Source organism: Camelina sativa, chromosome 5, assembly GCF_030686135.1.
Source record: "Camelina sativa cultivar CO46 ecotype springtype chromosome 5, ASM3068613v1".
NCBI lineage: Eukaryota > Viridiplantae > Streptophyta > Magnoliopsida > Brassicales > Brassicaceae > Camelina > Camelina sativa.
In genome coordinates, this window is record NC_141884.1 from 31,908,983 (window position 1) to 32,053,161 (window position 144,179).

Genomic DNA, 144,179 nt, shown 5'->3' on the forward strand with positions numbered 1-144,179 from the left:
TAAGCTAAATTTTGTTTAAATCTACAAGAATGTGACAGCTTGGATGTATTTTGATTCCATAATCCTAGAATAAATACATCAACAAAAGCTAATTTGTATATAATTTAAGACATTAAAACTTGAATCTCAACTGTAAAAAAGTATCATTTGTTTAAATATGCAATACATATATAAATATCACTAATATATATGATGGATCTTGTTTTTTATAGGCCGATATGAAATACAAGACATACACTATTATAGATAATAATAAACATAACTGTAGAGAAATAAACAAAATCATGAATATTAGAGAGTAAATGTAATATTTGTAAAATACTCCCTCACCTTCAAATCATAAATAGTATTTGCTAGATATAATACAAGCTATGTAGGCTAAGTATCAAACTGTAACTTGAAGGGAAAAGTAAGAAAAAAATATATATTTCAAAACTATACTTTATGATGAACTACGTTGACATTGTGCTTGATCTCAAAGTCATCTTTCAAATGACAAATCATAGTATAGATATTCTCATAAATATTTTTGTGTTTTTTTAAAATATTTTATATATGTTATACATTTATACATTGTTATTATATTTGAAAATAAATATTTTATAAATTATAATTGGAAATAAAAAACACAATTGAATTTTTAATTACATTCTTGTTTAGAATTATTTAATAAAAATTGTGATTTAATTTATATATATGTATATCGTTAACTAGAATAGCATATAAATATTATAATGTAAACAAGAATGCAACTGCAAAAACATCAAAACAATCAAAACCTATACCTAATAATAGAATAATGTAGATGAATTACCTGTAAGTCATTTATAGGCATGCGTCACGTGGACTTGAAATGTGGATCCTTCAATCATCTGATGATGACTAGTTTCTTACAACATAAACTCACATAATTTATAGAGTATGGAGTTAAATCTAAAATGTAAAGTAGTAGTAACATATCTAAAAATTATACTTTCTCTTTACTATAATGTGAATTTGACAAAACATTTTAAAATGTTTAAATAAGATTTTGTAACTGTCATGTTATTTATTCAATAAATTTGTTTCGATAAAAGGCGTGTGGTACCGTTGAACATTGACTAGCAAATAGACTATTTTTGATTGTTTGACTAGCCATTAAAATATTAAATGATACAAAGAATAACGATTATTACATACTTTCTCCGTTTCAAATTAATTGCTCTAATTGGATTTGTTATGATGATATTCCTTTCACTTAGGTGATAATCACCTCTCCAATAAAAGAATTCGAATAATATTACTTTTAGGAAGAGAGAAGAAAAAGTGTTTAACAATAAGATCTTTTTTTTTTGACATCAACAATAATAAGATCTCTTGCTTTGCTCTTTGCGGGCTACAAATATATGCCAAATTGGGAGCGAAAGAAACATAAAGCTTCACTCGCAATGTGCATTGAACAACAAAAACTACTTTCTAAGTAGACAGTAACCAGTAAATAATGAATGTTAAATTTTAAAAAAATAAGAACTTTTTTGATACTAGTTTAAGTGATTAAAATTTGTAGTTATATATTATTGTAATATAACAATGAAAAAAAGATTGAAGAGAATGAATTTTCTATATTACTTGATGAGAATGTTGATAAATGTATATATTGTTTTTCAAATTATCTCATTTGAAAATATTTTACCATGAGGTAAATTGATTACTTGTGTGATTATAACATATAGAAACAAAGTTTTTTAGAATAATTGCGGATTTCCAAAAGATAATTTTGTTTATTTTTTTAATACTAGTTATGCTTTTCATTAATTTAATTAATTTTTAATAATAACTAAGATATAGATTTGATATGATGCTCATATATTGTTGATATAATATAAATATAATATTAAATTATATAGATATTTTTTACTTTTATTGAGAAGATTTACATTACATTCTTGGAAATAAGATAGAACACTCATCATCACTAAAAAATATTTCAAACTTTTACATGCAAAAGACTCCATAAACATGGACCGGAACAAATATTCGTTGTATTTTTTACAATCTTTTAGGATAACGGAGGCCTTGCATCGAGAGTGACACTGGCTGCATAATAGTCGAGTGTTGTGATTATTTAGAACCACCTCAAGTATTATTCCCATAAGTAGATTATGTGTCCTGGCATGATTCGGGAGAAATCTCTTAGTGTACAATTTGCATGTATGGTCACTCCACAATCGAAGCATGTATAAATTAACCATACATTTGGATCTATTTCTCCCTCACAAACGTCACACCAATATTTGCTGCTTTTCTTTACGCCAGAACATAAAGTGAGCGGGTGTTCATCATTCTTTTGCCATATCATTTCTGGCAAACTAGCACAATACAAACCCAAACAAAAGTCATAATTATCACAACACATCGCAAAACCTTCTACAGTAGAACCTCTATAAATTAATACTCTTTAAATTAATAATCGCTATAAATTAATAAATACTTCCGGTCCCGAGTTGGATCGGTGTAAAAATAACACATTTCGATAAATTAATAAGATAATAATTTTTTTGGAAATTCTATGTAAAAATATAGTCCCATCAATATCATAAATTAATAATCAAATAATATTAGATATATATATATAATATTAAAAATATAGTCCCATCAATATATATATATATATATATATATATCTAAGAAAATCTAGTGAAATACTGAAATATGACTCTATTGTTGTTTGCATATTCTTGAATTTGCATTCTTATTGGAGCTCATCTCTAATATCTTTCATTGCCGTCTTTTCAACTCGCATCCAAAAATTACGAAGAGTTCCAAATGCGATAATTGCTTCTTTATATGTAATTGGTTCTAAAATTACCGCAATATTTTATTCGACTTCATCATTACCATGAATGATACTAGTAGAATTTTCTTCTACGCTCTAAACTTCTAACATCTATCATTTTTACCTAAACTCTAAACTTAGCAATTACAATAGAAAAAATTATAAATTAAGAAAATTCTTTAAAATTATGAGTGATAACAAAAGTATCTTTTTTTGGAATACATAATTTTCAAAATTATGAAAATTAAAAATCTCTTCAGAAATTAATATTTTATTAATTTATCGATAAATGAAAACAACTATAAATTAATAAAATTTCATGGTCTCGACCTTATTAATTTATAGAGGTTCTACTGTACTTTGATATTGCATCCTCTGCAAAAGCCTTGAACTAGCTTTAAATACAAGGGATGTAACTGTCCATTATAAATGAAAGGCTCAGATAAGGAACCACAATGTACATCTATATCCACCCTTCCTTGCACTGTGTACTTGAAACCATCAGATAATGTTTTACAAAAGTTGCAGTAACTAACTCCTCGAACAGCTTTTAACGTGTATTTTAAGAAGTCAAATACAAATTTTTTCTTCATAGGGAGATTGGCACACTTTCCATGGAGAAAGAAACAGCATTCCTGACAAACATAGATGGAGCCAAATCCAATTGGATGGATACATGTTGCACATCGTTTGTCCTCATCATGAATGAAATCTCCTTTGTGAAGCTTTAAAGGATGTGTTTATGACTAAAATGGCATATCAAGTTATCACCCACCACCTTGTATGGTGCAATATCTTCTATGATCTCAGGTGTCCCTTCATATTCTATACCATCCAACCCGCTAAACGCACACGAAAAATGAACTACATAGTTAGGGCAAACAGAACAAGAATAAGCTCTCTTATACTGACTTATATATTGGTGACAGACTCCGCAATTTGAATAACTAGCGCCACTATGATGAGTAAAAGATAGGCAATGATCATGACGATAGATGTTGATGACATGGGGGAAGCCGATACATTCTGCGTAGATAAATTAATCACATTGAACACAAATATAAAGCCTTGTCCAGCCTCTTCCCCCACAGACGTCACAAGTATTTGGGAATCTCTTAGAAAAGCGAGTAAGCAGATGCTCGTGGGTCTTGGTATGTTCAATTACAAGGATTGGTGGATTTTTGGTACAGCTAACGCATGTAGTAAAATTACAAGTAGAACAGTAAACACTCCTTTTGGTTGTTCACATATTAGACAAGACTTCTCGGCATCATCCGTAAGTATGTCAGATGCGATGAGTTTGAGAGGGTGACTAGAGTGACAAGGATGATGTACCTCTTTCGAGAGATGGAAACAATCTACGTGGAAGTAGACATAGCATCCAAGACAAGCATAGGAAGGTCCATCAATAGATTCCTTACATAATTCACATGAAACTCTCGTATCTTTAAGAAGACAAGTGGATGTTCGTGACACATTGGATGCTCGATAGTAGGCGGTGATGGTTTCATCCCACAAGTCAAATCCACCTTAAATTCACGTGTGGGGCAACTATAGAAGGGAGGAATTAGCTTGTGTCCACAGAATTTACACAGAATTTACATGGACTATATATCAAGTTGTTGGTGATCCATCGGATTCCCTATCCTCAAACAGGATCCACAGAAAACGATCTAACCAGAACCTTATAATTCTGACGAGACAACCGGCGTAGAAATCGCTCCTTACAAAAACTCTCACAAACACAGTAAACTCCACCTCATCTAGTTACTGAGTCGCACAACCAACCATCCCTAGCGATCGAGTAACAAGAGAGGTGGGCTAGAATATTTGATTCTGTCCAGCCATGGACAACACTTCCTCACAAACACTTCAATTCACTATCCACTCCTCTAGTGTCGAACGATACCTCCACCTAGTGTCGAACGTCACCCATCGCACCACTTGCGAACCAACACACATGGTGTCGATCAACACTCTCCTAGTGTCGGTTGACACCAACGCCCACAACATCACTTCCATCGACCTCCCCTCATTCAAACCTAACTCCAGCTGTCTTCCTTGGACCTAAACACACAACAACATGCTGGTGTCGACCGACACCACCTTGTTGTCGCCCGACACGGCAACTGATATCTTGTGTTTTCATGAGTTTTTAGAGCTTAATTCTTCATTGTTTTGTGCATATTCATGAGCATTTAGGTTATTTAGGCTGCATTGTGCATCAAGTTTGGTATCTCAGGTGTTGGAGTAGAGATGTACAAGAAAAGTGTGCTTTGGAGCTAAATAAGTCAAGAATTAGCATTATAATGGAAGCCACACATTTGGATGCGCACAAGATGATTGATGATTCGGAACCAGTCTGCAGTCCCTCAAAGATCGACTCGTATGAAGACCTTTCCTTGGGATTTATCTCTGGAGTTCTTCACCAAAGTTATTGGAAATTGAGTAAGCTTTGCAATGGAGGTGATTTCAAGACAATCGGGTGTGTGTGTAAGGAGATATACCTGTTTTAGTGAGCGTATATACAGCCGGAGGAACAATCGACCAAGCAATCGACCAAATGGTAGATCATGATGCGAGCTGGACTTCGGGCTTCAAACGATCGACCAAGAAATCGACCATTTGGTCGATCAAGATGGAGGACCAATCGACCAAAACAATCGACCAAATGGTTGATCAACGCAAACTTCGGTCTTCATCATCGAGACTTCGGAAACCTGACTGATCGACAAACCGATCGACCAAATGGTCGATCAAGATGGAGGAACGATCGACCAAATGGTCGATCATGAGGTCGATCAGGCTCTATTTTTGGAACCAAACCCGGATTGTTCCGGTTTTCTCTGAATTGTTTAATTTTAGTTCGGTTTGTTCCGGTTTAGTTTATGTTTTCCTATAAATACTCCAACCCTAATTGTGGAGACTTATCTCTTATCTCATCTCTTATCTTATCATTTATCTCTTGTATTAGTTTTTGTTAAGCAGCCACCTAGGGTTCTTAAGCATTTCCATACTTGGTTTTCTTGAATCTTTGGTGGAATTTCCAGTTTTAGTAGCAATTTGTCTTTCTAATCTCTTAATCTACAAGCTTTTATTATGATTTCACAAAGAAAAAACTCTTTCCTTTGTGTGATCATGATGATTAGTGAGTAGATCTTTTAGGACTTTGGGCTTGGTAGATTAGGGAGATAGATGGTTGATCTTTGATGTCTAGGGCTTTATTTATGTATTTCCTATCTTGATTAGTGATAATAATGCTAGATAGCTTTGATCAAGCTTGAATCTAGACTTTAGGATTTCCATGCCCACAAGGTGTTTGATGAAATTCCTGAACCAAACTTTTCAAGAGCTTTGCATTCCTAGCCAATGGAAATTGATGATTAGGGTGCTTAGTGGTATTTGAACTTGTTCTTAATGCATGCTTGTCTTGTGATTACCTTTGGAAATTGTTGATTATCACTTGATTAGTATAGGATCTCTATCATGGAAATGAATTGATTTGCATAAGTGTTCTAGCCATAGGATTGTTCTTGATTGTTACTTAGATATCTAGGATTGATTAGCTATCTCCCAAGTCAATTACCTTGCCCAAGGTTCTCTTGTTTATTCTTGATTTTCAGTATTGTTGCTAGCTGTGTTCTATTGCCTTGAGTTTGTATTGTCTTGTTTCCTTTCTTTGAATCATTTTGTTAGTTAAGTTGTGACACAAGAACCTTTTACTTGATTAAGAATAAATTAAGCATCTTTGTGTATTCTTGGTGTGTTGATTGGTGCAAATTGTGGATTGATAATAATTGATACTGAAAGTTACTACATCAAACACCCCAACCTTACCACAAAACCGTCTATACCAGACCACAATACAAACACTTGACTAAAACACAAACCAACTGTTAATGTCACGATCCCACCATGTGGATACGAAGCCTATAGTATCACGAAGCTCCCCACCAAATTTCAGCAAATCACCAAAGTAGCCATCTCGAACCAGTCCGCGCAGCCCATCTGCAGGTGTTGTTGTCGACTGACACCACAGTGGTGTCGAACGACACTAACCTAGAAATCACGATCCGAGCCTCCCTTCAAGCTCCTTCTGCCGCAAAACCCTAATCCTTCACAACCATCTATTCTCTAATCCATTAAACATTAAACAACACGACTTACCTGGATAATAGCCATGGGAGAGCCTCCTTGTCTATCCCAATCCACCATCAAGCTCCCATCCTTCCCCTCACACATGAAGAAGATGGAACTCCCTTCTCCTCCTCTAGCATCCTTGATGCACGACGAAGAAGAAGCTCCCCTCAAGCCAACTATTTGATCTCCTCTTCTCCCTCACACCAAAAACTCCTTCCTTTTTTCCGTCCATTGTCAAACAATCCCCTTTCTCCTCCCTTCAAAAAGAGAACCCACAACTCTCTTCTTTCCTTTTAGGACAGGAGACGGCTCCCTTCACTTGGCGTCGAGATACAACTTATATACTCGAGCACCTAGGGTTTCTTAAACCAAACCGCATCAAAAAGATAATTAAAACTTAACCGCTAAACTCGGGAAATTGTTGGTGTCGCTCGACACCCCTCTGGTGTTGCTCGACACCCACCTCCAAAAATCCCTTTTTGGTTCATGGGTGATACAGAATGATAAAATCAAATCATGTAATGTGCAGGAAATCAAATAAAATCATGTAATCATAAAAACAAACGATGTGAAGAGGAGAAGTGAAGGAAATGATGTTTTTTTCCATTCTTGAGGAAATCGGCCACATTAAAATTACCTTCTGGAGAGGTCCGTTTGATATCCAAGAAGGGGGAAGTGGAGGAGATTAATGAGATCATGGAAAGAAGCAATTGAAAAGATGTTTTTTAACAAACCCCATTGGCTCCGATTGGTAACCACTTTTAAAAGAGGCGGTTAAAAATTTTATAGCAGTTGTAATGAAAGTGGTTAAAAAGAAAGCGGTTAAAGATAGCAGATGGAAAAGATGGTATTAGAAAAGAAAGTGGTTGAGTATTTAGCTTGATTGGTAACATTGTAGCGGTTGAATAGTATAATAATAATAATTTATAAAATTTGATATTAGCTTAGTTAAAAGATGAAAAATGGAATAATAATTTTTTATCTAATTCATAATATAAAATATTGATATATTTAAATGATATTAAGGAATATCAAATGTGATATTAACAAAATTATCAAATGTTTATTTTTTAACTCTTCATTATATGATATTAAAGAAATCATAATCGCCATTAAAAAAAAAAGTTACTATTCAAATTATAAGCTTGACTTAATATGTGTTGTTATTTCTTCTCGATATTTTTTCTTTTTTAAGGTTAATAAGTCAAAAAGCAAAGAAATATAAACTATGCAACCTTCTATATATAAAAAAAAAACTTTGCACTGTTTGAGTTCAAAACATCCAACTCAGAGTGAAGAGGGGATAAGCTCTATCGAATACACTTTGCACCTAATACTATAGTTTCTTCCGTAGCATTGCAGCACCACCATCCCAGACCTGAGAGAGAATCAGAAGCCTTCCAAGAACCATCAACCTGACAGCGGGGCGAGGGATCCTGCTCAGTTAACGAATTGGAGGGGGCCAAAGTGGACGGGTTCAATGTATTTCCATCAATGGAGGAAGCCTCCTCCCAAGCCGTTTTATCAAATAAAGCCTGGTCAAAAATATCATTTGGTTCCACCAATATGCCTTGGAAAACTTTTTTTATTACGTGCCTTCCAGATCGACCACAGAAGCCAAGGAAGGTTGTGGGCTTGTTCCGGATCACCCAACAATAGGTATCCGAATTTCCTTTTGACAATAGGTTTAGAACTTTTACTTTTTATTTTTTTAGTTCTCTAATGTTTTAGTAAATTTAGAATTGACATATGTGAACATCTTATCGATAAAAGTAACACATGTCACGATCTTGTTAATGAGTAACTTTGACATCAAACTTTATATAATAAGATTATTTATTTATTATAATAAAGGGAAATTAAAAAAATAGTCATGTTGAAATCCTCCCAATCTGGTTTTCTTAATCTTCAAAAAATATATTTTTGTTATAATTATGAATGGCTTAAAAAGTGGATTTTGCAGAATCAAAATATGTTGCAATTCAAAGCCTAAGGCTCATTATTAATGGTTTTTAAATTTTGGTTTTTAACTTTTGAATTTTGGTTTATTTTTTTAGTTTTTGATTTTTGGTGTATATTTTAGTTTTTGTAAAATCTTGAATGATAACTTGATTATTTTTTGATTTTTATGTATAATAATTTTTTTTAATAGTAAAATAATGATTATAAAATTTTATTTAAAAATAAAAAAATACCATGCATGATGCAGAAAAGAAAACATACGTTAATTTCATATAGAAAACACATTATTGCAAAATTACTGTCATTATCACTGTTCAAGGCCTTAGTTTGTTTTGAAAATTTATCTAAAGAGAGAAAAAAAAAAACTCACTCTGAAAAATCCACAAAATGTGGTTTTTAAATTTTATGAAGGAATTGCTAAAATCCTCCAAAATCTGGTTTTCCTAAATTTAAAAAATCTATTTTTTCATAATTGTGAATGGATTAGAAAATTGATTTTGCATAATCTAAAGCTAAAAACTGATACAAATCAGGTGTCATTCAAGGCCCAAGTAGTATGTATGTGTGTTATAATTATTACAGTTTTTGTTTTAGCTACAAAATAATTATTTTTGTTGAATATGGTTTGATGGTGTATTGTTTAATAGTTTTGACGGTATGGAACTATGATTTGGCGGCGTAGGGAACTATAATTTGACAGCGTACACAACAATGATTTGGCGGTATACGAAACTATGATTTGATAGCGCACAGAACAATGATTTGACGGCGTATGGAACAATGATTTGGCGGCGTATGTAACAATAATCTATAACTAATACTCTATATATATTAGGTAAACTGATTATTGATTACCATAAACCCACTTATTTCTAATATAACTAGGTTTTGAACCCACGCTACACATGAAGGCTAGCATAGTTAACAAATGCACCCAATTATTGATAATTTCATCCAAATACTTATTCGGTTTTAGATCCACACATATTGAAACGTCTCAAACCAAAATCTTTACTTGCAGAAAAAAATAATATGAACACATATATAGTTAAAACAATATTTGTGATTTTCGTCGATCCTTCTTCTTTAAACTCACATAACATCAAATCAAGGTCTTGCGACGTCAATCCTTCTTTCTTATACTTAAAAATAAAAATTTTACTGCAAGAATATCAAATCATCTGTAAAATCATACACAAAAAATATGTTTTACAGCTTATAAGAGATATAAAGCACAAACAGAGTGAAAGGACCGACCTTTTTTTTTTAATAAATAATAAATAATATATATACATAAATAAACTACAACTAGTGGTCCCATATCCACTAGCCACCTAACCACATTCACAATCAACAGCGGAATAACAAAACCAATATCCAATAATAATCCAATAACAATCCAATATCATAGCATAAGCAATATCCAAATACCAAACAACAAAAAACATGAAACCAGCAACCTAGCAATGTTTCTAATGACTCAACTCTAGCAACCTAACAATGCCAGACAACATCCAATCGAGTCCCTAGAACATCCTCCTCTTCATTGTCTTGATTCCACGATCACACTTTGCCTTTACCTCCACCACAAACACAAATTGAGATGCATGAGTATTTGATAAACACTCAGTGAGGCAATCCTCCCATCTACTCGGCTATACACACAAGCAATAAGATCTCTACATGCCACAATCAACAATCAATAAAAAAAACCAGGCAATACACAATGCATGCAACATCCGTCGTAGCTGAAAGAAGGGGGTCGACCAACACCAGATGGTGTCGATCGACACTGACAATCTGGTGTCGACCGACACCTTGCCCGACACTCACGAAAACCCTAGTTTGTGTCGACCGACACCTCCACATGGTGTCGATCGACACTCGCCAAGGTCTCGAGCCGTCCTCGCGTTGGTGTCGACCGACACCCCAACTGGTGTCGACCGACACCGATGCCGAGCAGCGATTTCCTTCAATCAAAAACTACGAATCTCGCCTCCAATCTTCTCCATGCCTTACCAGAAGCCAAACCCAGCCAAAGCAGCGACGAAATACCCTAGAGAACTCAAAGAAACAACCACATAAGCACCAAATCACATAAAAACTAGATATCTTAGCTTAGATAAGCCATGGTCATGCACTCACCTCTTTTGCAGGGAGATTCAGACCAATAGCAACGAATCCAACCTTCCTAGCAAGCTTCTAGATCCTTCCTAGCTTCAATTCTCTCAGGAACAGCCAAGAAATCTCTCAATCTCTTCCCAAAAGCTCAAGAACACTTTTCCTCTCTTTGTTTCCTCAACAACTATAAACGGCGTACAAGACAAAAGCCAAAACCCTTCCTTTCGTCGATTTCCACTTAAATAACCCGGTTCAATGGTTTTCCTAAAACCAAACCGAACCAAATCGATTAAAAACTCAAACTGGTCGAAAAATTAGTGGTGTCGACCGACACCTCCTAGGTGTCGATCGACACCCATCCCCAAAAACCAATTTTTGGTTCGCGGATGTTTCAATTCTCCCCCACCAATCTAGATTCGTCCTTGAATCTTGAATGACCATCAGTCAAGGACTCCCGTGCAACCGTCTCCACGGCCTGCACTCCTCCGACCGATCTACAGAAGGTCACCTCTAGGCGATATACTCACGCTTCAAGCATCATTTGCTCTCGACTTTTGGACTTTCCTTTACCCATAGGCCTAAACCTTGAGTTTTAGTTGGCTCCTCATCAGACCTAAGTCTGCATGCCATAATATTGGCTCCTCATCGGGCCTAAACCCGCATGCCATAATATATAAGGAAAAATCCAACTCGTCTCTCGGGTTGCCACCCTACAGCGCGCCCCCGGATCGTCATCCGAAGTCGATATACCAACCATATTCCCAAGCCACAAAGTCTCTGAATATGGCAGTACTAGGAGAACCTAAGTCCTCCAAGAGCTGCGAGCAAACAATTATGAACACGTCTGAGTCCTATCCCTATCCAGGTTTCCTTCCCGTGGCTCGCGTAAAACATCTCAATGTCCTACCAACCACATATACCTCACAGGAATACCTCATGACCTCACACGGATCATCTCACTGCCACAAGGCCAAAACAAATGTCCTAAACAGGACCGTCACAAAGACCATACAAATGTCCTAAACAGGACCGTCACAAAGACCAAACAAATGTCCGAAACAGGACCGTCACAAAGACCAAACAAATGTCCTAAACACGACCGTCACAAAGACCATCTGTCCCGAAGGACCATCATAAAGACCATCTGTCCCAAAAGACCGTCACAAAGACCATCTGTCCCGAAGGACCGTCACAAAGACCATCTGTCCCCAAGGACCGTCACAAAGACCACACAATTGGCTAAAAAGCCCACCACAAAGGCCACACAATGGCTAAACAGCCCGCCACAAAGGTCACACATGGCTAAACAGCCCGCCACAAAGGCCACAGAATTGGCTAAAAAGCCCGCCCCAAAGGCCACACAATGGCTAAACAGCCCACCACAAAGGCCACACACGGCTAAACAGCCCGCCACAAAGGCCACACAAAGTCTAAAAAGACTGCCACACAAGGGCATACTGACTCGAAAGTCCGCCACTAAGGCCACACAAGCCCCTCTAAGGCTCTTCACCGCTAACATGGACAAATTCTAACTCCCGTCAAACTTTCCATATTTAGCACTTTCCATCTTTGGAAACTTTCCACTTTTGGAAACTTCTATTTCAGGAAACTTTCCTCCAAAAACCCCTCCTCACGGAAACTTTGTACCCCGAGCACCACCTCATCTTGTTACTGAGTCGCACAACCAACCACCCCAAGCGACCGAGTAAACAAACAAGAGAGATGGGCTGGAATACTCCATTCCCGCTCCAGCCACGGATTACAGATGGGACCAGGCTAGACAAGTTCAAGTCGCGGCTTGCTTCTCATACCACTTCTTAAACCTTGCCTTCATCCTCGCCTCTGGCTCCCAAGTCTGCTCCTCAATACCATCACAGTCCCAAAGGACTCTCATCAAAGGAACCTTCTTCTTCTGAAGTTCCTTAATCCTCCTCTCGAGAAACCTCACTAGTCTCGCCTCCAAAGTCATGTTAGGCTGAAGATCTTCAGGAAACTTAGCCAACAAATGATCATCCTTACGGAGACACTTCCGCAACATAGACACATGGAAAACCTTATGGAACACACGCATAGCCTCAGGTAACTCCAGTCTATATGCCACTGGTCAAACTCGCTCAATCACTCTGAACGGACCCATTTACCTCGGACTCAACTTAGTCTCAGCCAATGACCTGTTCGGACCTTGCAACATGGCCATCTTGAGGTACACTCTGTCTCCTACCTGAAACTCAAGATCTCTCCTCCTCCTATCAGCATAACTCCCCTACCTATCTTGAGCCCAACATAATGGTGTACGACATGGTCTCCCATACAAAGCCTCATAAGGAGCCATCTTAATACTCGCCTGATAACTGTTGTTGTAAGCAAACTCTACCAGGTTCAGGTGATCTGCCCAATGGCCACGCCAATCCAACACACACATCCTCAGCAAATCCTCTAGCGTCTGGATCGTCCTCTCAGACTGTCCATCTGTCTGGGGATAATAAGTTGTACTCATATGCACCTTAGTGCCCATCTCTACCTGAAATGCCCTCCAAAACACTGAAGTGAACTTAGAATCCCTGTCAGACACAATGCTCGCTGGCACCCCATGCAACCTGACTATCTCCCTCACATACTTCTTAGCCAAGACCCCTGCTCCATCTGATATGATCGTGGCAAGCAAGGAGCCAGAGGCTGCAGAGCAACTGGAGGTGGTGGGAAGGATCACTCGTTCAAGAGCTAAGGAGAGGGCCAAGAAAGCTCATGCACTCATAGTGACGGGTCATTCAACCTACCAAAGATCCAAGTCTTCAACATATCCAACCTGAAGACTTCACCCGGTAATGATGACTAGGTAACTTAGGTGAGAAGTTTGTACTCTTTTTCCCATAGCTGAGTTTTGTCCCAATGGGTTTTCTCAGCATGGTTTTTAATGAGGCAAATGGATCACTACGTCGAGTTATCTAGAAATCATTACCAAAGGGGGGATAATCTACAAGTCACCAGACTTCAGTATTGTGTCACCAGACTTCAGACTTTAGTCACCAGACTTCAGTATTGTGTCACCAGACTTCAGACTTCAATATTGTGTCACCAGACTTCAGACTTTAGTCACCAGACTTCAGAATTAAGTCGCTAGACTTCAGTACCTGATGTTTTGCTGTTTTTCTTGTTTCCCTTAAAACGTCTTGTTGTTTTATTTTGAACTTCCTGTTGTTTGGAGTGTCGAGCCTAGGGTTAATTATAAAGCCCCATAGCCACGCCTCCTTGTTCTTTAGCGAAGAAGTTGTATGAACAAGTATTGTCAAACTTTTTCCTCAATTTGAATTCTTGAATGCGTTCTTGATTTCTGGGTTTCTATACACTTTGTGATTCAGAAACTCTTCACTTTGTTTCGTTCCACACAACCACCTAAACATATATCTCCATCGAACCATTGTTATCACTAGATCTTCATTAATTCCATCGTAATTGTCTCCTACGAATCATCACCTTCCACTTCTGCACCATCACCATCGAATCTCATCATCATTCATCAGTCTACAGCCTTCATCAGAGTTCCTATCCTAGGGAGATTGTATCATGTGGTATCAGAGCCAACTCTGTGCCAAGGCTAAGCGATTCTAAGAACCCTAATCTCTTGTGATTTTTTTTAATTTCGTTTGTTTAGTTTTAGGGTTTGAATTTTTGTTGATTCGTTTGTGTCTAGATCGAATAGGGTTTAGTTTATTGTTGATTCGTTTGAGTCTAGGTCAAGTTTTGTGATTTTAGGATTTAGTTTTGTGTTGTTCGAAATTAGACTGCAAATTAGGGTTTGTTTATTTCGAGTTTGTTCATTATAGGGTTGGTATTGATCGATTTCTCTTGTAGTTTGTTCGATATTAGGTCTATATCCGTGAGTCTATTGTTTAAAATTCTGAGTCTTAGAGTTTATTTTCGTTTTTCTCATTCAAAGAACAAGTTACTGCGAGTTTCTTCTTTAATTTGCAGGTACAATGGAGCTTTCTCCAGAGGCTATGGAAGCTTTGAACCAAGCCATGTCTAAGCAGATAGCTGAAGCAAACAAAACAATGTCTACTCAGTTTCAGCAACAGATGGAGCAGCTCAGTAACAAGTTTGAGAAACAGTTCAAGGACATAGCTCACGCATCTAGTGCTTCAGAACAGAGTTCTTCAGACCCGCCTAGTCCGAATGAAGCTCTCCGCTTAGCTAAAGGAAAGGCACACGTGGGAGCTTCCTCCAAGCACACACGGATCAGAACAGTTAATACACTTACTAGGGGGAGAGAGACTTGTTTCAATCAGAGGAGAAGCACTCAAGGTACAGAAAGAGAGCATCGCAGAACTGGCAGAGATCACACACGCCCACGACGAGCTGAACAAGTAGCTGGGCATCGGATATACATTGATTCAGAGAGAGATTATTCTGAAGAAGAAGAAGTTTCAGATCATAGTCAAGAAACAATGAGGAGAAACCGAAACAGAGATCATGGTAGGGAATATGATCCTTTGAGGCAGCAGCTGAAACATCTCAAGATTCAGTATCCTTCTTTCCATGGAACCAATGATCCAAAAACTTATCTAGACTGGAAAAGGAAGATGGAATCCAACTTTCAGATTCAAGGTACTTATGAGTTGAACAAGGTGAAGATAGCCATATCCGAATTCAGTGGTTATGCTTTGTTGTGGTGGGAGCAGTTGGGACTTACTAGACATCGACAGAGAGAGCCTGCTATCACTACATGGGAACAGCTAGTCACGCAGATGAGGAAGAAGTTTGTGCCTACATACTACCAGAGAGAGATTCTTAACAAGCTGAGGCGTCTCACTCAAGGCACTAAGTCTGTAAGAGACTACTATCAGGAGCTGGAAACACTTATGATCAGAGTTGATTTGAGGGAAAGTGAAGACATGGTTATGTCTAGGTTTCTTGGAGGTTTGAACAGAGAGATTCAAGACAAGATAGAGCTGCAGAACTATGAAGATGTGCAAGAAATGGTACATAAGGCAGAGCTGATTGAATCGCAGATCAAGAGAAAGGGAGTGAGGTCTACATTTACGCCTGACCTGCCCAAACCGAGAGAGTTCAGTAAACCCGCCTTCACCAAGGACAGCAAACCCGTGACAACCATAGTCAAAGAGGAAGTTAAAATCGATTCCAAGCCCAAGAGTAGCACCTCTACAAGTCATATCAGGTGTTTCAAATGCCAAGGGATGGGGCATTATTCCAGAGACTGTCCTAACAAGAAGATGTTTCTTCTTCAAGATGGAGGAGAGATTGTGCCAGTAGACAGTTCAGAGAGTGAACCAGAACCTGAACTAGATGAAGAAGGAGAATCCGCAGTCATGGGAGAGATGTTAGTAGCACGCAGAGCTTTAAGTGTTCAGATGCATCCAGATGATAGAGGTCAGCGTGAGAACCTATTTCAAACCAGGTGTAAGGTTCAAGACAAGGTCTGCACTTTGATTGTCGATGGTGGTAGCTGTACTAATGCAGCTAGTGAAGAGATGGTACAGAAGCTTAATCTCAAGACTACTTCACATCCAAGACCTTATCAGCTACAGTGGTTGAACAACAAGGGTGCTTTGACAGTCACGCAGCAAGTGATGGTGAAACTAGCGATTGGGAAGTATGAGGATGAGCTGCTTTGTGATGTTATTCCAATGAAATCAAGTCACATCCTTTTGGGAAGACCATGGCAGTTCGACAGAAGAGTGTTTCAAGATGGTTACACCAACAAGCAGTCATTTGAGTTCAAAGGGCGCAAGGTCACTCTTCTACCACTTACACCCAGCAAAATCTACAAGGACCAGCTTCACATGCACCGCAAGGATACAGAGAAAGTGTCTCACAGCCTGTACATCAATCACAGCGAGTTCAACAAGCTATTTGAGCCAGATATGACCACATTCAAGTTTGGGCATAAAGAGACACTCACCAGCACTAAGCCAGCAGAAGAGCTTCCACGCGAAATCATAGAGATTAAAGAGGAGTACAAGTATGAGTTTCGAGAAGAGATATCTCCAGGTTTGCCGCCACTATGTGGGATAAAGCATCAGATCGAATTGGTACCAGGTTCAGCTCTATCGAACAGACCAGCTTACAGAACCAATCCAGTAGAAACTAAAGAGCTTCAGAAGCAAGTAGAAGAGCTGATGAGCAAGGGACACATTAAAGAGAACCTCAGTCCAAGTGCAGGTAAGGATAGTGTAGTCACAGATGCATTATCCAGGAGGTACACTCTCATTTCTACTTTATCTTCTAAGCTAGTAAGACTTTATGAGACTGACCTCGATTTTGCTGAGAGCTATGGCAAATGCCATAAGTTTGCTTTTGAAAACTACTATAGACAGGATGGGTATCTATTCTTTAAGGATAGATTGTGCATACCAAGAGGATCCATGAGAGAGATGCTGATCAGAGAAGCTCACGGAGGTGGACTAGCTGGACATTTTGGGGTGTCAAAGACTCTGCTTGGACTGCAAGAACACTTCTATTGGCCTCAAATGAAGAAGGACGTTGAGAAGGTTTGTTCTAGGTGCCATATCTGCAAAATGGCGAAGGGTAAGGTACAGCCTCACGGCTTGTACACTCCTCTACCGAATCCTTCTCAACCTTGGACTCAAATTTCTATGCATTTTGTTCTTGGCTTACCTCGAACCAGAAATGGTAGAGATTCTATTTTTGTTGTGGTTGACAGGTTTAGCAAGATGGCTCACGTCATTGCAAGTCACAAGACGGATGATGCTATCATTGTAGCTAATTTGTTTTTCAGAGAAGTCATAAGGAGGATCAATGACATTGCATATCAGACTGATCTTCAAGGTAAGTATACCATATCGTCAACAGTCAATGTTTCTGACTTGCTCTCTTACTATGCAGATTCCGATTTGAGGAAAAATCCTTTTGAAGAGGGGGAGGATGATATGATCGTGGCAAGCAAGGAGCCAGAGGCTGCAGAGCAACTGGAGGTGGTGGGAAGGATCACTCGTTCAAGAGCTAAGGAGAGGGCCAAGAAAGCTCATGCACTCATAGTGACGGATCATTCAACCTACCAAAGATCCAAGTCTTCAACATATCCAACCTGAAGACTTCACCCGGTAATGATGACTAGGTAACTTAGGTGAGAAGTTTGTACTCTTTTTCCCATAGCTGAGTTTTGTCCCAATGGGTTTTCTCAGCATGGTTTTTAATGAGGCAAATGGATCACTACGTCGAGTTATCTAGAAATTATTACCAAAGGGGGGATAATCTACAAGTCACCAGACTTCAGTATTGTGTCACCAGACTTCAGACTTTAGTCACCAGACTTCAGTATTGTGTCACCAGACTTCAGACTTCAGTATTGTGTCACCAGACTTCAGACTTTAGTCACCAGACTTCAGAATTAAGTCGCCAGACTTCAGTACCTGATGTTTTGCTGTTTTTCTTGTTTCCCTTAAAACGTCTTGTTGTTTTATTTTGAACTTCCTGTTGTTTGGAGTGTCGAGCCTAGGGTTAATTATAAAGCCCCATAGCCACGCCTCCTTGTTCTTTAGCGAAGAAGTTGTATGAACAAGTATTGTCAAACTTTTTCCTCAATTTGAATTCTTGAATGCGTTCTTGATTTCTGGGTTTCTATACACTTTGTGATTCAGAAACTCTTCACTTTGTTTCGTTCCACACAACCACCTAAACATATATCTCCATCGAACCATTGTTATCACTAGATCTTCATTAATTCCATCGTAATTGTCTCCTACGAATCATCACCTTCCACTTCCGCACCATCACCATCGAATCTCATCATCATTCATCAGTCTACAGCCTTCATCAGAGTTCCTATCCTAGGGAGATCGTATCACCATCAGTCTTCTTAATGGCCAGAAAATGTGCTGACTTAGTCAACCGGTCCACAATGACCCAAATAGCATCAAAGGTCCGTGACACTGGCAATCCTACCACAAAAATCCATGGTGATCATATCCCACTTCCACTCAGGAATGGGTAACCTCTTCAGTAGACCGCCAGGAACCTGATGCTCAGCCTTCACTAGCTGACACAAATCACACCTCGAGACCTAACTAGCTATATCCTTCTTCATCCCGACCCAGTGATAGTACCTCTTGAGATCACGGTACATCTTAGTCGCTCCTGGATGAATAGAAAACCTGCTCGCATGAGACTCCCTCAAGATCTCCTGTCTCAACTCCTCATCCTTGGGCACACAAACCCGACCGTGCACCAAGATAGTACCATTATCTGAGACTTGATACTCTGAATCCACATCCTTTGAGGCATTCACCAGCCCCAAATCCTTCTCCTGAGCCAACCGCACCCTACTCAGAAGATCTGCTCTATCAACTGCTTCCACACCCAATGGTTCCTGTGAAATAGCACACAACCTCAACGCACTGATCTCTCCTACCAGAGACTCCATCTCCTGCTCAGGCAAAGCCAACACTAGTGTAGTAGTCAACATCTCCTTCAGGCTTGCAAAACCCTCCACTCACTCCTGTGACCAAACAAAAGGAACATCCTTCCCTATCGACTTAGTCATCGGACGTGCCTTGCGTGCAAAACCCTGCACAACTCTCCTGTAGTAACCTGCCAACCCAAGGAAACTCCTGATCTCTGTGGCATTATGCGGTCTAGGCCAATCTCTGATAGCCTGAATCTTCTCCAGATCTACAGAAATTCCCTCTGCAGAAACAATGTGACCCAGAAACCCATCTCATGCTGCCAATAACTGCACTTACTCAACTTAGCAAACAACTTTTGCTCCCGCAGCTTCTCCAGAACTGCTCTCAAAGGCACTGCATGCTCTTCAGGACTCTTCGAAAATACCAGGATAGCGTCAATGAAAATGATGACAGACACGTCCAGAAACTCCTGAAATACACTGTTCATCAACCTCATAAACACTGCTGGCTCGTTAGTCAACCCGAACGACATTGCCACAAACTCATAAATCCATACCTCGTCTTTCTTCTTGACGAACACCGACGCTCTCCATAGTGAAGTGATAAGACAAAAGAGTCCCCTGCTCAACAAATCCTCTAGCTGCGTCTTCAGCTCTACTAAACAAAAATCAAGTATGCCAACATCAACTCACCACCACTCGGATATCAACATCTCTTGTCCATCGAAGAACCTCTAGTAACTTGTTTCTTAGGAAAACTTCCACAAGATAGCTTATTACAAAGTTAGCTTTTCGCTTAGCAATTCTCCACAGCAAATCATCAATACGAACGTAATAAAACAAACAAGTACCATACGTTCGCACATTCTGATTCACCGCGTCAAATGATTTGCAAGCCGCCAACTCAAACCTCTTGCCTTGTCTCCCTCAGCAAGCTTACCAAAACCTTGAATCATGCAACCCTGTCCATCTCCAATGAACGTAATCCAACATCGTCGCAACGATTAGATTATCTTGCCATGAAGGCTTCTCGTGAACTTATGTATCTGGCAAACATACCTTTCCCGGCTCAGACCTACTGTAACTCCCTTTCCTGGGACTCCAGCACCACCGGCCTCACAATCCTTGCGAAACAGCCACACATTCATAACCGCTTTGGTTCATAAAACCCTGACTCATTGGTCAACAAATCTAAAACTCGAGATTAATCCACCGTCAATCTCTCGAGGTCTACATTCAATTGGATTGTTTATACTCACGTCCTAGGTATTGCTTGCTCCCAAATCCACCACCCTTAGGTCGCAACCTTCGAGCCATACCGATCTCACTCTCAGACCAGCGTCTTCGAGTTATACCGTCTCACTCTTGGAACACAATCCTCAAGATCTCGGTATCACGGGAACTACTCATCCCCTCAGGGGAACATAATCCCCTCTGCCACTCTCGGAGCCCCCAGCCCCTCGAGCTATCGGTATTCAGGAGAATCACCATCCCCTCAGGAGCAACAATCCTTAACCACTATAAACATCTCCCGACCAAAATTACCTCCTGTGGTCCAAGTACAACATTGCAATGTTACACCTGCCCACTCAATTTCTAATATCCAACTGGATTACCCACCAAACAGAGAAAATATCTGCTCCAACTACAAATGTCCACCTATCCGCTTCTCTAGGCTCGATACCTCTCAAGAAAAATCTCGCACCGGCATCTACAACTGCTCCATCCTCCTAACATAAGATGGAAACTCCTCCACATCGGCAGCCCTCGGCTGCACCCCGCCACATGCAGTACAACATGAGTGTGCACTGGTACCCCTCTCGTTAACCGATCCATCAGCAAGCCAATAGATCCGCCAAGCGATCATCTCGACCTTGGGCTCCACCTGCTGCAACCCCACACCTGGGTTCCCAGCACCCCCGACATTCACACCGGCTAACCCTCTTTGGTCCCTCCTGATACGCTTGCGACCCTCTGACGTACCTCCTCGTGGAACTCTGGACCACACACTCGCTGCCCTCGACGATGACCACGACCATGTCCCCGTCCACGACCAACAACTCAAACACCTTTAACCACTGCACTTCCAAGAACAGAGGCTAACAAACATTCTTAACATAACACAGAAACACAAAAACACAAACTCACCGTGGAATCACACTGTAGGCTCGAAGAGGATGTTCTAGGACTTCATGCCACACACAATTAACTAACTCACATAATCAATCAAAGCATGCAAATCCCAAACATCTACAGCACAAAGCCTAGTGAACCCAAACCTAGAACCGTAAGGGCTTTGATACCAAAATGAAAAGACCGACCTTTTTTTTTTAAATAAATAATAAATAATTTATATATATATATATATATATATAAACTACAACTAGTGGTCCCAAACCCACTAGCCACCTAACCACATTCACAATCAACAGCGGAATAACAAAACCAATGTCCAATAATAATCCAATAACAATCCAATATCATAGCATAAGCAATATCCAAATACCAAACAACAAGAAACATGAAACCAGCAACCTAGCAATGTTTCTAATGACTCAACTCTAGCAACCTAACAATGCCAGACAACATCCAATCGAGTCCCTAGAACATCCTCCTCTTCATTGCCTTGATTTCACGATCACACTTTGCCTTTACCTGCACCACAAACACAAATTGAGATGCATTAGTATTTGATAAAAACTAAGTGAGGCAATCCTCCCATATATTGGGCTATACACAAAAGCAATAAGATCTCTACATGCCACAATCAACAATCAATAAAACAAACCAGGCAATACACAATGCATGCAACATCCATCGTAGCTGAAAGAAGGGTGTCGACCGACACTAGATGGTGTCGATCGACACTGACAATCTGGTGTCGACCAACACCTTGCCCGACACTCTCGAAAACTCTAGTTTTTGTCGACCGACACCTCCACATGGTGTCGATCGACACTCGCCAAGGTCTCGAGCCGTCCTCGCGTTGGTGTCGACCGACACCCCAACTGGTGTCGACCGACACCGATGCCGGACAGCGATTTCCTTCGATCAAAAACTCCGAAACTCGCCTCCAATCTTCTCCAATCTGCTCCATGCCTTCCTAGAAGCCAAACCCAGCCAAAGCAGCGACGAAATACCATAGAGAACTCAAAGAAACAACCACATAAGCACCAAACCACATAAAAACTAGAGATCTTAACTTAGATAAGCCATGGTCATGCACTCACCTCTTTTGCAGGAAGATTCAGACCAATAGCAACGAATCCAACCTTCCTAGCAAGCTTCTAGGTCCTTCCTAGCTTCCAATCTCACAAGAACAGCCAAGAAATCTCCCAGTCTCTTCCCAAAAGCTCAAGAACACTTTTCCTCTCTTTGTTTCCTCAACAACGATAAACGGCGTACAAGACAAAAGCCAAAACCCTTCCTTTCATCGATTTCCACTTAAATAACCCGGTTCAATGGTTTTCCTAAAACCAAACCAAACCAAATCGATTTAAAACTCAATCTGGTCGAACCGGAAAATTAGTGGTGTCTACCGACACTCCCTAGGTGTCGATCGACACCCATCCCCAAAAACAAATTTTTTGTTTGCGTATGTTACACATAGATAGGTATGATATTTTCAAGATATTAAAAAATTTGATATATGATATTTAGTAATTCTTAAACTTTTAAATTTTTATTAGAGATTAAATATTTAAAATATTTTAAACTTTAGATGTAGTTTAAATATTTGTAACATTGTTTTTAGAGTTAAATATTAATGACACTTTACTTTTTATAGAGTTTAAATAGTTATAATATTTTAAACTTTTTAAAGAGGTATTTATAATATTTTTAAACATTCTATAAAGTTTAAATATTTATAATATTTAAACCTTTAAAATTTTTAATTTGCTAAAATAAATCAAATAAAACTTTTACATTTGGAAACCTGATAAATCAAGCTTCCTGCTAATTTATAGTTAAAAACATATTAGTTTTATTTATAATTTTTTTCAGCCTTTGCCTAAAATTTTTTAGCCGATGTGGGACGTTGTACATATTTCTTTTATTTCTATAGATTTTTTTTTCTTTTTTTTTTTCTAAAAAATCTTAATAATATAGATTACTACTATATTTCCATAAATGTCAATTAGTGAAATATCTAATTCTTATTGGTTGTTTTAAATTCTTATTGGTTGTTTTAAATCCTCTATAGACCCCTTTAAGAGTTTATAGCTTCAACTTTTTATTAGTATAAATATAATATTTTAAAATTTCTATGGAGGTTAAGTAATTGTAATACTTTAAAACATTCTATGAAGTTTGAATATTTTTAATATTTGAACCTTTAAAAGTTTTAATATTTATAATATTTTAAACTTTTAAAATTTATAAATTATTTCTCTTAAACCCTTTTAGAAGCTAAGAAATTTTTAAAATTAATAAATTATAATATTTTGAAACCTTTTTAAAGCTAAGACTTTTAGAAGTTTCAATATTTATAATATTTTAAACTTTTTGAAGGTTTTGGAATATAATATTTGAACCTTTTAAAAAGTTTCAATGTATAATATTTTAAACTATTAAAATTTAAAAATTATAATATTTAATATCTTTTTAAAAGCTAAGAATTTTTAAAAGTTTCAATATTTATAATATTTAAATTTTTAAATTTTTAAATATTATAATATTTTTTTGAAATTTTTAAAGTTTTAGTTTGATCAAATAAAAAATTGGATCAAACCGAATAGAACTTTTAAACTTGGACGCCTGATAAATCAAGCTTTACTGCTCATTCGTTGTTAGAAGCATATTAATCTTATTTATACTGGTTATGAACCATTGTATAAAAAATTTCTAGCCGATGTGGGACGTTGTAAATAATTATTTTATTTCCATAAATTAAACAATTCTGGAAATTTTAAAAATGTTAGTGAATGATATGTCAAATCCTGATAGGTTGTTTAAAATAATTCTTAATATAGAAAATTCTGGAAATTTAGAAAATGTTAATGAGTGACATGTCAAATCCCGATAGATTGTTTAAAATTCTATGTGGACGCCTTAAGGAGCTTATAGCTTCTACTTTTATTTAGTACTAGGATAGTACCCGCGCTACGCCGCGGGGTTAGTTTTTTGTATATTTTTTTGTTACATATATTTTTATGTTTGTTGTTTGTATGTTGTTTTGTAATTTTAGTTTTTTTTAGATTTCTCATCACAACTCATACAACCTATGCACAATCATTATAAATTCAAAAATTTCCAAATAGACTAACATGTATAGATAGATATTTAAGAAGTCCCTCCTCATAAAGCTAAGGACTACAAATCACTGTTAAAAGTAACTCATATTTGCTAATGCCTTTATAAGACAATACTCATAAATTCATAATACATTCAAGCTCATAGTTCAGTCTTCTGTGAAAAATAAATCACTATCCATCATTATATAAATTCAAATAATAAACTCAACATACTTGTGACAACCCGTCCCGTGGACCCCACTAGCCCACCGCTAGCTGCCCCAACGGACCGTCCGTGGACCCCACTAGCCCACCGCTAGCCGGCCCAACAGACTCCAAGCTGGCCCTGCAGGGCATCGATCCTAACCCCTCACTGGGCAAATGGAACTATTCATCCAAATCCACAGTAGGTTATTGGTGTACCAGGCGTTCCTTGAACCCTGGTCCCCACCCTTTAACAACCTTCCCACAGGACAAGCTGCCACCAATTGACTTGCAGGGCCAGCTTCAGGCCTATGGGGGCAAGCTAGCGGTGGGCTAGTGGGGTCAACGGGACGGGTTGTCACATAACACCCGCAAACCAAATTTTGGTATTTTGGTAAGGGTGTCGATCGACACCTCCTAGTGAGGCATCGATCGACACCAATTGTGGTCGGTTTGGTCGGTTCAATTTTAATTGTCCGGTTTGCGTGGTTGGTTTAGGGAATCCCTAAATCGAGTTTTAAAGGAAGAAAACAACCTAGGGTCGTGTTGTTTTGTCTTATTCGCCGTTTTTGAGAGAAAACACAAAGAGAGAGTGTTCTTGAGCTTTTGGGAAGAGATTGAGAGATTCCTTGCTGTTCTTGGGAGATCCAAGGCTGGGAAGGTGCTAGAAGCTTGCTAGGAGTGAGGGAATTCGATTCTTGTTGGTCAGAATCTTCTTGCAAAGAGGTGAGTGCATGACCATGGCTTATCTAAGCTAAGATCTCTAGATTCTATGTGTTTTGGTGCTTATGTGGTTGTTTCTTTGAGTTCTCTATGATATTTCGTTGCTGTCTGGGCTGGGTTTGGCTTCTAGGAGTGCAAGGAGCGGATTGGAGAAGATTGGAGGCGAGATTCGGAGTTTCTGATCGAGGGAAATCGCTGCTCGGCATCGGTGTCGGTCGACACCAGTTGGGGTGTCGGTCGACACCAACGCGAGGACGGCTCGGGACTTTTGCGAGTGACGATCGATGCCATGTGGAGGTGTCGGTCGACACAAACTAGGGTTTTCGGGAGTGTCGGGCAAGGTGTCGGTCGACAACAGTTTGGTGTCGGTCGACACCAGATAGTCAGTGTCGATCGACACCATCTGGTGTCGGTCGACACCCCTTGTTCAGTTACGATGGATGTTGCATGCTATGTATATTGCCTGGTTTGTTTTATTGATTGTTGTTTGTGGCATGTAGAGATCTTATTGCTTGTGTGTATAGCCCATTAGATGGGAGGATTGCCTCACTGAGTGTTTATCAAATACTCATGCATCTCAATTTGTGTTTGTGGTGCAGGTAAAGGCAAAGTGTGATCGTGGAATCAAAGGCAATGAAGAGGAGGATGTTCTAGGGACTTGATTGTATGGTTATCTGGCATTGTTAGGTTGCTAGAATTGAGTCTTAGAGCATTGTTAGGATTGCTGGTTGTTTGATTTATGCTGTTTGGGATTAATGCTGGATATTACTTATTTGGTTATTGGATATTGTTTTATTGGATATTTATTGGTATGTTGTTCCGCTGTTGGATTGTGAATGTGGTTAGGTGGCTAGTGGGTATGGGACCACTAGTTGTAGTTATTTATTATATTATTATTTATTATTTATTTATTAAAAAAAAAAGGTCGGTTGTTTCATTTTGGTATCAGAGCCCTTACGGTTCTAGGTTTGGGTTCACTAGGTTTCTGTTGTAGATGTTTGGGATTGCATATCTTGATTGATTATGTGAGTTAGTCAATTGTGTGTGGCATGAAGTCCTAGAACATCCTCTTCGAGCCGAGTGTGTGATTCCACGGTGAGTTTATGTTTCTGTGTTATAATAGAAATTGTTTGCTTAGCCTTCTGTTCATGGTAGTGCAGATGGTTAGAGAGGATGCTGTGACTGGTCGAGGTCGTGGACGCGGACGTGGTCGCGGACGTGGTCGTGGTAGGGGTAGAGCCCCAGTGGTTAATGAGACCGAGGACCAGAGTGTGACAGCTGAGGGTGTTGGCGAGTCGCAGGATGTTCCGGGGGATTCCGTGAGTGTGGCAGGAGGGGGCGGTATTGATGCTCCAGTGGCCGGTGATGCTAGGGTCCCGGGTGTGGGGGTCCCAGCGGGTGGAGTCCCTGGTGTAGACATTGCGGCTTTGCTAGCACAGGTGTTAGAGCGGTTACCACCAGTGGTACCGGCTCAGGCTCAGGTAGTGCCACCAGTGGTGGCGGAGGAGCGGCAGCCAGTGGCTGCGGATGCGGGGGTCCATGCTCGTTATCTCAGCATGTTGACAGAGATGGGTCGGTTGCGTACTGAGCAGTTTTCAGGAGGTGTAGATCCTACTGCTGCGGATGCGTGGAGGACGAGAGTGGAACGTAACTTCCATACTCTGAGATGTCCTGAGGAGTTTTGGGTGGACATAAGGGTCTACTTTTGAGTGGTGATGCTGAGTTGTGGTGGAGATCTATGGCTGCTAGGAGGGTGCAGCGGGAGATAACTTGGGCTGACTTCGTTTTGGAGTTCAACCGCAAATATTTTCCTAGAGAGGCATTGGATCGTTTGGAGGTGCAGTTCCTTCAGTTGTCTCAGGGGACACGGTCAGTGCGGGAGCTGGACTTGGAGTTCAGTCGACTTCTTTGTTATGGGGGTCGGGCTATGGAGCCTGAGGAGGCTCAGATCAGGAGGTTCTTGAGGGCTCTACGTGATGACTTGAGAGTTCACTGTAGAGGGAGGAGTTATGCTACGCGTGCAGAGCTGGTTGAGACTGCAGCAGAGATTGAGGAGGATATCCGGGCACAGTCAGTGTCAGCTACTCCAGTGGCTCAGTCTAGTAGGGCTCAGCAGCAGGGTGGTTCGAGCAGGGGCGGTAGGCCTGCACAGGGAACCAAGAGGAAGTGGGAGGCTATGCAGACACAGAGTGGTCCGAGTTGCTACAAGTGTGGGAGCAAGGATCATAAGATTGCTAGCTATCCCAAGAGGAGTGCTCCGATGGTGGGGCCTCGAGTATGTTATCATTGCAGGGAGCCAGGGCACATCAGGCCCTTGTGTCCCAAGTTGCAGTCGGCAGCAGTGGCAGCGTTGCAGCAGGTGCAGCCTGGAGGTCAGCAGGTAGCACGGATTGAGCAGGCGCCACGGGTTTACACGACAGCAGAGACTAGTGGAACTAGTGCCGGAGCGATCACAGGTATAATTTCTGGTACTTAATCCTTGTGAATTTTAGTAGGGTCAGATTTTATGTTTCCTGTGATAAAGTGTTAGGTTCTCAACACATGAGGTTTGTGTAGGGACCTTGTTGGTGGGCGGGTTTAAGTCCCACGTTATGTTTGATTCTGGAGCTTCGCATAGCTTCATTACTCCAGAGTGTGCAGAGTGTGCGGGGATCAGCGGGGATCCTGGAGAGCGTACTGGAGTTGTTAGAGTTGCGGGAGGCAAGTTCCTGAGAGTTATTGGTCGAGCTAGAGGAATTGATATTCAGATCGCAGGAGAGTCATGGCCAGCGGATTTGCTTATCAGTCCAGTGGAGCTGTATGATGTTATTCTCGGGATGGATTGGATGCATCGGCATATGGTGCATTTAGATTGCTATCGGGGTAGAGTGGAGTTTTAGGGTCCAGGAGGGAAGTTGGTTTTTCAGGGTATTAGACCGACTTCAGGGAGTCTCGTGATCTCAGCCATTCAGGCTGGGAAGATGATCGAGAAAGGCCGTGAGGCTTATCTGGTTACTATATCTATTGCAGAGTTAGTGGGGAAGTCTACGGTTAGCGGTATTCCGGTAGTGGAGGAGTTTGAGGATGTGTTTCAGTCTTTGCAGGGATTACCACCATCTCGGTCGGATCCTTTTACCATTGAACTGGAACCGGGGACGACACCGTTATCCAAGGCTCCTTACAGAATGGCTCCAGCAGAGATGGCAGAGCTGAAGAAGCAGCTAGAGGATTTGTTGAGTAAGGGATTCATCCGTCCAAGTGTGTCACCGTGGGGAGCGCCGGTGTTGTTTGTCAAGAAAAAGGATAGGAGTTTCCGGTTGTGTATTGATTACAGGGGTTTGAACCGGGTCACTGTGAAGAACAAGTACCCTCTTCCTAGGATCGATGAGTTGTTGGATCAGTTGAGGGGTGCTACTTGGTTCTCCAAGGTAGATCTGGCGTCGGGTTATCATCAGATACCGATAGATGAGGCAGATGTGAGGAAGACTGCTTTCAGGACGAGGTATGGGCACTATGAGTTTGTGGTAATGCCTTTCGGGTTGACTAACGCACCAGCAGCGTTTATTAGATTGATGAACAGTGTGTTTTAGGAGTTTCTGGATGTATCTGTCATCATTTTCATCGACGATATCCTGGTCTATTCTAAGAGTCCTGAGGAGCATGTAGTGCATTTGAGGGCAGTTATGGAGAAGCTGCGGGAGCAGAAGTTGTTTGCCAAGTTGAGCAAGTGTAGTTTTTGGCAGCGTGAGATGGGCTTTCTGGGTCACATTGTTTCTGCAGAGGGGGTTTCTGTAGATCCAGAGAAGATTCAGGCTATCAGAGATTGGCCTAGACTGCAGAATGCCACAGAGATCAGGAGTTTCCTTGGATTGGCAGGGTACTACAGGAGATTTGTGCAGGGGTTTGCAAGCAGAGCACGTCCTATGACTAAGTTGACAGGGAAGGATGTTCCTTTTGTCTGGTCAGAAGAGTGTGAGGAAGGCTTTGTAAGCCTGAAGGAGATGTTGACTACTGCGCCAGTGTTGGCTTTGCCTGAGCAGGGAGAACCCTATGTGGTTTATACAGATGCATCTAGAGTTGGGTTGGGTTGTGTTCTGATGCAGCATGGGAAGGTGATTGCTTATGCTTCGCGGCAGTTGCGGGTGCATGAAGGCAACTATCCTACTCATGATTTGGAGATGTGTGCGGTAGTTTTTGCCCTGAAGATTTGGAGGTCTTATCTTTATGGTGCAAAGGTACAGGTGTTTACAGATCATAAGAGCCTGAAGTATATATTCACTCAGCCTGAGCTGAATTTGAGACAGAGGCGGTGGATGGAGCTTGTGGCAGATTATGATTTGGAGATAACCTATCATCCTGGAAAGGCTAACACGCTTGCAGATGCTCTGAGTCGGAAGAGGGTAGCTTCGGCTCAGGAGCAGGAGATGGAGTCTCTGGTAGGGGAGATCAGTGCATTGAGCTTATGTGCTGTTTCACAGGAACCGTTGGGTTTGGAAGCAGTAGATAGAGCAGATCTTCTGAGTAGAGTGCGGTTGGCTCAGGAGAAGGATTTGGGGCTGGTGAATGCCTCTAAGGATGTGGATTCAGAGTATCAGGTCTCAGATAATGGTACTATCTTGGTGCACGGTCGGGTTTGTGTGCCCAAGGATGAGGAGTTGAGACAGGAGATTCTGAGAGAGGCTCATGCGAGCAAGTTGTCCATTCATCCAGGAGCGACTAAGATGTACCGTGATCTCAAGAGGTACTATCATTGGGTCGGGATGAAAAAGGATGTAGCGAGTTGGGTTTCGAGGTGTGATGTGTGTCAGCTAGTGAAGGCTGAGCATCAGGTTCCTGGCGGGTTACTGAAGAGTTTACCCATTCCTGAGTGGAAGTGGGATATGATCACCATGGATTTTGTGGTAGGATTGCCAGTGTCACGGACTTTTGATGCTATTTGGGTCATTGTGGACCGGTTGACTAAGTCTGCACATTTTCTGGCCATTAAGAAGACTGATGGAGCAGCGGTCTTGGCTAAGAAGTATGTGAGGGAGATTGTCAGATTGCATGGGGTGCCAGCGAGCATTGTGTCTGACCGAGATTCCAAGTTCACTTCGGTGTTCTGGAAGGCGTTTCAGGCAGAGATGGGCACTAAGGTGCATATGAGTACAGCTTATCATCCCCAGACAGATGGACAGTCTGAGAGGACGATCCAGACGCTGGAGGATTTGCTGAGGATGTGTGTGTTGGATTGGGGTGGCCATTGGGCAGATCACCTGAACCTTGTAGAGTTTGCTTACAACAACAGTTATCAGGGGAGTATTAAGATGGCTCCTTATGAGGCTTTGTATGGGAGGCCATGTCGTACACCATTATGCTGGACTCAGGTGGGGGAGAGGAGCATGTTTGGTGCTAGTTTTGTTCAGGAGACCTCAGAGAAGATTCGAGTTCTCAAGCTGAACATGAAGGAGGCTCAGGATAGGCAGAGGAGTTATGCAGATAGGAGGAGGAGAGATCTTGAGTTTCAGGTAGGAGACAGAGTGTACCTCAAGATGGCCATGTTGCAGGGTCCGAACAGGTCATTATCAGAGACTAAGTTGAGTCCGAGGTATATGGGTCCATTCAGAGTGATTGAGCGGGTTGGACCAGTGGCATATAGATTGGAGTTACCTGAGGTGATGCGTGCATTCCATAAGGTTTTCCATGTGTCTATGTTGCGGAAGTGTCTCCGTGAGGGAGAGGAGGTGTTGGCTAAGATTCCTGAGGATCTTCAGCCGAACATGACTTTGGAGGCGAGACCAGTGAGGGTTCTCGAGAGGAGGATCAAGGAACTTCGGAAGAAGAAAATTCCTTTGATGAGAGTCCTGTGGGACTGTGATGGTGTTGAGGAGCAGACTTGGGAGCCTGAGGCAAAGATGAAGGCAAGGTTCAAGAAGTGGTATGAGAAGCAAGCCGCGACTTGAGCTTGTTTAGCCTGGTCCCATCTGTAATCCGTGGCTGGAGCGGGAATGGAGTATTCTAGCCCATCTCTCTTGTTACTCGGTCGCTTGGGGAGGTTGGTTGTGCGACTCAGTAACAAGATGAGGTGGTGTTCGGGGTACAAAGTTTCCGTGAGGCGGGGTTTTGGAAGAAAGTTTCCTGAAATAGTAGTTTCCAAAAGTGGAAAGTTTCCAAAAAATGGAAAGTGCTAAATATGGAAAGTTTTCCGGGAGTTGGAATTTGTCCATTTTAGCGATGGAGAGCCTTGGAGGGGCTTGGGTGTGGCCTTAGTGGCGGACTTTTGAGTCAGTGTGCCCGTGTGTGGCGGTCTTTTTAGACATTTGTGTGGTCTTTGTGACGGGCTTTTTAGCCAGAGTGTCTTTGTGACGGTTCTCTTTAGGACAATTGTGTGGCCTTGGTGGCGGTCCTTTTTAGGACGTTTGTTTGGCCTTTGTGGCGGGCTGTTTAGCCAGAGTGTCTTTGTGACGGTCCTTCGGGACAGACGGTCTTTCGGGACTGATGGTCCTTCGGGACAGACGGTCTTTCGGGACTGATGGTCCTTCGGGACAGATGGTCCTTCGGGACAGACGGTCTTTCGGGACTGATGGTCATTTGGGACAGACGGTCTTTCGGGACTGATGGTCCTTCGGGACAGACGGTCCTTCGGGACTGATGGTCTTTCAGGACAGACGGTCCTTCGGGACAGATGGCCTTTGTGGCGTGAAGATGATACTTGTGTGGTCATGGGGTATCCCGGTGAGGGGATATGTGGTTGGTAGGACATTGAGATGTTTTACGCGAGCCACGAGAAGGAAACCTGGATAGGGATAGGGCTCAGACGTGTTCAGAATCGTTTGCTCGCGACTCTTGGAGGACTTAGGTTCTCCTAGTACTGCCATATTCAGAGACTTTGTGGCTTGGGAATATGGTTGGTATATCGACTTCGGATGACGATCCGGGGGCGCGCTGTAGGGTGGCAACCCGAGAGACGAGTTGGATTTTTCCTTATATATTATGGCATGCGGGTTTAGGCCCGATGAGGAGCCAATATTATGGCATGCAGACTTAGGTCTGATGAGGAGCCAACTAAAACTCAAGGTTTAGGCCTATGGGTAAAGGAAAGTCCAAAAGTCGAGAGCAAATGATGCTTGAAGCGTGAGTATATCGCCTAGAGGTGACCTTCTGTAGATCGGTCGGAGGAGTGCGGGCCGTGGAGACGGTTGCACGGGAGTCCTTGACTGATGGTTGTTCGAGATTCGAGGACGAATCTAGATTGGTGGGGGAGAATTGTAACACCCGCAAACCAAATTTTGGTATTTTGGTAAGGGTGTCGATCGACACCTCCTAGTGAGGCATCGATCGACACCAATTGTGGTCGGTTTGGTCGGTTCAATTTTAATTGTCCGGTTTGCGTGGTTGGTTTAGGAAATCCCTAAATCGAGTTTTAAAGGAAGAAAACGACCTAGGGTCGTGTTGTTTTGTCTTATTCGCCGTTTTTGAGAGAAAACACAAAGAGAGAGTGTTCTTGAGCTTTTGGGAAGAGATTGAGAATCTTCCTGCAAAGAGGTGAGTGCATGACCATGGCTTATCTAAGCTAAGATCTCTAGATTCTATGTGTTTTGGTGCTTATGTGGTTGTTTCTTTGAGTTCTCTATGATATTTTGTTGCTCTCTGGGCTGGGTTTGGCTTCTGGGAGTGCAAGGAGCGGATTGGAGAAGATTGGAGGCGAGATTCGGAGTTTCTGATCGAGGGAAATCGCTGCTCGGCATCGGTGTCGGTTGACACCAGTTGGGGTGTCGGTCGACACCAACGCGAGGACGGCTCGGGACTTTGGCGAGTGACGATCGATGCCATGTGGAGGTGTCGGTCGACACAAACTAGGGTTTTCGGGAGTGTCGGGCAGGGTGTCGGTCGACACCAGTTTGGTGTCGGTTGACACCAGATAGTCAGTGTCGATCGACACCATCTGGTGTCGGTCGACACCCCTTGTTCAGTTACGATGGATGTTGCATGCTATGTATATTGCCTGGTTTGTTTTATTGATTGTTGTTTGTGGCATGTAGAGATCTTATTGCTTGTGTGTATAGCCCAGTAGATGGGAGGATTGCCTCACTGAGTGTTTATCAAATACTCATGCATCTCAATTTGTGTTTGTGGTGCAGGTAAAGGCAAAGTGTGATCGTGGAATCAAAGGCAATGAAGAGGAGGATGTTCTAGGGACTTGATTGTATGGTTATCTGGCATTGTTAGGTTGCTAGAATTGAGTCTTAGAGCATTGTTAGGATTGCTGGTTGTTTGATTTATGCTGTTTGGGATTAATGCTGGATATTACTTATTTGGTTATTGGATATTGTTTTATTGGATATTTACTGGTATGTTGTTCCGCTGTTGGATTGTGAATGTGGTTAGGTGGCTAGTGGGTATGGGACCACTAGTTGTAGTTATTTATTATATTATTATTTATTATTTATTTATTAAAAAAAAAAGGTCGGTTGTTTCAATACTCCACTTCTAATAAGGAGAGTTCAAAAGCATAGTCTCATATAATAAAACTTCGAAGATTCCATCAGAAGATCCAAAATAAGATTTGCAAATCACTAATCCAGATAATTCAAACACATCATAGAAATTTCTACAACATAGACAATTGTCGAGCATATACTCAACAACTATTGAAAAGTAAATAAAGAAAAAGATTATTGCATATCCGCAAATATCACCTTCCCCTTAACATTAATTTGTTGGAGACTTACAGCTTGGTTCTCCATAAACAAAAACATATATTCATGTATGTTCAGTGTCACTTTATGATCTCATTGGTGACTGGAGGAACATCGACCTTTGTTCCGAACATACAAGAACTACAAAAACCTAGTCTCTACGCCGGGAGATATTTTTATAAATTCGTTTATGTTATTATATATAATTTGTAGTAATTAAATAAAATTTAGTATTTAATGTTTTACCTTTACTTAGAGCATGTGCAATGGAGAGAACCTCTATTAGTCTCTCAAATATTTTATTTTATTAAATTTTGTATAATTTTCTTTTTATTTAAACTTTAAACTCTAAATAAAATATATCACCAATTATGTTTAAACATGTGTCAAATGAATCTCTCATAAGGTTCTCAAATTCTCTCATTTGAAAGATTCACAGTTTTCTCTTTCTTACTTTTTCAATGTTTTATATTTTTTTGTGAGTGAGAGACTCATTGAGAGACTACCAATGCAAATGCTCTTAGATTGTAGTGTCTTTTGCTTATCGGAATTAATTTTTTATTTACATGGCTAAATTTTCTAATTATAATTATATTCTCCATTTGTAATGAGAAAAATAATGTTGCAAACGTAAAAATATAATATATTTTTCAATTGGTAATTATTGTTTTTCTTTATTCTAATATGTTAAAATTGTTTAGTGAATACAAAGCTTTTAGTTACTGAGCTTATATATTTTTGTGAAACCGATTCGATATATTTCTAGGAGATAGCTTCATTGTGATATTTTTATAAGAACATGAACCACATATATGCACCATATTATGTTTTAACATAGTTTTTTTTTTTGTAAACACATTTTTATAAAGAACACACATTATGTGGACACATCAAATTTATATTTTATATCATAACAATTTAATAATAACAACTCCATTTTTAATATAATTTTTTTTTGAGAATTTGTTAAAAATGCCCCTTTTGATATTCCCCTTTTCAAAAATACCCTCTTTTCTGGTCATTTTTATTTTTGCCCTCTTTTAATTTTTAATGACCATTTTACCCTTAGATGAAAATTATTTTATTCAATAAAAAGAAAAACAAAATTTTCAGGCCAAAAAATTTCCTACATATTTTCCCGCCAAAAAATTTTCGAAAAAATTTTCCCGCCAAAAATTTTTTTGTCAAAAAGATTTTGATAAAAAATTTCGACACAAAAATTTTCCCGCCAAAATTTTTCCCGCCAAAAAAATTTTACCAGGTTTTTAAAAGGTTTTATAGGGTTTCTACCTTATAAAAGCCTTATAAACACCTTGTAAAGGCTTTTACAAAAATTTTTAAAGAGTTTTAAAAGGTTTTTTAAACAACTTGTAAACGCTTTTACAAGATTTTTAAAAGGTTTTAAAAGGTTTTTAAAAGGTTTTCAAATGGTTTTTAAAAAGATTTTTAAAAGGTTTTTAAACACATTGTAAACGCTTTTACAATATTTTTAAAAACCTTGTAAAAGTTTTTATAAGATTTTTTTAAAAGCGTTTACAAGGTGTTTAAAAACCTTTTAAAAGCATTAACAAGGTTTTTAAAAGCGTTTACAATGTGCTTAAAAACCTTGTAAACACTTTAAAAAAATTTTTAAAAGCGTTTACAATGTTTTTAAAAGGTATAAATTTCAATATTTTTGGCGGGAAAAATTTTCAATTTTGGCGGGAAAATGTTTTTTGGCCGGAAAAAATAATTTTTTCGGGAAAAATTTTCGATTTTGGCGGGAAAAAAAAATTTTGGCGGGAAATCATTTTGGCGGAAAAATATTTTCGATTTTGATGACTGTACATTCTTGCTGTCACTCAAAAAAGGGTAATTTGGTCATTTTGTATATAAAGAGGGGTAGTTTTAAAAATGGTCAACAAGAAGGGGTATTTTTAAAAAGAGGTATGGAAAAAGGGGCATTTTTGAGAATGCCCCTTTTTTTTTTGTAAACACCATTTTTTGAAAACACATATTACCTAGACACATCAAATTCATATTTTAAATTTTTAACTAAGTTTTGGAAAATAGCTTTGCTCAGTTCAATAATTAACTAAACCGATCTAACAATTTAATAATAACAACTCCAATTTTTAACTAAAATAAAAAAACATAGCAACTCCATTTACGATCTCATGAATCCGATTCAATAACTCATCCCAAGTCTAATTTAATAACCTCAAGATCACAAGATTCACAACCAACATCATGACTGCGCACTAACAAACCAAAGCACCACTTCGACAAACCCACTCAAAACACTGAAACATAGATTAGCTCAGTCACTCACTCATTCTTTTCAATTGTTCATTACAACAGTAGTAGCTCAGACCAATGTTATGGAGACTTTTGGTCCACCATAACTTATGCTCTATTTATCAATACAAGTCGCCCTGGGCGTTCGGTGTCTTCGGGTTATGGTTGTTCGGTTTAGAAGAAATTCGGTTTTTTCAAAATCCTACCGAATAGACCCAAATTAAAATTTGGTTCAGGTCGGTTCGGAAGTCGATTTGTTCGGGTCGGTTTTTGGGTTTAAAATCAATTCCGAACTAAACTGAATTGATTTTTTTCCTCGGTTTATTCGGTTAACCGACAATAAATTGCAAATTCATGAAAAAAATTACAAGCTATTAACCAAATTGAAAACTAAAAAATCAAGTTAATGAAGATAAATTACAAACTCATTATCAAAATTCTACAACAAATTACAAAAATTACGGTTATGAGGCCGTTCGTTCAGGCCATTCAACGAGATCTGTTTGTAGCCAGCTGCAAAGAACACAAACTGAGAATCAATAATATACTCTGAATTCTTATGTTATACAATTATACAACTCTAACTTCGATTTTAACCACAAAAACAAAGATCCACAAAGTTTTAGTTACAAAAAAACAAATACATCACCTCACAAACTCAAACATACATAAAAGCAAAAAAATCAGAGATTTGAAGCATAAAAAACCAAGGACAATCATAAGATTAAGAATGTTTAAATTAGAGAGAGAGTTTTTTACCTCAGGAAGAAAGATCTGGGAGGAAAGACATCAGCAGCGGCTGTAAATGAAAAAAAAAAAGTGAGTGTATGAGAAAAAATTACTTATATCCTTTAGGGTTAGGTTTTGTAATAGATAATGGGCCTTCGAATATTGTTATTATTGGGCCAAATAAAAACAAATTGGAATAATTGATAATGGACTCAAATTAAATAAATAGAAAATCAGTTTTACAGCCCAAATAATAAAACATATTAGGTTTTCTCTTTAAATCGAGCTTATTAAACATGGTGGCCGCCCTCGTCATCTTTCTCATCGCACACAATCACGTAACCAGGTAACTACAAAGATGAAGAAGAACATGTAGTGATGATTGTATATAATCGATCGGTACCGATTACCGAACCGAGCCGAACCAAATTCCGATTTCCCATATTTATTTCGCCGAACGGTTAGGTTGAATCTCTTCGGTTTGCGCCGAGAACCGAAAATATCGGGTTGATCGGTTCGGTTTGATCGGTTTTTGCCGAACGCCCAAGGCGAAATACAAGTATCAAATTCAGATGTAATTTGAGATTTCACTCTATGTGTGTTTGCATTTGGAAATAAACATGGTGTTTCAATAATGTAGACTACAAAGCTTGAGCAGCTCTGCTGAATGTTGCTTCAACGCTGCAGCAAAGTAACAACTTTGCAACAAGACATACCTCAACACCAAGAGGCGAACATTCTTCTTGAGCTAATTACCAAAAGATGTAAACTACAGACTTGGTAAAAAAGATGTAATTTTTCTTTTTACCAAAAGTATAGTATATATAAAAAAGTTTAGTGTAGTGGTATAAAATAAGAAGTCTTATGATTTATTCATAGCCACATATAAAGAGATGTCGATGATATTTTGCAACACTCTATACTCTTTTTCTCTCTCGCCGTTAACTCCAACTCGAACAAACTCATCTCCACCGGAAATTCATGGAGTTCCCGTACGTATCACCCATGCGCAGGCAGCTTATGGTTGATCTCATGTCGACGCTGGAGGATCGCCTCCAATCGCATCTCTTTCCCTGTATCCTCCCACCTGATGTACGAAACTTAAAGAGCCCTAACGGCTCCGCCGAAGCATCTGTTCATATCAGATCCGGTGATAAATCATCTTCGGTAACACTGCAACGATTCCTCTGTTTTTTTTTGGTTATTAGATTTCAAAATTGGAAAAAATACTTTTGTTCCTTCGAGGGAAACCTAGTTGGTAAATATTGTGAATCACCAAATATAGTGCTTAGCTGTATTAATTGTTATAATATGATAGGTTAACCATTTTAATTGATGTGTCATTCTCTCTGCTTCAATACAAAAGCTGATGTGTCAAAAGAGGAGAACAACATACATTATTGTACTTTTATTGTATTAATAATTTGACATTATATTAACTATTTCGTATATTTTTTTGAAACTAAAAAAAGTAAACTACATATTATTTTTTAATATATACATTTATAAATTCTAAAACTCCAATGCAAAATACAATTCAAACTAGAGAAATAGTTACTTTCCACTAAACCACTAACATCACTAGTTCATAACTTATCTTTGTTGTCTTGTTTTTTTGTTCTTAAATCATCACATATATATCAGTTACAATTTAAAAAATCAGAATTACACTTAAATCATTTTAATATAATAGATAAATTGTCTTTTGTTCTTAACCACACATTTATCAGTTACAAGCCCATACAACTTTTCAATAAAAATTTAATAAAAATGTTAAATAATAAAATATTGACCCAAACCACATCTTTGAAGGAAAATAAAATATATTAGTTGTCCATTCAGTCACGATCTTATCAAGGCTGTGAGATTTTATTTTTCTCTTTTTTTGTAGATATTTTTTCATTTAATACAGTTTTGAAAAAAGAGGCTCCACTTTTCAACTTCCCCCAAATATTTTCAAAACCTGCCTCACTCTCTTCCTCCTCTCTCCTTTTATAATTTCCCCCAAATCTCTCATCTCTCTCTCACAAATTTCGATAACACCAAAATCCTCTCTCTCTCTCTTTGTCTCACACTCGTTTCAACAATGGCGATTGAGATTATCAGGATTGAACAGAGGAAGAAGATGAACACAAAGTCGAGCAAGAACTAGAGAGAGAGTGACGAAAGAGCTGAGCTTAGAGAGAGAAAGTTTGTGATTCTCATTAATCTGTAAAATGTATGATTACAGCTGTATATGTACTAGATTAGGATTAAGTAAAAGGAAGCTTAATCCTACATTAACTATACAATATATAAACCAGTTAATTAATCCCGGTTCACTATACTCTGATACACCCCCCTCAAACCTTTCAATCCGGATCCATAGAAGGATTGTAAAGGTTTGACAAACCCATTCGATGAAGTAAAGAATGGAATTGTCGTGTCTGCAAAGGCTTAGTCAGGATATCAGCAAGTTGGTTCTCTGTTCCAATGTGCAGTGTCTTCAGGATCCCAAGCTTGATCTGATCTCGCACAATATGGCAATCAATCTCTATGTGCTTCGTTCTTTCATGGAACACTGGATTTGTGGCAATGTACACTGCAGATTTGTTGTCACAGAAGAGCTTAGCAATCGAGGTAACTGGAGCTCGAAAATCTCGAAGAAGTTGCTGAATCCATAGGACCTCCCGAGTAACCTCAGCCATGCTCCTATACTCAGACTCTGTACTGCTATGGCTCGCAACATGCTGTTTCTTGGATTTCCAAGAAACAAGTGACTTACCAATGTAAACACAAAATCCAGTAATCGAACGCCTTGTATCAGTGCAGGTTCCCCAATCCGCATCCGCAAAAGCATTCACACAAGTCTCATTAGATGTAGAGTAGAACAGACCTTGACCTGGACTACCTTTGATGTACTTGAGAATCCGATGTGCAGCTTGCATATGAGCATCAGTAGGGAATTGTAAGAACTGACTGAGATGATGTACCGCAAATGTGATGTCAGGTCTTGTGATTGTGAGGTAAAGAAGGCGTCCAATAATCTCCCTGTAAGGCCGTGCCGAATCCAAAAGAGTACTTGTATCCTTCGTAAGGTGAACATATGGATCCATGGGAACAATAGCCGGCTTGCACACTAATAATCCAGTGTTCTCCAGTAAGTCCAGAGCATACTTTCGCTGACAAACAGATATACCCTTGCTCGTTCTTGCTATCTCCAGCCCAAGAAAAAATCGCAGAGGACCAAGTCCTTGATTTTAAAAGCGCGAGCAAAGACAGCCTTAAGTGCAGCCAAATCCTCAGCATTATTACTAGCAATAGCAATGTCATCAACATACACTAAGACTGCTAGAAAACTGGTTGCTGTGAACTTAACAAATAAAGATGTATCTACCTGAGATTGTAAGAATCCATCATCAAGTAAGACTGAGGTAAACAAGCGATTCCACTGCCTAGAAGCTTGTTTTAACCCATATATTGACTTACGAAGGCGGCATACAGCATTCGGAGGTAAGACTTGTGAATTACCTGGAGTATAGCCTTGAGGTAAACTCATATATATCTCCTCATCAAGTTCACTGTGCAGAAATGCATTAGAGACGTCCATTTGAGATAACTCTCATCCATGTGTAGCCGCCAGTTCTAACATAAGTTTGACACTCGTTAGCTTCGCCTCAGGAGAGAAAGTCTCATTGAAATCAACACCTTCTTGCTGAGTATATCCCTTCCACCAAACGTGCCTTATACCTCTCAATAGTATCATCAGAATTATATTTGATGGTAAATACCCATTTACAGCCAACAACATTCTTTCGAGGGGGTAAAGAAGTAACATACCAGGTTCCATTTATCTCCATCGCATCCAATTCCTCATTAACGGTACCTTTCCATATATCAGACGCCATGGCTTCTTCAAAGGTCTTTGGTTCAGTCTCCATTGAATAGGATAAGATATAGGAACAATAATTTGGGTTGAAGCGATCATATGATAGAACAGAAGATAGTGGATATGGTGTAGTATTATTAGGGGGAAGAATAGAGGAAATATTAGCCAATGCACAATGATACTCAGATAAGTAACTAGGGGCTTTAGCATTCCGTTTTGGTCTCTCCGTAGGTAAAGAAGCAGATGTAGTATCTGGTAAAACAGTAACTGGTTCCCTATGTTTCCTAGTCTCCCTATTTTCCCTAGTTGGCATTGATGAAGATGATGAATGTGCAGAATGCGGTGCAGAAATAACAGTATCAGGTAAGCCAGTCGATGTAATAGATGAAGATGGCATGTCAGGAACAAAAGGAATTGGATGTGGCAAGATGGTATGTGAGAATATATCATCTATATGTTTTCCAGCATCAAGATATGGAAAAATATGCTCATGAAAGATAACATTGCGACTAATGGAAATCACATTTGTAGCTAAGTCTAAAACTTTATATCCTTTGAAACCCAGAAGGGTATCCTAAGAAAACACTAGACTATGCTCGTGGTGTAAATTTTGTTCTATCCTTTTGTAAAGTGCTAACATAGCAAAGACAACCAAAAGATTTAAGAGCTGTATAATCCGGTTTCTTATGCATTAAATTTTCAAAAGGAGAAACATTATCAAGTAAAGGAATTGGTATTCGATTTATAATGAAAGCAGCAGTAGTAATGCAATCACTCCAATAGACAAGAGGAACATTTGATTGAAAAAGTAAGGCTCTAGCCACATTTAACAAGTGTTGATGTTTTCTTTCTACTACAGAATTTTGTTGTGGAGTGTATGCACAAGAAAAGAAATGAAACATGCCATGTTCTTTTATAAGGTCTTTGAAAGCTAATTCTGGAGCATTATCAGTTCAAATTGCTTTTATTTTTGTACTAAATTGTGTTGCAATAAGCTTCATAAACGCAGGAAAAACATGAGTAACTTCACTTTTATTTTTCAACATATATATCCAAGTCACTCTTGTACAATCATCAACTATTGTAAGAAAATATCTATATCCTTCTATAGACTCAACTGAAAAGGGACCCCATATATCTAGATGTAGCAAATCAAACGGTTTTTCAGAGACATGATTATGAAAAGGAAAAGATAATCGTTTTTGTTTAGCTAATGGACATATTGAACAATGATCTAGACTCGAGACACTTGTTTTATTAATAAAAAGATTACCAGACATAAGCTATAACTTGGCGTTTGAAGGATGCCCAAGGCGTTGATGCCAAAGAATTCCTTCATCCACTAAGGATCCAGAGACTTGATTGATGATAGGAGACTTAGCAGGTGTAGATAGGGAGTGTTCATTCAAGATGTAAAGATTGTGAAAAAGGTTAGCACTTCCAATCATCCATCCCTGAGAAGACTCCTGTAAAAAACATGATGTAGGGTAAAAATGAGCAGAGCATTGATTATCATGCAATAAAGTCGAAACACTAATGAGATTAAAACGAAAAGATGGAACATAAAAGACATTGTAAAGAATCAATGAATCGGATAAATGAATGGTGCCAGTTTGGTTAATAGGGAGTCTAGTTCCATTGGGTAGAGCTACTGTAATGCCAGAAACTAAAGAAGTTTCCCTAAACTTAGAGAGGTCACAACAAACATGACTAGTTGCCCCACTATCAATTATCCAAGCACCATTAGGCAAAGCACTATGAAGAGAAGATAGAAGATGGTGTTTATATGTGAGATTACTATTCTCATATCTAAGATTAGAAGAGATATTAAAGACTGTACCAGAAGACGATTGAGGAGCCATGACCCCTGAATGCGTGATAATTGATTGACCATTGGTTCTGTAACCTGAACTCGAGAGAGTTGACTGATCAGGTCTTGGGCTTGACTTTGAGTCAGCTGGCTCACATCCAAGTTAAAAGCATTAACAGGAGCAAGAGGATAATACGGCATGCCTCCATCAACTTGAACATTCGCTACCATCCTTGGTTGTGATGTACCAGATCTTGGACCAAAACTCTGATTAGTAGATTGCTCTTGGTTATAGAATTGACCTTGATTATTCTGATTAGCCTGATCACGAGGCACAAAAGAAGGTCTCTGAGTATTCTGTCCTTGACCTGAGCTATTATGATTCGGATACTTGAAACCAGGTGGATAACCATGAACCTTAAAACACGTTTGAATCGTGTGTCCCATCTTCCCACAATGGATACACATCGGTCTATTACTCCTTGGTCGAAAAGTATTATAAGCTGCCACATACTCATACGGTTCCACCACATACGATCCATGGGCAGGATCACCTTCATAACTACCAGTAGCTTGAAAAGCTACATTATCAGACTTCACAAGAGGTTTGAGAGAAACAGTTCGTTGCCTTTCATCTTGAGTGACCATATTGTATGCTTCCTCCATACTCGGTATTGGTTTCAGCATCAAGATATGCCTTCTCGTCTGTTCGTAACTCTCATTTAACCCCATCAAGAATTTGGTTACTCTACTACGATCCTGTAAACGTTCCCAAAGACCTGCCGCATTACATTCACAGCCACCACAAGTGCAAACAGGAAGCTCTATGTAGTTCTTGTACTCTTCCCATAGTGTTACTAATTCAGTGTAGTATGCACTAACATCTAAAGAACCTTGTTGAATACAAGTAAGCCTCTGTTCAATCTCGTAAACATGAGGTGTATCATCTTGTTTAAAACGAGACAAGAGATTGTTCCAGATACCTTCTGCAGTCGAGATGTATAACAAACTAGCTCCAATCTTCTTTGAAACTGAATTCATTAACCAAGTAGATACCATATCGTTGCAGCGAGACCAAGAACCATGACTCGGATGATCAGCAGGAGGTTTCAGAATCGAACCATCAACAAATCCCAATTTATTCCTAACATTCAAACCCATCCGTACTGATCTACGCCAAGAATGAGAATATGAACCCAAAACAAGTCGATCCGAAACTAATTGCAACCCAGCATGATCAGTACTATGAAGAAAATAGGGATTCTCGTTGAGATCCGTACCTGAATCACCCAGATTTCGCGAATTTTGATTCGTCGTAGTAGTCGGACGTTGATTTGATCCCATATTGATGAAGAATCGAATTGATTATAAGAGATTGTTCCGATTGAAAGCAAAATAAGAATTGGGAAAACAATTAGGTCAAAGAAAGAAGAACTCAGAGAGAATCGTATGCGAACACGAGTTGAAGAATCGCTAATACGATGAAACAACAAAAATCAAAAAAAAAAGAGATGATGGAAGAGATGACGTGAATGAGAATAAGCTCAGCTGAAGAAGCGCTCATGATCGATTGTGCTATACAATATATAAACCAGTTAATTAATCCCGGTTCACCATACTCTGATAGAGATTCAGGTTCCCTGCGACGGAGACGGTGTGTGTATGCGGTGCAAGGCCACTCCACCAGCGGAAGAGTCGCTCACGTGCAGCACGTGCGTCACTCCATGGCACGTGGCGTGTCTCCTCCCCGAATCGCTCGTTTCTTCTACCGGAGAGTGGCAGTGTCCCGATTGTTCGGGCAATGTCGTTGAATCCGTCGTTCCGGTTTCCGGAACCGCCGGCGGTTCGGTTCTTGTAGCAGCGGTCCGTGCGATCGAGGCTGATGTGACGTTGACTGAAGCTCAGAAAGCAAAAAAAAGGCAAAAACTCATGAGTGGTGGTTCTAGTGGTGGTGACGATGTAGAAGACGACAAGAAGAAGGAGAAGAGCGATGATGAAGATATATGTTGCTCTATTTGCATTAAATTGCCAGAAAGACCTGTCACGGTTAGTTTCGTTCTCATCGATTTTGTTAATAACTCTTTAGATCTTGAGATTAGTATTGAATCTGTATGCTTGTGATTGTGTTTGAGTCTTGCTTAAGCTGCGATGATTAGTAGAGTAGGAGACTGATGTGATTTATTGTGTACTTTGTGGTTGTAGACACCGTGTGGTCACAACTTCTGCTTGAAATGTTTTGAGAAATGGGTAGGTCAAGGGAATCTAACTTGTATGACATGCCGAGGAAAGATTCCAAAACATGTGGCGCAACTTAGCTCTAGTCTCTGCTATCCTTTTAGCAAAGGCGCAGCATTTCATCCGGAACCAGCACAGGCCTGACAAGTGATCATTTTGGTCCGATTACAGCAGATAATGATCCCACTAGAAAGAAGTCTTGGGCTGACAGGCAAGATTGTAGGCAGTGGGGAGCGCATTTCCCTCATGTCTCTGGAATCGCTGGGCAATCGAGTTTTGGAGCTCAGTCAGTTGCTCTCTCTGGAGGGTACCTAGATGATGAAGACCATGGTGAATGGTTCCTCTACACTGGAAGGTTAGCTTTATATCTCTCATGTCCTTTGGTGCTTGGACTATGGCTATTCTTGTAGAAATATTTGTCTTAATGTCTTTGGATGTGTGTTGCAGTGGTGGAAGGGATCTCACTGGAACAAGAGAACTAGCAAGATACAGTCTTTTGACCAGACGTTTGCGAAAATGAATGAAGCTCTAAGAATTAGTTGCAAAATGGGCTATCCTGTCAGAGTTGTCAGGTGAGTTGGGATGCTCCTTTGTCAAATTTTGCTTCATGTATTGAACAAGAATAGATAGTTTGTCACTTTGTCATAGGGCTGCGCTCAGCTAAGCTTGCCGTACTTATTTCTCGATTTGACAGGGTGCTCTTTTCTAGTTTATCCTCATTCATCGATAATACTCTGAGCACAATGTTATCCTGACTCTTCAATTTTCAGGTCTCACAAGGAAAAGCGTTCTGCATATGCCCCTGAGAAAGGAGTGAGATATGATGGTGTTTACAGAATTGAGAAGTGCTGGCGAAAAGTTGGAATACAGGTTCAAATAAATAGATAACTTTCTGAATTGTTCACCTAATACTTTTTGAGCTGGATTGTCTTTTTTTTTATCACCTACTCATCTGTTTTCCATAGGGTACTTTTAAGGTCTGTCGTTACCTGTTTGTTAGATGTGACAATGAGGCAGCTCCATGGGCCAGGTTTGATATATATATTTTTTTTCGGAATGTGCCTTATTTCTGTATTTGCTATATTCAATGCCTCATGAGGTTTTGAACTATACTGCAGTGATGACCTTGGTGATCGTCCAAGGCCATTGCCTGTTATTCCTGAGCTCAAGAAAGCTACTGACCTGTTTGTGAGAAAGGAGAAGCCATCATGGGATTTTGATGTTCGTTAAAGCCTTTCTTTTTTTTGAACAGATACCAAAATATTCAATATTTGTAACCCCTTTTTCCTTATGCCTGCGTATACATTTTTCATTGATTAGGAAGCTGATGGTCGTTGGAAATGGATGAAGTCTCCACCTGCTAGTAGAAAGTGTATTGCTGCTCTGGATCCTGAGTATAGGAAGATCGTTAGGAAAAGAGGAAAGAATTCTATGATGAACAAACTACGCAAAGGTATAAACATCGACTGTCACTCGTGTTATTGTAATCTAGACTACAATCCATAACTGTTAATAGTGTTTTTGTTTTTCTGGTTTGACACAGAATTCAGCTGCCCAATCTGTCAGAAAGTGATGAGTCTTCCAGTGACAACGCCTTGTGCTCACAACTTCTGCAAGGGGTGCTTAGAAGCTAAATTTGCTGGGATCTCTCAAGTGCGGGAGAGAAGCAGAGGCGGGCGCACACTACGTGCAAAGAAGAACGTCATGACCTGTCCTTGTTGCACTACTGACCTCTCTGAGTTTCTCCAGAACCCACAGGTTAAAACTAATTCATCTCTTCTTCTTATACATTCTTAGTTGGAATTCCCAATGTAATATAACTTTGGCTAACATATAAATGCTTTGATAAAACAGGTGAACAGAGAACTGATGGAGGTGATTGAGAATCTGAAGAAGAAAGAGGAAGAGTCTCAAGCCGTTGATGAATCAAGCAATGACGCAGCAGAGTCTTCTGGAGGAAACACAGAGTCCAAAGAAGGAGGAGAAGAGGAAGAAGAGGAAGAAGAGGAAGAAGCTGAACCACCGAGTAAGAAGATCAAACTGGACAGCGACTGTGTTGGTGCTAGAAACTAAGAAACTAGAGTGACTTAGTATATACTCCCTCCGTTTCACAAAGAGTGTCATTCTGGAGATTTTTCTTTGTTTCACAAAGAGTGTCACTTCACAATTCCAATGCATTATTTTATATTTCCAAGGCAACTTTTACCTTAGATTTCCTAGTTTGACCCTTAATTATAACTAAAATAATCTATTAAAAACTTATTAAATAAAGGCATATATGTATATGTCAATATTTTCTTAATTTGTGTGAAAAGTGTCAAAAATAACACTCTTTTTGAAACAGAGGGAGTATAAGATTAAATAACTCAAAAAAGATTAAATAACTCTCTCAGCTCATGCCTCAAGGAGCTCTTTTGTTTTGTAATATTTCGTACCAAACTTATGCGGCTTATTATTTTGGTCTTTATTCCAAACTTTGTTAGAATTTCTCCAATCAGTTTTTTTTTTTTTTTTTTCACTACATATAGTATATATATTCCTAGATTTCTATCAATATCTATCATTTTTGTCATACATCTTTAATCTTTTGCTTCGTTTTCGATTTCATCACATATATTTGGGTATGTTGTAATTTCTCGTTTGAAAGGTTCATGTGTCTTCTTTGCTATATATTGGTCAGAAAACAATCATCATATGCATGGGGGCAACGATATTCACATACATCTGACTTTTGAACACTTTGATTTGTAGGTTACGGACAAGTTATACGTTGAAGACAAACATGTGCTTCTCGATACGACAAGCTTCTTTATCGATTTGGTTGGCATTTCTCGACATATATATAAACCAATTTTCATCGATCGGACACTACACTTCTAAAATTTTCTTGGCTCCAGGTTCCTAATGGATACCAATCATTAAGCGTTACATTAATTAGTTGACCACAAAGAAAACTTGTGTTACATGAATGTCCAAAGTTGCTACATATTCTTAAGATTTTTATTTGAAACAGTTATTGTTGTACCAATATAGTGGACCCTATTTTCTTACAAAGTAAGTTTCAGAAATCTGAAATGGTCAAATTCATTCTTTTGTCTTCTCTGCTTTTTTGGTTTAATCGGTTGTTAATGGTTAAGCTGTTTGTATAGATAGATATAGAGGAGTACACAAAACGCTGATTTCGCTTGGGATGCCTCAAGCCAACATAATGTAGTTATTTTACTCAACTAAATTATCGAATTTCAAGGAGCAGTTAATTAATACACTAAATCTTCACAAATTTTACTTAATCTAAGCTTAATAAGAAATTTGTTTTTTTTTTGCAGAATTAGTGAAGTCAATTTACCGGACAAACCCTATGTTGCGTCACTAAATAAGATAACGAGTGAATGTTAAACAGTAATTTTCTTTTCTCCGAACTTATAACAAAAAAAACTTTCACAACACATATTAGCTCTTCACATTCTGTGTTTACACGTTATAACTTATACTTCGAAGAAACTATTTTAAATTCTATAATAAGATTTGTTTTATAAAGTATTATGCCTAGTCGAAGTTGTGAGAATCCTTACACGTAAAGAAACTCTACTTTGAAAATCAAAGTTTGACATCAATTCTTGATTTTGTTTTATTTGGGATTTTGTTACAAGAAAAGCTACAAAATTTTAAATATTACAGAGACTGACCGGCGCTAGATTTAGTGATACAAAAAAATTGTGTATTACAAAACTTTTTACGAAACCAAAAATATATCTTAAACAAAGCAAAGATTGAAAAATCGTAAACAACATCATATATTAGACTAAAAGATTAGATTTAGACGCTGTTTTTAAACTTTTTGTCTATCACCGATTACGCCCCGTAAAATTGCTAGGCCCACCTTCTCCGCCTCGATTAATGACTAATCATCACCTAGTATCGATTATTTGATTATACCTATCTAATTTGATTATAACCCGTCTAATCTGATTATTTCCCGCTTAATTTTGTGTATAAGAATTATTTTTGGAACCAAATATAAATCAAACTAGTTTCGCTCCTCTTGACACTTTTTATGTAAAACTTTAACAAAACTGTGCTTTTTGTAAACTTACACACAAATATGTCAAAACATTTATTTGTTTTGTTTTATAGATACGTACATGATAAACTTAATATATATATATATATATATATATATATATATATATATATGTAACCAGAACAAATCTCACTTGTAAATTACTAATATATGCAGATAAACCAAGATATATCATGTATTAATTAAGTACTTCTTTTTAAAAATACAATGTATGATCAATCTAAACAATGGAAATGGAGTAAGCAAAGACATAATGGTAAATATAGTTAGCATTTCATTTTCTCATAATTATATTTCTTGCTTACCCAATAAAGATTTTCTTTCGTGTGGAAGAAACCAATGTTGATTAGGAGAAGAAAAAAAAAACCCAACGTTCTACACGTTAGGCACCAAAGAAACCAATGTTCAATTTGAAAATAAATATGGTGCATTGATCGATTCTTAATCACCATGTTATGTTGTATTGTTTTTGAATCCCGAGATTGTTATTTTCTTACAGTTCTAATACTTTGCTAAATAAGTTTTGACTCACATATGTCAAGTTAGGCTTAGGGTACATATATCAATTTAAAAAACGTAATACAAAAACTTAACTTAATTAAGGGTATTTTTTTTTTTTTCTTTTGAATGAATGTTAAATTGTATTCAGATCAAAAAAAGTCCTTTGTACAATGAATGCATCCTGTGTATAAAGAATGTGTTGAAAAAAAATAAAAATAAAAAGAAGTAAACTAAACACGTGATTGAAGCCAGACTTGGAGCCCATCCTTCAGCTTGTGAGGAGTGAGGCTTTGAAGAGAAAGCAGCCTGTTGCGTACTATGCGATCAAGAGTCCGGGTAAGCTGAGCCGCAGAAGTGGGATGCTCCCATGCCGTCTTTTGTTTCTCTCGCACCAGATGGTGTGGATTGCAGCCTGAAAAACGAAACGCAGAAGAAAGCGAGTAGCTCCATTGAAGACAGAGGAGGAGAGAAGCGGAAGTAACTGGTTGAATTGAGAGGTGTAGTGATGACGAAGGAGGTTGCGAGTTAGCCCCGCCCAAATCCGAGAGGAGTAAGAACATCCATAAAAGAGATGCTCTAAGGTCTCCAACGGTATGTACTATGAAATACGGTGTATGTACGTGTTAATTTCAAACATGAACTATATGATCAAGATTGATGTCGTCGTCTGTCATGCTAACGTTGGAGGTGATGCTTTTGTCTATAGCTTCCCGATCCAATTAGGGTTTCAGAAGAAGACTAATATCTTGGGCGAGGGGTCAATTTTTTAATTATCAGAAAAGTTTCACTTTAACTTCTCTTTAATTTCAAGCATCATCTAACGTGTTCAAAAACTTTTTGAGTGAGATATACAAGATATATAGGGGTAAAGGGATTTCGTAGTTTGTCAAATATTAATGATTTTGCGGTCAATCTTCCTCATGGTAGTCTAGTGGCAAAACAGTACATGGATATGATAAATTCCTCCTCCATTATTCTCAACCTCAAAACACTTTCTAGATCTTCCTCTTAAAAAACCATATAGAAAGCACAGCTTATTTCGTGGTCTCAGACTCAATCAAACTGATTTGGTACACATCAGTTTAAAAACTTAAAACAAAAACTTAGTTTAATCGTATTTTATGGTATACTAGGTTTGTACCCGCACGTACGTGCATAGTTATGTTTATAAAAAAAATTAATTTTGTATATATAATCAAACTTATACTAATTGAGATTTTAGTTTGTATTTGGTTTGCTTTATTAATGTTTGAAAATTTAAAATAATAATGATTTCACCAGTATCTTAAAATTTGGAACAACATAACGGTTGGACTGGTAACAAACTAAATCCAATAAATGATTGGTTAGATTCTATTAAATTTGTGAACTATCAAATTGGATATATAACCGCTAACAGCGATAAAAACCCGTTTGAAACATATACAAATATTTAGGATGGCCGTAACTCTCTTTTTGTTTTGTCAAGTTCTATTATGTCTTACACCCGTTCTCAAATTTTCGTTGCATAACAGAAAGCATTCCCAATATGGGACATTACAAATATGGGAAAAATTTGTATTTTCTGATTGAAAACGGGAGGGGATCGGACGAAAACATAAATTCTTGAACTCCCGTATGAAATAAACATAAATATAATTCATAGTATATCTATATATCATATGTTTTAATAAAAATATTACAAAATTAATTGACTTCTTTATTCTTACTATTTTATAGATGTTTCACCTATATTAGATTATGTTTACTTTTAACGGTTATAGAACATATTTTATGAGCTGGCAAAAAAAAAAACATATTTTATGTATTTTTTTTTTTTTGAACTTATGCTAGTTCAATTGAAAGTAGTAAGATTTATTTGAAAAAATTAAATATATTTTAATATTTAATAGAACACGTCAAGAATTAAAATTATTTATTTAGCATGTGTAAACATATTTATATAGTATAACGTCATTAACCCAAAATTTTGTCATTTTGGTTTATGAATATTTGGGTGTTTGAGTGTTAATCAGTACTTTAAGATTTTAATTAGAAATTTTTATACTATGAGCTATACTATTAGTCATCGTTACCTTGAATATTTCATTAGGGATTCAAGGTAACCATGACTTAAAAGTCTATAAAAATTTAAAAAGTATTGAGATTAACACTCAAACACTCAAATTTCAAGGAAAATTTTAATAGACTTTTTAAAGATAACATGATTTAAAAACAAATTTTAAGGTGCTCATGTTATAAAATTTTACTGCCATGTGTTTTTTTTTTTCGTTTCCATATATTATAGTGCCATTTTAATAAAGACTGTTAACATCATATATTTGAAAAAATAAGAAAATAATATAATTTAATACATCCAGCTGATTACAGTATAGTCATGGAAGATTAATTGTACTTATATAGATTATGTATACATACCCCTTGCTGTATTTGCCAGTTTCAAAAGTTAATTAATGTTAATGCAAAGCTCAACTACATACTCTAATAAGAATTTCCTACGGAGGTTTCTTAAATAAATCTATATAAAAACTGAAGAAAACAAACACTAATATAGTATCTTGTGACTTACCGGGTTCATATAAAAAATGTGGACTTCTTTTAAGCAATCAAATGTAATTTTCTTGTTTTGCAGATGCTATGTCAATTGGATGAACATCCGTTCATACCACAATCTTCCCTTATATACAATCTCTAGGTAGAAAAATATATGCTTTCAAAAAAGATCTTGATTTATATATGCTTATATACACGATAAAAATTATAAATTTAACAAATCATAAGAATCATAAATCATAAACTGGACATAGAACATAGTATTGGCGAACTAAAAAAAGAATATAGTAGATGTTAGCAAGAGGTATATTATGCAAACTCAATACAGAGACACTTTTTTATTTTATTTTTACAGAAACAAAGAGATACAAAAATAATGCTAGAGTGGTGCATAACTGTATATGATATGTGAATGTTAGGTCGATTTCTCTATTTATAAGCTGGAAAGAGTAAACATTTTTACTTTTACGTTTAAAACTTAAAAATCTATATAAAATCATATATATAAAAGTAGAGTTTCAGTCTCTCCTTATTGGTCTACTTGGCAATGCAATTTTAACAAAAAAAAAATTTATATTAAAACACAAATTTAAAACAATTAATTTTCATATTTAACTCACATAATATAAAACTGAAATATTTATAGCTTCTCCCTATAAATTATGCATTAACTTTATTTCTCCACTAAGTTGTATTAATCAATTGTATTAAAACAAAACAATAAATTAGAATTGTAACTCTCATTTTTCTAAATGTAATTTTTCATCATTTCTCTTCCTATAAATACTCATTATCTTATTCTCTTACTCTATCACTATTTCATTCTCTCATCTTCTTCCACTACTCTCAAATCTCTTTTTTGTTTTGTTTTGTTTTGTTTTGTATTTTTTTGTTATTGTTGTTGTATGGGTTATAAAAAATCAAATCAAATATCATTGTACAAGCTTAGTTTTAGAGTTTGTATGATATGTATATCTTATATATTTATTTTAATCTTTTAAAATGTTTATCTCCATTTTCTACTTTATATTAACATCTTATAAGTCATTATTTGCATACTTCCTTACAATATTCACCACACAATAAGATCATAAAATTGAAATGATCCATATGTGATTATCTATTATGTCTCTGGTTATCTGACATATTCATGTATCATTTTTAATAATTTATAAAAATTAATATAATTATCCATTTATCCATTTATAAAGACTATTTTGTTTTGTGATCAAATTGTTAAATCTGCAGAGATCAATATAATATAAATATATATATATATATATTTTTATGATTTGAGGTTTTTGAAAACAAAAAGAACATAATTAAACAATTGGTTTTTTGTGTCTTTAGTCAAAATAAAAAATGATCCAAAAAACAAAGCATATTCAACTGGAACTTAAATATAAAAATAAAATATAATTTTAAAAATATCATTTCACTAAATTCTCTAAAGATGAAACCATTAGTATGAAATCTAGCACTATAAATTAAATTGATGAGTGAAAAAAAAAACCAAAAAAATATAAGTTATCCTTGGGATTTTAAAAATTAGTGAGATTGAAGAATTCATATAATTTTATAAGAAAACTAATTTAGTTTGTCACTTACAAAGTAATATTTTTTATTTTGAAATATTATGTGTAAGTGTTGAGTTTATGTCAACAAACAACCAAATCATGTGAATTTTGATTCAGCCACTTGGTATTCCTTTTATTTTAGGTTATAAAAAATTAAAATATTTATTTATAATTAAAGACATGTAACTCCATTTAACTCAAATGTAACTCCTATCCAATAATTGTACATTAATTCATTCCTCCTACTAACTTATTATCTTTCAAGAGAAATTATTTTTGGCTAAATTTTAATATTTTTTATTTATTTTGGTTGGCTAAACTTATATTCATATTTTGGTTGGCTAAATTAATATATTTCTCATGTAAAATTATTGTTTATAATATATTTCTCATTTCAAAGTTTAAAGCAATATATCATATATATAAAAGTAAGGTTTTGGTCTCTCCTTATTGGTTGATTTTCATTTAATGTTTTCTAATTTTTTTTTTATTTTTTTATTTGCTTTCTAATTGCTTTAAACAATATTTAAGATCCAATAAACACAATACATTTAACTCACACATTAAAATAAAATTATAACTGAAAATAAAAAAAATTATGCATTAATCATATTCTACCACTCAATTTTATTCAAACACAATAAATTACTATTGTAACTATATAGTTCTAAATGTAACTTTCATCATTTCTTATCATATAAATAAGCATTCTCTCAATCTACCATTCTCTCATATTGACATTCTTTTACTATCTCATTTTCACATTCTCTCATTCTCTTCTACAATACCTTAAATAAATATATATACAATATTTATTTGTTCATATCTTGAAAATATATATATATATTATATAAACATTGGATCTGTGAGTGTACATTATATCTTAAATAAACATTTCTCTGAATTTTATAATTCAATTAGTGAGTGTACTTATTACTTTGAAAAACTTTTACATTGAAGTTCATAAAACCATATAAGAAAACTAAAATACTATATCACTTCAAATTTGGAAGGAAACACTTGGTATTCCTTTTTAAAAAAGTCAAGACACATATAAAAATTTCTTAATATTTAACTCGCTTTAAAGACATTAAAGGTCATTTAACTCAAAAATAATTTCATACATTCCTCCCACAAATAAAAATATATATATATATATGTTCAAGATTGTATTTAAATATTACATAATTTTTTAGTTAGCTAAATTTATAGTCACATATATACAATATATATACATAAGAATTTATATTACTTATTAACACCATAATTTGACCCATTATTTGCTTAACTCAATATTGGTTTCAAAGCCAACTAAAGAAAAACAGAAACGATCTTATTGATATGACCAAAACATGGGCATACTAACATAATCACTTACACGGAAGATATTTAAAAAAAAATAACTTATTATTGCAACATCAACGTATGAAGGGTTTACATACGCAGTTAATTAGAAAATCTATAATACAATAAATGTATTGGAAACAATATCAGTCAATGATAAGATTGGATCCTAAGAAACAACATCTTCATAATTCATAAAAAATAAACGCCACAATTATACACATCTGAATGAAATGGTATAAACATATAGTGTATAAATAAAAGTGACGGCAAAGCCCGTATATGCCTAATTAAAACGAAATAATACAAAAGAGAAAACGAAAAAGACCAAAAAAAACAAGAAAGTGCCAACTACACCACAACCCACGCGTTGCGTGGGGAAGCACCTAGTCTTTTAAAAACTTTAGTTTTCAGTTAATGCATATACAATATGTTTGAATCTATATGGATGATTAGATTTGAATTTTGAATTAATTGTCTAGATTTTCTTATTATACCAATGAGAGTACATATATAAGGTTAGTTTTAGAAATAATCCCTAAATTTTAGAAATTTGGTAAATAATTACTGATTTTATTTCAAGATATCTTAAAATAAATCATCTATTTAAATTTAAGTTAAGTTATTTTCATAAATACTATTCGAAATGAATTGGATTCATTTGTTATGGAAATCTTGTTAAATAATAAGTTACATTTTTGGTATGTTATTAATTGCGGAAAACTCTTATTGTTCTATAAAATTTTAATAACTATATAAATTCAAGAAATTATTAATAGAAATAATTTTGTTTTTATTATAATATTTTAAATTTCATTTTGTAATCTTGTTGGCTTTAATTTCATTTAGAAAACTATACATGTTTAGTATTTAATTTAGAAAAATATTTGGATAACTTAATATATTCGAAATTAATTATTTATGCTTTATACCCATATCAAAAAATAGATATAAAATCTATAACCAATTATAAAAAAGTTAATTATTTATTTCTTTAATAGCTGTTACCATTGTTTTAGGAAAGTTTAATTTTTTTTTATTATATAAGCAAATGGATCTGTTTGGCAACATGGATATATGTTATATTTTTTTCTTTTTTTTTTTATCCCTAATTGTACTCCCCAATTAATAGTATAGATTCAACAAATAAACTCCTAATACACATGTGAATATATGATCGATGTACGTACTATAAAATATGTGTATATATGTACGTGTTAAATTCAGTTATTTAACAATTATTCAGTTATTTTATCACTCCACTAAAGTCTGAAACATATATACAATTTCGGCCTCATGTGAATCAAGTCAATTTTCCAATAAAAGAAATATCTATATATTAATGCTACAAATTTCAAGTCATACAAATGATACAATACTTTCCATAGCAAATAAAAATTAATAAACATGAAAGCTAAAAGTGGTAAAATATCCAATGGAATAAGAAATGAATGAAACATATTTATTAAAAAATCTCCATCAATTTTGGCAGGATCAGGTTTCTTTATAAAGTACAAACGTTCCCAATATATTAATATTGACTCGCAAAACAAACCAAATTAACGAAACAAAAGAACAACAGCAGAGAAATGGCAGATTGGTCTAACTTACCGGAGGAGCTCTTGTTCTTGATCGCTGTTCGATTGTTCTCCGTGGTTGAACTCAAGCGCTTCCGAAGCATATGCAAATCATGGCGCTCCTCCGTTCCCGGCGACTACGCTCACTTCCCGAACCGCCCTCTTTTCTACGTCAACCAAGTCCCAGAAATCTCTCTCTCCCAATGGTTCAGCCTTGTCAAAATATTTCTCTCACGTGCAGCCTTTTTCCGTGTCACCCTCTCCTCTTCCCCGAGCCAGGGCTGGCTTATCAAATCCGACGCGGACATCAACTCCATGAAAATCTGTCTCCTCGAACCACTCTCGCGCCATCCGATGACACATTCGCTCACGAGTGTTGATCTTTCGGATTTCACTTAAGAATCAAGAATCATTTGCGCTTAAGAAGAGAGGCTTCATAAGAGTGGTGCTTGTCAAATATAAGAAAGGAGAAGCTTATCATAATCGGATTCTTGGACTCGACCATTACGGGGAGATCAAGCACAGGCCATGGGATAGAAATAAGTGGAGAGTACTCAGAAAGATGGCTGATCATAAATTCTCTGACATTATAGTTCACAAAGGACTAATGTATGCCTTGGATACACGAGGCATTGTGTGGTGGATTAATTCTCGTCTTGAAATATGTATGTACGGACCTCCAGTTGATGATAACATCACATATAGCCTGCCCGGAGACAAGAGCTTTGTGAAATGCTGCGGAGAGCTTTACATTGTCGACCGACTTTGTAACAGAAAAGCTGGCTTCTATAGTCCGAATGCTGAAACAGTCGGTTTCAAGGTTTATAAGTTTGATGAGGAGATAGGACAAATGATGGAGGTTAAGTCTTTGGGAGACAAAGCATTTGTGCTGGCTACCGACACTGGTTTCTCGGTTTTGGCTCATGAGTATTACGGATGTCTTCAGAACTCTATTTACTTCAAAGACGGCGAGAAAGAGCTTAATGTGTTTAAGCTAGACAATGGTAGTGGAAGTAGCATCACAACAATGTCCCAGTTTTCTCAGAGTTGTTTTCAAATGTTTTTTCCTAGCTTTCTCTGAATCTTGTCAAAGCTACTTTCTTTATATTAAGAGTATCGATCATCTTTATTAAATTCCTTACCTTTCATCTTCATAATCGGAACGAAATATATCTATGTATCAAATGGCGTTGGATATATTGTTGGATTTACTTCAATCTAGTAGAATTTGTTTTGTCGAACCTGCCTAATTTTTTGCTGAATCTTACACATTTGTTTTTTTTTTGTCGTGCACACATTGGTTTGTACCTTACATATGTTGATTCTTAAGACAATTTTTATTTTATTCTATAGTAGCATATATAATAACATAACAATGAATATTACATCACTTAATGATAAAATTTAGACATAGATAAAGTTCAAATGTTTTTCTTAACATTGTACTTTATAAGATAGTTGTAGTTTATATATGTTATATATAGAGCAAAAGATAGCTCACTCATCCACTCCCTTAGAAGCAGAAACCAAATCACTATTAGCATCTCTTCAACAAGTTTGGATACATACATGGTTTCAAATAGGTGTGTATCGAAGGCGATTGTAAAGTTCTTATCAATACCATATATAAAAGGCTTGTAATAGAAACAAGCCCAAACGTGACGCGCCGGTACCTGAGATAAAGCCCAAACTTGAGTGCCGGTGGACACAGAAACAAGGCATGATTGACCGTTTCCGCATCGGCACCGCAACGAGCACAACCCAAATCACAAGAAATGCCATGGCGTTGCAAATTTGCCGAAACCGAAATGTACCCTAACAGCACTTGCTACATAAAATGTTGAAGTTTTGGCGGACAACGAACTTGCCAGACACTGGCTAGGAAATGGATAATCTCCGGCCCGCTACCAAGTACCTGAAAAGGCCTTGTAACCTCCATATGTGCCGTATGATAACCAGACTATTTCATATGGTATTGTAAAGTTCTTATCAATACCATATATAATAGGCCGTATGATAACCTTGCTCCTTGGACTCCAATATGTTTCTCAACCTTATGTTTTAAACTGAAGCGGTTGTTACCTTTCTAATGTTTAACTTCTAAAGAAGATGGAAGAAATGAAAAAAGTTTCCCAAAATTATATACACTGACCCACAGTTTTTAGATTAAATTTTATTGGGAAGAACATTTTGACTGAAAAATTGTTTCAAACATATCTTTAAAACAATAAAAGATATATAATTCAACTCAAGCACTCGTACTCGGATGTGCATAACCTTTCCAGACCATAGAAAGAGCATGTTTGTCTATTCATCCAATCAATCTAAATGCATTTTTCAAAAAAAATAAATTAAAAGGTTCATCATTCATGGTTATAATTCATTTAATTTATTGAAATTTCATGGTTATGTAGTATATATATACTCTAAAAACAAAGAGTATTATTAAATAATGGTGTTGAAAGACCAAATCATATTAACTTTATTTAAATGTTAGTATCAATGAATATGACTACAAGAGTTTGTTATTTTTTTTTTAATTCATTGATAACACCTATCATTTCGTTTATCCTCGTATCCTTAACTACATAGACGGTCAGCCATGATAGACCAGTTACATCTATAACAATTGCCTTGATCTCTCTCAACTGTATAAACATCAAACCATTTAACCTGGTTTTTCCAAGCAAACTTGCAGGTAAACTTTGTTGTCATAAACCAGCTTGCTATAAACTTCCATACAAATACGCGTCCTGGTGCCACTCTGCCGACTTTCTTTTTTTTTGTCAAACAAGCCTTGTTTTTTCATTCAAATAAAGTCTCAAAGACAGAGTGTACAAGAGCTTCAAGCATAGCAAAGGTTACACTAAGCATTAAAAGGGTTACAATGAACTTTAAAGGGCATACAATAGTAAAGGTTTGATAGGCCGTAGAGGATCGGAGACTGAAGCAAACGAGCAACAAGCCACAAGCGATCTCATGGTGTGTCATAGACACTTCCGCGAGCAAGTCGGGGAGATTTGAAATAGTCACGATCATAACTGATTAATGTGACGTTGATAAGCTGTCATATACCTCATGGTTTGCCGAGACAAAGCACGATAAGGATAATGGGACAGAGGATAGGAGCAAGTCTCGAGAGGTGGAGAATCTCCAAGGAGGCGGGATCATAATGCCGTGATTTGCCAGCCTCTTACTTTCATGAGAACTTTCCTTGGTGTTGCTGATAAGCACTTGAGCAGGTTCGATATTTGAAGGACGCATGGGAACAAGGATGAAGAGGTTTCGGTAATCTCCATTCCGTAGGGAGGAGATCATAATGCCGATAACCTTCCATTCATTTACATATCTAGGATCTATAAACAACCATCCAAATAGCCAAAAGCTTAGATTAAAAGATGTGGTACTAGGGGATTTGCATACGACCAAGGTTCAAGTAAAATAATTGCAGACCCCATCTCCATGAATACGATATAAGACTTAGTCGGAGTCTTCGGCCAGTCAAGTCCCTGTATCGGTAAAACAAGGATAATGGGCAAAGCAAAGGGTCAAGAGGCACAGACCTGAGTCGAGAAGAGGGAGGAGTTGGATTTGAAACCAACCTTATGCCGTTCTTCTCCCCACCTCTACTTTCATAATATCTACCTTTGATGTTGCGAAAAGATGCTTGTAAAGGTTTGGGTTTGGGAAGAGACGGAGCTGAAAGATTGAAGAGTATACGGTAATCACCGCTTCATGGAGACGGGATCATAATGCCGTTCCTCTCTCAACTGTATAAACATCAAACCATTTAACCTAGTTTTTCCAAGCAAACTTGCAGGTAAACTTTGTTGTCATAAACCAGCTTGCTATAAACTTCCATAGAAATACGCGTCCTGGTGCCACTCTGCCGACTAGAACATCACTTTTAGATGTACAATTTAGTGTCAAGTATGTTTGCGGGCTGATATTGTTGGTAATTGTAACAACAGTTTTAGTAAAGGGATTATATCCATGACAAGGGCTAATGACATAACAAAAGAATATAGAGAGAGCGACGAGTGTTTTTGATGAGTTTTTCATATTCTTTTGTTATCAGACGTGTTGTGTTTGTCTTTGTTTTAGATTCATATGGTTAGTATAGTATCTTATTTATAGCGTTGATTTTGATTGATGATCTATAAATTGAGAACCGTTGCAAAGAGATACATTTATTTAATTAAGGGGTTACATCGAGCTAAAAAAAACATTCAATAATATTCATTATGAGTTTTTGTTCTTGCATATTTAGAAAATCTCTTAGATCTATTGGCTTATATTCTTCTATAGGCTTTTTATTTTTCCCAAAATATAACTACATTTATTTTGGGTAGAAAACCATTTGAATTTAACTTTATTGAGTAACTCGATAACAATCCGGGATAAAATAATTATTAAATAATATTATTGTAATTTCTGTTTACAAAATCTAATATAATTACTGGTAAAATTATTATTTGAGATCGAAACATCATTTGTGTAATATATATTTTTAATTTTTATTTGAACATGTAAAATTCTTGTATAATAATTAGGATTTAACCCGTGTGAATTATTGTAATGTCAATTTTATTTTGTCTCACGATTCGAGTTAAGAGTTCTTAAAATTCATTTAAAAGATTTTATGAAAATATAATCAAGAGATTAAAATCATAAGTAGAAAGATATACCTATAAATATATAACAGAGGGGATTTTATATATACAGTTTATAATAAAAAAATTATTCAGTTAGATAATGATGATATTAGATTTTTATATATTTAGAGAAATGGATTTGTGATGATCAGTTTTTATATTGTTAGGTAGATGGTGGTGTGTAATTACTGGTTATTAGGTTAGTGAACATTTTGCTTACGTTTATCATGATTTATGGCATATGTTTTGTTAGGATAATATATCTATTTTTTAATTCCAAATTTTAGTTATATAAGCCTGAGTAAATATTGATTTTTTTTAAATATCTTTAAAAAAGGATCATGATTATTATGAACAAGAAGATTAGTAAAAAAAACAAAAAAAAAGAGTCATTACTGGTATAAAATCTGAATAGAAAATGAGAAAATAATACTTAGGAATTTAGGAGCAATATTTTACATTTAGATTCAATGTATTCAATTTTCATTTATGGAAATGACTATTTTTGTTTATATATTATAGTATTTCTTTAAAAGTTATAAAGGCAAAGAGCCTAAATGAGATTCGAAATCTTTTTAAGTTTTTATTTAAATGTACATATATGTGACACACAAACAACCAAAGTAGCCGAGACAACCTGATTTGAGAGAAATGGTAGTAGATTGGTCTAACTTACCGGAGGAGCTCCTCAACTCTATCGCCGTTCGATTGTTCTAAGCTAACATAAATAAGCTATTGTCGGGTTAAAATGGATACAAGGTTTTTGTCCTAAATTTCGAAATCCTAACTATGTCTATCAAAATGGGAACGGGATTTGCTTCTTGAAAAATAAGATTCCAATTTCATTAGTTATAATCTAAAATGACCTATTGATAAGTTGTCGGCTCAAAATGATAAAAGGACCTATGTCTATCAAAATATAAACGCCATTTTCTTCTTGAAAATTATTATTCCAATTTTCATTAGTTCCAATCTAGAAGGACATATTAATTTATAATTGTCGGCTTAAAATGATATAATATGTCTGTTTAATCCACCAAAATTACCTTATATAATAAAGTAAGATTTTTGCTAAATCTGTGTTCTAAGAAGTTGATACATAAACAATTCTTCTTTTAACATTTGTCATTATTAAAATTTTAATTTTATAATTATTTGTTTTCGCTAATTCAATTATAATTAAAAAATCAAACTCAGATACACTATTACTAATCTTTTATAGATTTATATTAATAATATATATGAGTGATATTATTTCAGTATTTTATTTTATTTTTCTTTTTATCATTTATTTTTATAACTAAAGATCAAACTAAAATGATTTAAAATTTATATATTGTAAAACGTTGTAATTCAAATTCATATATTGTTCTACTTATATTTTAAAACATAATAAGAACCCGAAAATTTAAACATTTAAGATGCACGATATCATTGTCAATGCAACATATTAGATTTATTGCTAAAACGGTAAAAAAAAATTAAAACAGTTCACCAAATACATAAGCTATGACCCAATATGACAAGTCCACATTTATATATATATATTTTAACATGAAAAAAGTAAATTTACAAAAAATTTAGCAAAATCTATGCAAAACATAAACAAAACATAAGTAAAATATTTTGATGTTCACAAAAAAATCAAAAATAATAACAACATATTAATTTATGTTTTAAGAAAAAAATAGCGATTATGTAACACTTATGCAACATTTGAGCTACCACCTAAAATATATATATATATATATATATATATAGATTTTATAATAAAAAAACGTACACATGTTTCCAAATACCAATAGTTCAAGCTAAAGACTTAATATAGTGTAGCGTCAATGGTATATTTGATAAATTAGTTTACCCATCAAAGTCTTATAGCGTCAAAGTCTTCTGCTTGTAATTTTCAGGGTTTTGCGTTGGCGTAGGCCTCTTCTTAGCTCCAACGTAAGTTTTAATCCAACTCATATATACTTTTTCAAATCTTTTAAAATAAAGTTAACAAACTGTTTACAAAAAAAAAAAAAAAAAAAAAAGTTAACAAACTGTTTTTGCAAATGAAAGACAAGCTATATTTGCTATTTTAAATAAAAATTTTACAAAAAGGAATTTGAGTTAACCATTTTGTATTATCAAAGGAATAGGAAATGAAATAATAAAATAATACTGATTCAATGTATTCAATTTTCATTTATGGAAATGACTGATTTTTGTTTATATATTTTATTATTTCTTTAAAAGTTAATAACACAACCATCTAGAGCCTAAATGAGATTCGAATTCTTTTTAGGTTTTTATTTAAATATATACTAGGGAGGTACCCACGCTTAATAATAAGATTTGAATAACAACAGTTTTGTTACTTCATGATATGTTACTTTTCTGAATTAATATGTAATAATTGACATATTTAAATATAGTGTTTTATCTTTTGAAAAAGTTTAAAATGTTTTATTGGATTGTCAATAAGTTTTTGTATTTGCATATATAGAAAAAGATTTATCTTACTAAAGATAAATAATTTTCTCAATGTGAAATATTAATTGAGTCTTTTAAATAAACAACTAAATTGTAGTAAACAGATATTGAAATTCAATAAGTAAATCCATAATTTTAAAAAACGTAAGCAATTTCAAATAGTTCAATATTACAAAATAAAGATGAGAGTAATGCAACGTTGGATTTCAAGTAGTGGTTAATACAAACATACTAAATTTTATAGACATTCAAAAAGAGAAATATAAACGGCCAACACCCAATTCTTTACATTTGAGTGCCTGAGCTTTCACCTTGTTGCTTCATCACATAGTTTACGTAATAACACCCAGCAAATTCAGACTTGTAAATATATAAAATGTTTTAAGAAGTTTTACTTTAACATCATACATAACTTGATTTCATATACATAATTACATCTTACATAGCATGGTGATGCACCAGTCCTTCTGTAACGCCCGTGTCCTGAAATAAATGGAAAAATTTGTGTGTATGTCGGAAATTGGAGTGAAGCCGGTTTAATTTTAGTTGGTTTATTAAGTTGATTGAGTTATTAATTAAATTAAAACTGGTTTAATTAATTCTTGGTTTAGCTAAATTGTGGTTTAATCGAATTAAACCAAGGAAACCCTATCGTTCCCTTAAAAAAACGGTCTACGCCTATTTTTCTTCTCCTCGGGTGGGGGTCGATGGTCGTTGCCACCATAGAGATGGAAGGAGAGAGAGAAGCTCGATGGTGGTAAGAGGAAGAGAGGGGATGAGTTCGTTTTGGGGTTAGAGAAAGAGTTAAACTATGGGTCGTGAGAGGAGAGAGGGGCGAGGTGGTGTTGGCGTGTGATGAAGAGGGGATCGAGACTGAACCCTCGTTGCGTACAGCTTGTGCCGTCGTGTGTAACGTTTTCACCGGAGAGTAAACCGGTGATGCCGAGAAAGGTAAATGGCTTAGCTCGATTGTGTTGTCGTTGTGGTTTGTTGTGTTGAATATTGAATCAGGAGCATAAACCAACTGAACTAGAAATCTCTGCATAATGCAAGTCTAGAACCGGAAGCTTATTTGTCGTGGAATTGAGGGTCGTAGACTTGTGTGGCTGATGTTCATGTGTCGTGTAGTGGAGGTGGTTCGTGAGTTTTGTTGGTTGGTTTAGAAGTTGTTATTAAACCAAACCCGATTAGGTTATCGTGAGTGTTTGTGGTTGTTGTGGTACAGTTTTCAGTGAAAAGTGAGGGAAAGGGGAAGAGAAGAGAGAGAGAGAGCAATGATGAGAGGAGAGAGAAGTTACGTTCCGGAGATGGTGCAAACCATTGATGGATCTGGTTAGTCCTACCATGGCTGTGGGAAGTTCTTTGGTGGTGGAAGAACAAGGCCGGAGTAAATAGTACTGAAGAAGAGTAAGAGAGTGGAAGAAGGTTGGAGATAAAGGCAGTGTGGAGGAGCCGACATTGGAGGCTCGTCGGCGCTAGATCCAACATTGGTTTGGAAAGATAATGTTATTGGCGTGATCTCCAACAAGCCAAGAGTGCATAGCAATTGTCGGATTGTTATTCGGAGTTAAATTGAAGGAGTTATGCTCGTGACTTCCTGGACAAGTAATTGCTGGAAAGGTTACTGCTGCTAAATGGTGCAATTTATGCAAGTATGGAACATGTGCGTTTCCGAGTTCCGGTTTTGCGAGGATGATTCCCGTCGAACCAGATGGAATCAGCTCATGATTTTAAGAGTCTATGGAAAGGTCTCTCTGTCTAGAAACTATAGCTGCTGACGGAGCTTGATTTAGGGTTATAATCAGGAAGTTATGGACGTTTTTTTCTGGTCCAGTAATTGCAGATCTAGAAGCCTAGAAACAGTTCGTGTAGGCCTCAAATAGGAAATCAAAACTTGTTCGATCTCCACGAAATTTGGTACAGAGCTGCATTAAATTACTGGCTAGGTATTGAACGGTGGGATTGCGTTTCTAACGGTTAGTTTGTGTTTTATTTGAGTATTTACATAATCTTTTGTATGGATTGAATTATGTTGAGTTGTGTTGTTGGTTGAACCAACAAGCTCGGTTTGAGCTGGAACCTCCGTAAGCTTATGGAGCAAGGTCATTGTGGTTGTAGAACCAATTTAGAGCTCAAGAGTGTCGGGTTAAAGCTAAGACGGTGAATTGATGGATTCATCAGAGAAGTGTTTTCCGTGGCTAGACGGAATAAAGTATTCCAGCACACCTCTCTTGTTACTCGGTCGCTAGGGGTGGTTGGTTGTGCGACTCAGTAACTAGATGAGGTGGTGTTTGGAATACATGCTTAAGTGGTTTGTTCGGGTGAATCACAAAATGGCCAGTTGGAGGAGTAATCAGAGTCTATAAATGTAAAATGCTTGTGGAGCTGAAGTACGTTTTAATGATTTCTGTTAGTAGCTGCAGAGTATGAAATAGTTTGCTTTAGTTAGTATTTGTGGAACTTTTTGTATGAAGCGGTTAATGCCGGTTGTCTTGTCGGAATTATGGGGTTCCGGTGAGATTGTTTCCCATGTGTCCAGTGTTAGGATTGGGAATCCGGGTGCGGTTCTCTCACCTTCGAACTCTGGTTTTATGAAGATCTTCGAAGAGGCCAAGGTATTTTCAAGACATGGTGCACCTATAGACATTTAGAATTTTAGGTGAATTTATTGGTTACCTTATGATGATTATATCAGAAAAAACTTATGTTACATACCTTCATATTCTCCAACCCTCATAAACCGCATTACACAGAAAATATGTTCGGATTTGTATATGAGATAGCACCCGTTTGATTGCCATATGGTCATGAATTGAGAAGCGTAGTTGTCTTTGAGACGACACTTCACAGTCTCACACCTACATGTTTATCAAATCAATAAAAACCTTATCAGAGATAACTTTAAAACATAACTGTCCTAAAGGTAGAGTAAATATCTTTTACCTGCCATTCAACATTATTGAGAACAACTTCATTACTATCTGTAACACCCGCAAACCATTTTTTTGGTAATTTGGTGAGGGTGTCGATCGACACTAGTTGTAGTCGGTTTGGTCGGTTCGATTTTAATCGTCCGGTTTGCATGGTTGGTTTAGGAAAACCTTAAAATCGAGTTTTAAAAGGGGAAATCGACCTTTCTCTTCCCTTTTGGCCATTTTTGACAGAGAAATATAGAGAAGAAGGAGAAATCGGTTTTTGAGAGAGATTTGTGAGTTTTCTTAGCTGTTCTTGTGAGAATTAGAGCTAGGAAGGATCTAGAGGCTTGCTAGGAGGGTTTGATTTGTTGCTTTTGGTCTGAATCTTCCTCCAAAGAGGTGAGTGCATGACCATAGCTAATCTAAGCCTTTGATTTCCTTGTTCTTTCTTGTTTGTTGTTGTTTTGTGTGTTTTTCTTGCTGGGATTGGTTGCTACAGGTTCCTATGGACGTATTTGGCTTGGGTTATGAGTATTGGGCGATTTGGAGGAGGTTGGGAGCGAGATTCGACTCTCGGCTTCGAGCGGATCGCGATTGCAGAAGGAGTGTCGATCGACACCACTTGGTGTCGGTCGACACCAGCAAATTGAGCATCGATCGACACTGTGGGGTAGTGTCGGTCGACACCAAGAGCCAGTGTCGATCGACACTTGGCTGTGTCGGTCAACACCTCCCTTCCAGCGAGACGATGTTTGATTTCCTGGTATGTTTGTTTTGTTTGTTTTGTTTGTTGTTTATTTGGAACATTGGAATCACTGTTGCTTATGTGTATAGCCCAGTAGATGGAAGGATTGCCTCACTGAGTGTTTATCAAATACTCATGCATCTCAATTTGTGTTTGTGGTGCAGGTAAAGGCAAAGTGTAATCGTGGAATCAAGGCAAGGAAGAGGAGGATGTTCTAGGGACTCGGTTTGATGTTGTCTGGCATTGCTAGGTTGCTAGAGTTGAGTCATTAGAAATATTGCTAGGTTGATGGTTCCATGTTTTCTGAGGATTGGTTATTTGGATATTGGCTATGTCTTGAATATTGGTTATTTATATTATTTGGATATTGATTGGATATTGGTGTTGTCTTTCTGCTGTTGATTGTGATTGTGGTTAGGTGGCTAGTGGGTATGGGACCACTAGTTGTAGTTTTATTATTATATTAATATATTTATTATTTATTATTATATTTTAAAAAAAAGGTCGGTCCTTTCATTTTGGTATCAGAGCCCTTACGGTTCTAGGTTTGGGTTCACTAAGTTTCTGTTGTGATGTTTGGGATTGCATGTCTTGATTGATTATGTGAGTTAGTCAATTGTGTGTGGCATAAAGTCTTAGAACATCCTCTTCGAGCCGATAGTGTGATTCCACAGTGAGTTTGTGTTTTTGTGTTTTTGTGTTATGTTAAGATTGCTTGTTAGCCTCTGTTCTTGGAAGTGCAGTGGTTAAAGGTGTTTGAGTTGTTGGTCGTGGACGGGGACGTGGTCGTGGTCATGTTCGGGCGGGTCCCGAGACCAGCGAGTGTGTGGTCCAGAGTTCCACGAGGAGGTACGTCAGAGGGTCGCAAGCGTATCAGGAGGGACCAAAGAGGGTTAGCCGGTGTGAATGTCGGGGGTGCTGGGAACCCAGGTGTGGGGTTGCAGCAGGTGGAGCCCAGGGTCGAGATGATCGCTTGGCGGATCTATTGGCGTGCTGTTGGAGCGGTTACCGAGAGGGGTACCAGTGCAGGCTCCAGTTGTACCGCATGTGGCGGGGTGCAGCTGAGGGCTGCGAATGTTGAGGAGTTTCCATCTTATGTTAGGAGGATGGAGCAGTTGTAGACGCCGGTGCAAGATTCTTCTCGAGAGGTATCGAGCCTAGAGAGGCGGATAGGTGGACATTTGTAGTTGGAGCAAATATTTTCTCTGTTTGGTGGGTAATCCAGTTGGATATTAGAAGTTGAGTGGGTAGGTGTAACATTGCAATGTTATATTTGGACCACAAGAGGTACTTTTGGTCGGGAGATGTTTATAGTGGTTAAGGATTGTTGCTCCTAAGGGGATGGTGATTCTCCTGAATACCGATTGCTCAAGGGGCTGGGGGCTTCGAGAGTGGCAGAGGGGATTGTGTTCCCCTGAGGGGATGAGTAGTTGCCCTGATACCGAGATCTTGAGGATTGTGTTCCAAGAGTGAGACGGTATAACTCGAAGGCGCTGGTCTGAGAGTGAGATCGGTATGGCTCGAAGGTTGCGACCTAAGGGTGGTGGATTTGGGAGCAAGCAATACCTAGGACGTGAGTATAAACAACCCGATTGAATGTAGACCTCGAGAGATTGACGGTGGTTTAATCTCGGGTTTTAGATGTGTTAACCAATGGGTCAGGGTTTTATGAGCCAGGGGGGTTATGAATGTGTGGCTGCTTCGCCAGGATTGTGAGGCCGGTAGTGCTGGAGTCCCGGGTAGGGGAGTTACAGTAGGTCTCAGCCGGGAAAGGCATGTTTGCCAGATACATAAGTTCACGAGAAGCCTTCATGGCAGGATAATCTAATCGTTGCGACGATGTTGTATTACGTTCATTGGAGATGGAGAGGGTTGCAAGATTCACGGTTTTGGTAAGCTTGCTGAGGGAGACAAGGCAAGAGGTTTGAGTTGGCGGCTTGCAAAGCATTTGACGCGGTGAATCAGAATGTGTGAACGTATGATACTTGTTTGTTTTATTACGTTCGTATTGATGATTTGCTATGGAGAATTGCTAAGCGAAAAGCTAACTTTGTAATAAGCTATCTTGTGGAAGTTTCCCTAAGAAACAAGTTACTAGAGGTTCTTCGATGGACAAGAGATGTTGTTATCCGAGTGGTGGTGAGTTGATGTCGGCTTACTTGATTTTTGTTTAGTAGAGCTGAAGACGCAGCTAGAGGATTTGTTGAGCAGGGGACTCTTTTGTCTTATCACTTCACTGTGGGAAGCGTCGGTGTTCGTCAAGAAGAAGGATGAGGTTTGGGTTTATGAGTTTGTGGCGATGTCGTTCGGGTTGACTAACGCACCAGCAGCGTTTATGAGGTTGATGAACAGTGGTTTCAGAAGTATCTAGACGTGTCTGTCATCATTTTCATCGACGCTATCCTGGTATATTCTAAGAGTACTGAGGAGCATACAGTTCATTTGAGGGCAGTTCTGGAGAAGCTGCGGGAGCAGAAGTTGTTTGCCAAGTTGAGCAAGTGTAGTTTTTGCCAGCGTGAGATGAGTTTTCTGGGTCATATTGTTTCTGCAGAGGGGGTTTCTGTTGAACCGGAGAAGATTCAGGCTATCAGGGATTGGCCTAGACCATAGAATGCCACAGAGATCAGGAGTTTCCTTGGTCTGGCAGGTTACTACAGAAGGTTTGTGCAGGGTTTTGCAAGTAGAGCACACCCTATGACTAAGTTGACAGGGAAGGATGTTACTTTTGTGTGGTCACAGGAGTGTGAGGAGGGCTTTGAAAGCCTTATGGAGATGTTGACTACTACGCCAGTGTTGGCTTTGCCTGAGTAGGGAGAACCCTATGGGGTTTATACTGATGCATCTAGAATTGGTTTGGGGTGTGTGCTGATGTAGCATGGGAAGGTGATTGCCTATATTTCGCGGCAGTTGCGGAAGCATGAGGGCAACTATCCTACTCATGATTTGGAGATGGCTGCTGTAGTTTTGCCCTGAAGATTTGGAGATCATATTTTTACGGTGCAAAGGTAAATGTGTTTACAGATCATAAGAGCCTGAAGTATATATTCACTCAGCCTGAGCTAAATTTAAGACAGAGGCGGTGGATGGAGCTTGTGGCAGATTATGATTTGGAGATAGCCTAGCACCCTGGTAAGGCTAACACGGTTGCAGATTGTCTGAGTCGGAAGAGGGTAGCTTTGGCTCTGGAGCAGGAGATGGAGTCTCTGGTAGGAGAGATCAGTGCTTTGAGCTTGTGTGCTGTTTCACAGGAACCGTTGGGTTTGGAAGCAGTTGATAGGGCAGATCTTTTGAGTAGGGTGCGGTTGGCACAGGAGAAGGATTTGGGGCTGGTGAATGCCTCTAAGGATGTGGATTCAGAGTATCAGGTCTCAGATAATTGAACTATCTTGGTGCACGGTCGGGTTTGTGTGCCCAAAGATGAGGAGTTGAGGCAGGAGATTCTGAGAGAGGCTCATGCGAGCAAGTTTTCTATTCATTCAGGAGCGACTAAGATGTACCGTGACCTCAAGAGGTACTATCACTGGGTCGGGATGAAAAAGGATGTGGCTAGTTGGGTTTTGAGGTGCGATGTGTGTCAGCTAGTGAAGGCTGAGCATCAGGTTCCTGACGGTTTACTGAAGAGTTTACCCATTTCTGAGTGGAAGTGGGATATGATCACTATGGATTTTGTGGTAGGATTGCCAGTGTCACGGACCTTTGATGCTATTTGGGTCATTGTGGACCGGTTGACCAAGTCAGCACATTTTCTGGCCATTAAGAAGACTGATGGAGCAGCGGTCTTGGCTAAGAAGTATGTGAGGGAGATAGTCAGATTGCATGGGGTGCCAGCGAGCATTGTTTCTGACAGGGATTCTAAATTCACTTTGGTGTTCGGGAAGACATTTCAGGCAGAGATGGGCACTAAGGTGCATATGAGTACAGCTTATCATCCCCAGACAGATGGACAGTCTGAGAGGACGATCCAGATGCTAGAGAATTGGCTGAGGATGTGTGTGTTGGATTGGGGTGGCCATTGGGCAGATCACCTGAACCTGGTAGAGTTTGCTTACAACAACAGTTATCAGGCGAGTATTAAGATGGCTCCTTGTGAGGCTTTGTATGGGAGACCATCTCGTACACCGTTATGCTGGACTCAGGTGGGGGAGAGGAGCATGTTTGGTGTTAGTTTTGTTCAGGAGACCTCAGAGAAGATTCGGGTTCTCAAGCTGAACATGAAGGAGGCTCAGGATAGGCAGAGGAGTTATGCTGATAGAAGGAGAAGAGATCTTGAGTTTCATGTAGGAGACAGAGTGTATCTCAAGATGGCCATGTTGCAGGGTCCGAACAGGTCATTGTCAGAGACTAAGTTGAGTCCGAGGTATATGGGTCCGTTCAGAGTGATTGAGTGGGGTGGACCAGTGGCATATAGACTGGAGTTACCCGAGGTTATGCGTGCATTCCACAAGGTTTTCCATGTGTCTATATTGCGGAAGTGTCTCCGTGAGGGGGAGGAGGTGTTGGCTAAGATTTCTGAGAATCTTCAGCCTAACATAACATTGGAGGCAAGACTAGTGAGGGTTCTCGAGAGGAGGATCAAGGAACTTCGGAAGAAGAAGATTCCTTTGATGAGAGTCATGTGGGACTGTGATGGTGTTGAGGAGCAAACTTGGGAGCCTGAGGCAAAGATGAAGGCAAGGTTTAAGAAGTGGTATGAGAAGCAAGCCGTGACTTGAACTTGTCTAGCCTGGTCCCATATTCTCCTAGTACTGCCATATTCAGAGACTTTGTGGCTTGGGAATATGGTTGGTATATCGACTTCGGATGACGATCCGGGGGCACGCTATAGGGTGGCAACCCGAGAGGCGAGTTTGGATTTTCCTTATATATTATGGCATGTGGGTTTAGGCCCGATGAGGAGCCAATATTATGGCATGCAGACTTAGGTCTGATGAGGAGCCAATAAAAACTCAAGTTTAGGCCTGTGAGTAAAGTAAAGTCTAAAAGTCGAGAGCAAATGACGCCTAGAGCGTGAGTCTATCGCCTAGAGGTGACCTTCTGTAGATCGGTCGGAGGAGTGTGGGCCGTGGAGACGGTTGCACGAGAGTCCTTGGCTGATGGTTGTTCGAGATTCGAGGATGAATCTAGATTGGTGGGAGAGAATTGTAACACCCGCAAACCATTTTTTTGGTAATTTGGTGAGGGTGTCGATCGACACCACAGGAGGTGTCGATCGCCACTAGTTGTAGTCGGTTCGGTCGGTTAGATTTTAATCGTCCGGTTTGCGTGGTTGGTTTAGGAAAACCTTAAAATCGAGTTTTAAAAGGGGAACTCAACCTTTCTCTTCCCTTTTGGCTGTTTTTGACAGAGAAATAGAGAGAAGAAGGAGAAAGCGGTTTTGGAGAGAGATTTGTGAGTTTTCTTAGCTGTTCTTGTGAGATTTGGAGCTAGGAAGGATCTAGAGGCTTGCTAGGAGGGTTGGATTTGTTGCTTTTGGTCTGAATCTTCTGGCAAAGAGGTGAGTGCATGACCATGGCTAATCTAAGCCTTTGATTTCCTTGTTCTTTCTTGTTTGTTGTTGTTTTGTGTGTTTTTTTTGCTGGGATTGGTTGCTACAGGTTCCTATGGACGTATTTGGCTTGGTTTATGAGTATTGGGCGATTTGGAGGAGGTTGGGAGCGAGATTCGACTCTCGGCTTCGAGCGGATCGCGATTGCAGAAGGAGTGTCGATCGACACCACTTGGTGTCGGTCGACACCAGCAAATTGAGCATCGATCGACACTGTGGGGTAGTGTCGGTTGACACCAAGAGCCAGTGTCGATTGACACTTGGCTGGTGTCGGTCAACACCTCCCTTCCAGCGAGACGATGTTTGATTTCCTGGTTTGTTTGTTTTGTTTGTTGTTTGTTTGGAACATTGGAATCACTATTGCTTGTGTGTATAGCCCAGTAGATGGGAGGATTGCCTCACTGAGTGTTTATCAAATACTCATGCATCTCAATTTGTGTTTGTGGTGCAGGTAAAGGCAAAGTGTGATCGTGGAATCAAGGCAATGAAGAGGAGGATGTTCTAGGGACTCGGTTTGATGTTGTCTGGCATTGCTAGGTTGCTAGAGTTGAGTCATTAGAAACATTGCTAGGTTGCTGGTTCCATGTTTTCTGATGATTGGTTATTTGGATATTGGCTATGTCTTGAATATTGGTTATTTATATTATTTGGATATTGATTAGATATTGGTGTTGTCTTTCCACTGTTGATTGTGATTGGTGGTTAGGTGGCTAGTGGGTATGGGACCACTAGTTGTAGTTTAATTATTATATTAATATATTTATTATTTAGTATTTTTTTTTTAAAATGGTCGGTCATTTCACTATCAATGATACTCGCAGGCCTCCTTTTATCTTCCACATCCATTATACACCCACAAACATCTAATTTAAAGAAAGACAGAATTTAGGTTTTCAAAGTGTTGCTAATCTATTTTTGGTAAAGTTTAAGTCATACTTTTCTATGAGAGGGACCAACACACAAAGTTTCAAAAATCCTAAAAAGAATCTAGTTTTTCAAACACCAAGATACCAATTAACTATATTGACGGATTATACCAAAATAATATAAAATCAATTAAAGAAATACTTACCGAAAGAGATGGGATGATCTGTAGATTCCTAAAAAATATATTTTCTGGTAGAAAGTGTTAAAATATTTAGAGGAAGAAGAAAAGAAAACAGAGCAAGAGACTTTGTCTCTTTTCTTTGGAGAAGTGGAGAAGACAAGAACGAAAAACTGAAATATTATTTACATGAAACTTGTTACAATTTTGTTTTACAACACAACCACAGTTATATACAAGTCGTACGGTCGTAACCATTAGTAACTTGTCACAACCGACAACTTGAAACAACACATCTTACAACACACCTCTTCGCTTACAAACACTTTAATTTATCTAATTTTAGAACATAATAAGACCAAACTCAATTACAAACTAACAGTCCCCCTTAATTGAGTTATGGTCTAAAACCTTGTGTCTGGAATTTTAAACTCTTTTCATTGGGTTTCCTCTTTCCAAAGTTCAACATGTGCGTATCATCTTCTTCATCTTCAAGCCTCATTCGCTTATCATATTATTTGAGCGACAAGCTTATGGAAATGCTCAACTTCTTGTTCATTGAACCTGCCAGCCTTCTCCACATCTCCTTTAAATTTTCTACAAGTGAACTTCATCACGTGTGCTCCGTGATCTTCTGTCACGTCTTCTTCCGGTTGTACAGCAACCTCCTTCCACTCATTTTCTTCTAAGTGAACATTCTGTTTTTCCTTTTGGTGTCCTCTTGATCACCAAATCTTGGAGTGAACTCTTTCACGTCTTCTTCGGTTGTTTTTGCAACCAACTAATGCTCTATTTTTCTCCGAGGTAAGCATCCTCTTTTGTTCCATTTTTCTCCCGCTCCAGCCACGAATTACAGATGGGACCAGGCTAGATAAGTTCAAGTCGCGGCTTGCTTCTCATACCACTTCTTAAACCTTGCCTTCATCCTTGGCTCTGGTTCCCAAGTCTGCTCCTCAACACCATCACAGTCCCAAAGGACTCTCATCAAAGGAACCTTCTTCTTCTGAAGTTCCTTAATCCTCCTCTCGAGAACCCTCACTGGTCTCGCCTCCAAAGTCATGTTAGGCTGAAGATCTTCAGGAATCTTAGCCAACAACTGATCATCCTCACGGAGACACTTCCGCAACATAGACACATGGAAGACCTTATGGAACGCACGCATAACCTCAGGTAACTCCAGTCTATATGCCACTGGTCCAACTCGCTCAATCACTCTGATCGGACCCATATACCTCAGACTTAACTTAGTCTCAGTCAATGACCTGTTCGGACCCTGCAACATGGCCATCTTGAGGTACACTCTGTCTCCTACCTGAAACTCAAGATCTCTCCTCCTCCTATCAGCATAACTCCTCTGCCTATCCTGAGCCTCCTTCATGTGCAGCTTGAGAACCCAAATCTTCTCTGAGGTCTCCTGAACAAAATCCGCCCCAAACATGCTCCTCTCCCCCACCTGAGTCCAGCATAAGGGTGTACGACATGGCCTCCCATACAAAGCCTCATAAGGAGCCATCTTAATACTCGCCTGGTAATTGTTGTTGTAAGCAAACTCTACAAGGTTCAGGTGATCTGCCCTATGGCCACCCCTACTTGAAAATACTAGATATCCATCTAGAAGCTTCATAACATCACTTCCCAAAAATATTCTCATTCGCATTAAATCGCCCCCGACAAAGCAAGTCTCCAACTTATCTCCTTGGAACTCCATCCTGGGAATACTTGATAGACATGTTTTCATCAAGGGTATCAATTCCCTATGCAGTTGTAGTACAAAGGGTTATCAATCCAAATGGTTGTCTATTGCTAGCAGGAAGGATATGATCAGTACAATACAAGTCAAGCCAAGCATATAGGGTTTTGATTCTAACAGTCCTAAAATAAATGAAAGAAAACAATATAAACAAAGAAACTACACGACCTAAGCAATCGAGTGCAGGATCGAGTGGGGTGATCGAGTAAGCAAGTGAGATATGAACAGCTCGAGGTATCACTCGATACAGGTTATCGTGTACCTGATCGGGTAAGTGATCGAGTAAGTAAAGAAAATGCAAACAATTAAAATACGAAAGTTCCTAAGGATGGGGTAATCGAATCCTAAGTATTCTTGACCAATACTGATGCCTTACATGCCTCAAGCAATTATTTCCTAGACAATGAATCTCTAAAACCTTGTCACCACACTCTCGCACTAGCAAAAATCAACCTTGAACACATCACCACACTCTCGCACTAGCAATATGAACAAGCAGACATTAAGATCGATTCATTATTGTTAGTAGACTCGAACTCATCTAATTTCTTACTCAGGGTCAAGTAAACCTCTAGCATTGGCTAAATCAAGCATTTTATCTACTCCTTTCGGCATGTAGCATTGGTAAACACCCTAGATCTAATCTCAACCTCTCGGTCTGTTGACAGCATTAAGAACACCAACCTAGAAGGAAATCTATCAATCATTTACAATCAAACTAAGGCATCCTAACCGATCAAGAACACAAAATCATCTATCCTATCCCTAGAAACTTTACTACACTACTCGGACATGATAACAAGAAATAAAGAACGAAAATAAATGAAAATTGCATTGTATTAAAAAATAGAGTAGAGTAGAAAGAGTAAAAGATAGAAATCTAAGAAAACTACAAAATAAAAATGCAAAAAAAAAGGAAAATGTTTGAGTCGCTCAGTTCTCTCACAGAAGCTCTCGCTCTCTGGTTTGAGGGTCTGCGGCATGCTCGTTTGCGAGCTAGGGGAAGAGGGGTTTATATATGGAAACCCTTTTGACCTAGCTTCCCAGACCTGCCTGATGGTCTACTCGATGGGGTATACGAGGGTGAAGTCGGGTTACTCATCGGGTGGATCTTCGGGTTGCTCTTCATGCTCTTGGATCCTCCTCGATTGTGTTGGGGTTCGGACTTGTTCTTGAAGCTCGATGGCTCCTTCGGGTACATGCTCGGGTTGTCCTTGTTTTTCCCCATTTTTGGCTCTTTAGCACCTGTTTTCATCCAAAATATGCAAATGCAGAAATACAACACCCTAAATGGTCTAAAAGTGAATTCCTACAGTTAATGACCTAAAAATGCTAAGTTAGAGATATGAACAATGCAAAATTGGACAAAAAAGGATGCTAAAAACATATAAATTAGAGTGTTATCAATACTCCATAAAACACTATCCTACTTGATCACTCATGGATCAATCACCTAAACAACACGCTTGTGCTTTTCCTTAACACTTACTGCGTCTCCACGACATAGAGAAGTCTATTTCCATTCAAGAGCATGTCCTAGGACCGTATACGCTCTGATACCAAAATGAAAGGACCGACCTTTTTTTGTAAAATAATAAATATATAAATATAATATAATAAATAAACTACAACTAGTGGTTACATACCCACTAGCCACCTAACCACAATCACAACCAACAACAGAATAGCAATAACAATATCCAATAAATATAAATATCCAATATTCATGACATAACCAATATCCAAATAACCAATCATCAGAAAACATGGAACCAGCAACCTAGCAATGTTTCTAATGACTCAACTTTATCAACCTAACAATGTCAGACAACATCCAATCGAGTTCCTAGAACATCCTCCTCTTCATTGCCTTGATTCCACGATCACACTTTGCATTTACCTGCACCACAAACACAAATTGCAATGCATGAGTATTTTATAAACACTTAGTAAGGCAGTCCTCCCATCTACTGGCCTATACACACAAGCAATAGAGTCATCTCTAACCATCAAACAACAACCGGCAAACAACATATAACAAACCAGGACTCTGCATCGACCGACACCAACATGCATCGACCAACACCGAATGGGGATGCATCAACCGACGCAGGGTTGCATCAACCAATGCTCGATGCACTTGCATCGACCGACACTCTCACTGCATCAACCAACGCATGCTCGACATCACACGAAAATCCTAGAGTTTTACGCACCGTCCTCGCACTTGCATCGACCGACGCAAGATATGCATCGACCGATGCAATGCCGATCATCGTGTTTTCCCCGAAGCTTCTCGCTGGATCTTGGTTCCTACAACCACAAAAATCGATCCCAAGCCACGAGAAAGCTTCCTAGCGTCCAATACAACAATCTAACATGTCTAACAACACACAACAAGCAAATTAGAGAGTTCTCTAGCTTAGATAAGCCATGGTCATGTACTTACCTTTGTCAAGATGAAACTGAACCTCAAACAAGCAAAACAACACTCCTAGGAAGCTCTTACAACGATCCCAGCTACAGATCTCCACAGGAACGCCTCCAATCTCCGAAAATTCTCAAGAACGCTCAAGAACAGCTTTTCTCTCTTTTCTTTCTCTCAAAATTGGCTAAACCCGACTAATGAGACAAAAACTCGAGTTAAGGGTTTCCTAACCCAAAACGCAGCGTCTAACTTAAGTCAAAACGCAGAAAACCGAACCTGCATCGACCGATGCACCTTCTGCATCGACCGATGCAACGCCCAAACCGGAATTTTGGTTCACGGATGTTACATTATATGTCGGTCTGAATTTACAAATGAGATTGTTAGGGTTTAGATTTTACAATTAGAATGAAATTATATATCGGTTTGAGTTTTTAATGTTATAATAATATATACAGATTTTGTTTCCTTATTTAATAAGGAGTTGAATAAATAGATTCTTAAATGTATTATGACATGTCAGATTCTTATTGGTTAAAATCTGTAGTATTATATTACACTGTGGAATAAATACCCTTCAGCGGTTTGGCCATATGAAATTTGGTTATAGAGAAATGATTCTTGTGTTTACCATTGTAATTGACCAGAAAAATCCTTGTACATGCCCGAGCAGTTTCAGTTTGGTGTAGGAAAATAGCACAGGGAGGAAATAACATTCCTTATGATGGATTAATTCTTCTCCATAAGAGAACTTTTATATGCAGCCATGTTTAGTGTTTGGGCACGGGACAATGAATTCTTCCACAACTCTATTTATTATTCTCTAGATCTAGAATAATGGAGAGAGTTGTGGAAGTGGTCATTATCCCTTGCCCAAATGCTAAACATGGCTGCACAGAGAAGTCTCTTATGGCAAAGAATTAGTCCATCAGAAGGATTGTAATTTCTCTTTATGCTATTGTCCTACACCAAACTCCAATTACTCGCGCATATAAAAGGATCTATCTGGTCATTACAATGCTATTACAAGGATCATTGCCTTATAATGACATTTCAATGCCCAACCGCAAAAGCATTTATTCCACATTTTAACATAACAAAAAAAGAGCAAGCTATATCTCCACTGGTTGCAGTCCAATATTTTGAGGAGGCACATGATTGTATTTGACTACAAATTGTATTGCACCCTTTGCTCTAGGAGTTTGAGAGGTTTCCTATGATATATCATGCTCGACCGCATGTAACAGTAAGATGTTTGAATTATCGGAGATGAATAGGATTCAGAAAGTGAGCTCCCTAACTCCAGAGAATGACTTCATATTTGGTTCTTAACTATTTCATGAGTGAGTGTCCTATATCGAAGATAGAAATTTGCATACGCGAGCAAAAAAGTGATGAAGATGATGGTGATGAAGAAAAATAATCACATATCATATGCATTGTATGTCGTTCTTCTAATGGTGATCTTATTAAGATATGCCAAATTTTATTAAATTATATAACCAGCTTTTTCATGATTAAAATTAATAATAAAACATCTAAATTTAAACAAATATAAATGGTTTTTGTAAGTCAAATTTAGAAGAAGATTAATTTGCTTATCAGAGAAAGCCCAAACTTATATACTGAAATAAATGATCATACAAATCTGTTTTTAGTGATGTAGGTTGATGCTTCCAATGAAGGTAGTAGTAGCAAACTAATGAATCTGTTCCAGATACATAAGTGGAATTATATGGTGAGAAATCAAGATTTGTGTTATGTATGTTTAACATAAAGAAGAGGCAAATTACACACATCGTTTTTAGTGATCTGTAGCTTATATGTCTTTGATCGGCAGATTGTGTGTGGTGGTACTTCATGATGGGTAGCTTTGGAAATACGTACATATAAAAGAATGGAAAGCAATTTGTGTAATGTCACTGGTTAAAAGAGAAAATGTGGTTAATAATCGGGAAAAATATCATTAAAATCCCGAAGTCTACATTTTTCGTTGATTTAAATCCCAAACTCTGTTTTTGGAGGGAAAAAACACTAATTATTTATTGACTTCCAAATAAATTGCAAACTCTCATTGACCTAGCCTTTTGAAACACAATATTAAATGGTCAAATGGAGAAATTAAACGGGGTTAATTATCTGTTAACGAGATCCGTTAATAGCAAAACGTTGCTGTTTATAACACCCTAAAACCTCCAAATTAAGAAACCGATTCTCAATTTCCCCAATTCACAAACCCTAATCGATCTCAATTTATCTTTTCTTCTTTAATTGATCTTTTCTTCTTCGGTTTCTCTCTTCTTCTTCGAGTTGACGAGATGAGTTCTAGCTCAAAGACATCGGTGGTAGCTTCGTTCGACCGTGGAGTGCCATTGAAGTGTGTTTGTGGAGCCGGTGTAACAATCTTTACATCGAGAACTGAAGAGAATTCGTTCTTCCGGTGTATAACAAAAAGAGATCTAGAATCTTCTCGTCATCGAAGATATCATGTTCGATTAGGGTTTGATTGATTAAGGTTTGTGAATTGGGAAAATTGAGAATCGATTTCTCAATTTGGGGGTTTTAGGGTGTTATAAACAGTATCGCTTTGTTATTAACGGATCTTGTTAACAGATAATTAACCCCGTTTAATTTCTCTGTTTAATGCCGTGCCTCAAAAGACTAAATCAACGAGAGTTTGCGATTTATTTGGAAGTCAACAAATAATTGGTGTTTTTGTCCTCCAAAAGCAGATTTAGAGTTTTAAATCAACAAAAATGTAGACTTGGAGATTTTAATGACATTTCAAATCAATTCAATGTCAATTATATTTTAAATCAATTCAATGTCAATTATATTTTAAGCATAGCTTTTCAACCAACAAAAAAGAACCATAAACATGGACTCCAAACCAAAACCAAACAAAAGTTTTGCTTGTTCCAACTATATATATCCACAGTAAGAAAATTTGGCTTCTTCTTTGCTGATAAATGAAATCCAAAATTAAGAAACTTTGCTTCTTCTTCTTGCTCTTCTGAGTAATAAATGATAAAATAGACACTTGCCAATCCAAATTGCATTAGCTCAAAAATTCTCTTTAATCTACATGAAGTCAAAGTCGTCCATGGCATCATAAGGACCAGCCACAAGATCGTCATTGGGCTTATCTACAATCAGTTGTTTCTTCTTCCCACCTGATGAAGCAATGCAAAACCATTTTGTTGGTCACAAAAATGGATTCAGAATAAAGATAAACGGATATAGGCAGCGGCATGAACTAAGCTATAGACAAAACTCGAGACAGAATATAGAAAGTGTCTGTTAGTGCACATACCAGTCTTCTTTTTGCCTGCAGCAGCTTCTTTCTCGGCCTTTAGTTTTTCATTTGTTATCGCTGTAATGGACGATGCAACATCTTTAACATCTGCTGCTTTCATGTTGGTCAGTGAAAGTCTCATGATTGCTTTGAGTAGTGCAATATAGTGATAACTTTTCTGCAACAGAAACCAAAAATATGATTTTTAACATGCCATGAAACTCTGTTATAGGCCAACAAGAATAAAGGTGTAAGACAGAATACAGCATACCTCATATGGTTTGATTTTATGAGAAATCATTTCAGCATATTCCACAAAATCGCTTTCAGACTTTGGGATAAACATATCAAGGCTTTTTCCTTCATCCTTCACTCCAAAGAGTTCAGCAGTTGACCGATAGTCAGCTTCCTCAACAAGCCTGCGATAGGAAGAACATGACACATCAGACCACACAGACCTTCACAACATTTGTGTCTGTGGGAAAGTGAAGTAGTTATAAACTCTCTTACCTCTGCTGGCGAAGTTTCTCAGCTATAGGATCTAGAGATTCTTCCTTTGGTGTTTCTTTTGGAACTTCGACTGCTTTACCCTTCTTTTCAACAGTTTTCTTAGGAGCCTTCTCAGGAGCAGGCTTTACAACAGGCGGCTACACACAAAACAACAAGAGATGGAAACGTAAAATGAAAAACTTTCTGATCCTCAAACCAAATTATGTCCAATAGAAAAACATTTTTTTAGAGTAAAAACGAAGTAATAATACCAAAGCAGGTTCATCATCATCCTCCCATGAATCCTTAATCTCATCTTCATCCACATCTTCATCGTCCCAGTTACTTTTAAGTTCAACTTTTGCTGGAAGTGGTGCAATTTGCTCGTCCTCTGAAATCATAAAAGAGAAACCATAAGAAACAGAACTCCAATAGACTACCCGCAAGTAATGTAAAACTCATCATCTTGGAGTAAATTATATTCAGACACACAAAGAGAATATAAGAGAGGACACTCTAGAGCATAGTTCTCACCCCAGTCATCCATATTTGCTGCCACTTATCGACCACAACCACAAGCTTCTATCTGAGAAAACCTGCCAGACAAAACATAAACATTCAGAAACATGCCGATTCAATCAAGCCTACAGTACTGATCAATCCAAATATGTTGGAACAAACAAATCCTACAACAATTCTCTATAAGCTTTGCTGCTAACACCCAACTTATCATCATAGGCAGAGCATACTCATACCATTACTTTGCAAATCAATTTCATATGCTAATAAGAACAGCTATATCTAAACTTGACCACAAGTTTCATGACATAAACCCTTTAAAGGATTCAACTTTTGATAATCTGTAATCGATAAAAAGACTTTTTTTTTTTTTTTTTTGATAAATTCCGAAACTTTTACCATGAATTTAGGGAAATCTTAAATCTACTCTTAAATCGTAAGCATGTAGAATCAAGATCATAAATTGGAGCAATTCGATAGAAACCCACCAATAGAATCAGTAGAATCAAGATCTAGAAGTGAATTTAACTTAGAAAGGAGAAACCTTCAATAAGAAAACATACCGAGAAAAGGGTTTTTGTAGCAGAGGATGTGAAATCGCAAAAAAAAAAAAGGTTGAAGCGTTTCGTTGGGATTGTGAAGTCTCCGATGTGGTGGTTTAGCTTCAGAGGTGTACAAAGGGATTTTTATATGTGCGTTGTTGTTTTTCAACTTTTTCTTGTGTGGATTTAGGTTTTTTTTTTCTCCTTTTCTCGTTAGATTTATGCTTTTTTTTTTTTTTTGATAACATCAGATTTATGCCTTTTTTTTTTATAACATCAGATTTTATGCCTTTTTTTTTTTTTTTTGATAACATCAGATTTTATGCCTTTTTCTTTTTTCTTTTTTTCTTTTTTATCAAATATACCTTTTTCGTAAATTCTTCCAATTTGAAGGAAAAAAAGGAAAATTGAAAATAAAAAATAAATAATTGAATTATTGTCCATCTATGAATTCTATATTTATATTTGGTCATATATGCTTTAATATCATTTAAATCCCATTATATCCTCATATTTTAAAAAATCTTGGACAACTATAAATTTTTAAATAAAAAAATTCATTTATTTCGAAAAATATTTTGGAAAACATATAGGGCCAAAAAAATATACATTTTAGTATAACCTCTATAAATTAATAATGTTGGGATCATGGTATTTTTAAAAATTTATACTAAAATTAATTTATCTTTTTTTTGTTCAAAAAATATTAATTTATAAAAGTATTTTTTTTAATTGTTAAAATTCTTGAAATATATGAATTGAATAAAAATGATAAACCATAAGATTAGTGTTTGTCTGTTCTAAAGTTTTTAGTTTTGGAACTGAAAATTTTAATATTTAGAAAAAAAATATTTACCAAAAATTACAAATACAATAGATAAGTTCACTTATATACATGATCTAGTGACTTCAATTGTTGTATTTTAACAATCTATAAGACTTTCAAAATGATTTTTTTAAGAATTTGAAATCTTAAATAAAATTTTGGTTATTTTTATGACATGTTATAGAGTGTACTACAATATTATAATTCGGAAAAAATAAAACAATTTTTTTCCATTCTCTCGCTTACAAAACATGAGTTTTCATATAATTGTTCTATCCTCTTAAATAAGTTTAAATCAAATATTTTGTATATTATTCTTCAATCTATTTGTTTTATATTCTTCTTTCATAACTGTTATATAATTTTAAATTACATAGAATTTGATTTCTATTTTTTTTTTGTAGAATATATAGAAAACTAAAAGATAATGCTTTCTAAACATTTTAGAACATGAGTAAATGTTAGAAAACATATTCTAATTTTTATAGATAAAGAGCAAACTATAGAATATGTATTCTAAATTTTGTAGAAATTAGTATTCTAAAATCCGTAGAACATAAATCATTTCTAAATTTCGTAGAACATGTAAAGTATGTAGAAGACGTTATCTAAATTTTGTAGAACATGTACAATGTATAGAATACTAAACTTGATAGATCATATTTTATCCATTAAAACGGCAACAAAGACGATATATTTTCGACGTTATAAGGATTTTAATGTCTTCTTCATCAATTTCCAAACAGAATGTCTAATTTTTTTTGGAAAAAATCGGCTAAATCAATTGCAAAGGATAATTTAGGAATAGTTAACATATTGTTATAGAATGCTTAAATGGACAATAACTCAATTATTTATCTTTTATTTCCAATTTCCAAAAAAAAAAAAAACAAGAAAAGTGTATAGAGTAGTAGTAGTAGACCGATCTGAAGCCAAAATCTCGATTTTTTGGGTATTTTTTAAATTATGTTAGATTCATTCGGTCGAACCGATCACAATGGCCCAAATATATCTATAAAATTTTTTAAAAAATTAATAAACCATGAAGTAATAATTAAAAATACAAAAAAAAAGTTAGATGATACTATGTATGTAGAAATTTTGTTGTGATACATAAGTTACTTGTGGAATCGTAAAGTGAAAGAAAATAAAATGGAGAGGTGCAAGAAATGACACTGTTTCCAATAGTTAGCTTTTTCTAAGGGTAAAGTAAAAAAAAATATTACTGCTAATCATATAAAATAAGCTGTTAAATACCCGTTTAATTGCTTAATAAATTGACCTTTTTAAAAGTCAAAATGCAATGTCTGTGTTTGTGCGTTTTCTTTAATATATTGTACATTTATTTAACTGCTAAAATATTTATGAGATCACATTAGAAAACGTTAATGCGCCTATATAAATCTCAACTGATTAAATCGTTAATATTATATATATGAAATCATATAAACATAATAATAAAATAGTTGTTATTCTATTTAAAATAACAAGTGCTAATTAAATGGCCTAAATTAGCAATAGGTTCGATCAAGTCCGACATATTTTGTCAAACCAACAGGGGATAGTTCTTGACATTCTTGTCGATGAAATAGTTTCTACTGTTATTTGTAATTGGATTCCCCTAGCTGCTAGTTTTGGCAATTACCGTTAAAATAATGTGTCTGTGGCCCTTGACTCCCAGTAACCCTCTTTTCATACAAACTCATCTTCTCCATATTCATAAGATGCATAATAGCCAAGAAGACAAAAGAAACACAATGAACGTGAAGACTGAACCGTCAAAAAAAAAAAAAAAAAAAACTCTAAAAACAACCGTCAAGAATGGCATTCAAGCCTGTGTTAATTAGTTGGTCTGTTCCTTGAAAGCTGGAGGTGGCATAGCCCAGACATGCTTTCTGCAAGGGCTATGGCATTATCATCAAACTCATTATTTAAAAAACTCGATGCCGTGATTGTGGTTAAGCTTCGACGTCTTCATATTTGGACAAGACTGACCTACAACTCTCAATTACTCTCCTGAAAATGAGCAGTATGTAAACCTCGAGGTCTTCAAGCAATGGATCGGAAGTTTGATAACTGCGTGTGCAACTCCCTCACCTGTTATTGGATAGCACCTTGTAAGTCGAAGGCTTCTCAGATTACTTAAGCTACAAATAATTGTGTAAGTAAAAGTTAACAACATACGCTGCAGAAGATCTTATTTTTCTCTTCATAACTTTGCATTGTTTAAATTGGGACGTGATCTCTCACGTCTCATGCCGCTACCTAGTTACTGGTTTACAGCTCTCATTGATTCTATCTCGATGTATCCTATCTAGTCTTTTGTGCCGTTGGGGTTTACCCATCTTTGTAACCTTGTTAACTTTTTAAACTTTGAGATATTTGAATCTCTTCTTGTATTTGCTTTGATTTGATTGAATGAAAACTTATGATTGTCCAAAAGAAAAAAATTGGGACAAAGTAGAAAAAAAAAATTGATCTCCACAACAACTGCGTGTATATGTAGTTAAATCATTAATTATAAAATAAACCAAGAAAAACCAAAATTCTCATACTACTGATAAACTATTAAGCATGTTAATAATCAAATAATTATAATAGGTTTCAAGTAGAAAATTTCAACTATAAAATGAAGAGCAAATAATAAGGAGCTATGAGTTATGACTTATGAACAACCCTGTCTACGCATTGCTGAAAAAGTCACAATAAGTCATGGCCACCTAGCCTTCTTCCAAATGATCAATGTGATACATATTAATCATAGCCGTTTTCTACCTATGGATCAAAGTCACTAAATTACAATTATCTAGGTCCTTATAGACTATAGTGATACATATTTACGATTTTGGTTTGGGCGATAAAGTACAATAATAAAAATAATCTCTTGAGCATAGCCCATTATTTAAATCAAAAGTTCAAAGACAATAAGGAGTTGAAACTAAAAAATAGTACCAAGAGAAAAGAGGAGACATGAACAAGTTCATAAATTGACAAAACCAACATGTGTTCGAGATTCAAGACCAAGTCCGAGATAGTACTTGAATGTCGTCACCGGCGACCAAGTCATCGTCTCAATCAGAATCGATAAAATTCATATGAAATGGGTAACCATTTACTCTCTTCCTAAGATTCTGGATGTCTTGTATAGCACAGTCGCCAACGGGCATGTGATCACTTGCGATGTTTACCTTCAATGTCTTTAGCTGTGGGCAAGCGTGGATCCAGTATTAAACATAAGCGTGCTGAGACCTCAATGGTTTCAAGCAATGGAAGTTTTGCGATTGCGTTCACAATTCCTTCGGTCGTCATACATACTAAGTGAACAAGACATTCGTACTTCTCAGCTTACTTGATCTGCAAATAATTGTGTTTCGAGTTAAATCATAAACTAAGAAGAAAGAGAACAATAATTAATTAGAAATTGTGATACTATTTATTAATCATCTCAGAAGCATGTAAAATTAAAAAGAGCCAAGAAATGCCTTTGTTTTTTTGATCGGGACGATTGACTAGTACATGACTCAAAAGATCCTTCAGATCCGATACTCGTATTCAACTCAGCTATTCGACACGTTTAGGGTTTGGATAAAGGGTATTACAATTTCGTTATCTACGAATAAAAATAGGGTGAAAGTGATATGTATATATTTTATACTATTTTATCATGTATTTGTCATTTATTTTTCTTTCTTAACTCATTGTTTTATATTATTTTTAGTCTCTTTTGGATAATATGCATATCTAGGTAGCTTTGCATTGGTTTAACATGTATCTTGCATATTGGAGTATTTCAGGTGTTAGGAGATGTCCAGACTGTTGGAACCGAATGGAGGTTGAGACGTGCATCCGACTCAAGCGCGCAACAAAGAATGCAACGTTGGACTCAACCAAACATGTGACTCGACCCGCGCTCATGGGAGAGACACCATGCGACTCGACCAACACTCCCGGAAGAGAAGCAATGCGACTCATCGACATGCGACTTGGACGCGCTCCCAGGAAGAAGCACCAGCATGCACTTGAGCATCACGCCTGGAAGGGATGTCATCCCACTCAACCAGCACTCTCGGGAGAGATGCAATACGACTCGACCGGCCACGTCATACATGCGACTCGACCACCATGCCTAGAAGATATTGAGATGAACACGCCAACCCTTATTATATATATAAGTCGTTTTATATGGTTTTGTATAGTATTAGAACTTTCCTTATTTTGATCTTCTTGTATGCATATAAATAGAATGTATCTAGGTCAATATTTCTTTAAGAAATGAGAAACACTCCTTCTCCTATTCTCATCTCGCCGTCTCTCTATTCTCTCCCTAGACTCTAAATCTCTCATCTTCTTCTTCTCGAATTCTCACTCATTCTCTTTACTCTCACTCTTGGTTCATTCTTACATGGTATCAGAGCAGTAACACTCATATTCTACAAAATCTCAGTCTGTTCTTTTCCGCAACCAAATTCAGTTTGAAAATCACTCATGGATCTCAACAAAACACTCATCATTCCGGTCACACTCAAGGGTGGAAACTACTTGCTTTGGGCAAGGACTACAAAGACAGCGTTGTGTCGTCGTGGACTTTGGAAGCACATTGAGAAGAATGAAGCTACAAAGGAGATCACGACTACCAAAGAAAGAAAGGAGATCGTGGCTTGTGATGGTGACAAATGGTTCCAAGAGAATCAAAGTGTCTTAGCTTTCATCCAAAACTCCTTGGATGCTCCGATCCTTGAGTCATACTCTTACTGCGAGACGGCCAAGGATCTTTGGGATACATTGAAAAAGGTATTTGGAAATGTCTCAGACCTCAGCCGTGTGTTTGAGGTAAAGAGAGCTATTAACAACCTTAATCAAGAAGAGATGGAGTTCACCAAACATTTTGGGAAATTCAGATCTCTTTGGGCAGAGTTAGAGATGTTAAGACCTAACTCGGTGGATCCAGTGGTCCTAAACAAACGTCGTGAGCAAGATAAAGTGTTTGGTCTTCTCTTGGCGTTAAACTCATCATACAATGATCTCATCAAGCATATCCTCCGGTCAGATAAACTACCAAGTCTCGATGATGTGTGCAATCAAATTCAAAAGGAGCATGGCTTAATTGGTCTATTTGGAGCTAAAGGAGAGCTTATCACCGCTAACAAAGGAGAGGTGGCTGTAGCGAACAAGGGGTACTACAAAAGTGATGGGAAGAACCGTGTCATATGTGACCATTGTAAGAAGCCGGGTCATTTCAAGGATAAATGCTGGAATCTTCATCCTCACCTCCGACCAAGAAGTGTCAATCCAAGAGTAAACTAAGCATGTGGATTTGGTGAAGGCCAAGCTCAAGTGACGACTCACGCCACTGAAGGTAACGGAGCAGCACTAGCAGCCTCCTCGGAGCTGGTGAGGAGGTCCGACCTTGATGCTTTCATCAAGGTTCTAAATGAGTCTTCTGGTAACGCTTATCTCACTCTTAATGCTATAAAACCTCTTATTGTAGATTCCAGAGCTTCTCACCATATGATTAGTGACTCTAAGCTAATTAGCAATATCAAACCAACTTTAGGGAATGTGACCATAGCAAATGGAGATAAGATACCAATTAAGGGAGTTGGAAATTTAAATATGTTTGATAGAACAACTAAAGCGTTTTATATGCCTAGTTTCACATCCAACTTGTTATCGGTTAAGAAAGTAACTAATGACCTTAATTGTTATGCAATCTTTGGTCCTAATGATGTGTATTTTCAGGATATTGACACAAGTAGAGTTCTTGGCAAAGGAAGCACTAAAGATGATCTTTATGTGCTTGAGGATTCGAATCTCACCACTGCTTTATCTTCGTGTTTTAAGTCAATAATCGATGAGACAAATGGTTCAATTTGGCATGCTAGACTTGGTCATCCACATTTTCGTGCATTGCAACTAGTTTTTCTTTTAAAAATAATGAGTGTGAGGCTTGCATTCTTGGTAAACATTGCAAAATAGTTTTTCCCAACTCTTCCACTATGTATGAGCATTGTGATTTAATTCATTCTGATGTTTGGACATCACCATGCTTGTCTTGTGAAAATCAGAAATATTTTGTTACTTTCATTGATGAAAAATCAAAATATACTTGGTTAACCTTGCTTCCATCTAAGGATAGAGTTCTTGAGGCTTTTCTAAATTTTCAAAATTATGTGACTAACCAATTTAATGCCAAGATAAAGATTTTGAGATCAGATAATGGTGGGGAGTACACAAGTCATATGTTTAAACAACACCTAGCCAAACATGGGATTGTACACCAAACAAGTTGCCCTTACACGCCACAACAAAATGGTGTAGCTGAAAGGAAGAATAGACACCTTATGGAGGTTGCCCGGTCCATGATGTTCCACTCAAACGTACCAAAGAAGTTCTGGGGAGATGCAGTTGTTACTGCTTGCTATCTAATCAATCGGATTCCAACAAAAATACTGGGTGATATCTCTCCATTTGAAGTGCTTAACAAAATTAAACCATCTATTAATCACTTACGTGTGTTTGGTTGCATATGTTATGTCTTAAAACCAGGTGAACAACGTGATAAACTCAATGCTAAGAGTGTCAAGAGCATGTTCATTGGATATTCAACCACACAGAAGGGATATAAATGCTATGAACCATAAGCTAGAAGAGTCTTGGTGTCAAGGGATGTAAAATTCTTAGAATCCAAGGGGTTCTATGATGAATATAATTGGGAAGACTTGAAAGATCTCTCATGTTCTCAATCTGACAAAGCCAACAATCTTCGCATTCTGCTAGAGAGGCTTGGAGTTACAAATAATCAACCTTCACCATCACCTTCGGTCAACACACCACCAATTGGATCTAACAAGGAACCGATTGAGCTGCAGCATTCGGACTCGACAAATGAAGACGTGAACATTACACCAGTAAAATCTGCTTGACAACATCAAGCTGAGGATGACATTGATAATCATGAGGAAACTCTCAACTCTCTTGGTACTGACAAGGGTAAGGACTCTACATCAGCTGATGATCTTACCTCTGAAGGAGAAGAAGCTGAAATAAAAGAGGATCAACATCAGGTTGTGGAGACCAATATTATACCACTCCGTAGAAGTGAGCGTCTCAAGAAAACTACTCGAGTCTACTATAATAGTCAGGCCGTGGCTCACCCTATACAAATAGTCTGCACTCTTGCACACCTTCCTATCCAACATCAAGTCTTTCTTACACAAATAGACCAACATTGGATCCCACAGAGTTATGAGGAAGCTAAAGAACACAAAGTTTGGAGGGATGCTGTGGGAGATGAAACTAATGCTATGGTAAAGAATCATACATGGGATGAAGCTGATTTGCCAAAGGGGAAGAAAGTCGTGATATCTCGGTGGATATTTACTATCAAGTACAAGAGTGATGGGGGGATAGAAAGATATAAAGCCAGGCTTGTAGCTAGAGGGTTCACCCAAACCTATGGAGAAGACTACCTTGAGACATTTGCACCAGTTGCCAAACTCCACACGGTAAGAGTAGTCCTTTCACTAGCGGTTAACCTCTCTTGGGATTTGTGGCAGATAGATGTGAAGAATGCGTTTCTACAAGGAGAACTCGAGGATGAGGTGTAAGACCACCACCAGGCCTTGAAGATACTATCGGACCTGGAAAGGTGTTCAAACTCAGGAAAGCCATCTACGGTCTAAAACAATCACCAAGGGCTTGGTATCACAAACTAAGCTCAACACTTCTTGAGAAAGGCTTTAGAATATCAGAGGCTGATCACACATTGTTCACATATCCAAGCCAAAGAGGTATTATTGTCATTCTCATATATGTTGATGATATTTTCATCTTTGGGAATGACAAGGTAGGCATTCAAGATACCAAACAGTACCTTAAATTTGTGTTTGATATTAAAGATCTTGGAGAACTAAAGTACTTTCTTGGGATAGAAGTGTGTCGTTCGGAAGTTCACTGAGGCTTGAAAGACAGGAGACTCTGGAGGCAATGAGGAAGTTAAGCTCCTTTGTTGTTCATCTTGAGCTATGAAGTTGAAAATCTTGGTGAACTCTGGAAGTGGATCCATCATAAGAATTTGACGTCGAGCTTGAGTAAAAGACTCGTTTAAACGTATTAGAAATCTGACATTGTTGCGTCGTTCATATAACTGGATCCATTTGTTATTAGAACCACAAGTGCAGCCTCCACAACTACAGGAAGGTAATTCTTCAAAGTTTTTCAGCTCTTCCCATAGAGTAGTGAGCTTTGTGTAGTATTCCATGCCACACTAAGAGTGCTGAACAATTGGCGGACATCTTAACCAAAGCAGCAAGTTCAAAGGTTTGTGAGTATATACACTCCAAACTCGGGCTCATGGATCTAACTAGGCCGCAAGTGAAGACCCTAAACTACTGACCCCATACTCTTTTTCCCTTAGTGTGTTTTTGTCCCAAATGGGTTTTATACACTAAGGTTTTTAATGAGATGGGTGTTCATAGTTCCAAGCTTAACTGCCTCTCATACGGTTAAGCTTGAGGGGGAGTATTGAGATGAACACGCCAACCCTTAGTATATATATAAGTCGTTTTATATGGTTTTATATAGTATTAGAACTTTCCTTATTTTGATCTTCTTGTATGCATATAAATAGAATGTATCTAGGTCAATATTTCTTTAAGGAATGAGAAACACTCCTTCTCCTATTCTCATCTCGCTGTCTCTCTATTCTCTCCCTAGACTCTAAATCTCTCATCTTCTTCTTCTCGAATTCTCACTCATTCTCTTTACTCTCACTCGTGATTCATTCTTACAGAAGAGACGACATTCCACTTGACCAATCACACAGACATGCAACTCGACCACCGTGCCTGGAAGAGATGACATTCCACTCGACCGACCATGCCAGGCATCTGACTCGAACGACCCGTCTCGGACGTTCCAGAAGATTCCCGAACCGCCTCTCTGTCTTGTTCGTTTTATGTTTTAAGATTTTCAATGTTTTCCTATAAATACTCTCTTAAGTCTTTACCCAAAGGATTTTGTGAATACCCTAGGTTTATGAGTAGCCACCAAAACATTTTCTAAGTTTGTAATCAAAATTTCTCTTAATCTATTTAGCTTTTGCATTTGATTTCTTCTACAAAGTTGTTTATCTCATCTTTATCTATCTAGTCATGCTTGATTTAGTGTTTTATGGGTTTGTGTTCTTGGTGATGATGATTTTTGGGTTTGAGTAGTGTTAGTGTTCTTGAGGATGGGATAGATTATTATGTGGAGAATCTTAGTATATAGGGTGTTTAAGCTTAGATTCGTATTGTTTTCCTTCTGGACTATAATTATGCTAGTTTCTCTCTGATCAATTGGACTAGGTCTTAGACATTTCCACACCCAAATGGTGTTTGATGAAATGTCTAACCAACTAGCTAGTGCGAGAGACTTACATTCCTAGCCTAAGAGATTAGTTGTCTAGGGTGTTTGTTGACATGAATGAACTCAATTGTCATGCATGCTTGACCATGTTTCTCTAGCGAGAGTTAGGTTTGGAAGTGGCTGAGTCTGAGTAGCTTATGTCAAGAGATTAGTTTAGCTAAGGGTTGATGTTCATTGTCTAGGGATAGTTTGCTTGTGGCATGTTAAACACTCTGTTGACTAAGAGACTCCGCCTACATCAATTACTCCCATCCTTAGGACCTCTATCTTTCTGATTGTTATTGCATTCCTGAGACTGTTTATGTTCTTGTTATTTAGTTCATTAGACTTGTTTCTGCTTTTACTTAATTATTCATGTTCACGTCTTGTCATGCATGTTCGTTTCTAATTCTATAGATTATTTCTGTTTTGTATTTTGACCATTTTAGGATTGTTAGACATAAATCCTCTTTCTGATTTGGCTTGACTTGTGATATCTTGATCTTGTCTTGATTGCTAGTAAAATTCTCAACTGGATTGACACCTTAAGTATGACAACTGCATAAGGTTAATTGAACCTGATAGACACAAAAATCCTAGTATCAGAAAGGTATTATTTTTTTGGATCCTATTTTTGTAATACTCGATTTGCTATCCAATTTATCATCGGCATGTAAACATCCGTTTCGAAATGTTTTAAAATATTAATTATTAATATATTATAAATATATACTAAAAAGTGTTTAAGAATGATTTTAGAACATGAAATTATAAGTTTTTAGTTTTAAAATTTGTAATTATGTATTTTTGAAACTCTATGTTGTATGTATTAATAATTTTTTTTTTGTGAGCTGACAATATTATTTAAATTTGGAAAAATACATTGTGAAATACAACTAAAAGTCAGAAGAAAACAAAGGTATTTCCTAAATATAATGTCCAAAATAGGAAAACTATTAAGTTGGTCATCGAAAAGAACTAAAACGAAATAAAGTGAAAAACCAATTAAGTAAAAATTTAAATCTGAGGAGAGGACGAACTCTTAAACTAAAGACAGAGACAATAAAACTTAACTCTTACACAACACACTAGACACAAAAAGCAAGAAGAACTCTTCTCGTGAACCACCTGCAGATGAAATATACTAAAAATGTCCATGACCAGTCTGAAGCTAACATCAACCACCTGTCTCGAATATAGAACTGTGATAAGGATTGGAAACAAATTTATGCATGAGTTATCACTAAATGTGCACGCGGGTAAGGATAAAGAATCAGATATCTAGCAAGTCATCGATTTTAACTGGATATCTAATTTTTTGGATACCCGTAAAGATCAAGTCGAGTAAAGATCATCTTAAAACTCAAGAGGATTCTTCTAGTGCACAACCCTAGATATTGTCATGAACATATCTTACACTATTCAGTTTAAGTAAAAGACTAAATACAGTAGAACCTCTATAAATTAATACTCGGTAAATTAACAATCTCTATAAATTAATAAATATCTCCGGTCCCAAATTGGGACAAGTGTAATTTTGGACACTATTCGATAATATAATAAAATAATATTTTTTTGAAATTGTTTTTGAAATTTTTTTGAAATTTTTGTAAATATAATTTGTAAATTTAAATATATGTATATATCTACACATTAATTTTTATTAGAGTTCATTTTTAATATTTTTACTATATAAAAATCTTTGAGTGTTATCTTCAAAACATGATAATTGTTATTTTCATTGTAACTGATTTTATAAAAATATTAGTTATAAAGATTAAATCTTATTTTTAATATTTTTTTACCAAATTAGGAAAGTCTTTCTATAAATTAATAATTCTTAATTTATCGATAAATTAAAACCTTTATAAATTAATAAAATTTCATGGTCCCGACTTTATTAATTTATAGAGGTTTTACTGTAGTACACCCCTATTCGATTTTACATATGTCAAATTTAATAAAATAAAATTATGAATAAATGTACGTGGTTAGACAATATATTTTAGACTATAAAATAGAGTAATTTCAAATACAATATGGTTTTTGTCTTACGTATCATTCTATTTTATATTTTGAAAAATATCGCAAACGTAAAAAAACTTTAAATATATACTAATTATATCTTCAACTCTATTTTAGAATGTGATATATTCGAATTGAGGAATATTTATTTTATAATAAATTTAAAAGAAAAAAGTAGAGTAGTATTGAGATGCCCATAAAAGAATGAACAGTTAAATTGAATCAATGATCTGAAACTACGTGTTTGCACATAACGTCATTACCTCAAAACGGATACTGAAATCAACACGCGCTAGAAAAAAGGGTTCAAAAGAAGGACACTACAACTACAAATAAGAGAAAAAAGAAGACATGAAACAAGTTCATAAGTTGGCAAGACCATCATATATATACAACATGCACTATGTTTTTTTTCTACATTGTTCATAAAGATTCAAATCTAGTCTGAAATATAGTTAATTACTGGCCCCTTAGAAATCATAGTCAACCTCAATATGTAATCACCACTATATGTATATTTCCCAAGTCATCATCTGAACAAAATTGATATCATACGGCCACGGGTAACCAGCGGTTGAGTCGTTTTGGGGGGCGCGTTTAGAATCTTTGATTCTCTTGAAACATTGTTTCTCTAGATCTCTGAAATAGTTAATGTTGAAACACTTGGCGTAAATCATAGTGTTTGAGCCGAGGTCGGGATTGTTATCAAGAATGGTGTTTAAGCCACTTTCCGTTTAATTAGTCTTGTTCTCAAGAAGCTGGAGATGACGTAGTTCAAGCATGCTTTCACCAAAACTAGTGCATGATCATCGTTAACGTTTTCGCCAGAACGCATGTCACCAAAGAAATTTAGCATTATTGTATTTATCCGTGGACAAAAATGGCCAATAAGTTTAAAATTTAGCTATATCCATGAGTGTGAGACCTAGAGCTCTCTTAAGAATCAGTAGTTTTGCGACTGCATTCACAAGTCTTTTGAGCAACATTGGAAGTCCAAGTCTTCTTAGACTACTTGATTAGACAATATAAGTTGCTAAAACTTAAACTAGGAAAACAAAATTCTTCATAGTATGACTGATCAACTTACAAGCATATATATGATATTTGTTCGGTCCATAAAGTATAATAACAGATGTAATCTCATTATAAAACTCAGCCGAGCATCATCAAGGTACCCACTGAGGAAAAAACCATCGCATCGTTTTCACAACTTATAATTACGCACTCAAATCTTAAAACTTTAAAGGAAATAAGGACTTTGAAACTATACCAAATACCAAGATAGAGAGAAGAGGGTACATGATCGAGTTCATAAGTTGACAAGACCAACAAAACCAACTTGTGTTCAGAGAGACTCAATACCTAGTCCGAGATAGCACCTTGAGAAATCATATTCGAAAATTAATGTCGTCACCGACTACCGCTGTATATATTGTTCAAGTCATCGTCTCAATCAGAATCGACAAAAGTCATATGAAATGGGTAATCATTTACTCTCTTACTAAGATTCCGGAGGTGGCGTAGAGCGCGCACGCCAACGGGCTCGTAACATCTGTTGTTTATTTTCAATGTCTTTAGCTGTGGGCAAGCGTGGCCTATAGCTTTCAAATCCAGTATTAAACATAAGCGTGCTGAGACCTCAATGGTTTCAAGCAATGGAAGTTTTGCCACTGCATTCACAATTCCTGTGCTTGTCGTACTACGTTGACAGGTCATTCCTAGTCCAAGACTTCTCAGATTCCTTGATCTGCAAATAATTGTGTGTCGAATTAAATCATAAACTAAAAAGAAGAACAATAATTAATTAGAAATTTTATCATACACTAATCATCTCAGAAGCATGTAAAATTAAGAAGAGCAAAGAAATGCGTTTGTTTTTTGATTGGGAAGATCAACTAGTACATGACTCAAAATATCAAAATCAAATGAAGCTTTAAGCAAGTCTATACTAAGCGTTACTACATAAGCTGATAAATATTTGTATGCTAAAACCTAACTTCTTGTTTTCATTAACCATGAAAAAGGACAAGTTATTAATTAAGTATGACAATAACGGTGTGAAACAAAAGAAGACTCGATTGAACAATGTGAGAACTAATCAATGACTATTAAAACAGCGTCATATATATCAAGTCACTTCAAAATAAAATTGAAATCTTTTTGACTCTTCAAACATTAAAAGAATATATCTAGTAAAAGGGGGAAAAAAAAGCATCATAAGTGGAGATTGAGAGTTGTAAAGGATAGAGAGAAGATAGGTACCTATGGGCGATGTAGCCGAGGAGATCATCGTCGACGAAGTTCCCAGTGTAGATTTCGACCAAACCACCTTGGCTGCGATCAACGGCGTGACGGCACATGAGCTTTCCATTGTTTCTTAGCTTCCTAGTTACGATTTAACGCCATGAGGAAGGCATGAACAATGTGAGAACTTAGGACTATGATAACATTAGAAATCGAAATTTTTTTTGACTCGTAAAAACGTTAGAAAGACATGAATCCATAGCAGATCCAGTAAAAGGGAAAAACAAAAGATAGATAACCTATCGGCGGTGATGTAGCGGAGGAGAACATCGTTGATGAAGGTCCCAGTGTTGATTTCGACCAAACCACCCTGGCTGGGATCATCGGCGTGACGGCAAATGGTAGGTAAGTCGAGATTTACATGGTTTCCATGGTTTGTCATGTCGATTTTACGCCACATGAAAGGGTCTTTACAGACCTGTCGCCATGGTCTGCACACTTTCTGAGCGTTGTCCAGTATCTCAGCCACGCTTAGACGGAGCAGGATCGATGACATCAACTCCGAAGGAAGCTCCGCCCAGTTTCTTGGCTCTTCTTTCATCAGCGGACGCTTGAGAATAGACAACGGCGTGGAGAAGGAGGAAGACATTGAGAAAATAGGTTTGTCAAATCAGTGAAATAAGAAGTGAAGTGTTGTGTTTCGGAACCTTTCGGCTTCCGTCTCTAGTTCAAAAATTAGGTTTACGCAGTATTATGTGTATGTGGTACAGTTCAGGCCACGTATAATTACTTGGTAGGTGAAGGAAGACTCAAGCAAGGCCACACGCACATGTAGTGAATAATAATCACGCGCTCATAAAACACCTGCCACCACACCACTTATACTAGGACTGAACACTAGCAAGGGCGGACCTACGGTCACATGAACAGGGTCAGATGACCCCCATAAAATATAAAAATTAAAAATGTTACTATATACTCGTTGTTGATTTTGGTAGAGTTGGTTAACAATCACGTAATTGACTCTTGTAATGTGAGTTTAAATCTATGTTGAAGCAATGATATATTTCTTTTTCTTGTTTTGTTTATGTTATATATATGTCACCATTACTTTTCTTATTAACTTTTATATACTTTTCAGTTACTTCATAATATTATTATATAGTTTTCATCAAACAAAAAGTTTACTATATAGTATGACTCTCTAAAAAAAAATTTCTAGATCCGTTATTGGACACTAGTATCCTTTATTCGTATTCAATCCGCTGCTCATATTCAACTCGAGTATTCAACCGTTTAGGGTTGGGTAAAGAGTATTACAATTTCGTTATCTGCGAATAAAGAGAACTTGAAATTAAACAGTCTGCACTCTTGCACACCTTCCTATCCAACATCAAGTCTTTCTTACACAAATAGACCAACATTGGATCCCACAGAGTTATGAGGAAGCTAAAGAACACAAAGTTTGGAGGGATGCTGTGGGAGATGAAACTAATGCTATGGTAAAGAATCATACATGGGATGAAGCTGATTTGCCAAAGGGGAAGAAAGTCGTGATATCTCGGTGGATATTTACTATCAAGTACAAGAGTGATGGGGGGATAGAAAGATATAAAGCCATGCTTGTAGCTAGAGGGTTCACCCAAACCTATGGAGAAGACTACCTTGACACATTTGCACCAGTTGCCAAACTCCACACGGTAAGAGTAGTCCTTTCACTAGCGGTTAACCTCTCTTGGGATTTGTGGCAGATGGATGTGAAGAATGCGTTTCTACAAGGAGAACTCGAGGATGAGGTGTAAGACCACCACCGGGCCTTGAAGATACTATCGGACCTGGAAAGGTGTTCAAACTCAGGAAAGCCATCTACGGTCTAAAACAATCACCAAGGGCTTGGTATCACAAACTAAGCTCAACACTTCTTGAGAAAGGCTTTAGAATATCAGAGGCTGATCACACATTGTTCACATATCCAAGCCAAAGAGGTATTATTGTCATTCTCATATATGTTGATGATATTTTCATCTTTGGGAATGACAAGGTAGGCATTCAAGATACCAAACAGTACCTTAAATTTGTGTTTGATATTAAAGATCTTGGAGAACTAAAGTACTTTCTTGGGATAGAAGTGTGTCGTTTGGAAGAAGGACTCTTCTTATCACAAAGAAAGTACACACTTGATCTTTTAAAAGATGTAGGTAAGCTTGGATCAAGACCTGTTGAAACACCACTCGAGGTAAACTACAAGTCAAACTGTAAGGGGGAGTCCGATGAAGCTCTGTTCGAAGATGTAAAAAAGTATCGATGGTTGGTAGGTAAGCTCATTTATCTCACCATAACTCGACCTGATATATGTTTTGCTGTGAACCAGGTAAGCCAATACATGCAAAAGCCAACAGTACATCATTGGGAGATGGTGAGCCGCATACTCAAGTATCTCAAAGGAGCTCATGGTCAAGGCATTTGGATGGGATGTAACAAAAATACGGAGCTTGTAGGATACTGTGATGCAGATTATGCTGGAGACCGTGAAGATAGGCGCTCAACAACCGGTTACTGTACATTTGTGGGAGGAAATCTTGTCACTTGGAAGAGTAAAAAGCAAAAGGTGGTCTCTCTCTCAAGTGCTGAATCAGAATACAGGGCAATGAGGAAGCTCACAACCGAACTAATGTGGCTCAAAGCTCTCTTGAAGGATCTAGGCATCAACACTCCAAAACCGATCACAATGCACTGTGATAATGAAGTTGTCATTCACATTGCAACCAACTCAGTATTTCATGAAAGGACCAAACACATAGAAGTGGATTATCACAAAGTCAGGGAACAAGTTCAACTTGGAGTGATCCTTCCATGCCACACTAAGAGTGCTGAACAATTGGCGGACATCTTAACCAAAGCAGCAAGTTCAAAGGTTTGTGAGTATATACACTCCAAACTCGGGCTCATGGATCTAACTAGGCCGCAAGTGAAGACCCTAAACTACTGACCCCATACTCTTTTTCCCTTAGTGTGTTTTTGTCCCAAATGGGTTTTATACACTAAGGTTTTTAATGAGATGGGTGTTCATAGTTCCAAGCTTAACTGCCTCTCATACGGTTAAGCTTGATGGGAGTATTGAGATGAACACGCCAACCCTTAGTATATATATAAGTCGTTTTATATGGTTTTATATAGTATTAGAACTTTCCTTATTTTGATCTTCTTGTATGCATATAAATAGAATGTATCTAGGTCAATATTTCTTTAAGGAATGAGAAACACTCCTTCTCCTATTCTCATCTCGCTGTCTCTCTATTCTCTCCCTAGACTCTAAATCTCTCATCTTCTTCTTCTCGAATTCTCACTCATTCTCTTTACTCTCACTCGTGATTCATTCTTACAGAAGAGACGACATTCCACTTGACCAATCACACAGACATGCAACTCGACCACCATGCCTGGAAGAGATGACATTCCACTCGACCGACCATGCCAGGCATCCGACTCGAACGACCCGTCTCGGACGTTCCAGAAGATTCCCGAACCGCCTCTCTGTCTTGTTCGTTTTATGTTTTAAGATTTTCAATGTTTTCCTATAAATACTCTCTTAAGTCTTTACCCAAAGGATTTTGTGAATACCCTAGGTTTATGAGTAGCCACCAAAACATTTTCTAAGTTTGTAATCAAAATTTCTCTTAATCTATTTAGCTTTTGCATTTGATTTCTTCTACAAAGTTGTTTATCTCATCTTTATCTATCTAGTCATGCTTGATTTAGTGTTTTATGGGTTTGTGTTCTTGGTGATGATGATTTTTGGGTTTGAGTAGTGTTAGTGTTCTTGAGGATGGGATAGATTATTATGTGGAGAATCTTAGTATATAGGGTGTTTAAGCTTAGATTTGTATTGTTTTCCTTCTGGACTATAGTTATGCTAGTTTCTCTCTGATCAATTCGACTAGGTCTTAGACATTTCCACACCCAAATGGTGTTTGATGAAATGTCTAACCAACTAGCTAGTATGAGAGACTTACATTCCTAGCCTAAGAGATTAGTTGTCTAGGGTGTTTGTTGACATGAATGAACTCAATTGTCATGCATGCTTGACCATGTTTCTCTAGCGAGAGTTAGGTTTGGAAGTGGCTGAGTCTGAGTAGCTTCTGTCAAGAGATTAGTTTAGCTAAGGGTTGATGTTCATTGTCTAGGGATAGTTTGCTTGTGGCATGTTAAACACTCTGTTGACTAAGAGACTCCGCCTACATCAATTACTCCCATCCTTAGGACCTCTATCTTTCTGATTGTTATTGCATTCCTGAGACTGTTTATGTTCTTGTTATTTAGTTCATTAGACTTGTTTCTGCTTTTACTTAATTATTCATGTTCACGTCTTGTCATGCATGTTCGTTTCTAATTCTATAGATTATTTCTGTTTTGTATTTTGACCATTTTAGGATTGTTAGACATAAATCCTCTTTCTGATTTGGCTTGACTTGTGATATCTTGATCTTGTCTTGATTGCTAGTAAAATTCTCAACTGGATTGACACCTTAAGTATGACAACTGCATAAGGTTAATTGAACCTGATAGACACAAAAATCCTAGTATCAGAAAGGTATTATTTTTTTGGATCCTATTTTTGTAATACTCGATTTGCTATCCAATTTATCATCGGCATGTAAACATCCGTTTCGAAATGTTTTAAAATATTAATTATTAATATATTATAAATATATACTAAAAAGTGTTTAAGAATGATTTTAGAACATGAAATTATAAGTTTTTAGTTTTAAAATTTGTAATTATGTATTTTTGAAACTCTATGTTGTATGTATTAATAATTTTTTTTTTGTGAGCTGACAATATTATTTAAATTTGGAAAGATACATTGTGAAATACAACTAAAAGTCAGAAGAAAACAAAGGTATTTCCTAAATATAATGTCCAAAATAGGAAAACTATTAAGTTGGTCATCGAAAAGAACTAAAACGAAATAAAGTGAAAAACCAATTAAGTAAAAATTTAAATCTGAGGAGAGGACGAACTCTTAAACTAAAGACAGAGACAATAAAACTTAACTCTTACACAACACACTAGACACAAAAAGCAAGAAGAACTCTTCTCGTGAACCACCTGCAGATGAAATATACTAAAAATGTCCATGACCAGTCTGAAGCTAACATCAACCACCTGTCTCGAATATAGAACTGTGATAAGGATTGGAAACAAATTTATGCATGAGTTATCACTAAATGTGCACGCGGGTAAGGATAAAGAATCAGATATCTAGCAAGTCATCGATTTTAACTGGATATCTAATTTTTTGGATACCCGTAAAGATCAAGTCGAGTAAAGATCATCTTAAAATTCAAGAGGATTCTTCTAGTGCACAACCCTAGATATTGTCATGAACATATCTTACACTATTCAGTTTAAGTAAAAGACTAAATACAGTAGAACCTCTATAAATTAATACTCGGTAAATTAACAATCTCTATAAATTAATAAATATCTCCGGTCCCAAATTGGGACAAGTGTAATTTTGGACACTATTCGATAATATAATAAAATAATATTTTTTTGAAATTGTTTTTGAAATTTTTTTGAAATTTTTGTAAATATAATTTGTAAATTTAAATATATGTATATATCTACACATTAATTTTTATTAGAGTTCATTTTTAATATTTTTACTATATAAAAATCTTTGAGTGCTATCTTCAAAACATGATAATTGTTATTTTCATTGTAACTGATTTTATAAAAATATTAGTTATAAAGATTAAATCTTATTTTTAATATTTTTTTACCAAATTAGGAAAGTCTTTCTATAAATTAATAATTCTTAATTTATCGATAAATTAAAACCTTTATAAATTAATAAAATTTCATGGTCCCGACTTTATTAATTTATAGAGGTTTTACTGTAGTACACCCCTATTCGATTTTACATATGTCAAATTTAATAAAATAAAATTATGAATAAATGTACGTGGTTAGACAATATATTTTAGACTATAAAATAGAGTAATTTCAAATACAATATGGTTTTTGTCTTACGTATCATTCTATTTTATATTTTGAAAAATATCGCAAACGTAAAAAAACTTTAAATATATACTAATTATATCTTCAACTCTATTTTAGAATGTGATATATTCGAATTGAGGAATATTTATTTTATAATAAATTTAAAAGAAAAAAGTAGAGTAGTATTGAGATGCCCATAAAAGAATGAACAGTTAAATTGAATCAATGATCTGAAACTACGTGTTTGCACATAACGTCATTACCTCAAAACGGATACTGAAATCAACACGCGCTAGAAAAAAGGGTTCAAAAGAAGGACACTACAACTACAAATAAGAGAAAAAAGAAGACATGAAACAAGTTCATAAGTTGGCAAGACCATCATATATATACAACATGCACTATGTTTTTTTTCTACATTGTTCATAAAGATTCAAATCTAGTCTGAAATATAGTTAATTACTGGCCCCTTAGAAATCATAGTCAACCTCAATATGTAATCACCACTATATGTATATTTCCCAAGTCATCATCTGAACAAAATTGATATCATACGGCCACGGGTAACCAGCGGTTGAGTCGTTTTGGGGGGCGCGTTTAGAATCTTTGATTCTCTTGAAACATTGTTTCTCTAGATCTCTGAAATAGTTAATGTTGAAACACTTGGCGTAAATCATAGTGTTTGAGCCGAGGTCGGGATTGTTATCAAGAATGGTGTTTAAGCCACTTTCCGTTTAATTAGTCTTGTTCTCAAGAAGCTGGAGATGACGTAGTTCAAGCATGCTTTCACCAAAACTAGTGCATGATCATCGTTAACGTTTTCGCCAGAACGCATGTCACCAAAGAAATTTAGCATTATTGTATTTATCCGTGGACAAAAATGGCCAATAAGTTTAAAATTTAGCTATATCCATGAGTGTGAGACCTAGAGCTCTCTTAAGAATCAGTAGTTTTGCGACTGCATTCACAAGTCTTTTGAGCAACATTGGAAGTCCAAGTCTTCTTAGACTACTTGATTAGACAATATAAGTTGCTAAAACTTAAACTAGGAAAACAAAATTCTTCATAGTATGACTGATCAACTTACAAGCATATATATGATATTTGTTCGGTCCATAAAGTATAATAACAGATGTAATCTCATTATAAAACTCAGCCGAGCATCATCAAGGTACCCACTGAGGAAAAAACCATCGCATCGTTTTCACAACTTATAATTACGCACTCAAATCTTAAAACTTTAAAGGAAATAAGGACTTTGAAACTATACCAAATACCAAGATAGAGAGAAGAGGGTACATGATCGAGTTCATAAGTTGACAAGACCAACAAAACCAACTTGTGTTCAGAGAGACTCAATACCTAGTCCGAGATAGCACCTTGAGAAATCATATTCGAAAATTAATGTCGTCACCGACTACCGCTGTATATATTGTTCAAGTCATCGTCTCAATCAGAATCGACAAAAGTCATATGAAATGGGTAATCATTTACTCTCTTACTAAGATTCCGGAGGTGGCGTAGAGCGCGCACGCCAACGGGCTCGTAACATCTGTTGTTTATTTTCAATGTCTTTAGCTGTGGGCAAGCGTGGCCTATAGCTTTCAAATCCAGTATTAAACATAAGCGTGCTGAGACCTCAATGGTTTCAAGCAATGGAAGTTTTGCCACTGCATTCACAATTCCTGTGCTTGTCGTACTACGTTGACAGGTCATTCCTAGTCCAAGACTTCTCAGATTCCTTGATCTGCAAATAATTGTGTGTCGAATTAAATCATAAACTAAAAAGAAGAACAATAATTAATTAGAAATTTTATCATACACTAATCATCTCAGAAGCATGTAAAATTAAGAAGAGCAAAGAAATGCGTTTGTTTTTTGATTGGGAAGATCAACTAGTACATGACTCAAAATATCAAAATCAAATGAAGCTTTAAGCAAGTCTATACTAAGCGTTACTACATAAGCTGATAAATATTTGTATGCTAAAACCTAACTTCTTGTTTTCATTAACCATGAAAAAGGACAAGTTATTAATTAAGTATGACAATAACGGTGTGAAACAAAAGAAGACTCGATTGAACAATGTGAGAACTAATCAATGACTATTAAAACAGCGTCATATATATCAAGTCACTTCAAAATAAAATTGAAATCTTTTTGACTCTTCAAACATTAAAAGAATATATCTAGTAAAAGGGGGAAAAAAAAGCATCATAAGTGGAGATTGAGAGTTGTAAAGGATAGAGAGAAGATAGGTACCTATGGGCGATGTAGCCGAGGAGATCATCGTCGACGAAGTTCCCAGTGTAGATTTCGACCAAACCACCTTGGCTGCGATCAACGGCGTGACGGCACATGAGCTTTCCATTGTTTCTTAGCTTCCTAGTTACGATTTAACGCCATGAGGAAGGCATGAACAATGTGAGAACTTAGGACTATGATAACATTAGAAATCGAAATTTTTTTTGACTCGTAAAAACGTTAGAAAGACATGAATCCATAGCAGATCCAGTAAAAGGGAAAAACAAAAGATAGATAACCTATCGGCGGTGATGTAGCGGAGGAGAACATCGTTGATGAAGGTCCCAGTGTTGATTTCGACCAAACCACCCTGGCTGGGATCATCGGCGTGACGGCAAATGGTAGGTAAGTCGAGATTTACATGGTTTCCATGGTTTGTCATGTCGATTTTACGCCACATGAAAGGGTCTTTACAGACCTGTCGCCATGGTCTGCACACTTTCTGAGCGTTGTCCAGTATCTCAGCCACGCTTAGACGGAGCAGGATCGATGACATCAACTCCGAAGGAAGCTCCGCCCAGTTTCTTGGCTCTTCTTTCATCAGCGGACGCTTGAGAATAGACAACGGCGTGGAGAAGGAGGAAGACATTGAGAAAATAGGTTTGTCAAATCAGTGAAATAAGAAGTGAAGTGTTGTGTTTCGGAACCTTTCGGCTTCCGTCTCTAGTTCAAAAATTAGGTTTACGCAGTATTATGTGTATGTGGTACAGTTCAGGCCACGTATAATTACTTGGTAGGTGAAGGAAGACTCAAGCAAGGCCACACGCACATGTAGTGAATAATAATCACGCGCTCATAAAACACCTGCCACCACACCACTTATACTAGGACTGAACACTAGCAAGGGCGGACCTACGGTCACATGAACAGGGTCAGATGACCCCCATAAAATATAAAAATTAAAAATGTTACTATATACTCGTTGTTGATTTTGGTAGAGTTGGTTAACAATCACGTAATTGACTCTTGTAATGTGAGTTTAAATCTATGTTGAAGCAATGATATATTTCTTTTTCTTGTTTTGTTTATGTTATATATATGTCACCATTACTTTTCTTATTAACTTTTATATACTTTTCAGTTACTTCATAATATTATTATATAGTTTTCATCAAACAAAAAGTTTACTATATAGTATGACTCTCTAAAAAAAAATTTCTAGATCCGTTATTGGACACTAGTATCCTTTATTCGTATTCAATCCGCTGCTCATATTCAACTCGAGTATTCAATTGTTTAGGGTTGGGTAAAGAGTATTACAATTTCGTTATCTGCGAATAAAGAGAACTTGAAATTAAAAGTTTAAGAATGATATTAGAATATGAAACTATAAGTTTTTAGTTTTAAAAGTTGTAAGTGCATCATTATGGGTCTCAAAATAGGTTCTCAAATAATATAATAAGAGATTATTTAATTTAAATTTTGTTTGTTCTAAAAAAACCAACCAATCAGATTAGGACATATAGTGAGAGAGAAATCTGGGAGTGTCTTTGAATATCTGGGTAGAGATCTTGTGACTCTCTCTTGTTAACTTTTTCTTATTTTTTTATTTTTTATTAGTTTGACACTGGTGAATGACTACTAGAAATGGTCTAATTATAAATTTTTGAAACTATATATATTATATATATATATATATATATAGATATTTTATGAGGTGATAATATTGATTAAATTTAGAAGAAGGATATGTTGTCAAATACAACTTAAGCAGGTGGAAAACAAAGATATCTCTCGATTATAAAACTCAAAAAAAATAACCACATATCCAAAGACATTAAACAAAACCACATGAAAAACTACTAAATAGGGAATTTAAACCCGAGAAAAAGATGAACCCTTAAACTAAAACAAAGCTTAATCATTACATAACACATTAGATTCAAGAAGCAAAAAAACTCTTCTCTTAAACCACTTGTAGATGAAATATACTAGGTATGTCCACGACCAATCCGAAGCTAACATCAACTTCTATCGTGATGATAGCCAATTTCTAGAATATAGAACTATGATAAGGATATATGGAAATAAATTTGTTTATGAATTATCATCAAATGTGCGTGTAAAGATAAAATATTGGATATCTTGCAAGTCACCTTTTTAATAGGATATCTAATTTTCTGGATACTAGCTCGTAGAAATCGAGTCGAGTAAAAGATCATCTTAAGATTCAAGAGGATCTGTCTAGTGCACAACCCAAGATATTGTCATGACCAAACATATATTACACTCCATTCGATTTAAGTAAAAGACTAAATAGCATAGCTCTATCTGATTATACATATGTCAAATTTAATAAAATAAAATAATGAATAAATATAGGTGGTTAGCTAGACACATCTCCAAAATATTCTTCTATATTTTATACTAGAAGATAGAGTAATTTCAAAATATAGTAAAGTTTTTCTCTTATGTATCATTTTATTTTATTTTTTGAAAAAATATTGCAATTCTAGAGAAACTTTATATAGACTAATTTTATCTTCAACTTTATTTTAGAATGTGATATATTTCAATTGAGATGCCCATAAACAGTTAATTTGAATGAATGATATGAAACTATGTTTTTGCACATAACCTCAAAACGGATACTGAAATCAACACGCACTAAAAAAGGTTATGGACACTACAACTACGGCGGATAAGAGAGGAAAAAAAAAAAGACATGAAACAAGTTCATAAGTTGGCAAGACCATCATATATATACAACGAGTTTTCTGCATTGTTCATAAAGATTCAAATCTAGTCTCAAATATAGTTACTGGCACCTTAGAAATCATAGTCAACCTCAATATGTCATCACCACCGTATATTTTTCCCAAGTCATCATCTGAATCAAAATTAACAAAATTGATATCATATGGGTAACCAGCGGTTGAGTCGTTTTGGGGGCGTTTAGAATCTTTGATTCTCTTGAAATTCTCTTGAAACATTGTTTCTCTAGATCTCTGAAAAAGTTAATGTTGAAACACTTGCGTAAATATCATAGTGTTCCAGGTCGGATAGTTATCAAGAATGGCGTTTAAGCCACTTTCCGGTAGTCTTGTCCTCAAGAAGCTGGAGATGGCGTCGTTCAAGCATGCTTTCACCAAAACTAGTGCATGACATCATTAACGTTTTAGCATCATTGTATTTAGCCGTGGACAAAAATGGCCAATAAGTTCAAAATTTAGCTACATCATGAGTGTGAGACCTAGAGCTCTCTTAAGCACCAGTAATTTTGCGACTGCATTCATCACAAGTTTTTTGAGAAACATTGGAAGTCCAAGGCTTCTTAGACTACTTTGATTAGACAAATAATTAGCTAAACCCTAAACTAGGAAAACAAAATTCTTCATAGTATGACTGATCAACTTAGAAGAATAATTCTTTATGATATATTTGTTCAGTCCATAAAGTATAATAAATAGATGTAATCTCATAATAAAAATCAGCCGAGCATCATTAAGGTACCCACTTAAGAAAACACCATGGCATCGTTTTCGCAACTTATAACTACGCACTCAAATCCTAAAAGTTTAAATGAAATAAAGTACCAAATACCAAGATAGAGAGAAGAGGGGACATGATCGAGTTTCATAAGTTGACAAGACCAACAAAACCAACTTGTGTTCTGAGAGATTCAATACCTGTCATCATCATCTGATTCAGAATCATAATTGAAAATAGTGATATCATTTGGGTAATCAGCGGTTGAGTCGTCCGGGCGTCTGAACTCTTTGATCCTCTCCGAACATTGTTTCTTAAGATTTCCGACAAGGTTAATGTTGAAACATGAATGGCGTTCAAGCCATTGTCAGTTAATCTGTCCCCAAGAAGCTGGAGGTGGCGTAGTTCGGGCATGCTTTCAGCGATTGCTAGGGAATAATCATCATCATCACATTTGATGCGAGAGGGTATGTAGCCTGACAACCCTGAGCAGTTTAGCTTCAATGTCTTTAGCCGAGGGCAAGCATGACCTATGGCTTTTAAATCCAGTCTAATCCCTGAGTGTGAGAGCTCTAAGGTTTCAAGGAATGGAAGTTTTGCGATTGCCTTCAAAAATCCTTTTTTTGTCATACGTGAATAGTACATTCGAAGTCCAAGACTTCTCAGATTCCTTGACCTGCAAATTAAAATAAAATAGAAATTCTCAAATAAAAACTAAGAAGCTAGAACTCATAAACTTGTAATTAGAAATTCTCAAAGTACTGTAAACAACTCATAAACATGTAAAATAAGAAGAGCAATGAATGACTACACGCTTGTTACGAGAATTGCGTTTGGGATGGCAATCACAGGTCTTAAAAAATGAAACTCTAGCGATGCTTTAAGCAAGTCTATGATAAGATTTCTATAAGTATAAGCTGATGATATTTAATTTATATATGCTATAATAACCAAACTACTAAATTTACATTATCCATGACAAAGGATAAGTAATTAATTAAGTATGATGAGAGTAATTAACGGAGTGATACAAAACAAGACTCAAACAATGTGAGAAAAAAGGACTATAATATAAATTTAGCCCTAATTCCCACAAGAGAAAAAAGAAGGAACAAACACATTTCGGATAATTCTTATTAGTCCAAACATATATACTCGATCATTTTATGTCTAACTATTCACAGACAGAGTGAAATCAAGTAAAAGCCATATATTTTTTCTCTAGATGTCCATGAAACCATTTAAACTAAGCGTGCTTGAGAGCGTAAGGGATAGAGAGGAGAACCTATCGGCGATGTAGTTGATGAGGTCACTGGTCACAAAAACATCAAGGTTTATCTCCAGCAAGCCGCCCTGGCTGAGATTTACAGCATGACGACACAAGATATCGAAATCCAAGTCGCCCATTCTGCGGTTTCCCAGGTCTAGCATATTGATCTTCCGCCACGTCGATGCGTCGCCACCATGTGCAGACCTTCTGACCGTTTTCGAGTATCTCAATAGCACCAAGTCGGAGTAGGATCGATTCCGTCAACTCCGACGGAAGATCCATCGAGTTTGTTGGCTCTCCTTCGTCTTATGTCATCAGCGGAGGCACCGACGACGTCGAGGAGGAGACAGACATTCTCTTCTTTGTCTTAGGATAAGAATGTAAATGCGGATGAGGCAATATTAAAGTGCAGAAAGTAAAGAACACAAGAACTTTATTAACGAGGTTCGGTTTTTCCTACTCCCCGGGACCTAGTCCAGATTTCGATTCCACTAGAACAAGAAAGCAAATACAACCTATTCGCAAACGCGTAAATTAAGCACAAGCCTCTTAATTCACCGCTCCGTTCTATAATATGAAATCTTAAGGATAATTCTCTACCCTTAACTAGACTAATACCAAGCCTAGATTCAAACCAAGATAACCTAACCTTGGGCTAAACTCCCCCTGAGTCTAGACTTCAGATCTTCAACTCTCTTGAGCAACCTTCACACACACGTCACACCGACGAACAAAGAAGCTTGAACAACACAAGCACCAAACCGCGAAACTAAGCCGCACACCAACAGAAAGCTCCCTAGAATTCTAACCTTTATGTCTCAGCTCTCTTGCTTCTCTAGGACGTGCCCAACACCTCCTTATATACCCATCAACACTTCCTAATCATCATAGAAGAAGATTTCCAAATCTCATAAGAAAAAAGACTTTTTCCTTTTTGCTATTTTCCTTTTCCTTGTAAAACTCCAATTTACTCAACCAAAGAAATAGTAGTTTTCCTCTTCAATATATCCTCAAACCGTCCTTCAATATTGTCTTCTCAAACCTTCTAGAAACTTCTCACACACATAAAACACCAACAATCTTGTATCACGTCTTGAATCACACAGACACTACTTCAGCCATTCAATACATCTTCATTCTCCCCCTTTTCGACTATGCTTGTGAACTCATCAGTTCAAACACCTAAACAACATCACCAGACACATCTTCATTCTCCCCCTGAATGAGTCACAACATGGTCAAAACTAACTGGAAAATTCTCCCCGCTTTGCAATACGCGGTTGATAGCCTAGTACACCACCTCCATAGAAATCATCTTTTCTAACCCAAATCTTGTTGCGGCTTAGACCTCCATGATTGACTCCTTGTATGAATCTGAAACAATTCCTCTTAAGATGTCCTTGAACTCCACAATGATAACATGTAGGACCATGAAACCTTACATCAAAAGCATTCTCCATGCGACTCCTCTCTCTCAACAATCTGAAACATCTTGGCCTAATATGCCCAACAACACCACAATGATGACAAACAGGTCGAAAAACTTGTCTAGGTGCATTCTGCAATTCAGGAAGTTTAGTACCACGTTCTTTCACAAATATCGTCTCTGAAGCAGCCTCTGTAGCAGTCTCTGAAGTACGCTTTGAAGCAGACGTGATTTTTCCACTTGAAACAAACACTGGATCCGATTTTGAAACTTTTCCTTCATATCCAAGACCACACTTATCTGTCTTGCCAATATTCAGAATATGATCCAGTTTCTCTGTACCATTATTAAGCATCCTCAAATTCTTTTGAGTTTCTTCAAGTCGCACTTTAGCTTGTAATGCTTCTTCCTCTTTTTCTGATGTAAGTTTCTCTGCTTCAACAACTTTAGCCTCTAACTTGAGCTTCTCCTTAATCAAAACTGAATTTTCCTCAACTACCTTAAGCCAATGTGCATATAACTTCTCATAACTCTTACCAAGTTCTTCATAGCTCATATCCTCTGAATCACTATCACTCTCAGACTCATGCTCTGTTGCAGTTGCAGGTTTTGCTGCAGATTCAGAAGCAGTTGCAGACACTGTTGCAGACGCTGATTCAGAACTATCTTCAAAAGTTGTAAACGCCACAAAATTCTTCAGATCTTCTTCTTCATCTGAATCAGTTTCAGAATCACTAGTAACAACATTCATAGCCTTCTTCTTATGCTTTTGTAGATTAGCACAATCAGACCGTACATGACCATATCCTTTGCATTCAAAACATTGAACATTCTTTGATAAAGTCTTCATCTCTTCACCCATTCTACTTTTCTTCTCTTCGCCCTTACGCTTCAGAAATTTAGCAAATTGTCTTGATAACATGGCCATTGAATCTTCACAAGATGATACCTTAAGAGCTACTCCAATGTCAACTTCCTTCTTTATTGCTTCCTTAACTTCATCATCTTTCTTCTTAACTCCTTCAGCTTCATATGCTTTGCTTAATTCGAAAGCTTTAAGAATCCCAACAAACTCATCAAAAGCCATCTCATCTAAATTATGAGCTTCTTCAACTGCAGAAATTTTTGACTCAAATTTTGCAGGCAACGATCGCTTCAGCTTCTTCACAAGCTTTTTGTCTTTGTACTGCTTTCCAAGAGCAAAAGCCTCATTAGATATATCACATAACTTAGCACTGAACTCAGCCACAGTTTCTTTTTCTTCCATCCTTAGATTCTCAAATTGTGAAGCCAACATATCCAACTTAGTTCTCTTGACACTTGAAGTACCCTCAAACATATTCTCCAATGACTTCCACGCTTTCTGAGCTGATACACATTGAGAGATTAACTTGAAGTGGCTTGAATCAATAGCATTGTAAATCGCTGTCTTGGCTGTCGAATTGCAACTTGATAGCTTTTTCTCTGCAGCAGTCCACTTATCTCTTGGCTTAAGACACTCAACTCCTTTATCATCCACGAATTTAGGGGGCTCCCAACCAAGCTCAATCGAATTCCAACAATCCTCATCAAGGTTACTAATAAACGCTTGCATACGAACCTTCCAATATCCATAATTAGATGAATCAAGCAACGGTGGTCTTGTCATAGACGTGCCTTCTCTGTATGAAGTCATCACAACTGATTCAAAGCTCTTCCTTACTTCCTGAACTACCCTCACCCTTCATCTACCCGAAACAAGACTGAATCTCTATCGAGAACCCGCTCTGATACCACTTGTAAATGCGGATGAGGCAATATTAAAGTGCAGAAAGTAAAGAACACAAGAACTTTGTTAACGAGGTTCGGTTTTTCCTACTCCCCGGGACCTAGTCCAGATTTCGATTCCACTAGAACAAGAAAGCAAATACAACCTATTCGCAAACGCGTAAATTAAGCACAAGCCTCTTAATTCACCGCTCCGTTCTATAACATGAAATCTTAAGGATAATTCTCTACCCTTAACTAGACTAATACCAAGCCTAGATTCAAACCAAGATAACCTAACCTTGGGCTAAACTCCCCCTGAGTCTAGACTTCAGATCTTCAACTCTCTTGAGCAACCTTCACACACACGTCACACCGACGAACAAAGAAGCTTGAACAACACAAGCACCAAACCGCGAAACTAAGCCGCACACCAACAGAAAGCTCCCTAGAATTCTAACCTTTATGTCTCAGCTCTCTTGCTTCTCTAGGACGTGCCCAACACCTCCTTATATACCCATCAACACTTCCTAATCATCATAGAAGAAGATTTCCAAATCTCATAAGAAAAAAGACTTTTTCCTTTTTGCTATTTTCCTTTTCCTTGTAAAACTCCAATTTACTCAACCAAAGAAATAGTAGTTTTCCTCTTCAATATATCCTCAAACCGTCCTTCAATATTGTCTTCTCAAACCTTCTAGAAACTTCTCACACACATAAAACACCAACAATCTTGTATCACGTCTTGAATCACACAGACACTACTTCAGCCATTCAATACATCTTCAAAGAAGTGAAGTGTAGTGTTTCGGACTTTTAGGACATCATTAGGGCATCTCCAATGGTCCTATATTTTTGCCTCTATAATAGAGGAACTATATAATAGAGGTGGATTTTACTCCAATAGTACTCTATTTTCACCTCTAAAATAGATATTGCTATTTTTCCTCTATTTATAGAGAAACTCTATTTTTTTTTTTTACAAATGTTCCTTTATAAATAGAGGAATGTCTATTTTAGAAGTGAGAATAGAGGACCATTGGAGTAAAACTCACCTCTATTATAGAGTTCCTCTATTATAAAGGAAAATATAGGGAAAACCATTGGAGATGGTCTTAGTGAGGATTGTTCACAACTAATATATTAAAATATTAAAAAATAATAAAAAAATGAGGAAAGAGAGTTAGAATCATTCTAGCCGGAGCAATCTGAGAACATAGCTGAGCAATTCATATGACACTTGGCATTATATTATTGGTCAAATTCTTATTTTATAATTTATTTATTTATTCAATAAATCATTTTCTGCAAAAACATTAAAAATAATATTTATGAAGTACTCATATGAACACTCACCGGTAACGATGGTCTTACGGCGCTGGTCTCTAAATGAAAATTAGGTCTACGTAGTATTATGTGTATGTGGTACAATTCATGCCACGTATATTAATTAGACTCAATACTTGATAGGTGAAGGAACACTCACGCGCTTATTATGCTTGCTTTGATTTTCTAGTTACGCAGCCTAAGCAAATTCACGCACTCATAAGACGCTTGCCACCATACCACTGATATTGTCATAAACAAACATATATTACAGTAAAACCTCTACAAATTAATAATGTTAGAAATAAGAAATTTTATTAATTTATAATGATATTAATTTATCTATAAATTAATAATTATTGTTTTATAATGTAAATTAATAATTATTAATTTATAGATATATTTTTATTAGTTTAACTTTTAAAAATTATGAATTGAGACAATTTTAACATAGACTTTCGGATGTTCTAAATTATATGGTATTGGAATTGAATTTATAATAATTAGAAAACATTATTAACAATAAATTACAAATACAATAGACAAAGTCATTTATACACATGACATACATAAATTTAAATTTATGAATAATAATATCAATTGTTGTATTTTAATAGTCAATCAAACTATCAAAATGTAAATAATGGTTATCTAGAAATTGAAAGTTTTTTACAAAATGTAGCTATCTTTATGACATGTTACAAAATATTTTATATCATTATAGTTTGAAAATAAAACATAACAATTATTTTATAAATATGAGATTTAGGAGAAACATACATTATTATATCAACACATGTATATATATGTATGTAAATTTTCATGATTCTTAATTTTTTATGATATTATTGGGACCATATTTTACATTAGGATTTCAGAAATATTATTATCTTATCGAATTTTGTTATTTTTTATACTGGTCCGACTTGGGACTAGTAAAATTTATTAATTTATAGTGTTTATTAATTTATAGAGGTTTTACTGTATCTATATTAACATTTTTGAAGTACATTTTGGTTTATGCTCTTTAAGTTTTACTTATTTAATTTTTTTACAACATTAACCCTTAAAACAATTCTATAAATAACATTGCAGAGAAACTCAAATACTAAGCTTTCTTAAACTGACCAATATTTGTTATATTTATTGGCATAAAATCTTAACAACATCTATACATTCCGATTTTTCCAAAAACAACTCTATCCATTAAAGTTTTAACCTATTAAATCTCCAAAACTATTTTTATGGATGCTAGAATCTCTCAAATTTAAATGATATAAAACAGATTTTCTATAACAAAAGTTTACAATCTCCATAATTATATTAACATTAATAAATTTTCTAAACTGAAAATCCAATTATAAAATGTCATATTAAATATGTTGAAACCCCCATGTAATTTGGTTTATTTTTTTATTTTTTGAGGTATTACCAAAAAATTAAAATTCTATTAATTATCATAAACTATATATATTGACATGGAAAAATTATAAATTATAAAAATATGCTAATTTGGTAAAAAAAATTAACATAATTAAACTTGATAAAAAAGTTATTTTGATTAATTTTTTTTACGCAAAAACTTATTTTGATTTTGGTGAGACGGGTTGGCATTAATCCCATATAGGGAGTTAAGTGGAATTGTTTTTTTTTAAACACTTTTAGATGTGTACTAGAAGATAAATGTATTACTAGACTATACATATACCACACGGGTTAAAACCTTGAAAACACTACAAAAATCCTATACTTTGAATACTTATATCAAATACCTATAAAATTTTAAACTTTTAAAATTAATAAAACAATAATAAAATGATAAATAAATACAATATAAATTTTAAATAAAAATATTGTCTCGCGGTATACCGCGGATTAAATCCTAATATTTTCCACTAGACTCGACTCGATTTTAGTAGGAAATCGAAAAAAATCGTGGAATAGACTCGTTTCTATTTTAGTAAATTATAATTGGATTTGATTTTGTTAATGCTTTATCATCAGTTTTAATGTTGTATCATATATTTTACAACACATCATTAGATACATATCCTATGATAAGATTCCCAAACGTAGAGAATATAGTTCATAAATAAAAACGTAAGAACGTCCCACAGTGGTAAAGTTTTCATAATGAGATTCTTAGCTACTAAAATATCTTATTTTAGTTTTAGTTTTCCTACCTAATTAAATTTTAAATAATAATTAGGTCCAACAAAGACACAGTTCTTCCTCTCTCATCTTAATTATTTATTTTATTTTATTTTATTTATGAGAATCTCTTACTAAAGATGCTCTAAGTTGCTAGCTTAATAATTAAATAGCCAAAGTGTATTCATCGCAGATCTAGTAAAAGAAAGAAAAGAAGACAAGATAAAGTGAAGTTTGGTTATAAGACGTGATCAACAAAAATAAAATGAACGATTATAAGTAAACAAAATGTTTCCCTAATCACGAGAAAATGAACAAACATATTTCGTATATTTCTTTCTCTCTCATCAAAATATAAACCAACACATTTTGTGTCTAAAAGCCATCAAATTCTCTAAATAAAACATGATATTTGGAGATTTCCATGAAACAGTTCAAATGTACAGTCATAAGGGATAGAGAGAAGAGAAATTGTCAATATGGATTTCGACCAAACCACCCAGGCGGCTACGATCAACGGTATTAGATAAGGAGTCAAGCCTCCCATGGTTTCTGTTCGAGGCCAAATAATTATATTATATTTTATTCTATTTTAGAGTGAGATATATAGAAGACTAAGTTGAAGACGATTTTATTCTATTATAGAGTTTAAAAGAAAAAAATAGAGTAGGATTTTTAGATGTCTTTATATAAATGAATAGTTTAATTGAATATAATGAATGATATGTAAAATACTAAGCTTTATTGCACACTATTTGAAAACGAACACTGAAGCCTTCAAACAAGTTCTAAATAAGGACACTGCAATTACGAACGTAGAGAAAAAAGAACGAGTTCATAAGTTGGATATATAGTCAAACTTTTGTTGGTACAATCACACATTCAGAGTATAAAAGTTTAAGAAAACAAGGAATTTGAAACAACCAAATATAGTACCAAGAGAAAGAGGAAACATGAACAAGTTCATAAGTTGATAAGACCAACAAAAGCAACTTGTGTTCAAAGAGATCTAATACCTAGTCAAATAGGCAGAAGTCGTATAAGACCTCAATGCGTTCATATACATCGTCATAATTGACAAAAATGATATCAAAAGGGTAATCAGCGGTTGAGTCATTCGGGCGTCTGAACTCTTTTACCCTCTCCAAACATTGCTTCTCAAGATTTCCGACCATGTTAATGTTGAAACACTTGCGTAGATCAAGGTGTTCCAAGAGAGGACAACCGTCAAGAATGGCGTTCAAGCCACTAGCAGTTAATCTGTCCCCAAGAAGCTGGAGGTGGCGTAGTTCAGGCATGCTTTCAGCGATTGCTAGTGCATACTCATCATCACAGTCGATGCCAAAGGTCCCGTAATTTAACTCATCTAACCCAAGTGAATCTGACCCTGAGGAGTTTAGCTTCAATGTCTTTAGTTGTGGGCAAGCGTGGCCTATTGCTTTCAAATTCAGTTTAAGCGTTGGGTGTGAGACCTCAAGGGTTTCAAGCAATGGAATTTTTTCGATTGCGTTCACAAGTCCTTTGTTCGATATAGATGTATGGTGATGGTACATTCGAAATCCAAGTCCAAGACTTCTCAGATTACTTGATCTGCAAATAATTGTGTGTCGATTTAAATCATTAACTAAAAATAACAATAACGATTATAAATTCTCAAAGTACTAATCAACGTAGAAAGCATGTAAAATAACAAGAGCAAAGAGTGATGTGTTATACGAGCGTTTGGGACGACTATTATATGGCTCGAAAACTGAAATTCTAGTGATGCTTTAAGAAGAACTATGATTAAGAGTAACTATTTTGTGTAGGGGATAGAGAGAGTGTAACAAAACAAGACTCGAACAATGTAAGAAAAAGGACATTTTGTGTCTAACTATTCACATACACTGAAATCAAATAAAAGCCGTATATATTTCTCTAAACTTAGCGCATACTTGAAAGTGTAAGGGATAGAGAGAAGAGAACCTATCGGCAATGTAGGTGAGGAGAGAATCGGTGGCGAAGTTCTCAATGTAGATCTCCAGCAAGCCGCCCTGGCTGAGATCAACAGCTTGACGGCACAAAACATCAAATATCAAGTTGCCCGGTCCGCGATTTCCCAGGTCACGCATATCGATTTTACACCACATCGATGGGTCTTTACAGATGCGTCGCCACGATGTGCAGACCTTCTGAGCGTTTTCAAGTATCTCAATAGCACCAAGTCGGAGCAGGATCGAAGACGTCAACTCCGACGGAAGATCCGTCCAGTTTCTTGGTTCTTCTCTGTCTTTTATTACGATAACTACACTTTAGATTTGGATAATGCTATGCTTATGTTAATCCTTATCTCTCTACTTCTCTTAGTCCTTATCACATTACGATTCTAGCTCTATCTTCTACGAACATTTACTTGTATAAATACTTGACTACTTCTACATGAATAAGACAACCTTTCTACAAACTATTTCATGGTATCAGAGCCTACCCAATTCTACTAAATTTTTTTTCTACAAAACACTTTCTCTATTTTCTTCAACAATGTCTACTACTGATGGTACCATCACCCCCACCGATGGTGCTCCTCCAGCTCCTACTACTACTACTGCCACAACCGTTCTTACGGAGTCTTCCCCATACTATCTCCATCCCTCTGACAATCCTGGTGCACTAATCACCTTGGTGATGCTTCGTGGAGACAATTATTCTGAATGGGCAACAGAACTTTCCAACTCGTTGCAGGCTAAACAAAAACTTGGTTTCATTCATGGAACCGTTGTTAAACCTGCAACAGACCCGAAACTTTCTCGCTGGTTAGCCACAAATTCAATGATTGTCGGGTGGATCCGTACATCCATAGATCCAAAGATTCGTTCGACTGTTACTTTTGTTCCTGATGCACACAAACTTTGGGACAATATCCTACGCCGCTTCTCTGTTAAAAGTGGTGTTCGTATTCATCAACTTCGTGATGAGATCAGCAACTGTCGCCAAGATGGACAATCTGTTCTTGAGTTTTATGGCCGTCTTTCCAAACTTTGGGAGGATTTGGACAACTTGAAGACTTCTCGTTCCTGTTCATGTGACGCTTCTGCAGATATTGAAAAAGAACGAGCAGACATTCGTGTTCATCAATTTCTTCTCGGTCTTGATGACTCACGTTTCCGCAACATACGTTCTAAACTAATCGATGAAGATCCTTTGCCTGATATGGCCAATGTCTATTCCCGTGTCATCCGTGAGGAACAACTCATCCACTCTGCCCGATCCAAGGAACTGAAAGCAGAGGTTGTTGGTTTTTCTGTGAAGACTGATTCCACCGAAGATCCTCCTCCTCTTGCTTTGGCTGCTGTGGCTCGTTCCCGTGATCCCAACCGTTTTTGCACTCACTGTTCTCGCAAAGGACACGATAATACAGAGTGTTTTCTTCTTCACGGTTATCCTGATTGGTGGTATGATCAACAACGTTCTACATCTCATCCTGGCACTGTCTCTACTCAACGTGGTCGTGGGGGTCGTTTTTCTAGTTCAGGGAGTCGTGGGAGAGGTCGAAGCAATCCTGCTCGTGCTAACTTCTCCAACACGTCAGCTCCCACCACGTCATGGAGCACCGATCAGATAACACAACTCCTACAACTGCTTCAAACACCTCGTACTACGATATCCTCCGAAAAATTGTCCGGTAAAGCACAGTTCACTGATATCATTATTGACACAGGTGCTTCACACCACATGACCGGCAACCTTGCCTTACTGACCGAAGTCATTGACATTCTTCCATCTGCTGTTGTGTTTCCTGATGGGAAACTCTCACGAGCAGTAAAACGCGGAAAGCTTATTCTAAGCCGCGATTACTACTTACTCGATGTCTTATACGTTCCAGGCTTCAATTGCACTTTGATCTCTGTTTCTCGCCTACTTAAGCAAACTGGTTGCATTGCAATATTTACTGATACTCTGTGTGTCTTGCAGGACCGTTTTACGAGGACCCTGATTGGGGCAGGTGAAGAACGTGAGGGGGTTTATTACTTTACGGGAGTCACGGCTGCACGGGTTCATCGTACTGATTCTGGAACGGCTTCTAAATCGGAACTTTGGCATCGACGACTTGGACATCCCTCTTTTCGTATTTTATCTACATTACCGGTTTTAGACAAGTTGTCTTTTGATTCTATTCAATCTACATCTTGTGAGATTTGTTTTCGCGCTAAACAAACGCGTGGTGTTTTTCCTGAGAGTTCTAATAAAGCTACTGAACCGTTTTCTCTTATTCACTGTGATGTTTGGGGGCCATATCGACATCGTTCCTCCTGTGGTGCACAACATTTTCTTACTGTTGTTGATGATTACTCTCGAGCAGTTTGGATTTATTTGATGTTAGAAAAGTCTGAAGTCGCAAATCTTATTCAACAATTTTTTGCGCTTTGTGAAAAACAGTTTGGCAAACCAGTCAAGAAAATTAGAACTGATAACGGAAGTGAATTCATGGTTCTCAAATCTTACTTCAAGAAAACCGGTGTTGAGCATCAAACCTCCTGCGTCGACACTCCGCAACAAAATGGCCGTGTCGAACGCAAACATCGACACCTTTTAAATGTGGCACGCGCATGTCTCTTCCAAGCTCGCCTACCTGTTTCTTTTTGGGGTGAAAGTGTCTTAACTGCTGCTCACCTCATTAACTACACACCAACAAATGTCTTAGATGGCAAGTCACCTTATGAAGTCCTTTTCAACAAGAAACCTGATTATGACCACTTACGTGTCTTCGGTTGCCTTTGTTTTGCTCACCGTCGCTCACGTGATAAGGACAAATTTGGAGATCGAAGCCGTTGCTGCATTTTTGTTGGTTACCCCTTTGGCAAGAAAGCTTGGCCGCTGTATGATCTTGACCGTACTGAGTTCTTTTCCAGCCGTGACGTTGTGTTTTCTGAAGATACGTTTCCTGGTGTTGGCAAGGATGACTACGTTACTCCTCCGATGAATCATTATGACGCTGCATTTGATGATTGGCTTGTTCCTGATCCGCTTCCTTCATTGGCGATTCCGACAACACTTCCCCCAACGTCGGCTTCGCCTGTTCCTCCTTCAACAGCGGAACCCACTCTGGAGTCTCTATCAGTACCACCACCACCTGCTCCGAAACAGTCGAAACAGGACACAACTAGCTCTGTTTGTGAACATAGTCCAGTTACTCCGTTACCAAAGTCACCATCTCCACCGTCGACTCCTCTGGCTATTTCCGATCAGCAACCATTGGAACCTGCAACTCATACTGCTTCTCCAGGACTTCCTGAATTACTTGGCAAAGGTCACCGCCAAAAGTTTCCTTCTGTCTTGCTCAAAGAATACATCACCAACTCTACGCAACATAAACCCTCACACGTTCTATCTCCGCCTGGTCAAGGTTCTCTTACAACGTCCTCAGGTAAAACACCGTATCCTATTGCTAATTATGTAACTGACGCTGCTTTTTCAGTTTCACATCGTGCTTATATGGCGTCTATTCTTCATTCCGATGAGCCAAAGTACTACAAGGATGCTGTTAAACACAAAATCTGGTGTGACGCTATGTCTAAAGAAATTTCTGCTCTTGATGACCAGCATACGTGGGATGTTACTACGCTCCCACCGGGTAAGAAAGCTATTGGTAACAAATGGATATTCAAGAATAAGTATCGATCAGATGGTTCTCTTGAACGTCACAAGGCTCGTCTTGTTGTTCTTGGTAACAATCAAACCGAGGGTGAAGACTTCACCGAAACCTTTGCTCCGGTTATCAAGCTTAAGACAGTTCGCTTTCTTCTTCGACTTGCTGCCGCACATAACTGGGAAGTTCACCAAATGGACGTTCATAACGCCTTTCTACATGGGGATCTTGAGGAAGAAGTATACATGAAACTCCCTCAAGGCTTTGCATGTTCCGATCCCACTAAAGTTTGTCACCTACGCAAGTCACTCTATGGTCTCCGTCAAGCTCCTTGATGCTGGTTCTCTAAGTTGTCTACGGCTCTCATTAAGTTTGGTTTCTCGTAGAAGTATGCAGACTACTCATTGTTCTCTAAAATTCGTGGCAATATCTGTCTTCATATCCTGGTTTATGTTGATGATTTTGTGCTTGCGTGCAATGATAAAGACACTCTGCAGGAATTCAAAGATTATCTCCATCAGTGCTTTCACATGAAGGATCTTGGACGCCTCAAATACTTTCTTGGTATTGAGGTCGCCTGCAGCTCTGCTGGTTTCTTCTTGTCACAGCGCAAATATGCTCTAGATATCATTGCCGAGACTGGTCTACTTGGTGCTCAACCTGTCTCCACTCTGATGGAAATCAATCACAAGCTTCTTACTGTCAAAGGCTTACCTGCTGATGCTCCACGGTACCGTCGTCTTGTTGGTCGCCTCATTTATCTCACACATACTCGTCCTGAACTCAGCTACGCCATCCATGTTCTCTCGCAATGTATGCAACGTCCTCTTCAACCTCATTGGGAGGCTGCTATTCGTGTTGTCTGCTATCTCAAGGGTTGTCCGGGTCAGGGCATTCTCATTGGTTCTGACTCTGATCTGACCATCTCTGCCTTCTGTGACTCGGATTGGAATGGTTGTCTCCTCTCTCGTCGCTCTCTCAGTGCCTATATTGTCTTCATTGGGGATTCTCCGATTTCGTGGAAGGCTAAGAAGCAGGACGTCAGTTCTCGCTCTTCGTCGGAAGCTGAATACCGGGCTATGGCTTATACACTCTGTGAGCTCAAATGGTTCAATGAACTGGCTATCTCTCTAGCTGTTCCTCGTTCCACTCCTATGCGTTTGTTCTGTGATAGCAAATCTGCAATCTACATTGCCACAAATCCTGTCTTTCACGAACGTACAAAGCATGTGGAATCCGACTGTCACCAAGTTCGTGATGCCGTCCACGCCAAGCTTATTACTCTCCACCATGTCTCTACACACAACCAACTTGCTGATATCCTCACTAAAGCATTACCTGGTCCAGCATTTGAAGGTCTTCTTTCCAAGTTGGGTATTCGGCATCTCATACTTCCAACTTGAGGGAGGGTATTACGATAACTACACTTTAGATTTGGATAATGCTATGCTTATGTTAATCCTTATCTCTCTACTTCTCTTAGTCCTTATCACATTACGATTCTAGCTCTATCTTCTACGAACATCTACTTGTATAAATACTTGACTACTTCTACATGAATAAGACAACCTTTCTACAAACTATTTCATCTTTCATCATCAGCGGAGGCACGAAAGTAGACAACGTAGAGGAGGAGGCTGCCATTTTCGAGGATAAGAAATGAAGTGTAGTGTTTCTGACCTTTACGGCTCTGGTCTGTAAATAAAAATTAGGTCTATGTAAGTATTATGTGTATGTGGTACAATTCATGCCACGTAAATTAGACTCAAACAAGGCCACACGCGCTAATTATGATTCATTGATTTTCTAATTAGGCAGGCCACTGATGATTTTAGTAGGAAATCGAGAATAGACTCGTTTCTATTTTAGTAAAAATGTAATTCGGTTTTGTTTTTATAATCAGTTGTTTCTTATATTTTACATTTGTCAAATTTGATATAAATAAATGTGATTAGTTAGAGAATGTGTATGGTCAGAGAGACCATTTAGTTATATAGTTTTATTTTTGTCAATCAAGGTTTTTTAAAATTTAATTTATCTTTCAAGTTCTAACAGCTTTTTCTTTTCCTTTTTTTTTTTTTTCTTGAAGTCTCAAAATCACGGCTATAAAACCAATGAATGTAAAGAAAAAGATCACATCTTGCTATCTATAAAGAATGAGTGTTGGTTAGTCTATATGCATTCTTTAGCTTTTCTATTAATCAGAACAGAACTAACGTGGACGGTGTACACGAACAAGTAAATTATTGTTACACTAGAAAAAAAAACATTTGAAAACATGTGCTATATTTTTTTTGAATGCTTAGATTAAAAACTGAAGTATATTTACGGAAACCAAAAAGACATACGAAGAAATCGAAGAGAAAAAAAATGAATAAGAGAAAAGTTCTTATAGAAAATAAATACTAAGCTTAAATCAACGACAAAACGAAGAGCATTACATCAAATTTTAAGCTCGAACTAACGAAAGAAAGATGAAAGCTTACCGCAAGTCATTGAACATGTAGAAACTGAGGTTTCTCACAATGAATTTGTTTAGAGGGGAAACAAATTCAATAACAATCTCTCCAAAGATTTAAATCAAAATAAGAGTAAGAAAGGGAGAAATGAAATCTCTTGAGGAACAAGTTAGGTTTTGCTCAAGAACAAAGAGGAATTTAGGGTTTTGTATTAATGATTGGATGATCTTACAATGAGAGGATTGCCCTCTATTTATAGGTATTCAAAGATCTACTGAATATATTCGAGGATATACTAAATATATTGACTTTCCTAATTACAGGCGAACTGATTAGGAAAGTCCTTCCTTTCTTGCTTGACCAGCCGCAGGGCGAGTTGAAGTGTCGGTTTGTCACCTCGTCCATGGGCTTCTCGGTGTTACTGGGCCTTCAGAGACGAAGTCCAAACTTAGGCCGAGCTCCCGGTTTAGATAACCGGTTCTTTTAACGGGTTTAGATCGGTATGTTGGGGGTGCTAATTCCCGCACCAACAGAACAGAAGAAGGACACCTCAAGCGGCTTATAAACTCACTGTTCCTTGTTGGTTGAGCACATTTCTCTATGTAGGAATACTCAATCTTACTTAAGTAACATGCTGATGTTTGATTATGTTATGCCATTTCATAAACGAGTCAAAAAGTAGGTAAACTAACCAAACTTGGGAGGCAAACAACAATAAATTATCCCCATTGTGCAAAACACTGACCTCCAAAACAGTATTGTAAAAACAAACGCTCTATCAAACAACATGCATTTTCTCATGAGTACCTTTAGTTCTCTACTAAACCCATCCTATCAAGGAAAGCATAAACTCTTGCAGAAAATAAGTTGATGTTCCAAAAGGAATATGGTATATCACAAGTATAAGTGTATTTTACTTAGCTTAGGATAGTTTTACTAAGTTAAAATAAATACAAGTATAAGTGTATATAAGGGAAGCTTGTACAACTAAATTCATTAATGAGAATAACAGAAATATTTTCACATTTCTCTCTCAGTTCGATCTCACTCTCTCTAGTTCATCGTCTTCCTCATCTCAGATTCTGTTACAAGAGTCTTAATATGGTATCAGAGCTTCCACGATTCTGTGAGCTATGAGTGCATCTTCGATTGAGCTAATTCTCATTCATCTTTTTTGGTTTCTTTCGTTTCTGTTGGATCTATCATATCTTCTCATTTCTGCGATTCTTTAATTCGTGTTCGCAAGCGAGATCTGATCTTTGTTTCTTGTTCTATTCTCTAATCGATCTTTGAATCTTATTCGATTGATCTTTGTTTCTCTCATGGCGTCGAGTGTGGTGCGTCCGTCAAATTCTCCAATTCGTCCGTCAAATGTTTCGAATCGCACTGATCTTTATGCGAGTCCTTATTCTCTATTGAGTAACGATCATGCTGGGTTGCAGATTGTTACCGATCGACTTGATGCAGGAGCCGAGTTTCATTCTTGGAGGAGATCTGTTAGGATGGCCTTGAATGTGCGTAATAAGCTTGGCTTCATCGATGGTACGATTCCTAAACCACCTTTAGATCATCCAGATTCAGATGCTTGGTCTAGGTGTAACGATATCATCATCACTTGGTTGATTGGGTCTGTTTCGAAGAAGATAGGCAAGAGTCTATTGTATATACCTACTGCAGAAAAGATCTGGAAAAATTTAGTCTCTCGCTTTAAGCAAGATGATGCACCTTGTGTGTATGAAATTGAACAAAGGCTTAGTACTATTCAACAAGGGGCTTTAGATGTGAGTGCGTATTACACAGAGCTTGTTACCTTATGGGAAGAGTATACGAACTACATAGAGCTACATGTATGTACCTGCGGTCATTGTGAATGTAATGCTGCGATCTTATGGGAGAAGTTGCAACAACGCAGTAGAGTTACAAAATTTCTGATGGGGCTTAATGAGAGTTATGAGCAAACAAGAAGGCATATTCTCATGTTAAAGCCTATTCCTGGTATTGAAGAAGCGTACATTATTGTTGCTCAGGATGAGAGACAACATGTTGTGAAGCCTGTTATTAAGACGGAAAGTGTTGCTTTTCATGCTACGAGATCTTTTGATGGAAACCAATCTTTTGGGCAGGATCAAATGGAGTTTGCTGCGGCTTATAATACATATCGTCCAAGAGGAAATCGACCTCTATGTACCCATTGTGGAAAGTTGGGTCATACTGTTCAGACATGTTTCAAGGTGCACGGGTATCCTCCTGGTTCCACGAATACAGGGCAATCTGGTAGCAAGTCTACTTTTGTTCCTAGAGGTTTAGGTGCATCCAACACGAGACCACAATATCCACAGTACATGCCGAATCCAAACTCCAACTTTGGTTCACAGCAAAGAACTGTTGCGAATGTTTTTACTGAACAACAGTCGTCTTCTCTGGCTGGGATCATTGGTGCCACACCTATCTCTATGCCATATTATCCATCTCCGGCTGTTAATCCTGTGAATCTTGATGTCAGTAGGTTGAATCAAGAACAAGCTCAGACATTGATAAATCAATTGACTTCACATGCTCAGAGTTCTACTTCAGAGCCTCCAGTTACATTGAGTCAGGCTTCTATCTCTGAACAGGGTGTCATGGCTGTTCAATCGTCTTCTGGTAAAGTTTTCAATATCTCTAATAACCTTCGCTATGAAAACCATATTCTTACATATCGTCATCATTATCTTTCTTCTTTATAAAATGCTTTGCCTAGGTTCTTGGATAATAGACAGTGGTGCTACTAGTCATGTTTGCTGTGATTTGTCAAAATTTAGGGAAACTTTCTTAGTCTCAGGGGTCACAGTAACTCTACCTGATGGTAATAAACTCGACATTAAGCATGTTGGAACCATACATTTGTCTGATGCATTAGTTTTATACAATGTTCTTTATGTTCCTGCATTTCAATTCAACCTGATTAGCATAAGTTCATTGTTGCATGATAGTAATTGCTCAGCTCATTTTTATCCTACTGCATGTTTCCTATAGGAGTCTTCTCAGGGATGGATGATTGGGAGTGGTAGACTTTTTCGCAATCTCTACATTCTTAATACTCACTCTCAATCTGCATTTTCATCTGCTGAGTCTCCTGCTTGCGTCAACTTCTGTGGAACCTTGTCTACTGATGGCAGTCTCTGGCATCAACGCCTTGGGCATCCCTCAGTTGCCAAGTTACAAAGTTTAGCTAATATTTTAACATTGTCCAAGTCTATCATTCAAAGTCATGATCATTGTCACATATGTCCACTAGCTAAGCAAAAGCGTCTGTCTTTTCCATTTCATAATAACATGTCTTCATCTCCTTTCGATTTGATCCATTTAGATATTTGGGGACCTTTCCCTGTTGTGTCTGTAGATGGTTATAAGTATTTTCTTACCATTGTTGATGATTGTACAAGGGTGACTTGCATTTACATGCTCAAAAATAAAAGTGATGTTTCAAAAGTGTTTCCAGTTTTTCTTGCTTTAATACATACTCAATATCAATCAAAAATCAAAGCTATTAGGAGTGATAATGCCCCAGAATTAGGTTTTACTTCTTTAGTTCAAGAACATGGTATCATTCACTATTTCTCTTGTGCATATACACCTCAACAAAACTCACTAGTGGAAAGAAAACATCAACATTTACTCAATGTGGCTAGGGCTTTGCTTTTTCAATCTAATATACCAATAGCTTACTGGAGTGACTGCATTCTTACTGCTGCTTTCTTAATCAATAGGATTCCTTCTGTTCTTCTAGAAAATATGTCTCCATATGAAAAATTGATGCATAAGAAACCAAATTACTCTGCTCTTAAAACATTTGGCTGTTTATGCTATGCTAGTACTTTGCCAGTTGATCGTACCAAATTAACTCCTAGAGCTCAATCTTGTGTTTTTCTAGGATATATCCATTAGGCTACAAAGGTTATAAAGTTCTAGATTTAACAACAAATGTGGTTTCTATCACTAGAAATGTTATCTTCCATGAAACGGTTTTTCCATTTTTGAAAAAGGAACAATATCAATCTGATTTTTTCTCTCATACCATTTTACCAACTTTTCCTGCTTGCGTTATTCCATCTCCTGAAGTTTTACCATATGTTTCATCTTCTGCATCACCATCTCATAATCCTATAGAATTTTAGCTGATACTCATGCATCTTGTTCATCTTCGAATCCTAATGCATCATCGGGTTTAGTATCTAGGGTCAGTCAAACTGAGAACTCTGAGACTAATAATGTTTCTTTACCTAGGGGTAGGTCTAAGCAACAGACCAAGGCACCTAGTTACTTATCCGATTATCACTGTGCATTAGCATCCATTTCTTCACCATTACCAAACACTCATACTACTCCATATCCTCTTTCATCTGTTCTTTCATATGATCGTTTCAATCCACATTATTGTTCCTATATCTTATCATATTTTGTGGAGACTGAACCAAAGACTTTTAAGCAAGCCATGGCTTCTGAGAAGTGGACGGGAGCTTGTAATGATGAACTGTTTGCTATGGAGCTTAACAAGACATGGACGGTTACTTCTCTTCCACCTGGCAAGAATGTGGTTGGCTGCAAATGGGTTTTCACAATCAAGTATCACTCTGATGGTTCAGTGGAGAGATACAAGGCTAGATTAGTTGCCAAAGGATACACTCAGCAAGAAGGAGTTGATTATGATGAAACCTTCTCTCCTGTGGCTAAACTAACTAGTGTTAAACTGATGTTGGATTTGGCAGCTAAAGGGGGCTCGAGATTAACACAAATGGATGTTTCCAATGCTTTCTTGCACAGTGAGCTTGATGAGGAGATTTATATGAGTCTTCCTCAAGGCTATACTCCAGGTAACATGGAATCACTTCCCCCTAATCCGGTTTGTCGATTACACAAGTCGATCTACGGTTTAAAACAAGCATCTAGACAATGGAATAAGCTTTTTACCTCTATTCTGGTTGGTGCTGGGTTTATGCAGTCTAAATCTGATACGACATTGTTTGTGAAGTACACACCAACTAGTTTCATTGCGGTTCTGGTTTATGTGGACGACATAGCCATTGCTAGTAGTAATGATAAGGATCTCGATGATCTTAAGCAAGTATTGCACACTGCTTTTAAGATCAAAGAATTAGGACCTCTTCGGTTTTTCCTTGGCTTGGAGATTGCCAGGACAACTAAGGGCATTTCTGTGTGTCAGCACAAATACACGTTGGATCTTCTGGAGGATACTGGTCTTTTAGCGTGCAAACCTGCTATTGTGCCAATGGATCCTTATGTTACTCTTACTAAAGATACTGGAACGCCGATGGATTCTGCTACACCATATCGGGAACTCATTGGTCGACTCTTGTATCTGACTATTACGAGGCCAGATATTGCCTATGCGGTGCACACTTTGAGTCAATTCTTGCAGTTTCCCACTGATGTCCATATGCATGCTGGACTGCGAATCCTCAAGTATCTTAAGGGAAGTCCAGGATAGGGTTTGTTCTATTCGGCGGCTAATGATGTTTGTATCAATGCCTTTGCTGATGCAGACTGGGGAAAATGTCTTGACTCACGTCGCTCTGTTTCTGGTATTTGCCTCTATATTGGACGATCCTTGATTTCTTGGAAGTCAAAGAAACAAAAGGTGGCTAGTAGAAGCAGTACTGAAGCTGAATACAGGAGCTTAGCTGATGCTACTTGTGAGATACTTTGGATACATAAGCTTTTGAAGGATTTTCATGCCCAGGTCTCAACCACGGCGAAACTGTTCTGTGACAATAAGTCGGCGATATATATTGCAACGAACCCAGTCTTTCACGAACAGACTAAGCATATTGACATCGACTGTCATGTTACAAGGGATCAACTCAAGCTTGGGAATCTCAAAGTTCTTCATGTTTCAAGTGAGAATCAATTGGCTGATATACTGACAAAACCGCTGCATCCGAAGCCTTTTCATTCTCTACTTGGTCGAATGTCATTGTCAAACCTTTATAATCCTTCCTCTGTTTAGGATTCAAAGGTTTGCGGGGGTGTATCACAAGTATAAGTGTATTTTACTTAGCTTAGGATAGTTTTACTAAGTTAAAATAAATACAAGTATAAGTGTATATAAGGGAAGCTTGTACAACTAAATTCATTAATGAGAATAACAGAAATATTTTCACATTTCTCTCTCAGTTCGATCTCACTCTCTCTAGTTCATCGTCTTCCTCATCTCAGATTCTGTTACAAGAGTCTTGATATGGTAAGCAACATTACATATTGGTACTCAAAGGCTTTGAGTCAAAGCCAACTTACATTCCAACAATCTTCAAATCGAGAGCAAGCTGACAATGCATTCCACATTGCATAAGTAATAGAAGATTACAAACAGATAAAGAAGAGATAACTTGATCTGCAAGGAACGGCATTAAACAAGGCCCACGGGTAGCTTCTATCATCGGCTTTCTTTGAAACCCTTACTCTAAAATTTTTGATTGGTCAACACAATTAAATTGCATATCATCTGAAGGAATTTACAAAAAAAAAAAAAAAAAAAAAAACAGAAATGAATGTCTCTGTTTCAGGCAAGTGAAGCCATGTTTCGTTTTGTCCTGAATTTTTTTTTCGCATGCGTCCGACTATTGAACAATTATTGTGTAATATCTTTCTTCTTTTGTTTAGTATATAAAACAATAATACTTTAAGGACTTTTGTGTATTCAATTTGAATGTCTCTCTAGTTGTAATTTTACTCTTAATATTACTAAGATTTTTAAAATAAAGGTGACGCTTCATCATTGTTAGTCAATGTTAAATGATATATTAATTTAAGTCTCTTTCCTTCAGTGACATATGCATAAAATTACCTACCACTACGACGAATAAAAAATGTTTTTGGATCCACCAATGGCTCTCTTTTCTCTCGTAGCAGAAAGAGTCGAGTGGTACCAGCAAGTCTCCGTTAGACCTTAGCCACGAGACTTTACAAGCTTCCTTCTCCTTTCCATGAAATTTACAGGGTGTGTATTCAATTTGACATTTTAAGTGATTTGTGTAAAAGTTACAAATCCTATGTTATTCAATCATGGATTTTAAAAAGTCTCATGAAATCCACGGTTATTGAATTGATGATTTAGAAATCTACTTTAAAATCCATTGTTATTCAAAACAGTTTGTAGATTTGGATTTTAATAAGTTTTATGGATTCTGGAGGATTTGAGAGGATTTGTTTAGTTAAAAATACAGAAATCCAAATCTCATAGTTTTAGATGGGATTTGAAAGAATTTTACTATAAGTCATATCAACTTCCCTAAAATCTATCAAAATTCCAAATATCCTAAATCTCATACAATCCTCCAAAATCATTGTTTCAATACACCCCCATATTAATCAAAAAAGTCTACTTTAAAACTTTCCCTAACTTCTTTTAAGTTTTTTTTTCCTCTCAAACTACAATCTACAAGCTATTGTTCTTAACACTGTGACTTTCCAAAACAAAGATTTTGCTAATTTTGTTCTTAGCCTAATGGCATCTTCTTCCTCCTCTTCCCACAATTGGGTATACGATGTTTTCCGAGCTTCAGCGGGGAAGACGTCCGCGTAACTTTCCTCAGTCACTTTCTAAAAGAGCTTGATCGGAAATTGATCATTGCTTTCAAAGACAACGAGATAGAGAGAAGCCAATCGCTCGATCCTGAACTTAAACAGGCAATAAGGACTTCAAGAATCGCAGTAGTTGTGTTCTCTGAAAGTTACGCCTCTTCAAGCTGGTGTCTAAACGAACTGATGGAGATTGTGAAATGTATAAAAGAGTTTGGTCAAATGGTGATACCGATTTTCTACCGTTTGGATCCTTCTCATGTGAGGAAACAAACCGGAAAATTTGGAGAGGCTTTCTCAAAGACTTGTCAGAACAAAACAGAGAATGAAACAAAACTTTGGCGGCAAACTTTGACCGATGTAGCAAATATCCTTGGTTATCATTATCAAAACTGGTACCAAATTTTGATATATGTATCCTTTATCATATCTTATACACTTTGATATGCTTAATATTTTTGAAACGATATTTCTCCTTTTTAGGGATAATGAAGCAAAAATGATTGAAGATATCTCAAATAATGTTTTGAAGAAACTTTTACTAACCACATCAAAAGACTCTGAGGATTTGGTTGGCATCGAAAACCATATCATTGAGATGAGTGCATTGTTAAATTTGGAATCTGAGGATGGTTGGGTTATGGGGTACGTCAGGAATTGGCAAAACTACCATTGCTAGAGCTTTGTTTGGTCGAATCGCTTGTCGGTTCCAAGGTAGTGCTTTTATAGAGAGAGCATTCATACATAAGAGTATGAAAATTTATTCTAGTGCAAACTCAGATGACTATAATATGAAGTTGCATTTACAAAAAAGCTTTTTGTCTAAAATTTTAGACAACAAACAAATAAAGATAGAGAGTTTAGTTGCAGTTGAAGAAAGGCTAAAACACCGAAAAGTTCTAATCTTTATTGATGATTTGAATGATCAAGTGGTTTTAGATGCCTTGGTTGGTCAAACTCATTGGTTTGGAAGTGGAAGTAGAATCATTGTCATTACACAAGACAAGCATTTTTTAAAGGCCCATGGTATTAATCATATTTATGAGGTTTGTCTCCCATCTAAAGAGCTTGCTCTTGAGATATTTTGTCGATCAGCTTTCAAGAAAAATAATCCACCCAATGGTATGATGGAGCTGGCCTCTGAAGTTGCCTTACATGCTGGTAATCTTCCGTTGGGTCTAAAAGTTTTGGGTTCGTATTTACGTGGTCGGGAAAAAGAAGACTGGATAGATATGCTTCCTAGCCTTTGTGTTAGGCTGAATGGAAAAATTGAGAGAACACTAAGAGTCAGCTATGAAGGGTTAAATAACAGAAAAGATGAAGCCATATTTCGACACATTGCATGTCTTTTTAATGGTGAGACTGTCGACGACATAAAGCTGCTACTAGCAGATAGTGATTTGGATTTTAATGTCGGGTTTAAAAACCTCGTTGATAAGTCTCTTATACATGTAAGAGAAGACTATGTTGAGATGCACTGTTTATTACAAGAGATGGGTAAGGAGATTGTCCGTGCACAGTCTAATAAGCCTACGGAGCGGGAATTTCTTGTGGACTCGAAGGATATTTGCGATTTACTTGAAGATGATACTGTAAGTATTTTGGTGCACTTTTTATATATATCTCTCATTTGATAAGATTGTATATTGATATTGATACCGCAATCTTAGGATACCGGCAAAAAGGTCTTAGGTATAGCATTGGATATGGATGAGATTGATGAACTGCATATACATGAGAATGCCTTCAAAAGGATGCCTAATCTCCTTTTTCTAAAAATATACACAAAGAAATGGGACTTCATCAAGAGGTTAACAAAGAAACAACAGGACTACAAGAAAGAAGTGAGATGGAACTTACCAGAAAGCTTCAACTATTTGCCCCATAAACTTAAATTACTAAGGTTGGACGGATATCCTATGAAATGCTTGCCTCATAACTTTCGTCCTGGAAACCTCGTTAAGCTCCAAATGCCAGGGAGCAAACTCGAAAAATTGTGGGAAGGAGTTCATGTAAGTTTTATGCACACTTATTGTATTATTTGTATCGAGATTAAATTCTTATATTGCTTTTAGATATAAATTACGTCTAAGTTGTTTATTTTCTAGACACTCCAAGGGCTAAAGGATATAGATTTGCATGGATCTACAAATTTGAAAGAAATCCCTGATCTCTCAATGGCAACCAATCTCAAGACACTTGATTTTAGCGGTTGCTCAAATTTAGTGGAGCTTCCTGCCTCTATTCAGTATCTCAATAAACTCGACACGTTGCGTATGTCATAATGCATAAATCTGGAGTCTCTTCCCAGTGGAATCAACCTCCAATCTCTTTCTACTCTTGATCTTTGTGAATGCTCACGGTTGAAGATTTTTCCTGACATCTCAACCAACATTTCTGTGCTCTACATAGACAATACGGCAATTGACGAATTCCTTTCTAGCTCGCGTCTAAAGAAACTCACCATTCTTCGCATGTATGGAATAAAGAGTGAGAAATTGTGGGAAAGAGTGCAGGTAACCTAACCTTATTTCCAAATTTTCTTGACCAATATTTATATACAAAATTATATTGTCCCTATTGCCTAGGTTAAATTTCTCAAACATTGTAAAAATAATTAGTAACAAGGCACTTTGCACGTATAATATATATATATATATATATATATATATATATTTTTTGTTTTGGTCAAAACACGTATAATATATATATATAACTTAAAAATGTAACTATTATTGAAGAGTGGAGCAAGTCACTTGAGTTAGTTTTATTTAACATCTTTACATTGTTTGTTTTGGTTCAGCCGTTTACACCTCTCATGGCCATGCTGCCTCACTCTTTAACGAGATTGTTTCTCTCGGATATTCCAAGTTTGGTGGAGCTTCCTTCCTCTATTCAGAATTTTACTAAACTTGAGTATTTGAGAATTCTAAACTGCAAAAATCTGGAGACGCTTCCCACAGGCATCAATGTCCGAGATCTCTCCGTCCTTGATCTCTCTGGATGCCCACGTTTGAGGTTTTTTCCTGATATCTCAACAAACATCGATTTGCTGAGAGTATGCAGTACAGGGATTGAAGAGGTTCCTTGGTGGGTCAAGAAGTTTTCTAAGCTTCAACACCTAAATATGAATGGATGCAGCAATTTAAAACGTGTATCCCTACACATTTTTGAACTGAAACATCTTGAGAAAGTTCATTTTTTAAATTGTGGGGGACTAACGGAAACTAGCTGGAATGATAGTTCAAGTGTTGTGGCAATGGAAACAGACAATATACCTGTCATCCTAGAAGAGGAAATCTCTTCTTTTCCGGAAAGTTTAATCAGCTGCTTCAACATGGATCAAGAAGTTCTCCTTCAACGACAATCAATTGCTTCTAAGTTCATGATGTTACCAGGTCAACAAGTACTTTCATATTTCACTCACCGTACTACGGGTACCTCTTTGACCAATATCCCTCTCCTTTACACCTCTTCCACTCAACCCTTCTTGAGATTTAAGGCTTGCGCCGTGGTCTGTCTAACCGAACCTGCTCCTGATGACGATTATCTTTTATATAAGATCCATGTATCTTGTCACTTCAAAGGTAGATTTGGGAACCACTTTGATACTCTTTACCCACCACATGCGTTCCAGAATTGTGAGAAGGGTGGCCACCTTGTTATATTCGACTGTTTTGTCCCTCTAAACAAAGACAATGCTTCTCTAGTTGAAGTGAATTACGAACAGGTGGATATACAACTTCATTTGAGTAATTATGATAATTGTTCCTTGTCTGAGTTAAAAGGTTGGGGTATACGCATCTTCAAGGACTTTTCATCACCGGAGAACCGACTTGGTAATGGAAATACTCTTCTACATGTTTCTGAAGCAAATGATGATGACGGTATGGTTAATAAGAAAGAACACAGTGAAGAGTGTGGAAACAGTTCTGAAGAACAAGATAAGAACAGGAAGCGAATGCGGGTAAGCGTTAAGCATAAACTGGACATTATATTGTATATGGTTCACTATTCCTTTTCAGGAACTATCGAAAAGTGTTTATATCACATATTTATTTCTTTATTTTGCAGATTATGTGAAGGACCTCTAAAACCCTCTGCTTTGCTCTGCTTCCGACTACAGGAGGAACACAAGATGTGACTATTTTAGCATTCCTAGATTATTTGGTTGGTGTAAAACCCTAGCTTGTTAAATTCCTTATGTCGTTTACGTTTCAAATAAATTCTAGCTTCTACAATGGTTTTAGCTATTTTCAAAAACTCAACTTAGTTCACCAATTCCACCTATACGACCGCTAGACCCAGAAAGTGCTATAGATACACAATATGGCTGCAAACTCCAACATATCCCCACAAACTTATTGAAGCCAAACAAGATCAAATAAAGGGGCTAGGAAGAACAAAATATCCAATCCTCAAAAAAAGCTGGGTTAAGCTTTACCATTCTTCGCCTTAAGGCAACAAAACATAAATTGGAAATAGCAAAGTTCGATCGAGCTTAATACCATGAACTGATCAGTAACAACATCAAGTTAATAGAACTGTGATTCATATATAAGCAAGAAGCACATTAAAAGCAAAAATTCATATCCCTCGTGGTTTCTCATTGCAAACTAAGTAAAAGGACTCTTTCATCCGGTTCATCAATTGAAACCCCAAAACCAAATGGATAAAACCACAGCTGTAGTGAAGTGAAGCTTCTCAGAAACTAGACACTAATGCAATAAACTAAGAACGAAGGTTCACTACTCAAACACAAGCTGGTCAAAATCATGACCTCTCATCTACCTCAAAGCAACAAGATAAAGGTTAAGACCATGACCAGATCTTAAACAGCAGAAACAGTGAATTCATATGTAACCAAGTAGAACACTGAAACTGTTAAAACCATGCTCTGACCAGATCTGAAACAGCATCCACATACTGAAACTATTATTCATATTTCGTTACTCGTCATCAAGTCCTCGCTAAACTTACGTAATTAAACCAAAAGGTTATACAATCCTATCTAAAGACACAACTGATTTACCATTTAATAAAAACTAACGAAGAAAAGAGATGCAAAATATGGCCACAAACACCAATCTCTTACAACCACACACTATAGTAAAGAAAAAACTTCTGTAACACAAGATGGTTTTAATCTTCACCTTCATCTACCTCTAAGCCAAAAAAAAAAAAAAAAGTTCAACCCTTGCTCGAGGGCAGTATATGATTGCGCTTATCGACATGACATCAATCCACTTACTGAAGCTATAATTCATATGTAAGCAAAGAGAACATTGGCAAACTACAATCTCTTGTTCAATTCATCATACAGAACCCAATATCAAATGGGACAAACCCACCATTGTAGTACAGTGAAGCAAGATCATAAACCAAGTAAAACTACAATCTCTGGTTCAATTCATCATACAGAACCCCAAAGATCAAATGTTCCAAAACCCACCATTGGAGTAACACTGAAGCTAAAAACTAACCTTACAAAGCAAAGGTTTTGAGGAAACCAGGATCACGTTTAGCTTTCTCCTGAAACTTCTTAAACCAACGATCCAAAATATCCATAGGAACAACCAATTTACTTCCATCAACACCACAAAAAGACTGCATAAAGTTAAACAAATTCTCCCCAACTTTCATAGCCAATCTCTCAATCCTCCTCTCCGCCACAACATCCATCGAACTTAACGCCGCCGCATCCTCAACAGAAACACCGATCTTGGCCGATAAAGAACTCGAATCACCCGCCGTGAGCTGCATCTGAGCAGCACTACCAGGTTCAGGCCATTGAAGTGACAAAACAGCAGAAGGTCTAGCTAAAGTCACAGCACCACAGAACACAAAAGCTGATCCTGGGGATTGAACGTATACAGCTAAAGCTTTATCTGGTGGGAGATTGAAGTTGTTTAACAAGAAGATACACATCTCTGAGATTTGATCATATGCTTCACCTGTAAACAAAAAACAAAAAGATTGGATTTTTCGATTAGGGTTTCTGATTTGGGGATTTAGGGTTTTTGAAAATTTTGTTTTGTTTGGGGGAGAAGGGTATGTGTATTATACTTACCGACGAAGTGGTTCATGTCGAGAACCCAATGGAAAGTATCGATTTGAGTGAAGGTTGAGATGTCGATTGGGAAACTTCGATTGGGGAAGACGACGCCGAACATTGTTGATTTTTTGGGTTAAGGATTTTAATTTTGAGTGAGGAGAGGTTTTGAAGCTTGTGTTGGAGATGGGGGGACTGATGAAGAAGACAGATAGAGAGTGAGAAGATGATTCTAGAAGATTTTAGAAAGAGCTAATCTATGGTTTCCGCACAAAGAAGACTAATAAATGTAAGAGAATTTACATATAAAAAAAACAACTAAAAATTAAGCGAAAAATTAATGTTTTTTTTTTTTTCAAAATTTGTTTTTTAGAAAATAAAGTAGCTTGTAAATTAAAGAAGGACCAATTTGATGTATCATATTTACAAAAATTTAGAGTAGTATAATTAGAAAATAAAGTAGCTTGTAAATTAAAAAAGGACCAATTTGTTTTTTAGAAAATAACAGTATTCAAGAAAGCGGTCTAGGCGTCTGTCTAGGCGCTAGGCGCTCAGCAAACGCCTAGACGACCGTTTACACTGCCTAAAATCACATAATATTATTTTAATGTATATTTTTTATTTTTAACTACATATATTTAAAATTTTAAGTTTTATATTCATATAAATGTTTCTATGTTATTAATATAAATTAAATAAATGTATTTTTACTAATTTTAGTTTACGATTTATTATTTATTCTTTTTAACATATATTTTTACATAATTTTACATATAATATTATATATATAATGTTCATATTGTAAACGCCTAAACCGCCTAAAAACGCCTAAAATCCCGACTAGGCATTCTAGGCGTTAGGCGCTCGGTCACCGCCCACATACCGCCTAGCACTTTCTTGAACACTGGAAAATAAAGTAGCTTGTAAATAGTGTAGTTAAAAGTATAGCATCATATTTACAAAAATTTAGAGAGTAGTATAACTAAAGGATGGGGGAAATTACCATTTTAGTGTTTTTTATCAAAAGATTTCATACCCCATCAAATTCTTTTGGATTGTATCGATGTTTTAAAATTGATTCAAAATTTCAAATCTATCTAGAACAAATGTAATTTTTCTGCATAAAACATGATTTGAATTTTATAAATCGGATGTAAGAAAATTAAGAGCAAATAGTGTTCTATATAGAATCTATATGAATAAAACTAGATACGGACCTGCGGTACACCGCAAGGACATTTTTATGCTAATACTTTATTACATTATATTGTAATTATGTTATGATGTATATTATAATGTCACACATACTATACACTAATGTTATAATAATATTATGTAATAATAATGTATATATTATATATAGATATCTGAATTTTATATATTATTATATAATGTATATACTAAATTTACTAATAGCATTATGGTTTGTTTGGCATAATAATATAATAGTGTAAAGTATATATGTATACTCGTAATTTTTAGTGGATAATTATGTTTCTTACTATGCAGTGGTGGTCAATTTAAAGTAATTTGATTGGACTAACAGGTCAAACAAAAGTTATAAATCAATAGAAAATAGTAAGAAACACACTTTGTGTTCTATTATTGAATATAGAGAATCAAAAACCAAAGCAAAACATTTACTACTCTAAAAATCGCATAGCGATTGATGCTTCATTATAAGAATCATATACTAATCCATAAATTGTTCTTTAGTCATCATAGGATTTTGCAGCTTCGAAAAATTTTAAAAGCAATTTCAAATTGAAGATCCTCTCTCTCACCGGTGAGACGAATAGCGGGATGTAATTATAACCACTTCTGTAATTACGTACCCACTGTTTGCATTTATTATCTCATGTGAACCATGTTGAGCCCTGAGGAAAAACCCAACTTTCTTCAAAACGGTTTGAATGATTTAAAGTAAGCCAATCAGATAACATGAAATCAGAATGAGTGTTTGATATTTTTTTAACAGCCATATTGATGACAACTATTTAGTTTGAGGAATGAAACGTGAATTATATAATAAGCTGATGAGTATCATGGCCGTATCCAATCTTCTGTCAATCTTAACAATTATGACAATTAAACATCAGAATTTGTGAATTGGACAGATATGAAACTGATTATCCGCTAGTATATGCGAACTGAATAATCATATATTAATAATTACGAATATTCCCGTAAAATTAGTTTCTGTAATATTGGTATCTCTATATTAGTAAAAGAGAAAGAGAAGTACAAAATCTTTTTCGGGTCGGGTCATTAAAAAAAATTACCCGAAATTAAGACAATCGGATATGGTTCAGAAATATCTGAAAACTATTCATGGGTTTTTGGGTTATAAATTTTCGTATGTTTTAAAAACATTAAATTAAATGTAAACTTAAACTGATTTTCCTAAAAAAACTATAGTGGTTAATCGAATATTTATGGTGCCTTTAATTTAGGAAACTATATCCGATTATTGTTATTAGTAAATCAAATGACGCTTCAAATTTTGGAAAACTATTATAGAATAATATCTGATTACCAAATTGTTCCTAAATTTTAGTCATCTATCGGAAATCTCATTAATTTCTATGCTAAACTAACAAAATCCAAAAATATCATTTGGTTATAAAGATACATATATTTGTCAAATATCCTATCGCAAGTTTTCACCTAATTGTTAGTATTCCTACTATTATTTTGAAATACAGTTTATAGACTAAACCTTCGTTTTGTAAGAAATTACAAGGGTATACCATTAGAGTTATGACCAAATTAATTCATTTAAAAAAGGTTAAAATCGTCATTCAATCATTTCTCTATTCGGATAAACACGCGGATCCCTTTTACCCAGTATTCTGACCCGGTTTCATTTTCTAATCTCAGCCGTTCAATATGTTTTTAAGAATAAATCGCAATCGTTCATTGACTAAACCTAAAAAAACATTTTTCCTTCACCTCTGCTCTCTCTCTCTCTCGCCGTCTCTCCCAAATGGATTTAAAGTTTTTTTTTTCTTTTTTGACGACAGAGTCGAAGAGATGCAGAGGAAGAGAAGAAGGAAAAAAATTTTCATTATGCTAAGGTTTTAGTTTCTTTCCTCTTTTAATTAAGTTTATATTTTAAGTATATGTTTGATGATTAAAACCAAGTTTAATTGGAATTTGGTTTCTGAATCTTGATGTGTAGTGGTTTTGGATTCTTCTCTGGTCATCAGCACGATTTTCAGATGATCAACTCAATCTCACAAATCGTCAATAACTCAACCTCAAAAATCTGTCTGATTCATCTCTCCGATCAAGTAAGCTCAGATACCGATTGTTTTCTTTCTGATCCGAATCAATTTGTATAAGATTCTCTTCTGGTAGGTTCTATGGTTTTAAATGTTTTTTTCTTTTGGATTCATGATATGATCTTTAACCTTTTATTTGTATTTGTATGTGAACTCTAGATGTATTCAAACAGGGAATCATCAAGGCGATCTAGGAGAACAAAGCAAGAGTTCTTGGTATATCTTGAAGCTCTGCTAAGGTTAACACAAATAGTTGGTTTGATAATTTGATTCCTACTATAAGAATTCACTTATTGGAGGTACTATAAGCGGAGTGCTATTGTTGGAGATGGAATGGGGACTATGGTGGCAAGGTATACACAACTGTTTTCAATTGCAAACGATTCAAATTTTTAATCTTTCTTACAAAAGCTTTCTGGCCCTTACTGTCACAGTGACGTATACGAAGGAACCCGAGAGGCGAAAGTGGAAGATCTTACTGGAATTAGAGAAACAATCAAACCTCTGGAAGAATCAGGGGCTTTAGTTCGCAGAATTGATGAAGAGATTTGCCTTTTAGCCCATAGCCTTAGCCTTAAGTTCTAAGCCTATTGCTTTGTTGTTAAGATTAAAGGAATAATTGGTTTCTTTCTGTGTTTAGCTACTGCGAGCTTCGGATTCATTTGTGGTTGTGGAAAGGGAAGGACAGATTATCGCTTGTGCAGCTTTGTTCCCTCTCTTTAAAGAAAAGTGTGGAGAAGTTGCAGCTATTGCGGTTTCATCAGATTGCCGTGGACAAGGACAGGGAGATAAATTGCTCTGTATAATCATAAACTTTGAGTATTGTGTGTTTACAATCTACAGTTAAAAGAAAATTCAGTTTCTTAGACTATCAATTTTTTGCAGATTACATTGACAAAAAAAGCGTCAGCTCTCGGACTTGAGATGCTTTTTCTGCTAACAACGAGAACAGCTGACTGGTTTGTGAGACGCGGGTTTCAAGAATGTTCAATCTCGATGATACCAGAGGCAAGACGAGAAAGAATCAATCTTTCGAGGAGATCGAAGTATTACATGAAGAAGTTATTGCCAGACAGGAGTGGGATCTCTGTTGTTCGTACATTTCAGTTTGGCTCATGAGAATGTCGAGAAGAATGTAACTGACACAGAATTTTTTTGCTCAATGTATAAGATTCTGTCGAGTTTTGAATGAATCAACATTATTTCCAACGCCGTAGCATCTATCACTTTGAGTTTCTCCACAAGTCATCTCCTTCGTGACACCATCTTCTCCTCTGCTGTCTTGATCTCGGGGAATGAGACAATGGGGAAAATACGTATGTGCTCATCAAATCTATACTTTTAAACAAAAGTATATAATATTTTCATATTTATATTTGAAAGTGATTGTTTTCTATATTAATATTTTCTACTAATTTTCTTCGTGATCAATTTATATAATATTTTCATATTTATATTTTCTACTACTTTTCTCTAGGTATGCTTTGGTTTTTCATATTAATATTTTCTACTGCTTTTCTCTAGGTATGCTTTGGTTTTAATAACTAAATTTAAATTAAATATTCAAATAGAAAATTCATGTATTTCGTCTAGATGTTTTAGCCAAACTTTTTAAATAACAATTATATGATGGGTAATTATTATAGAGAACGGTTATGAGACTTAAAATTTTTGATAGGACAAGAATGGATAAGATGTGAATGGACGAAATGGAATGGGATATGATGGGATGTAACGGAACGGGACGAGACGAGACTAAAATTTTGATATTGGGATTTAATACTAATATTGTACATACACTTAATTTATGTATTTCAAATAAAAAATTCTAACTCACTTTTAT

The 144,179-nt window shown here is 36.8% G+C and overlaps 8 protein-coding genes, 1 long non-coding RNA gene and 7 pseudogenes across 17 annotated transcripts; 6 read left to right on the top strand and 10 right to left on the bottom strand.

Annotated features, from left to right (window-relative positions):
- Positions 1 to 3,165: 3,165 nt before the first annotated feature.
- LOC109132918 (uncharacterized) lies at positions 3,166 to 7,030 on the bottom strand (annotated as a pseudogene).
- Positions 7,031 to 36,836: 29,806 nt separating this feature from the next.
- On the bottom strand, positions 36,837 to 37,347 carry LOC104787618 (uncharacterized). Its single transcript, XR_767994.3, has 2 exons — positions 37,276 to 37,347; positions 36,837 to 37,029 (listed from the first exon to the last, which is right to left on the bottom strand). It is a non-coding gene; the product is annotated as an uncharacterized LOC104787618 (long non-coding RNA).
- A 693-nt stretch (positions 37,348 to 38,040) lies between these two features.
- Positions 38,041 to 44,915, bottom strand: LOC147944573 (uncharacterized). Its single transcript, XM_087450979.1, has one exon. The coding sequence runs from the start codon at positions 44,265 to 44,267 to the stop codon at positions 42,843 to 42,845; it is 1,425 nt and encodes a 474-aa protein (XP_087307105.1). The 5' UTR covers positions 44,268 to 44,915; the 3' UTR covers positions 38,041 to 42,842.
- LOC104789601 (E3 ubiquitin-protein ligase ORTHRUS 1-like) lies at positions 38,094 to 47,368 on the top strand (annotated as a pseudogene). The gene is made up of 10 exons (XR_015557616.1): positions 38,094 to 38,412; positions 44,559 to 44,969; positions 45,126 to 45,513; positions 45,606 to 45,730; positions 45,929 to 46,028; positions 46,124 to 46,188; positions 46,277 to 46,379; positions 46,479 to 46,611; positions 46,702 to 46,916; positions 47,013 to 47,368. The product of XR_015557616.1 is annotated as an E3 ubiquitin-protein ligase ORTHRUS 1-like (transcript).
- A 9,431-nt stretch (positions 47,369 to 56,799) lies between these two features.
- LOC104787621 (putative F-box protein At1g65770 pseudogene) lies at positions 56,800 to 57,907 on the top strand (annotated as a pseudogene).
- Positions 57,908 to 81,123: 23,216 nt separating this feature from the next.
- LOC104787622 (uncharacterized) lies at positions 81,124 to 83,454 on the bottom strand. Its single transcript, XM_087450980.1, has 7 exons — positions 83,219 to 83,454; positions 82,671 to 82,732; positions 82,409 to 82,527; positions 82,158 to 82,294; positions 81,919 to 82,066; positions 81,666 to 81,825; positions 81,124 to 81,525 (listed from the first exon to the last, which is right to left on the bottom strand). The coding sequence occupies exons 2-7, from the start codon at positions 82,681 to 82,683 to the stop codon at positions 81,434 to 81,436; spliced, it is 669 nt and encodes a 222-aa protein (XP_087307106.1). The 5' UTR covers positions 82,684 to 82,732; positions 83,219 to 83,454; the 3' UTR covers positions 81,124 to 81,433.
- A 5,054-nt stretch (positions 83,455 to 88,508) lies between these two features.
- LOC147944574 (uncharacterized) lies at positions 88,509 to 91,630 on the top strand. The gene is made up of 5 exons (XM_087512650.1): positions 88,509 to 89,241; positions 89,347 to 89,705; positions 89,763 to 89,886; positions 90,705 to 90,931; positions 91,013 to 91,630. Exons 1-5 carry the CDS (start codon positions 88,509 to 88,511, stop codon positions 91,628 to 91,630), a joined length of 2,061 nt encoding a protein of 686 aa, XP_087368776.1.
- Positions 91,631 to 96,553: 4,923 nt separating this feature from the next.
- LOC104787623 (putative F-box/LRR-repeat protein 21) lies at positions 96,554 to 98,714 on the bottom strand. The gene is made up of 3 exons (XM_010513228.3): positions 97,979 to 98,714; positions 97,698 to 97,820; positions 96,554 to 97,182 (listed from the first exon to the last, which is right to left on the bottom strand). The coding sequence occupies exons 1-3, from the start codon at positions 98,326 to 98,328 to the stop codon at positions 96,885 to 96,887; spliced, it is 771 nt and encodes a 256-aa protein (XP_010511530.1). The 5' UTR covers positions 98,329 to 98,714; the 3' UTR covers positions 96,554 to 96,884.
- Positions 98,715 to 104,803: 6,089 nt separating this feature from the next.
- Positions 104,804 to 106,964, bottom strand: LOC104787624 (putative F-box/LRR-repeat protein 21). Its single transcript, XM_010513230.3, has 3 exons — positions 106,229 to 106,964; positions 105,948 to 106,070; positions 104,804 to 105,432 (listed from the first exon to the last, which is right to left on the bottom strand). The coding sequence occupies exons 1-3, from the start codon at positions 106,576 to 106,578 to the stop codon at positions 105,135 to 105,137; spliced, it is 771 nt and encodes a 256-aa protein (XP_010511532.1). The 5' UTR covers positions 106,579 to 106,964; the 3' UTR covers positions 104,804 to 105,134.
- A 2,528-nt stretch (positions 106,965 to 109,492) lies between these two features.
- Positions 109,493 to 110,970, bottom strand: LOC109132920 (putative F-box protein At4g05475 pseudogene; annotated as a pseudogene).
- Positions 110,971 to 111,366: 396 nt separating this feature from the next.
- Positions 111,367 to 113,896, bottom strand: LOC147944575 (uncharacterized; annotated as a pseudogene). Its single transcript, XR_015558512.1, has 2 exons — positions 111,984 to 113,896; positions 111,367 to 111,906 (listed from the first exon to the last, which is right to left on the bottom strand). The product of XR_015558512.1 is annotated as an uncharacterized LOC147944575 (transcript).
- A 4,218-nt stretch (positions 113,897 to 118,114) lies between these two features.
- LOC104789603 (putative F-box protein At4g05475 pseudogene) lies at positions 118,115 to 119,590 on the bottom strand (annotated as a pseudogene). Its single transcript, XR_015598093.1, has 3 exons — positions 119,303 to 119,590; positions 118,384 to 118,927; positions 118,115 to 118,138 (listed from the first exon to the last, which is right to left on the bottom strand). The product of XR_015598093.1 is annotated as a putative F-box protein At4g05475 pseudogene (transcript).
- Positions 119,591 to 119,857: 267 nt separating this feature from the next.
- LOC147944576 (uncharacterized) lies at positions 119,858 to 121,323 on the top strand. Its single transcript, XM_087512651.1, has 2 exons — positions 119,858 to 120,998; positions 121,289 to 121,323. Exons 1-2 carry the CDS (start codon positions 119,858 to 119,860, stop codon positions 121,321 to 121,323), a joined length of 1,176 nt encoding a protein of 391 aa, XP_087368777.1.
- An 11,564-nt stretch (positions 121,324 to 132,887) lies between these two features.
- On the top strand, positions 132,888 to 137,288 carry LOC104787625 (disease resistance protein RPS6-like; annotated as a pseudogene). The gene is made up of 6 exons (XR_015557617.1): positions 132,888 to 133,395; positions 133,484 to 134,592; positions 134,671 to 135,012; positions 135,109 to 135,516; positions 135,804 to 136,967; positions 137,075 to 137,288. The product of XR_015557617.1 is annotated as a disease resistance protein RPS6-like (transcript).
- Positions 137,289 to 138,285: 997 nt separating this feature from the next.
- LOC104787626 (protein OPI10 homolog) lies at positions 138,286 to 139,332 on the bottom strand. The gene is made up of 2 exons (XM_010513231.2): positions 139,071 to 139,332; positions 138,286 to 138,954 (listed from the first exon to the last, which is right to left on the bottom strand). The coding sequence occupies exons 1-2, from the start codon at positions 139,171 to 139,173 to the stop codon at positions 138,485 to 138,487; spliced, it is 573 nt and encodes a 190-aa protein (XP_010511533.1). The 5' UTR covers positions 139,174 to 139,332; the 3' UTR covers positions 138,286 to 138,484.
- A 2,641-nt stretch (positions 139,333 to 141,973) lies between these two features.
- On the top strand, positions 141,974 to 144,171 carry LOC104787627 (putative amino-acid acetyltransferase NAGS2, chloroplastic). Of its 5 annotated transcripts, XR_015557619.1 has the most exons (7): positions 141,974 to 142,129; positions 142,234 to 142,345; positions 142,496 to 142,552; positions 142,636 to 142,689; positions 142,771 to 143,136; positions 143,222 to 143,652; positions 144,015 to 144,171. XR_015557619.1 is itself a non-coding variant. In XM_019246035.2 (5 exons), the coding sequence occupies exons 1-5, from the start codon at positions 142,086 to 142,088 to the stop codon at positions 143,453 to 143,455; spliced, it is 630 nt and encodes a 209-aa protein (XP_019101580.1). In that variant the 5' UTR covers positions 141,980 to 142,085; the 3' UTR covers positions 143,456 to 143,545. The 5 variants fall into 5 exon arrangements, 2 of the variants coding, with proteins under 2 accessions (XP_019101580.1, XP_087307107.1); XR_015557618.1 differs by lacking the exon at positions 144,015 to 144,171 and having other exon boundaries at positions 141,980 to 142,129; positions 142,646 to 142,689; positions 143,222 to 143,545; XM_019246035.2 differs by lacking the exons at positions 142,636 to 142,689; positions 144,015 to 144,171 and having other exon boundaries at positions 141,980 to 142,129; positions 142,496 to 142,575; positions 142,977 to 143,136; positions 143,222 to 143,545.
- Positions 144,172 to 144,179: the final 8 nt, after the last annotated feature.

What these genes read in the sequence shown, in the direction of transcription:
- LOC147944573 (XM_087450979.1), bottom strand. Translation starts at nt 44,267, where the DNA reads ATGGGATCAAATCAACGTCCGACTACTACGACGAATCAAAATTCGCGA.
- LOC104787622 (XM_087450980.1), bottom strand. An exon ending in GAGAAACTTCGCCAGCAGAG is followed by an intron (nt 82,067 to 82,157) that starts GTAAGAGAGTTT and finishes TTCCTATCGCAG; the next exon opens with GCTTGTTGAGGAAGCTGACT. An exon ending in ATAAAATCAAACCATATGAG is followed by an intron (nt 81,826 to 81,918) that starts GTATGCTGTATT and finishes TTTCTGTTGCAG; the next exon opens with AAAAGTTATCACTATATTGC.
- LOC147944574 (XM_087512650.1), top strand. Translation starts at nt 88,509, where the DNA reads ATGGATCTCAACAAAACACTCATCATTCCGGTCACACTCAAGGGTGGA. An exon ending in ACTTGTTATCGGTTAAGAAA is followed by an intron (nt 89,706 to 89,762) that starts GTAACTAATGAC and finishes GTGTATTTTCAG; the next exon opens with GATATTGACACAAGTAGAGT. An exon ending in AAGACGTGAACATTACACCA is followed by an intron (nt 90,932 to 91,012) that starts GTAAAATCTGCT and finishes GGTACTGACAAG; the next exon opens with GGTAAGGACTCTACATCAGC.
- LOC104787623 (XM_010513228.3), bottom strand. Translation starts at nt 98,328, where the DNA reads ATGTCTTCCTCCTTCTCCACGCCGTTGTCTATTCTCAAGCGTCCGCTG. An exon ending in CGCTACATCACCGCCGATAG is followed by an intron (nt 97,821 to 97,978) that starts GTTATCTATCTT and finishes AATCGTAACTAG; the next exon opens with GAAGCTAAGAAACAATGGAA. An exon ending in CTCGGCTACATCGCCCATAG is followed by an intron (nt 97,183 to 97,697) that starts GTACCTATCTTC and finishes AATTATTTGCAG; the next exon opens with ATCAAGGAATCTGAGAAGTC.
- LOC104787624 (XM_010513230.3), bottom strand. Translation starts at nt 106,578, where the DNA reads ATGTCTTCCTCCTTCTCCACGCCGTTGTCTATTCTCAAGCGTCCGCTG. An exon ending in CGCTACATCACCGCCGATAG is followed by an intron (nt 106,071 to 106,228) that starts GTTATCTATCTT and finishes AATCGTAACTAG; the next exon opens with GAAGCTAAGAAACAATGGAA. An exon ending in CTCGGCTACATCGCCCATAG is followed by an intron (nt 105,433 to 105,947) that starts GTACCTATCTTC and finishes AATTATTTGCAG; the next exon opens with ATCAAGGAATCTGAGAAGTC.
- LOC147944576 (XM_087512651.1), top strand. Translation starts at nt 119,858, where the DNA reads ATGTCTACTACTGATGGTACCATCACCCCCACCGATGGTGCTCCTCCA. An exon ending in ATCCTCCGAAAAATTGTCCG is followed by an intron (nt 120,999 to 121,288) that starts GTAAAGCACAGT and finishes TGTGTCTTGCAG; the next exon opens with GACCGTTTTACGAGGACCCT.
- LOC104787626 (XM_010513231.2), bottom strand. Translation starts at nt 139,173, where the DNA reads ATGTTCGGCGTCGTCTTCCCCAATCGAAGTTTCCCAATCGACATCTCA. An exon ending in CGACATGAACCACTTCGTCG is followed by an intron (nt 138,955 to 139,070) that starts GTAAGTATAATA and finishes TTTTGTTTACAG; the next exon opens with GTGAAGCATATGATCAAATC.
- LOC104787627 (XM_019246035.2), top strand. Translation starts at nt 142,086, where the DNA reads ATGCAGAGGAAGAGAAGAAGGAAAAAAATTTTCATTATGCTAAG. An exon ending in AAAATTTTCATTATGCTAAG is followed by an intron (nt 142,130 to 142,233) that starts GTTTTAGTTTCT and finishes CTTGATGTGTAG; the next exon opens with TGGTTTTGGATTCTTCTCTG. An exon ending in ACAGGGAGATAAATTGCTCT is followed by an intron (nt 143,137 to 143,221) that starts GTATAATCATAA and finishes AATTTTTTGCAG; the next exon opens with ATTACATTGACAAAAAAAGC.